Genomic DNA, 121,896 nt, shown 5'->3' with positions numbered 1-121,896 from the left:
CTCTTACCCTACAAATTGAACCTTCAAACTTCACTTGACTGGTGTAGGCTAATGTGCAATGAATGAAGATTGGCCAACAGGCTGGTCCACTTGAGCCATGAAACTTCCCACACTAAAATGACAGGTGTTTCCATTATTTTGTCTAATCCCTGTAGGCCCCTACATACGTAGCATATGTATGTTTGTATGTAGGCCTGTTTATTCACTTACTAACTTATTACGTATTAATAACGGGAAATTTATCTTGTGAAACTGAAGGCCTACAGAACTGGCCCTGTTTACTTGACACTACCTCGTTTCACCACCAGGGGTAAATTCCGCCCTTTGCCTTTCAGCTACTCGGCTCGTTCGCTTCCTTGTTTAACTTCTGCTGTTGGCAGTTTTTGTCAGCAACTCCCAGGAACTTCGGCAAGCGTTAACATTACGGTCGATATGGCGACCCCAAAAATAACGCGGCGTTTTCTTAAAAATAGATGAAGATAGCCTCTATTATTTGAAGCAAGTAAGTATGCACATGTTTTATGTATTTGCGGCAATGCGTTTGGTCTCTGGGTGTGGACTAAAACAGCAGTTAAGAGAATAAAATGGCTAATACAGCACAGGTTTGCTAGCCACAAATACGGGCCTCTGCTCTTCTTAGCTAACGGAAGGATGCTACAAAATTAGCCGCCTTTGGCTAACCACCCGGCGATGTTTCCTGGGCTAGCCCGTGGAACTGACCTGGGTTGCTTGTTTCTGAGATTGGCTAATCGCACTGCTATTGGTTTGATTTGGAGATTAAACGGCCGTCATGAATATATTTTTCGTCTTCATTTTTGAACTGTTGACACACCAGCTACATCCATTTTCGTACGGTAGCCAATATTAGTTTGCAAAAGGAACGTACAACAGGCGTTTACGAATGCTGGAAATCCTATCAGATGACCAAGTGAAATTTTAGCAGTCTGGCTAACGGTAACTAGCTTTTCAGTTGCTATGGTTGGCTAATACTAGCGAAGCAGTGGCTAGCTGACCGAAACAGGAGTGGTTATCGATAGATATCCGAATTGTTTCTTTCTGTCGTGAACTAATTATTACAGATGACTATGTGTGTCTTAGACCAAACTATTGTAATTCTTGGTAGGAAGAAAAATATTTTACGTGGCGTCAATATATGAATCAGAAAACACAATCTAAACGTTACATAATCAAGTAAGATGTTTCTCGTAAGTCAGTTAGCGGCGTAGCCCCTGCCCATCCACCCGAAGCTAACTGACTTTTGTATAACATACACATAGCGTCACGTATAATTTGAAATCAATTTGTTGGATTAAGCGATTCGACACCTCATTCCCATGTAGAGAAAATATCATTCTTGCTGGGTACATAACATTTTCGGTAGCCTTTGAGACGAAGTATCTTACAAACCGCTTTAGCAAATGCTTGGTTGGTGTTAGCGACCGTACCCAGCTAGGAAACAGTATCTGCCGGTTTGAGAATATTTATGTACGTAATTTGATTCACCTGGGTGTATTACTTTGCCGAATGTTATTTCTCCATATAACGTGTGGTGTACGGGTTACATTTTTGTTTCTTCATGCAATTAATTTGTTTGGTTTTCACCGTTTGCAAATCTCAAGCCAAATTCGTCAACAAAATTTCTTCTGTTATTCAAGCTAACGTACAGGCTACGTTAGTTGTTTAGCTGAGTTGTAAGGGCTTCTTATCTTACACGCCTATTTTTAGCGATACAAAATATGAGTGCAAACGGTAGCTCGTTTTAGCTGTGATTTTCAGTTTGAGTCAGTCAGAAGACGTATCTGGATCATGTGTGTGTACAAGCTTATTGACAGAATATCATTTGCAAAAGAATAATCAGCTGCTAGTTGGTATCTGCTATATTGTAGGACTGATGGCTCATTGAACTTTCTCTGAAACGGGCGTTATGTCACTGAAGTTAAATGTGGTGTTTATCTTTGGAACATTCACGTTTACATAGAGAATGGTTTCACCAGTTGTTGATGTGTTCAGTTGTTGCTGGTTTATACATCATCACCATTGTTGTTACGCGAGAAAATAAATCTGCCCAGACCTTTGTCTTTATATGTAAGGCCAGACCCCTATAAAATATTGAAACTGATGTCCTTAGATCAATATAAATTATTTAAAATGTACACGGAATGGGGCTCTGTTCAACAACACTTTGATTCACAGCTTGATACCATTTGCCATAACATATTTTTTCTTATTTTCCAGGTGTCTTGTGTCACACCATGTGATGACCATCTTCAAAGCATCAGACATTTTAAGAATTATAGGAATATTTTTGATTCCAGTGGAATCTAATTTTCTTTCTTTGTAAAACAAACAGAAAAGGATACAAATCTGAGTCACGAGCCAACAGAGGCCCTTATCTGTGACTCAGACAATAAATAATATAGAAACAAAACCCTCCCTTCCATTTTTTTTTACATGTAGACCACACCTGTTACAATGCCAGTGCAAGCCCCACAATGGACAGAGTTTTTGTTGTGTCCAATATGCACACAAACATTCGAGGAAACCGTGCGCAGGCCCATCAGTCTGGGCTGTGGACACACGGTTTGCAAGATGTGCCTGAACAAGCTGCACCGGAAAGCCTGCCCATTCGATCAGACTGCTATCAACACAGACATCGAGCAGCTCCCAGTCAACTCGGCCTTGCTTCAACTGGTGGGGGGTCAGGTGAGTGATGTCATTGTTGTTGTTGTTGTTGTAGTGGTAGTAGTAGTTGTTGTTGTTGTTTTTTTCAAATAGCAATTGGAAATTGGTGAACGGTTTGACAAACTAAATGAATGTCTGACTACTATTTAACCAATTTTGACCAGTTGTTCAAATTAAGACTAATGTTCAGCTAATGTGAGGGGTGAAGAGAATATAGTTTGTTTAATGAGTGTGTTGTTGTTTGATAGGTGCCAAAACTGCAACCTGTGGCCCTTATTACCAATCCAGAGGACACCAAGCACTACGATGAGGCCCGCCAGTGTGTGGAAGAACTAGCCCTCTACCTCAAACCTCTCAGCAGCGTCAGAGGTAAAGAATGAAGGGGACCTTGGCCACATGGCACTTGTTTGTCTTTTTTTGTTGTTGTTGCTGTTGGTTGTTTTCCCCAAATATTGCCGTCATAGTTTCAATCATCTAATAATGATACAAATGAATTTTGAAATGCTGTTAAAGACTTGCATTGGTAACTGATTAACAAAATAAAATCATGTAGATCTGAATTTGCCTCGGCCTATCTAGGATGATGGGCTGTTAGCACCACCCCAAACATGCTCGTCTGCCTCGCGTTTTTCTTTAATTTTTTTTAATATTATGAAGATAATGAAACATTTTGCCCTGCTATATCAGCATATTGGTGTGTTGGTGTCATTGTTGTGTCTGTTATGGAAATTTGGGAGGTATTTTTTATGGTAGAAAAGAGGCTTGTATAGCGTTTGATTGGCTTGTTGCTTTTCATATTATTGTGCTATTATTGTCGTTTGTTTGTTTGAACTTAGCTATGTTTCTCAGCTGCAACACCACAATTAGCCAAACAGTGTCTTCACTTGGTGTACAGAAATGTCTCCGTTACTTCAGCCTCTTGCATTGTAAACTATTAGCAAACTGAGAAGCAGCTCGGTTTCATTGTTGATGTTACTTTACTATTGAGATATGGCTAAATAGGAGATGTTTGCCTCTAAATTTGCATCTGATTTTATTTGATTTTTGTTGTGAACTTTGTCTTTGTATTAATTAGTATGAGCAATTTCTTTCTACTGCTTCATGTTAATACCATGTAATACATTTCCATTCTTTTGTCAGTGTATCACTTCTTGACATTTATCCATATCATACCACAACATATCATTATTATGTCACTGTGAATGTACATATAAATCATCAGATGTCCAAATGTTCTAACGTTCCTCACTCTCCCCTCAAACTATTTGCAGGAGTGGGTCTCAGCAATGCGGCCCAGAGCATGCTCAGCCGGCCCATGCAGCGCAAGCTGGTGACGCTGGTCCACTGTCAGCTGGTGGAGGAGGAAGGGCGGGTAAGGGCGATGCGAGCGGCCCGGTCTCTGGGCGAGAGGACGGTCACGGAGCTCATCCTCCAGCATCAGAATCCACAGCAGCTCTCGTCAAACCTCTGGGCTGCTGTGCGAGCCCGTGGCTGCCAGTTCCTGGGCCCAGGTAAGATTAGATTCTTTATTGTCCCATAGGGATATTTGGTTTCACATCAGACTGTTCAGTTCCATCAGGTTAGATCTTGTAGTACACATCTTATTTGCTATACATATACACATAATTTTCACACATAGACACATAAACATCCTCAGACATCCACATGCAATAAGCACTCTGTGGAATTCTGCTCAGTGTTTTACACAATTCGTGGTTACGATGCATATTACTGCAGAGGAAATTGACAGCTGATGCATCCTTTTGTGTTCTTGTACCACAATCACATCTGGTCTCGCAAAACTTGGCAAAAATCTTTCGGTTGTCATGATCAACAAGAACACATTTGACCATTGAATTTGATCATCATGATGTGTATTCATCTGGCATTTTGTTAATTGATAGTCTGTAGTCATCTTAATTGCAGTCATTAATTGTGATTTGATTGTGTGGTCTGCGGTATGATTGATGCCATTTGTCATTGCAGCCATGCAGGAGGAGGCCCTGAAGCTGGTGCTGCTAGCGCTGGAGGACGGCTCGGCTCTGTCCAGGAAGGTTCTGGTTCTGTTCGTGGTCCAGAGACTGGAGCCCCGCTTCCCACAGGCCTCTAAGACCAGCATCGGCCACGTAGTTCAGCTGCTCTACCGAGCCTCCTGCTTCAAGGTAAAGCCAGGGGGCCTCATTTATAAAACTTTGAGGAAGAAATGCGCCAAAAGATGGCGCACGCACGAAACTCAGGATGTGCGTGCGCAAGAAAATATTCAGATTTATAAAGCATGGCGCACACACTTTCCACGTCGATTTCCCTTTAAAAATCCCAACTGACTCTGAAGTTGCGGCAAATGTGCGCACCTGTGGACACACCCATAATTATCTATGAATATTCAGTGAAACGCCCAAAATGAATATTTATATCTGTGGACGGCGTGCGGAAAGCAGACGAGATAGCCTATTTACCACATGTGGAGCAAACAGTTTTATTAGATAGGCCTAGAGAACGTTGGGCAAAGTGGAGCGGTTAAGTTTGGGAAGTCGTACAAAAATAAAACCTTGAATTGCAGCATGTGGATGGTTATGTTGACAAAAATCACGCTATACCAGAAGTAAAAAAAATAATAATAATAATAAGGATGGCATGGACATGAACCTGCCAAGTCATGGACATGTAGGCTAGTATTAATTGAGTTGTGAACAAAGGGAAAAATAGCTGCGTCAAGGAAACATCTCACATGGCATGTCCCCATGTGAAATTCACCGGTAGAAAATCTATTCGCTGTCTCATCGCACCTCATATGCACCGGGTTTAAACTTTTTTCAACAATTGCCGTTGGTCACTGCGCGCAGCTGTCTGCTTTCACTTCAAAGCGACGTCACGACTGTCGATCGACATATCCACAGACAGCATGACATATGGGCATTTTCTAGTCTGTATTTATTAAATGTGTGTATTATAAACGTAGGCTACATTATCAGTGTATAAGGCCAGCTGTCAAATGCACACCTCTGCTTTGATGACGAATAACCGCATGGAAAAGAAATGACATGCAACAAGAGAAACGAAGCTGTCCAGTAGGCCTAGCACTTGCGCTTGCCTGTATGGCTGAGAAAATCAACCATTACAGATGCACTTGGGACTCGAGCAGATGATTCTGCAACTGGCTTAAATGTTGACGTAATTCCTTGCAGACTCGGAACACTTTATAGCCTACCGATACGATTATAGCCCGATACTGGAAAGGTCCGTGGTTATTGTTAATAAAATGTAGGGTATTTCCATAACGTAGGCCTTTCCTAAACGTACAATTTGAAGCGTCTATTGGGCTACATGCATGTGGCTATGGATAGGACATGTAGGCCTACTTATTATTTTCCACCATTACCAAACAACAAACAACCGTGTTTTCGTTGCGAACTGGATTAACTAATGTTAAAGTGGCTATCGTGACACGTGACCTTTGATTTTTTTCTTCAACCAATTTCGGGTCGTTCTTCCAGCTACCTCCCGAGGTCGCGCTTTCCGCGTTTGGTCTTTTGTTTAGTGCCTACGCATGGGTCAAACTTTGCGTGGAGCTGCGCACGTTTACCGCCAAGTTCTTTTTCTATAAATACCAAACCTTGCGGTGAACTTGGCGTGCGCAGTCTTTTGTGCGTACGCACCCGTTATAAATGAGGCCCAAGGTCTCCACGGGTCATAGAATTTCTGGAATATCATGGAATTTCATGAAAGTTTTTCCAGTCATGGAATATCGTGGAATTTTCTTTACAGTTGTGTAGAAGCAAAGCGTTTTTTTTGTTGTTGTGTATATAACATTGTTTCTTACTGGTTTTACTACAACACTTGCCAGAGATGGTTTGATTTCACGCTGTAATGTGCAACGTTCTAGAATGCAACTAGTGGTGGCTTGGTGTCAATTGGCAAACATGCCTGGCAAATGCAGGTACATTTGCACTGTGCATTGAGGGCAGTGTTGACATTGTGTATGAGTTGTGCATGATTTTTTTTCTTTTTACGGAAGTGGTAATGGAAATTCATTTTTTTTGGGTCTGGAAAGTTGTGGAATTTTATATATGACTCAGAGTTGGAACCCTGTAAAGCCTTCTTCATTTATTTATTCTGGAAATATGCTAGCTCTGTGATGCAGCACATGCATGTCATGAAAAGTGTTGAAACAATCCACAAATTCATATATAATAATAATAATAATAAATGTCATACACCCATCCTGTCTTGCCACTCAGGTAACAAAGCGTGATGAGGACTCCTCGCTCATGCAGCTGAAAGAGGAGTTTCGGACGTATGAAGCTCTGCGTCGCGAGCACGACTCTCAGATAGTGCAGATTGCCATGGAGGGTGGTCTGCGCATCGCTCCTGACCAGTGGTCCTCACTACTGTACGGGGACCAGTCCCACAAGTCACACATGCAGTCTATAATTGACAAGGTGAGTTGGAGCATTTAACCCACTGATGCCTAAAGCACCTGCAAAAAACGCCTGCTGAATGCCTAAGCCCTTGTTGGGAGAGTTGCCCTTAGCCTATAAAAACCTAAATATCTCAGCCTCTGATGCACATTAAAAACATGAAATACGTTACATTTTAAACCCTAAGACCCTCATCTTGCATTAGAATGTGTTCATTCAGCTGTAACATACCCACATTTTTATTAAAAAGCAAGAATCTCAAGAGCCTGAATGCTGCGTATATGCGTCTCCAGGCACCAAAGGTTAAACAACATGCACGAGTCATCAGGCTAAAATGGGTTAAGGGGAAGTTTCACAGTTCATGAACTCTGACTAAAGGAATTTTAAGTATGTTAAAGCTTAGCATTTCCATAATTAGCAACATGATGGAGTAGTTCTTTATTGTGTATGTCATACAAATGTAAAATTGGACATAACATGCTTTTTAAAGCTATTTTTTTTTCTTCATTACATTACATGTTTTTTTCCCTGATGAGTTAGTCTACTGACTCTAGTCTCATGTGTTGTTATTGTTGCTCGTTTCTCCAGCTGCAGACCCCGGCGTCGTTTGCTCAGAGTGTTCAGGAGCTGACCATCGCTCTGCAGAGGACAGGTGACCCAGCCAACCTCAACAGGCTCCGACCTCACCTGGAACTGCTGGCCAACATTGACCCCAGCCCAGGTACAAGCCAGATGCCTTACTTTCCTTGGAGGATTAATAAAGCATCTCTACGCTAACATTAGCCTGAACGCTTATGTAAGCCACTTCTCAGCTGGTTCTAGTTGCCTTCTGCTTGGAACGGAGCCCAGGTCATGACGGATGGGGGTGTGCGGGGTGGGGCGTGACTGTCAACAGGAAAATCAATCAGCATGTCACTGATGCCAGAAATAAGACGGTGTAGGGAATCCAAGTGGTTTGTCAATGTTAGATAAGGCTGAGTGGATAACTAAACGTTGGGAAAGAAGGGAGTCACCGGAGCATCTTCAGATCATGTGGAAGTATAACTGTTTTATCGTGCAAGTGCTTCCCAATAAAACAGTTAATATACCACATTTTAAGATGCTCCGGTGACTCCCTTTTCTTTCCCTGCAACTACTAGTCCTTTCCCGTGACGCACCAGATTGTGAAGTGCAGGAGTGTGGACGTGGAGGATATCTCTCTTCTCTACTGCATACTTAATGTTATTTGATCAAAATCTACAGATGCCCCTCCGCCCACCTGGGAGCAGCTGGAGAAGGGTTTGGTTGCTGTGAAGACCGTGGTCCATGGGCTGGTGGACTTCATCCAAAACCACAGCAAGAAGGGAACTGATCAGCAACAGGTAAGAGTGAATGTGATGTGATGTGGGGGTGTATACTAGGGTTTAATATTTTTCCCGAAAATGGCATGAATCAAATCCCGGGATCTGACGGCCCATTTCCCGGGAATCCCGGGAAATCCCGTTTTTTTTTTTTTTTTTTCAAATTTTTTGATCTAGTCATGTAGAGGCTACAATTCAACTGTTCCTCCCAAACTGGCATTTTGTATCAAGTTGTTACTGTTTGTATCATTATTGGGAGAAAGGAATTAAGATTAAGCTCTCCTATCCACCAACACAATAATAATGAAGTGTAAGATGATAGCCTGTGCGCAGCATGCAGCGCTTATCAATGACGGTGGATTGTTGGTGGAGCTCACGACTTTCACCTATAAGTTTGATGCAACAGTGGGTTGGCTATTCTCCATTAAGGAATTGTGTTTGAGGTTGTGCGCAAATCATGGCACATTGTCCTTCACCTGTGGATAGTATACACGTCTACCGCCAGCTTCATGAGAACAATGTTTCACTGTCGGCTACTGTGATAAGCGGTGGGAAATATAGCCTATACGATGTCATCTCAATAGTGGAGTTCCGTGCATGGGATTTCATCTGGGTCAGTCAGAAATGGCAGTTTGCTTTAGCGCCAGGAAGAGTGTTTTTTCAAACAAGAAAACTGGTTCATCATAGGCAGGTATGCATGGCTAAACTGACTTTACCGTTTGCCCAAGTGCTATCGTTTTAATAGCACCGGGCGTCACTACAGTTAGGTGACCTCGCGCGCATAATAAACCCATTAAAATATAGGCATAGACTTCAGTGTCTTTCAGAGCAATATGAACCAATCAGCTCGGCTTTGCAACTAAACAAAATACTTTCCTGATGTCTACTTAACTAAAATAAGCTGCATTTTGTCTAATATTTGGAGACATCGCCTTGCCCTTTCTGCAGAGCGATTTTGGGAAGCGCCTCTCTCTCGTTCTCTCTCTAGTTCTCTCGCTCACACACAAAGCGACGCTTGCACTCTTCGCAAGACATATGTCACTTGACTCATCTTGTTGGATAGACCAGCCAAAATTGCAAGCTAGATAGCCAATAGTTTCGATTGTGCTGCTTGGGGAGGAGGCAAAATTGGTACAATTTAGGCTGCATGAAAGCATACACGTTAACTTTCACGTTGTGCGATGGATGGAGACAAGTTTGGAATCGCTCCCTCTCTCACCCTCTCTCGCTCACACACACACGCGCGACGTAATTCTCTGCACTCTTCGCAAGACACTTGACTCGTCTTATTGGATACCATCCAAACTTGTAAGCTAGATAGCCAATAGTTTCGATTGTGCTGCTTGGACTGGATGTATTTAAACTGTTAAAATTTAGGCTGCATTAAAGCATCCACACGTTTCAACTTTCACGTTGTGCGATGGGTGGAGACAAGTTGGGAATCGCTATAAGTTAGAGATTTTTTTTTAAACATGGGCTGGCAAGATGTAAATTACCTGCACTGCTTGAAAAAGACGATCGACTATGTGCCTCAGGCATCTTAAATACTAAAAACTAATAGGCGGATGGCGGGCGGATTCGGTTTTGGAAATTGGAGAAAAAACATTAGGGCGGGTGGATTAGAAATTCTGAGAAGCGGTTGCGGATGAAATAATACGTCAACCGCGCACCTCAGACATTGCTGAAATGGGCCTGTACTGCTGCTGCTTAAATGAGCCTGAAGTGTTACCGCTGCTAGATGGCACTGTTGCTTATGTTGCTGGGACAACAAATAGACACGCACTTAATTTTTTTCCCGGTTTCCCGTCATGGCTTTCCCGGGAAACGGGAAATTGTTTTGATCAGATTTCCCGGGAATCCCGGGTCCCGGGATTAAACCCTAGTGTATACTGATGTGGGATAATGTCGTCTGCCCTTGTGTTGACCAGTGGCGCATTCCAATATGCAGACTCCCTTCCTCCACTTGTGATTAAGTTCCCCCGCTGTCAGCCTAGCCACAACTATTTTTGGGGGACTATTCTTCTTTCACCATCCAGTTTGCAAATGAGAATATGACTTTAACAATTGAGCTTTTGCGAGATATTGAAATACAATGCTGTTGCCAATGATGTCATCATGACGTATTACTTCCTGGTACGAGGCCACAAGCACAAGTGGAAGACGTAAGTCTGCATATTGGAATGCAACCCAGGTGATGCCAGACAGAAATAAGCAAGCAGGAGAACTGTCAAGTGTGGTGCAGGATTACAGCTTTCGGTGCACCAGTCTGGTGTCCCTAGGCTGACTCTCGCCAGACCCTCATGTACAAGTACTGTATTTCCGCTCAGCTTTGTGAGGCGCCCACACGAAAGTCTGAAGGAGGACCCTCAGATTACCAAACAGTCACAGCCTCCGTATTTGTAACTCCTGCTTTTACTGTCTTTGCCTCATTTTCTGTCCCCTTTTTGCTCTCTCCACAGCCCCCACAACACAGCAAGTACAAGACATACATGTGCCGCGACATGAAGCAGAAAGGGGGCTGTCCCAGGGGAGCAAGCTGCACCTTCGCCCACTCACAGGAGGAACTAGAGAAGTAAGGAGGGCCAGTCTCAACACACACACACACACACACACACACACACACACACACACACACACACACACACACACACACACACACACACACACACACACACACACACACACACAGTGTGGTCACATAAGCAGGAAGGAAAAGCACATTTTAGTGTATGAATTAGGGTGGGGAAAGAAGGACTACAATGGGAGAGGTTTTTAAACTTGTAGTATCGATATTAGTCATACCACCACATGACACATGTTTGCTTTCAGACGTCTATCCGGGGCTTGGCCCTGTAGGGGTTGCCCTCATTACTTTTATGAATGTATAGCTGAGGTTTTTTTTTTCAGGTACATGTGTAAACCTTTTCTTTTTCTGTTGTTTTGTTTGTTTCTGCTGTTTTTTTCTCTTGTTCTGTTAGAGTGTCTATTGAGTAAATAGAGCAGGGATTCCCAAACTTTACCATGACGAGGTCCCCCATATACCAATAGATTCCAGCCAAGGCCCCCCTGACACGGGCCGTGCTACACTATTTCTCTATTACTCTTTCACAACCATAGTTTCCGTCTGTGTGTCAGTGCCCCATTGAGATTTATAAAATACCTAAGTCAGACATGAAATAGATTATTATAATGCAGATATCTACTAATGGAAATAATTTTTGCTTTTTTTGGTGTACATTAATACAATTTTATTATTTGCTATACTTCCAACCTGCCACGGCCCCCCTAGCACCCCATCGCGACCCCCACTTTGAAAACCACTGAAATAGAGAACATTTCCTCCCTCAGTGTAGTCTGTTTTGTCTGAGAGAATGCTGTCTGTGCTGGCAGGAGGAGGATAAGTTCCGACTTACCGTATCTTGCTTCCTCTTAGGTACCGCAAGATGAACAAGCGTCTGGCAGCTCGAATACCTGGTGTGCTGTTGCCTGAAGACGGGGTTCCCCTGGACGGGGTGCCGCGCAAATCTTCTCCGCTGACCAATGGGATCGTGTCGGCCGGCTCTGGTGCCCAGCTGGTGTCTCGCAGCACTGACCCCGCCTACGACCTCGGGATGCGGAAACCCAAAATGGACAGCGCCCCGGGCTCGCCACCCGACTCGTAAGTACCCAGAGTTCCTTTCTTCAGCTCACCAGACAGACACACGTGTGCCTGTGTTTTTTTATTATGTTGTGGATATTCGATGCTGTTTGGTTTACTGTTGTGATTCATTGTTCACAATTTGACTTATTTGCCCAATTTGATGCTGCTGCTTCTCAATTGAGGGTTGTTAAGGCTTGGACTGTCTTTTGGCCATAATTAATCTTCAACTATTATGCTTCAGTTATGTTTTTGATGGTGTCTGCGGCCATGCGGTTATCTTAATTCTAAGCATTCCTAGTCTGTGCCATCAATTCTCTGGGTTGTCTTTGTTATGCAGTATCTTTAGTTGGCTTCTCCTGTCCTCTAGTGCTGCTAGTGGGATCCTAGAACATGTCTGCCTGGCAGTTAGCTTGTGTACGAATCCAGTATTGTGGCTTAAAACATCTTGAAGGCCTGAACCGGTGCTCTGTTCTGATTTTTTTTTTTGCTGGGAATGTTGTGTGGGCGAATTTATGCATTACATTGGTTTTGCAGGCCGCTTTTAAAGGACTTTAGACGAGCACGCGTGTGTGCAGTGCACCACGCATTGAATGGCAGTTGACTGCTTTGTTGAGGCTAGAGCTGTATGTGTGGGTGCTTGATGTGCACAGTATACGCTGCTGCCAGAGGTTTGGTCACTTTTAGATAATGTGAAGATAAGCCATCTTTTTCAGAGGAGGCTCAGCTCATTTTATGTTTTCTCAGCAAAAACATTGCTCTTAAGTTTAGCATGCTGCGTGGGCAGCCGTGGCCTAGTGGTTAGAGAGTTGGTCTTTCAATCTAGGGGTTGCAAGTTCGAATCCCCCCTGACCTCTCCCTACATCTCCAACCATGGCCGAAGTGCCCTTGAGCAAGGCACCTAACCCCACATTGCTCCAGGGAATGTAACCAATACCCTGAAAAATAATAACTAAGTCGCTTTGAATTAAAAAAAATGAAAGCGTCAGCTAAGTGTAATGTAATGTAATGTAAGCTCATGCAGCTAGAACCAAACTCCTTTGATATTGTTCATAACATAGTGCTACTGTATTATTACTGATAAACCACAAACCGGTTGTATCAGTTTGATTATTATAACAAAATATATATTCATATATCTATGGTACTGTTGTTGGTCTTTAGTTAGAGTCTCTAATTGAAATATGAGGAACTTTTATCTGGGGAATATCATAGAAATGACAGTCCTAAAGAGGACTGCTTTAATCCATTGATGTCTAAAGCACCTGCAAAAAAGGCCTGCCGAATGCCTAAGCCCTTGTTGGGAAAGTTGCCCTCAGCCTACAAAAAACTAAATATCTTAGTCTCTGTTGCACAATAGAACGTGAAATAAGTTGCATTTACACCCCAAGACCCTCATCTTGCACTACAATCTGTTCATTCAGGTGTTACATACACACATTTTTTATTAAAAAAAGCTAAAACCTCAAGAGCCCAAATGCAGCTTTATGTGTCTCCAGGCACCAAAGGTCAAACAGCATATACGAGTCATCAGGCTAAAATGGGTTAAATGGACTGTTTTGCAGTGGAACGCAATTTGCATCTATCCACTAGTTACTGCACAAGATTGAGGCTCAAGGTACAGTCAACTGTCAACTAGCTAGTGATGAACCTCTTTCAAGGATAGGACTGTTTCTTTTTGGGGGGTTATTTGTTGAATCTCCTTGTGCAACAGACTTGGGCCAAAATGGTGTTGCTACAGAAAAAAGCTGGAGTTGGCCAAAATGGTGTTACTACAGAAAAAAAGCTGGAGGCACATCATTTGGTCTCCAGTCCATTTAAGTTGGCCTTGGCTTGTGTGCTTGTTTAGATTTGTTTTAGTTCAATTTAGGTCTGCATTTTACTGCATTGCCATTTGGAATTGATCCAGTGTTAACATCTCGGTGGAACCTTTGCTGTAGCAGACATGGTGTCATGTTGGGGTTGGACTGTGGATCACAGGGATGTGGTTTCCAATCCCACCCTTCCACTGCCTATTGTACTCCATGGCTCCTAGGCACCTAACTACACATTGCTCCTTGAGAGTATGCTGTCAAATTCTCAAATATATCAGTTTTATTTGTCTAATACATGTAACTAATGAATGGTCAAATTAATATTTACATGATTAAACCATTAGCAGAGCTCTACAAATACTGATGTGACCTGATAGCAAACCACTACTCAACAATCTATTGTTCAGGTCAATATGACCAAATCCATTAAGTTTCCTGTAATTTTCCATTGTCCTCGTCAACTCCATTGGCTCTTATCTGTCTGTTGAAGTCATTAGATTCATCACCCTTGTGATGCCCAAGAGCCAGATGCGTTGACCTCCTGTGGTCCTGTCATTGCCCATGCTACTGTGGGCTCTCGGTTCACACAAACATCCCTTGTCAATTTCCTTCCCAATCTTGTTAATTGTATCACTTAGACATCTGTTTATTGATCCCAGAGGGAAATTTAAGGTAACGGCTGCCACCATGTGTGGCGCCCCAAAAACAGTACAGTACAGTACAGTACATTACACTACATGGTGTAAAAATAAAGTACAGTGAAGTACATGCTAAGTGTGAAACAACATTGGGTAAGGATGAGGAGAAAAAAGATTCCATGGCTCCACATTGCAAAGATTACAACATCAAGGCATAGATTAAAAAACCCTCATATATCACATGAGAGGAATGTGGAACCTCATATATCACATCAGAGGAATGTGGAGTGCTGGAGTTACAATAGTATACATTTACGGTACTGCATGATACATTAGCCTTGACCTGTTTTATTCACTGCATACCCACAGGGTGGCGTCAGAGCACCTCCCGATGCCCAAGCAGATGCCCATGGTGCCCAGGCCTCCACAGATGTACCCCCAGCAGCAGACCGAGGTCTTCTACCAGGACACCCGAGCGCCACCATCAGGCTCCCAGTATGACCAGCCCCAGTACCAGCCAGGTGAGGTGGCTAAAAAAATCAACTGTTCACTAAGGAATGCTGATCATGGAGGAGTGCAAAGCAGGAGCACTTTGCCTCAAGGAAATAAAGTTGCTCAAAATTATGGTCAGACTTAGCTCCAGTTGTGGCTGTTGATAAGATCTGCCAAAGATTCCAAAGGCACACTGCTGGTAAAGTTAAGGAGCCTTTTCAACTTTACCAGCACTGTGCGTTTGGAGTATTTGGCAGACCTTATCAACAGCCACAACTGGAGCTAAGTCTGACCATAATTTCAAGGCTTTAGACATGTCTGTGATATGGTTATGGACTATTGGGGTCTAAATCCAGCAGCCCTTCAATACCTATTAAATAAAGCCTAAATTAAGTTGATATTTCACAGTGGACAATGGACATCTATGTTTACTTTGAAGATGATGCAGTGTATGATCTCCAACCAGAAGCTTAGGAAATCAAAAAGAGTCTTGTGTGCTTTAATGAGACTATTGCCTTTCCATTTGCAGTTTTGTTTGATTTTATTTCTTTGCTCTTGTTATACAGGTAACCCCTACCCCTACCAACCTCCGTATATGACACCACGGTATATCCGAAACCCACCACCACCAAATGACTCTACAGTACCCACCTACCAGGATTCTTACAGTAACTACGTTCCCGAACGGCCTTACCCTCCGCCCCACTCTGGACCTGCCTTCTCCCAAGTAAGCACTCATGGGTTCCCACCCCCACCCCACTACGACAGCCGTCGCCACACCCCTTACCCAGGGCACCCGCCACCCCAGCCCTTTGCTCCTCCGCGAGATGAGATGGTGAGGATGAGCCCGGTGCCTGTGGACGGTCCCCCTGCAGGCATGCCTCCTCCCCAGGGGGGCGCGCCCGGCTCCCTCTACCATCCCGACGCCCGGGAGAGATATCCACCTGAGGGCTATCCTCCTCCTGGACCCCATCATGGTCAGATGCGGCAATATGTAAGGGTAAGGACGGACGGCTCTTGATTACTGTTAATGTACCTTAAAAGCTTTTTGCTCTTGTTTTGTTGGGACACTTCCTTGGTCCATGCGTCTGTTTTTTGGGAGAGCAGAGTTTTTGACCACAGGTCTGTGTTGTTGTGCAGGATCCTTACAGCCGCTCCCAACACAGCCTGGACTACCTGCACCGCAGGCGCAAGGAGATCATGGCTCAGCTGGAGGAGAGGAAGGTCATCTCGCCCCCGCCCTTCGCGGCCTCCCCCACCCTTCCCCACTCTTTCCCCAATGACTACCCACAGGAGGTGAGTGTCATGCGTCCTGTCCTTGCGGGGGAAGGAGGCAGAAGAAGGGAAAAGCAGACGGTATACAAATCATCATCACCCAACCCCCAAAGTTCACATAAGGTGCATTCAGGCCGACTGAAAACCGTGCCGGTGCTCGTTCCTGCACCAAATCGCGAACCAGCCGTCGTGTTCACGCCACATATCTTAGCATTCGCGAACCGCAAAATACTTGTTTTTTCACAAAACATGGCCGGCAGCAGGTTCATCCGAGTAACACAGTCACGTGCGGAAATAGTTCTGAGCCCTGTATGAAGGTGGGCGGTTCGCAGATGAGCACTTTAGTGCCAAACGCAACTGGTGCGGGCACCGGCTCCGTTCTGGTCAGCCTGGAAACCCTAATAGTGCACTTTTCATTCATTAAGTACATCCATAATGCTGGACACAGACATTGATGAACTGTTTTATTGTCTCCGCAGTACCTTGAGGAAAGCTCCAAACCCTTTGGAAAGGGGCGTGAGCAAGACTATCCAGGTCAATATTCACCCTGGTCTTGCGATACCATAGGATCTTACATCGGCACCAAGGACCCCAAAACGAAAGACCTCATGGGCCCTGTTGAGATGATGGTGAGTACCCACGCAAAATTGGTCCAGAGTCAAGATGTTGTTTACTTTTACATTAACCAGTACAGTGAAAGTGATATGATAGATGGATAGATAGATGGATAGATAGATGGATAGATAGATAGATAGATAGATAGATAGATAGATAGATAGATAGATAGATAGATAGATAGATAGATAGATAGATAGATGAGTGCAGGATCTTTTGAGAACAGGCGGAGTGCTCATGCCATCATCAGGACTTTTTCTAGGATTTTTTGGCATGAGGGAGCATCATGGCAGGTTACAGGGGGTGAAGGGGGGTGTTCCCCCCCATGAATGAGAAATTTATTAGGGGCGCTCAAATACAGTGCCCTCCATAATTATTGGCACCCCTGGTTGAGATGTGTTTTTTAGCTTCCAATTATTTTATTTTTTTTCTAAATAATATGGGACCTTAATGGAAAAAAAGAGAAAAATCCAACCTTCAATACAAGTGCATTTATTCAGTGGGGAAAAAATCCCACATAAAGAAATAATTATTTGACATCAAATAATGTGTGTCACAATTATTAGCACCCCTGGTGTTAATATTTTGTACAACCCCCTTTTGCCAACAAAACAGCACCTAATCTTCTCCTATAATGTTTCACAAGATGGGAAAAGACAGAAAGAGGGATCTTCAGCCATTCCTCTTTGCAGAATCTCTCTAAATCATCCAGAGACCTGGGTCCTCTCCTCTGTACTCTCCTCTTCAGCTCACCCCACAGGTTCTCAATGGGGTTGAGGTCAGGGGACTGAGATGGCCATGGGAGGAGCTTGATTTTGTGTCTGGTGAACCATTTCTGTGTAGATTTGGCCATATGTTTAGGGTCATTGTCTTGCTGAAAGACCCAGTGACGACCCAGCTTCAGCTTTCGGGCAGAGGGCAACATATTTTGATTTAAAATGTCCTGGTATTTCAAAGCATGCATGATGCCATGCACCCTAACAAGGTTCCCAGGGCCTTTGGAAGCGAAACAGCCCCACAGCATCACTGACCCACCCCCATACTTCACAGTGGGTATGAGGTGCTTTTCAGCATGCGCATCTTTCGTGGTACGCCAGACCCACTTAGAGTGTTTGTTGCCAAAAAGCTCAATCTTGGTCTCATCTGACCAAAGCACACGGTCCCAGTTGAAGCCCCAATACCGCTTGGCGAACTCCAGACGCTTGCGTTTATGATTGTGAGTGAGGAAAGGTTTTCTCCGTGCATGCCTCCCAAACAGCTTGTTGGCGTGTAGACAGCGCCTGATGGTTGATTTGGAGACTTTGTGACCCCAGGATGCTACCATTTGTTGTAATTCTGTAACAGTGAGCTTTGGAGATCTTTTGATTTCTCTTACCATCCTCCTCACTGTGCGTGGTGGCAAAATAAACTTGGGTCCTCGTCCAGGCTTGTTTACCACTGTTCCAGTTGTTTTGAACTTCTTAATTATTCCTCTCACAGTGGATATGGGCAGCTGCAGTTGAGTGGCAATCTTCTTGTAGCCTCTGCCTGACCTGTGAAGGTCGACGCACATCTGCCTCACTTGTATGCTGTGTTCCTTTGTCTTTCCCATGTTTAAGAGTGGATAAGAGAAATGGCCTCGGTGTCACGTCATATTTATACCCCAGGGAAACAGGAAGTGATGAATTACTAATTAAATGTTCCTACATACTCTGGTAAACTTTGTAAACTACTGTAGAAATGACAGAAATGCTTCAATTATATTTATTTCCTGGGAATTGTTAAGGGTGCCAATAATTGTGGAACAGGTGATTTAATGAAAAATAATTATTTTTTAGTCAGGGATTTTTTTATTTTCTTATAATTCATTTGAGTTGAAGGCTACATTTTCCTACAATTTTCAGTGTGACAGTATTCTTCTGCAATAAACACTGAATTTATTTTAAGGCTTTTAACACATCTCAACCAGGGGTGCCAATAATTATGGAGGGCACTGTATATATATATATAAAAATAAAAGTATGAGGGTGCACCCACGGAGGTATGAGGGTGGAGCGCCCCTATTTCCCCGTTCAGAAAAAGCCCTGCATCATGGCTTAATTTCAATTTTAGATGAAAATTGCTTGATATATAAGCCCCCCACATTTGGGCTTACATGCCAAGGGTTTGAATCCGGCCTGGGTCATTTGCCATCCCTACCCTGTCTCTTTCTCCACGACTTCCTGTTGCTCTTCACTGTCCTATCGGAAGAAGCCCATAAAAATACATTTAAAAAAAAAAAGGAAAATTGCTTGATATAAAGTTTTGCAGTTCATCGGTAAGTGGGCAGTGTTGCCCTTTTGGTTTTGGCTTAGCCTGATTAAAGATGTGAGAGTGACTAAAATCTCCTCTTGTCATGTCCGATGGCACAGAGCGTGGAGGGGAAAACTCTGCGGGAGCCTCCTCTGGAAGCCCAGCGGCGTTCGGCTGAAGCCAAAGACGATGATCCCATCATCCCCTTCGGCTCCTTGCCCACCGTGTCCCGCTTCGGCGCCATCTCCCGCACCTCCAAAACAGGATACCAGACCACCGGCCCCGTGCAAGCCATGGCATCCTCACAAGGCACGGGACCCAAGCACATGACCACTGCAGGTATAGCTGAGATTTTTAAAATGTAAAGCCACTCCTGATTCTGATTGGTGTTGTTAACATTCGCTTTCTGTTCTACACCACAGAATTGATCCGCTATTGTTTGAAGCAATTTTTGGGAAAAACTGATTGTTCCAGCATTAGGAGATTGGGAGCTAACATTAGGAGGATCGGGAGCTAAAATTAGCCAGAACACGTTAATTTATGTGTATTTTGACTGCAAACAAAAATCTGTTCACACACAGCCCACACACTACAAGTATACATGGAGAAGAAGTGCACAACTTCTGTTCTGGATGGGCACCTTATGCAGCACTGCAACATTTTTTTTGTCCTTGTGGACAGAGGGAGACAACAGTGTCTCAATATGATGCTGTTGTTATATTTAAAGGGACACTGTGTGACATTTTTAGTTGTTTATTTCCAGAATTCATGCTGCCCATTCACTAATGTTACCTTTTTCATGAATACTTACCACCAGCATCAAATTCCAAGCATTCATTATGACTGGAAAAATTGCACTTTTCATACATGAAAAGGGGGATCTTCTCCATGGTTCGCCATTTTGAATGTCCAAAAATAGCCATTTGTACTTGGACTTGGACCATACTAGAAAATATGTGTTTATTACTTGGTAAACTTTCATGTAAAGATCAAATTTGGCAATAGGCAGCCCAGTTTCAACGAGCAGCATAGTTGCAGTACCTTTTTGGACCATTTCCTGCAGTGTCCCTTTAAAGATGGCTGAGAAACTGTCAAAAGGAAGTTGGAAGTGAATAACATTGAAGTGCAACTGCTATACTAATCGATGGGCAAAGAATGTCAGTGGGAAAGACATCTCCCTGATGGATGTGAATGGGATGTGGCGTTTTTTGAGTTTGTTTAGAGGACAGATGGGTGTTTTGAATGCCAGGGCCAGACAATGGGGGATTTCTGCTGCTTATTTTGGAGAAAGGGTTTCTAGCTGTATTTGTATGATTATTAAAGTGGTATGCAACAACCGCTGGAAAAAAGGATGGAATCACTTGTGTAAGAGGATGTAAATTCAGTCTTAAAGCAACACTCTCGGATTTGTGACATAGAGACTCTGTTTTGATATTCCAAGCAGTCCTTGTAATTCTGTAGGTTGCTGGTGCTAGGCTAGGCTAGTTTTTCCTGGTGAACCAGAAGCTATGTGTTGACGCCCAGGGGGCTGGGCTACACAAACCTTCTTAGTCCATGGGCCGGAGCAGAAGTTGGTATCACCTGGGGTGGCAAAGTCTATCAATGTTTTTTGTAATCCTCCATGCCTGAGGGACATTATTTGGTATGATAGCCCTCTGGAAGTGGTAGCTTTCTTATATTTTTACTCACTTTTATAATGACACCCAGTGCATTTCGCAATACATGCCTATATATGGATGTAGGCGTATGCAAGTGTCTGTGATGATGGGATATATTTTCATTGATGTTACATCACATGTAGACACCTTAGGGATTTTAAAAATATACAGTTTTGATGGATAATGTGCTGTCCTATGAATTATATAAGTCAAAATATATCCGTCATACACTTTTTCAGCAATATAATGCAAGGTTAGATTGATGCAGAAGCCTGTAGGAGGGTGGGTCAAATCCTAATACTTGCTATATCATATCTGTAGAGTGTGGGCTTTCAGAAAATATATGGGTTTGCTAGTTTAATATAAATTATACACCTATTTAGGCCAAAAACCCATAACTGTCTAATGGATTTCAATGGAAATCAATGCATTTCATTGTAATCCCAAACACATTACATAACTATGGTATAGAGGAATGTAGGAAGTTGGGAGATGTCACAATGCACATTATATCACATCTGGACTGTGTAGACCTTGGAAAATAAATGGATTGGATAGCTTAATAGAAATTACACAGTTATTTTATACCCACACCTCATGGCCGTCCATTAAAAATCAATGCATTTCAAAGTACAAAGTACTTTGCAGAACTACGGATAGAGGAAGTTGGGAGACCCCAGGTGGATAGGTTGGATTGCAACGTTTGCTATATCATATCTGGAGAGTGTGTGCTTTCAGAAAAAAACATGGGTTTGATCGCCTAATATAAGGTATGCTGCTATTTTAGGCCTAGAACTCAATTGTCCAATGGATTTGAATGAAAACCCATGCATTGCAATGTAATGCAAAGTATATTACAGAAATGTGTTGTAGATTAATGTAGGAAATTGTGAGTTGTCCCAATGCATATTATATCACATCTAGAGTATGTAGACCTTTAGAAAGTATATGGACTAGATCAATAATTCTCGAACTTTAGGCCTGGGCCCACTGGTTGGCCCTTACTGTATTCCAAGTGAGACTTGAAATCATTTTCTAAAAATCAAATCATATTTGTTTGTAGTGTATGTTTTGTTTTATTTATTCAGTCAGTGATGAGCCCTGAAGAAGTATGAACATTTCAAGGGGACCCCGAGTTGGAATAGGTTGGGCACCCCTGGATTAGACAGTTTGATACACATTACAGAGTTATTTAGACCCAAACCTCATAGCCGTCCATTGACAATCAAAGCACTTCCAGGTAATGCAAAGTGCATTACAGAACTAAGGTATAGCTCAATACAAGTTGACAGATCTCTCAATGCACATTATATAGCTACTGTACTGCACCTTGGAAAAACAAATGGGCTTGATATGCAGTAGAGTTATTTTAGACTCAAAACTCATCTAGCCATTGAAAATCAAATCAAACTAGGCTATATTACAGAATGAAGGTAGGACTAAAGTGTAACGGAGAAAAATGGAAGATGCGATTGCAATTGCACACACATCAGTTTCAAGAACAGTACATGGAGATCCTGCATAACAGTATTTTCATTTTGTCTGGAACTAAACTAGATCATTACTTTTTCTGAAAATGTGTCTTTTTTTAAACATACCGTACAATCTGACTTGCTGGGTATGTTGGGTGTGTTGACTGCTGTAGTGTCAAAGACAGATAAGACTAGGTACATCATGATACAGACAGAAATGGCATCAGGTGAGTCCTGTTTAATTTCATACGTGTTGTGACTAGATGTTTGAGAATGAGTAAGTACATGATGAACAATAACTATACTACAGACTTGTGAGAACACCAACCAGCGGGACTATAACTCCACAAACATGCTGGAGGGAAGAAGGAATCTCACAGGGATTTGATAGAAAAGATATTCAAGGGAAACTAGTACATGTGCTTTTGGTGGCTAGTACATTGATTGTTGCCTCTGAGTCCAATAGTAGAGTGAAGCACACAAAGTGAATTGAAATCATTGACTGCATGTGTAGAGCAGGTGGGGTCCTGATCTCTATCTTGGAAAGTAATCTCTTTTTCAGTGTTATTTCACAAAGGCTGGCCAATCATGCACATTGATACTGTTCAAAGGGCGGCATGTCTGGGTAACACACAGCATGACCTGACATTAAATCCAAACAACAAAGCTGGAAAAAAGAACCTCCATGTCATCTTCCTGGATCTTGCTGATGTCTTTGGCGCCATACCCCATGACCTTCTCCGAGTGATGTGCCTCCCCATTTAAGAAAGTGCCCATTTGAACAGGAACTGGAAAGAGGACTTTCAGCTTACATCAAGATGTGGCTTGAAGTTTCAAGATGTCCATTACCAATCTCACAACTTGCAGTGCACCAAGGCATGGCTACAGATGACACTGAATTCAGACATACTGTATTGTGAGATCAGTGGTGAGGGAAAAGGCATCACTTGTGGTTATTTAGTGTAATTGGAGACCTGCGATGGGAATGAGGCAGCATCAGCTCCCAAGAAGGCTGGAGATATTGGTGTATCCTTCAGTTTCCTATTCATACAGCCATTTCCTTTGAAGATTGCCCCCACATGCCCTCAGACAACCAGCTCATTATTTAGTACATTGTACCATAGAAAGGTACATCGCAGCCGGGAAATTGAAGTCTGCATTGAAGAAGTTAGATGCAGAAGGTTTGTGGCAATATACATCACCAAAACGTCTGAGGGATGTGGGAAGCAAGGGTCTCACAGCCACCAAAAGCACAGGTATGATCACCCTGTCACTTCCCAGTAAGGGTTTACAGTATGAAGTTCAAAGACACCCTCAAAAGCCAGAGGAACTGAGCCAGAGGCCCTTAGTGTCATGTGTTCTAAAATCAACTCATTACTCAGAAATTGAAACTGTTCATGAAACTTACCCCTATCATTCTCCAATTTGTTGCGCCAGCAACCAGCAATCACCAATGATGCTGATTGGATGGGGGAAAAGCCACAGGGCCCAACAAATGGCAAACAGCTCCTAAATTCAACTTCATCATTTATCATTCACCATGTTTTCTATACAGCTATAGCGCAAACACTGAATCTCTTCATGACTGGGTTTTTGGAAGACTAGATATAATAGCCCAACCTGGCTGATTATGATAATAGTGATGGAGATTTTGAAAATTATAATTCACACACATTATAATTTGTTAAAACAACATACCATAGGTGCAATTGCCATGTTATGTGTGAAGGATTCTGAATGCACTATTTGCTTTCTTTTCATTGAACAGTCATTGTGTCATTAAATTCTCATTTCTTCTTTTGCAAATGCCATTCTGAGAGTTACGTATCCTCATGACCTCTTGCCTTGTTCTAATTAATCTTGTTTTCAAACACTTGAGTGTCCACCTCCTGTAGACTCAAGTTGAGCCATTTTTGCAACCAAGACACTATGGTCTCTATCAAGATCTAATATGCCTGGTCAGCCATTGAATAGTACTTTCTGAAAATAACATCCACATGCCCATCAACTAGTCATCCACACGGTGTCAGAAACTTTTTCCATAACTGCAAGTAGGCTATATCATAAAAGGAGACCAGGCAACAGTTTTTCACTTCATGGGTGACCCAATACTACCAGTGCTTATGGGTTCGAGGTTCAACAAAACAAAATTGCCAAAAGAAAATCTCATTTCATGTAAAGAAGTAAGCGTTATCAAGTTTGTATTGATAGCACTCTGGCCCATTTTAGGACATCTTAGCATGCATCTCCAGCACATGCCTACCCTCACTTTAATTTATTAGAAATATAGGCTAAATGTGTCCTGGCCCACTGACTGAAAAAAAGATTATTTAACAGAATGTATGTAGGCTTTCTAAAGATCCACTGGATGTGACATTTGTGTTGTGATATCTCCCAACTTCCTACACTCCTCTACCTTAGTTCTACAATGTAATTGCAGAATTTGCATTTGCAATGCATTTCAATGGTCATCTAAAGTACCTGAATTATGTGCATTTAGCAATCTAATCCATATATTTTCCAAAGGTTCATAATGTGCATTTAAACACTTCCTAACTTCCTCTATCCCTACATAAGCTCTGCAAAGTCCTAAAGATTTCATACTTTTAAATGCATTGACGGCCTTGAGTTGTGGGTCTAAAATGGGTTATTTGTAGTAAGCTATCCAATCCATATTATATATTGTCTTAGGTCTATACACTGTAGATGTGATATAATGTGCATTGAGGCATCTCACAACTTCCTACATTCCACTATATCTTAGTTATGTAATGTGCTTTGCATTACATTGAAATGCATTGATTTCCATTGAAATCCATTGGACAGTTATGGGTTTTTGGCCTAAATAGGTGTATAATTTACATTAAACTAGCAAACCCATATATTTTCTGAATGCCCACACCCTACAGATATGATATAGCAATCATTGGGATTTGACCCACCCTCCTACAGGCTTCTGCATCAATCTAACCTTGCATTATATTGCTGAAAAAGTGTATGACGGATACATTTTGACTTATATAATTCATAGGAAAGTACATTATCCATCAAACCTGTATATTTTTAAAATCCCTAAGGTGTCTACATGTGATGTAACATCAATAAAAACATATACCATCATCACAGACACTTGCATACGCCTACATTCATATACAGGCATGTATTGCAAAATGCACTGGGTGTCATTATAAAAGTGAGTAAAAATATAAGAAAGCTACCACTTCCAGAGGGCTATCATACCAAATAATGTCCCTCAGGCATGGAGGATTACAAAAAACATTGATAGACTTTGCCACCCCAGGTGATACCAATATGTGAAAATTTGGCCTCTGGCTCATGTACTATCTGGTGCACCTGTGATTCGCTCTCCTCCTCCGTTTACGAAATAAACGGGGCAGCTCGACGAATCAGGATCGTAGGGAGGGATTTCAGTGGGTATGACGTTTATCGAACGCAACACCCTCCCCCTGGGTAGTTCGGCTGTGCCCGCCCCCTCCCTGAATCACAACAGTAATGGCGGCGTGCGAGGAGTTATCATGCGTCGGGATGGAAGCAGCAATTTCAGCAGTGTTATCCAAAATACCTCAAGTTGATTTTCTAAAGGACGTTGTTCTGTTTTGGTTCCGGACCTAGCGGCGCTTACGTGACGACACGTCCTACGGCACAAAGCTTCAACGTGAGTGGTCGAAGTGTCATGTCATTCATATGAGGTTGCTCCAACCGCGTGCAAGCATCTTTTGACTAAACCCTGCCTGCGGAGACGCGTGAAAGGGCAGTGTGCCAGTAGCCTGTTACTTACAGGCTACTGGTTCACCAGGAAAAGGCTAGTTCACACCATCTGCAAATCCACATAAACATGCTGCCGAGAGTGGCCAAAATGCGTTAAGCCTGTACGTGGTAAGGAGAATGCCGTTCATATCTCTGTGCCATTCAAGTATTCGCGAGCATCGATGACCTTCTAAAAGCGACTTGTGTTTTTAATAACTATGACAACAAAGCATAAAATTGCGAGGGCTTGAGAAGTTGTTTAGATAGCTCACGCTGTATTGAGGGATGTTACACACAGCCCCAGAAGAGCAAAAACAGCTCGAACAATGCGAATATTGACAGTGCCAGTGAGAACATGCAGGCAAGATAATGGCGTATCGCGAGTGGAATACTTAAATTAGATTTCACGGTTGTAATGGAGGCCAACTAACAGAGTGTGGAGTGGAAACCACCCTCCCAACCTCCCTCCCAAAGCCTCATACAGTATAGGTAGCGTTGAGTTATAGGACTGGTCCTCTAGCTTAGCGGCATCGTGCTGTGGCGGCCCGAGGTGAATGGACTACACAGGAACACCTCAGTTGCACAGGCACGCTAGAGGGGGAGTGTGCACGCTTGTCTGGTCAAAGCAAGCAAAATAAGGATGAACAGCTCCCTGAAAGTAGTTTTTGGAACATGGCATTTCTATTCATTTGCTTCCTTGTTTGCGAGCTTTGCACTTTGGCTAGACGGAGGCAATGCAGTTACTTGCACAATCAACAGTCCAGTCTGTCAACATCCAATACAATTCACGACTTGCCCTGCCCTACCCTTAGTTCATGTATTAAGTTGATATTGTTTAGGTGAGGCCTGTGTTATTAACAGTGTTATTAATTCAATTATGAACCATGGCCTGTTTGCGCAAGACACAGATGCCTCTTTTCCACTGATGGTTTTCTGGTAGGCCTACAGAGCGACTCGGCCGTCCCTTTTTGCATTACGATTAAGCTGTGTCGTGCCTATTTGAAAAGTAAAAAGTGCCGGCCGAGTCGCGCTGTTTCGAGCTGTATGCCTACCAGAAAAACGGCAGTGAAAAAGAGGCAAAAGATGGCCGTATTCTCGTTTCCACTCCCAGCGACTGATCACTACCTATGGCCCAGATGGAGAACCTTGCCAATGTAAAACCGTACCAAACAAGTTCCGTCGACCTTTCATGCATATGAGGCACTGTGAACCTGGCACTGTGTAATGTAAAAGTGGATATTGAGGTCCATGTCAGAACCCCTGAAGTTCACATTTCACTGCATTGGATTCACAGTTTGCGCAGGCTTTGTCATGAACTCCCACCCCAGCAGAACATTAATATATGTTGCTCTATGACCCTCAACTCAAAAGAAAATTAAATGATTTTGTTTTGAATTTGTTTTTCAACTATAATAATGATGGCTTTTCTGTTGTACCTTTTGAAACATTTTTTTTGTTTTTGTTCATACATCATGTTCTCGTGTCATGCTACTGTGTATTTGACTTTTTAGATGCGTCCTAGTATCTTTGTAAGAGAGTATGTCCGTCTGTCGGTCTGTCTGTCTGTCTGTCGAAAATGCATACTTGAAATTGTTATGCCCTCCTGTGTCCACAAGGCGGCAGTGCATAGACGGCCGCCTGTCGGACTTTTGTTTAGTGTGGGGGTCTGTTCTCTTGTGCTTTTCTTGATATCTAATGTGGTGTGCTGGTCCACAGCGGAGTACTCCTATGGAAATCACGCTGCCTGGGGAGGGGCCTCCTACCCTCCACACCAGAACATGGCTGCTCCTCAGGGACACTTCAGCGAGCGGTCAGTGTCCTTTGGCTTGTAATTTATCAAAGGCATATCTTAGTGCTTGATGTGCAAAATGGTTGTGTGTGATAGTTAGCAACATTAATGTTGTATGCATTTTCTTTGTTGAAAACATGTATTAGTAGTTGTCTTGCTATTGTGAAACCAAAAGCAAAAAAAAAAAAAAATGTGATGGTTTGCTCCTGACAAGTAATCACAGGAGAGCTGATGTGCCTTTGACTGACTAACTAACCTGTGCTGTCTCCTCCACCACATGATCCAGGCTGCCCATGCCTCCCTCTGACCGAGAGCAGCTGAAGATGGAGCTGCAGCAAGTCAATCAGCAGATCAGTCAGCAGACACAGGCCCGTGGCATGGAGGTGTGTGTGGTTTTTAAACACTCGTTTCAACTCCCTACACTTACCTCCCACACATGCTGAGTTTGATACCACAGATATTTATTTACAGCCTATGATCTGTAATGAGAATCTAGTCAATCTAGTTTAGTCTTGTCTAGCAATCTAGCCCATAAGACTAAAACCATAGCTGTCATGGTATACTGCTACAGAAGTGGGTCTTAGGTCCATGTGCAAGTTCCAGTAGCCTCGCGCGCCATCCTACGTACTTCTGCCAAAAGATTGGCTCTGTACTTGGTCTGATTACTGTTTTCTGTGGAGCGATGTTGAGCGGTAGGATCTGGCTGGCCATCCCTCCCTAGAAAACAGCCAACAAGCAAAGAGACAGGTTGGTGGGGGCGAAAGGGGAAGGGTGCTCGTGACGATGACGTTAACGCCTGTGCTATGTTGTTGTTGAGTAACTGTCGGCGATTGGGTGAGAGCTGTCTAATCTTTTCAAACCAGAACTGAGTGCAAACTTCCCGCTTCCTACAATTGCGTCAGATCAAACAACCTCCAGACCATGAATACGAAATGAAATGGTAGGATTATGGGATGGTACGGACCAGGCTAAAGTTCTAAAGTCCAGTTCCTGTTACTTAACCCATTGATGCCTAAAGCACCTGCAAAAAACGCCTGCTGAATGCCTAAGCCCTTGTTGGGAAAGTTGCCCTCAGCCTATAAAAACCTAGCCTGAGTATCATCCTCCGTAGTGACCGCGCTGGCTCAATACTTTCGCTTGCTGACCACGGAGTCTGACCCTGCAGCCACCCCCGGCAGTTGGAAATTATCTCACTTAATGAGGGAATTAGCCTTTCGCAAAACCCCTCCCACAAACGGCCGCCAACCAATCCGAGCTCAGCAACGGTAACTAAGGAGTGTAGAACTTGTCGAGGTCCGTCAAAAACCTACGATTTCAGGGAGACATACAACGTGTGCCTATGGCACCGTCAGGGTCCGACACCATCTGAAGATTAATTAGGACCTCATTTTTTTCACTTTCCCGAAGCAAAAACCTCAAGCGGACTGATAACAGGGATGGATTAAGCCATGTGAAGGCTATTAGCTCCAGGTGATCATATTTAAAATTAGCAGGCTAACTGTGCAATCGTCTTGTTTGCTAATATAGCCCCCTTCCCCCTTGCATTTAGCTGGCAGAAAACGTACCCTAAACAAATAATCAATGCATCGCTCAGACTTAAGGACAATATTATATGATATTATAGTATTGGATCCACGGCATTATGATTCAAATTTTATTGGGAAACTACTAGTTGCGTTGTTTAATATGCGCCAAATGCACAGCCCACGGAGCAGCCCCCACCCTCTCTCCTTCCCAGTTTGTGTCTGTGTATATGCGTCGAGTGTGACAGCAAAAAAAGTAACACTGAAATGGGGCTGCGCTTGTTCCAACCTTGTTATGAAGATATTAACTGTCAACTAAAACCATTAAAGTGAACAGAAGAGAAACGCCCAGTGTGACTGCCCAAGAGCTGCGCAGTGTCAGTGCCGAAAGCCCGTCAAAGGTCTTGGCGGACGGCAATGTCCCAGTTTACACCAAGCACTATCAAATGTCCTGGTTACAGACATCACATCGCCATCATCAAGTTGTTGTATTTCAGTTGAATATGTAAGAGGGCTTGGGGAGGGGCTTAGACTATCAGCGAGCCTATTGGCTATTCAGATACTGAACGAATATCTGAATTCCAACTGCCGGGGGTGGCTGCAGGGTCAGACTCCGTGGTCAGCAAGCGAAAGTATTGAGCCAGCGCGGTCACTACGGAGGATGATACTCAGGCTAATAAAAACCTACATATCTCAGACTCTAAAAACATGGGATACGTTCCATTGAAAACCCTAAGACCCGCATCTTGCATTAGAATGTGTTAATTCAGCTGTAACATACCCACATTTTTATTTAAAAAGCTGAAATCTCAAGAGCCTGAATGCAGTGTATATGTTGCTCCAGGCACCAAGGGTCAAACAACACATACGAGTCATCAGGCTAAAATGGGTTAACTGTGTTGTCTTGTCTGCTTCCTTCACCGCAGGCTGCCAGCAACTCGCTGCTGCTGCAGAGGGAGGCGAGCGCCCTGGCTGGCCAGCCGTCGGCCGCCAAGTGGGCCGCGGGGGACGCCGTGTCCAGCGAGCAGCTCAGTCTGGAGCTCCACCATGTGGAGCGGGAGATTGGCAAGAGGACCCGAGAGATGGCCATGGTAGGCACGCGGCATGAAGCTCCTTAACATGCACACCTACCAGTTTCACCTCCTCCCACAATATTTGTATATTGGGGCAACTCAATTATTTTTATGCATTTTCTTGGCTTGCTTATTTGCTTAGCTCTGAGAGTACAGTAGATAAAATGTCTTATGTCCCACAAAGGCAAAGTGTAATGAAAACCATTTTCAGTTCATTCAATGAGTGTTGATAAGCTACTAAAGCAAACTCCAGCTGTGAATGTGAATGGCCTGGTTCTAACTGTGTGGTCCTCTCAGGAGAGTCAGGTGGCCCACGAGTATAAGCTGAAAGCCAGTGAGAACGGCCAGCCAGACCACAAGGCCCAGCTGGAAGAGTTGACCATTGCTTTGGGGTGAGTATGCCACAAGTAAGACTCAGACGGGCCTTGAATGGTTCATTTGGATTGATGGAATAGTTTAATCAGTGTTTTTTTTTTTTTTTTTTTTACATTTTGATTGACTGGCGTGTCTCTCTTCTTGTTTTTTTTTCTCCTTAGAGAGGTGTCGAATGGTTCCAGTAGCATCGTGTCTGAGGCCAGTGTGGGTGGAACCATGTTGTCACTCTCCAACAAGACATCGTCACTCAGCTTATGCTCTGGCGATTCCACCCCAGCCACCGGAGCAGAGATGCAGAAGAATGGTGTGGTCCACTCTTGCTCGTAGACACCAACACCACCACCAATGTGCACGTACACTCACACATCGTACACACACACACACACTCACACACACACTCACACTCACATACACACACACCGGGCTGCTTTTTTTCCTTTCCTAAGGGTGTAAAGCCAGATGAAACCTGCATCTTGACTAGGTCAGGAGCAGTGTGCAATGGCAAAAGTATACCCATTAGTTACTAGCTACTGTGCAGGAAAGGGGAGTGCAGCTTTAATTGTGGGTGTGGATGATCATACACAGAGGAGCATCATGTTTCTTGTGTACATACACATGCAAACAGTCTTTGTACATGCTGTTGTGCATGCAACCACGTTAACACGGAGACACACACATACACACTCATTCTTTTTATCCTGTTTTATTTAGAAGATGAGCAGTATCTGCCGTGATGAATTTTCTTTCCTTTTTGTTCTGTGAATGAGCTTTTTTTGTTTGTTTTGAATGACTTGTCTTTGCCTGGAAACCAGAGCATCTGATTATGCATCCTGAAAAAATACTCAAAATGAAAGGCAAACCAGAAGAGCATACAAATTGCTTAAAAGGAATGCAATTTCCTAGTTTAACAAGACGATGGTTATAGGACGACCTCAGTAATATTCTCTGCCTTCACCATTTACGTTTGGTGAATGTCAACCTTATTATTATTCAGTGCTTTTCAGCCATTCTGCATTCATGTTGCTCTTTCTCTTTTCAACTAGCGACTCAGCAGAGGTGATGTGATGTGTGTTTGTAGGTGAAGCGACCCTTAAGAGACGTGCAGATTCACTGTGAGAACAACCTGACCAGCCAGCCATGTTGTAGCATAGGAATAAAACCCTCCTGTCATTCCACTCTGAAATGGACCTACCTGTACATGTAAAATGGAAGTATCTTTTTAATATCTTAGCAATATTTATAGAGGGTTTAATTTGCGGTGTGGGAGTATTAATGAGACCAAACGTAATTTAATTTTGGTCCTGACGGACTTGGGGGAGGATATGAAGGAAAGCCACTAAGTTTCTCTTGTGTTCTTTTATGTGCTGTCTGTCCTCTAGCCAGTTGAGGGCAGTTTTGAAAAAGATCATTTTTTAAAAACATTTTAGTAATCTGGAATTTTGTGCTCTGTTTTAAAGAGTGCAAAAAAAAAGGGTTTTTGGCGCTTAACTCTTACTTCTTTTTTTCTTTCTTTCTTTTTTTTTCATTTTGCATGTCTCCCTCAAGTGCATACACATTTTCTGGGGTATTTAATGAATGAATCCCTGTGTTGCTCAGGTTGGAATTCTGTGGTTCAGGTCAAACTATTGTATGTCGGAGGGTGTGCAGTTGTCTTTCCTCGGTATGTCTGGAATGCCAGGGTTTGTTATAATATGGTCTGTTTGGAAACATTCTCACCTGTGTCTCTTTTTAACTTCTATGAAGTTGCATTCTCAGTCCTGGTCAGGTGTGCCGGTTTAGGTCTCTCACATCACCTCTGCACTGAACTCAAGAGGGGGCGTTTCTACAACATGTAAGGTCACTTGCTGAATTGCAGAGGCCAGAATCACATTACATTTTCCCACTTAATTTGTAAGAAAAAAGCACATGAACATAGGTTACTGTTTTGTTTTTAATATCATCACCGTGTGCATATTTGGCTCACTATTGATAGTACCCACTGAGATTTTAACTTGCATTCACCTTGTGTATTTTAACACCTATGAATCCACTGACTGTTTAACGAGGCCAGCTTAGGTCGGTCGGTTTACTTTAAAGATCACGACTAGCTGAAGTCTTCCTTGAGTGATGACGTTCTTCACGTGACCTAAATTTTTTAGTCTCTTGAGACCGATGGATAATGAGCTCCTTTTTGGGCGCGACCTTTGGAAGAGTGTGTGCCGTGTTGTTTGCTTGTCTTTTGTCTTGTATCCAAGTCACAATTTAGTAGGCCATCATTATGAATGATCATGTTTATTGCCCAAAGCTCTTAACAGAGCACATAACCCTTAAGATTGTCTCCAAAATTATAAAAGAGCCACCAAACATTACCATGTTGATGGTGAATTGTTTTTGCAGACAATCGTGTTGGGGGGTGTGCTGTGTTCACTGGCTTCAGTTGACACATTAATCCTGCACATCTGCTTTACTCCACCTACTCTGCCTGCTCTGTACGTCGTCTGAAATTCTCTTGGCTGTGCCGCTTCCACTTCCACTCTTTCGCTAGACGACTGACTGACTCCCCTGGCCCTTTCTTAGCCTCTTCTGAAAAGAGCCTCAAAGGGATGCTGGCTTTTCAAAACTGTTGCTGTCACCGATGGAGAGGGGGGAGTTGGGAAACTAGCCCTGCCCTCTTTTTTTGTTTCTTCACCTGTACTAGCCTCCAAGGCTTTCTGCTGTGTTTGATGTGTAGGTACATACACTTTTATATACACACACATATAATGATATACTTAGCACTATTATGTGCCACCTCTTTTATCCACTCAATCAGCATTTATATTAAATGATCTCTACACAAAAAACAGCTACATGTTTTTCTGGTTGCGAAAACACAAAGCTTATCCTTTCTCAGTCAAAGGAGTCTCGTGCCAGGATGACATGGTGTGCTTTTTAAACTTGTTTTGTGTTCAAACAAAAATAAAAGAAGAAAAGAAAAACTTAAGCGTCACTGTACACTTCACTAGAAGATTAGACCGTTAAAAAAAAAGAGGCAGTAGCAAGCAAGTGTACCTGTTGGTGCATCACATGGCTATCCTGACCGTGTCTTCTGAGCTATGTGGGACAGGTGGAGGTGCATTTAGGGCTGGGTGCTGGGCATTTTTCGCCCGCCTCGGAGGAGGGGGTAGGGAAGGGGGGCTATGGTCGGATGGAGTCCTTGCTGAAAAAGTTTCCTTGTTGCAGATTAGTGTTGGAGTGAGACTTGCATGTCTGCTCTTGACTGCATGCAGTATTTCCTCATGTGGCAGTCATGTTGATCTCTCTTGCCAAACTGAGAACATTTTAAGAGCTGAATGGGCATGTCCTCCAAATTTTTTTCCTCTTTGTTTCGGGATTTTGCATCACTGTTGTTGAGCAAAAAGCAGTAGCATGATTAGCTTTCAGTGGTTTTAGGTAAAAAATAAATAAATAGCTAGAACGGTTTAAATAAAATTAAAAAATAAAAACCTTCACAGAGCACCTTTTATCATACCAGCGTCTGGCTGGTTATTGGATCCTCTGTGTCATTGTCTTGGGTGAGTTTGATCTTCACCGCCGTGCACATTTACAAATGGAGCGCTGCCTAGTGGACATAATGCTTTTATTTTAAACTCGTTTATGTGGGAACGTGCTGTCTGTATGTATCTGTTGGCAAATTGCCATTTTGCTTGGGTGCCTAGTTTTGTTTCTTCTCTCGTTAACATCAGTGATCTCACTGAGTAATTATACTTGCTGTGATTTTTGTATGTTGTTTTACAAGTTAAATTATGTTGACCATCTTCAAGTAGCATCAGAAAAACGTAGAAGACCCCGTACAATGCACATGATGTTAACAGCTTTTGTGCATGTGTTTTTGCTACAGAGACCGATTGTGTTAATATGGTTTCTCTGGTAAAGGGTTGGTTTCAAATGGATGATATTCATTTCTTTCCTTGGATGTTGTTTGTTTTGAGCGAACCTGGTGAATACACACAATACAGATAAAAGATCTCATCCGCACCCAGTAACACTTATATGGCTGTGTTGATTTTCAGTTTATTCCTAACTTTGGGAAATGTAATGGCTTTTTTAATGATTACTACAAAGTTGTCTTGTTAAAAATATCTCTTAAATTAAGGTACAGGTTTGATTTCAACAAGGAAAGATTTTTATATATAAATATATATTATACTCCATTAAGGAATGTTTAGAACCATCTTACTCCAATGTGGATGTAGCCATTATTACGCCATTTTATGACTTTGTAAAAGAATTCACTGTGTGAAAATTGGTTTGCATTTTTGTATAATACAATCTGCTTCTTGTTAGAAAGGAGAAGGAGGCTAAACAGGATGTTTGGAGACATGAAAAAACCTGTGACTTTAAGACGAAAAATGTAACTTGTGTAAAACAGTGATTCTAAACTGAGATGGATGGATAAATGGTATTGATAATACTGCCTTGGTATTGTTTTTTTCTTCTGTGTGTATAAGTTTGCATTCAATGACGCTGCTCCATGTTATTAAAATATCTCAGTTCACCTTGCCCAAACTATTATGTTTCTCATGCCATTTTAAATTTCCATGGATATATTTTATCTATACACTATTTTAATTTCAAGACGTCACTTTACAGTCATTTGTATTGTGTGCTAAAAGCCATAGTTTGATGGCATCAAGCTGTGTGTCTTTTAGCATTCGGCATAAAGGAATAATGTTGGTGGACAACAGCTTTCTCACATACCATTTTATGACTGGCTCTCACCAGATTTCGCCAGCCTCTCTTTAGACAAGTTCTCAGTGATGGTGCTCTCACTGGTAGTACTCAACTTTGGGTTGCATTTCTCTAAACCAAAACGATAGTTTTGAACTATATTTATTATATACTCTGTTGTTTGCAGTGCAATTTCCCATTGAATACTACCCAAATGGCTAACAGGCTAACAACTTTGTTTTTGAGAAACCCTGGTGTGGTTTGTCATGAAAGCAGAGACTGACAAACTGGGCTGAGAAACAAAGTCCTACCATGTATTCCTCTTGCCTTGCCTTGTGCTCCCCACATCGATGATTTGACTAATTACATGACCTACCTAGAATTCAGTGAGTTGGTTGAAACAAATATGCGACAGGCCTAGTTTCTGAACTTGAGCTGTCCACCTCTGCATGCAGGCATCTTTCTGTAAACTAATTTAGGTACAGATTTAAGCAAAGGCTCTACCACAACAACTTGTAGTGTTTCATGTGCTCAACTTGAGTTCAGTTTCCACTAAAATTCAGTTTCACCAACAGCAGATTTCTGACAAAGGAAGGAATATGGATTCAGTGCAACACAACTACCTACTGTATGTCAAGGGTGGGGAACCTATGTCTTGAGGGCCATGTATGGCCCTTGAGGCTGTTTTATCAGGCCCCGAAATAATTTGAATGTTATGCAGCTTCACACAAAATATATGTTTTGTAAAGTAATCTTCAAAATTACATTTTCAGTACAATTACGTTATATTCAGGGGACCTAGAGAAAGTGGGTCTGTTTTAAGGTGGCTGCCTTCAATATAGGCCTATAGTGCAGGGGGACATCCAGGTTTGTGTTCATAGTACAGCCCTCAGAAGACTTTCGGCCCTTGGGGGAATTTTAAGTGGCCCCTCGAATGAAAAAGGTTCCCCACCCCTGACCTATGTAGTGCACAGGGCTTCAGTGAGCCTTAAACAGACAGAAAGGAATCCAAAACAGCAGGGCAGGTCCCATGGTGGTCAGCTAGTCACTGCAGGTTTTATTTTATGCATTTATTTTCCAATGAACAACTAATGCATTACAAACAGAATGGCAGCCATCCATGAAACATTTCCCTTAGTTTAAGTTTATTTGAAACAACCTTGGCTAGCTATTGGGATAATGATACAATATGTAGGTAATAATCAGGATATATTTTACTAAAACAGGCAGCATGATACAAGCATAAGGCACATGTTTTTCCCCCAGGTGAAATAGGCAGCATGATACAAGCTTAAGGCACGTTTTTGTTTCCCCCAGGTCAGTGATATTTCTGATACTCTTCTAAAATCTCTTCTTTTTTTGACCGTTGTGAAATGCGGGGACTTGTAGTCTATATGTATATTGTGTATATATGAACTTATTACCCTGCTCTGAATATCAGAGTTCTCACCGGTAATTCTTGTTGTTATTGGATTGGTACACAAAAAATAATGTTATCCTTTCCAGAGAGGGTAACTCAAATGGATCAGTTTCTTGTGACAGTTCAGTCCGCTGATAGTTGCCACATCCTCTTCTGAGAGGGAGAACCTGAAGGCCTGTCAGAAGGACACAGAAAATTCAAGTTGAAGAATAGTATGGGCTGTAATGAAAGATGCAGCTATGTTCACAATGTAAGATGCAAAGTGTCATCACAATGGCTGTAGTAAAATGCATTTCAGATAAATATTAATTACATGGTTGACTAATACACTGTAATATAATCCTGCACAACTGAGCAAAATCCTGCCTGTTCCTTCCACTATCAACAAAATTACTGTAAATAACATATAGCACCACTCCTGGTCCCTTTGTGAGTTGCAAAAGGTGGAATTCAAAATACATGAGGGTCATGTCAGGGGGTTAAATTACAAATTTAGAGTTATAAGAGTAAATAAAAGTAGTTAGTTTGTCACATACAACCCACCTTTTAGGCTAGCTTGCAGTGAAATAACAGTAAAAGAATGTAGGGTGCTGTTTTCAAAAAAGCTTACTTAATGTTGCATTCAGAATAAACATGCAATTTTTTATTCATCGTATATAATGCATTTATAACCACGGTTCAAATCCCACCAAAATTAAATGCAACATTGAAAGCTAAAAAAAATGCTTTTTCACTTAAAGGTCAAGCATGGATAAAAAGAATTCATTGAAAATCCTCCACCACCAAGAGCATGTTCCCACTATGATTGACACAGGTAGTTAGAGATTGGTGGCACCTCTTGTCAAGACACATGTGTTGGATCCCAGCTCACATGTCTCCCATCATGCAACACTCTCATTGCCACCATGTCGGTGTCCTTTAGTTGGAACCCAAAAACCTGGAGGGTGAGCCAAGCCAGTTATATAGCAAGAGGGTTCCTCATTAATAAGACAAGACAAGCTGCCAAGATATGACATAATGCAATGTTTCCCCCAGAATTGTTTGTTAGTCAAGGTGGTGGGACGTTAAAAGTATATATTTTTATTGGCTAAGCAACTTTAGAAATGACATTCACAACATGAAATACATGTATGTTACATAATATATCTTTTCAGGGGACCTAGTCAAGGTGGTCAGTGTTTCTTGTCAAAGGCCTTAGCAATAAAGTGCTGGGGGAAACAATGTAATGTATTAGGTAAAATAATGATCCAGTGTTGGTAATGTGAAGGTAAGTGATGAAACATTCTTAACAATGACTGACCCAAAAACCTATGTGGAGTATACCAAAAACATTACATTACCCATGGGTAAACATGGGTAAGACACCAAGTGCATGCTTAAAGGCACACTGTGTAGGATGGTGGCCAGAGTAGGTATTGCAACCGTGTTGCTGATTGAAACTGTGTTTCCTATTACCAAAATCGATCTTTTCATAAATATTACCTGAACTAAAATTTACTAGTATGACCAAAGAACAGTAAGTTTTGCAGATAAAACAATTCAGTAATTCAAAATGGCTGACATGAGGAAGATCCCCCTTTTCATGTATGAAAAGTGCAATTTTCCCAGTCATAAAGAATACTTAGAATTTAAGTATTCGTGAAATGGGTAACATTGGTGAATGGGCAGCATGAATTCTGGAAATAAGCTACTAAAGTATTACACAGTGCACCTTTAACAGTGTTAAAGTATATATAGTAACCATGCAAAAACAGAACACCAGAAATGGCCACGACATGCACTAATGCCTATGAACTTGTTCATGCATTGCTTTAATGTTCCTGTGATTTGTAAATATTTCTGTGATCTCACTTACTTTACAGTTCTCCAGAATCCTTTCTTTCTTTGTGGACTTTGGTATTGTAACAACTCCATTCTGCAAAAAAAACCCAAGAGTTCTTCATCCTAACAAACAAAATCAAAACAGCTTTTTTTCACCAGAGGTGTTCACAGTTAACAAGCAACAGCAAACATGCCTGTGTGCTCCAGCGTATGCAGATCTGGGAAGGAGTGCGCTCATATTTCTTGGCCATCTTGAGAATAGTAGGATGACTCAGGGCCTGGCCCTTTGCCAGTGGGCAGTACCCCTCAAACACGATCCCCTGTTGGCGACAGTATTGCACAATCTCCTCAGGCTGCTGAAAGGGGTGGTACTCCACCTGAAAGCACACACATACACCGCATATAATTATTACATTACATTGCATTTGGCAGACGCTTTATAACCAAAGAGACTTTCAAAAGAGGACATAATCATAGCCAACATTGCTGGCAGATACAAAGTGCACAGGAAATATACAGTGCAGATGCAAAGAAGGGTTCATTTTTTGTTGTTAAGAGTACACACACGCACACCATGTCATATCAGAGCTCTGAAATAAGCAACTGGCAAGAATGGGATATCATATCACACAAACAGTGTAAAATAAAAAATAATTAAATATTGGACCTGGTTAACATGAGGCACTATGCTGCAATCTTCTTTTAGCTCCTCCAAGTGTTGAATCAGAAAGTTGCTCACTCCAATTGCCCTGCATACACCTTTCATGGACACAAAAAAACAAGTGTTGATGCAATAGTAGCAGGCACACATCACTAAGGGGTCTGACACACCAAGGCGGTAAAGCGTCGCGGAACGGCCGCGTTTTTTACCGGCGTCGGTGAAAATACATTGAAACCTATCTGTCCTTACACACCAACCGGCGGTAGTCGGGCGTCAGCGGCGCGGGAGCCGGCTCCGCGCCGCGCTGCATTTGGAAAATAGAACTCGAGCGTATTTTTCACGCCGGCGACCGGCGGTGTCTCATTCAAATGAATGGCAAAGTAGCATGCTAGCTTTAGCTGTGGGGAGGGTTTTGAACAGGACTGGCCGCGCACGCCGACGCTGTCAGTGTGCAAGGCAGAGAAAAGCACGCCGGCCAAAACTAAGCAGAAAGACCGCGTCCGTCCTGCGACCGTTCCGTTCCGCCTTGGTATGTTTTGGCCCTAAGAAGAACATTGTTGAGAATCATGATAACTTATAACCTTCATCATAAAGTTCTTCAAGTGCCCGCCACGTCTCTGCTCGCATCTCCCTGTTGGATCGACCAGGAGTCATGCAGTCAGGCCAGTGCATCAAGTAAAGGTCTGATGGGGGTGAAGATGCAATCATCATATTAATCACACCATAGAACTACATCATTGTCATTCAATGTGATACACTGTAGCTAAGTGAACTGTTCAGATGTGGCACAGTTGTTGGGCTTGCAAATTTACCAAGGTACTCCACTCCCAGTCTGCCACATGACGCTCTGCAAGCTTCTTTGGTGGTTCTATATCCATAATCCCCAGGCCATAATTTAGTTGTCAACCACAGATCCTGCCTTAAGACACCACTCTGCTGAATGGATTTTGACAGGTGTTCCTCACACCCGTAGCGTTTGGCTGTGTCGATGTGCCTCACACCACATTCCCTCAGTGCGTACACAACTGCGTCGTGAGAATATCCACCGTCATGCGAAGTCCCTAAAACAGACAATCGATGAAAATGGTGCGTTAACAGGGCTACCAATGCGCTTTGTGTGGTGTGCAAACCATACTCAAACTGCAGATTTCTGACAGGGCAGTACATGTATCACTGTTTAGGGATAGTGAGAATATCAAAGTTAGAAAACACAGACCCGTGCATGCTTGAAAAGTTACAATGTATCACATGGTGATACTGATGATAAGGTAATTGACTAGAGAGTTAACGTGGAGTGGCCAAGTTACTTCCAGAGCTCACTTACCCAAACCAAGTATTGGTATTTTCAATCCATTGGAGAGCGTAACGGTGGGACAAAGCGCCATCTCTGTGGCACAAGCCATTTATGTCCTGTTTGTCGAAATCAGGTCCGAGTTAAGTGAATTTCTGCTGAACAATTGATCATTGTTTACTCTTCTCTCTTAGCTGTCGTAAAAGAAAGACGTATTACGCATATCTTTGCGCTTTGCAGCAGTACGTATTCCAAAGCAAAGAAACAGTGTTGCCTTGATCGTGCGTTGGGCAAATATCCCAGTCATATAGGCAACGCATGTCATGTAGGCCTATCATTCTATCGTGATGTACACACAATGTGAAAACGACCACTTTGTAAGGGACGTGTAGTAGGCTATTGATTGCCCTGAGCAGGTCAATGTTGGCCTTCAATCCAGTTTGTTTTCTTCTGTGAATGTAGTTAGGCTACTTCATTGCAGGGCGCCTTCTCAACCAGTTCAGGGTAATTACAAGGTGTTGGAAGTTTTTTGGTTGCTGATTTGGTCCCATAAGAAAACACAAAAAACAAACAGATCTCACAGAACCACCAATCCAATGACTTGCCTGTCCAGTTGGTTGTGCGCACTGCGCAGATGCGATTTCAAGAGGCGTTAACAAAAATCTGAGGAGGAAAAGCGTTCAAATAGATGAAAATGAGGTACTATTTCATGTAATTCATACAACGCGCTCTTGTCCGATTTGTACTCACTTAAATTAATTTTGAGATTAGCAACTAAGCTAACCTTCATTACAGATCCGAGAAAGATTAGTTCCAAAACTAGTGCTGTAAACTTTGAGCGTTGTATCAAAGTTTGTAATGTAGAGTGGTTACTTCTAACCACTGACATTATCTCTCTACACTACAGGTTGTCTCTTCGGAGCTGCAGGATGAGACTTTCACCTCGAAAGGTGTTTCTTACATTATTTGCACTTCTGCTGCTCCTCGCCGGGGCATCGCTGACCTCAAGGCTTCCTCAGGCTCTGGAGACAGACTACGGCGGAGTTATGGGTTCCCTCCGTCGAAGGGCCGAATTCTCTGTCCAACCAAAGGACTCTTTCACCATAGTCATGCAAACATATAACCGAACAGATATTCTCTTAAAGCTTCTCAATCATTACCAGGCAGTACCTCATCTCAAACAGATTGTAATTGTGTGGAACAATATTGGAGAGCGGCCGCCGCAGCAGATGTGGGACTCTCTTGGTCCCCATCCTGTCCCCGTGTTCTTCAAGGAGCAAACCCTCAATCTCATGAGGAATCGGTTGCTACCGTTTTCAGAAATAGATACTGAAGGTATTACCAATTATTTTAATTGTCTTGGTGGTGGTGGCGGGTGCTTTTCACGTCTCTGGGCTCGCCTGTAAAGTGGGACTGACATTAATTTCCAATACACTGTAGTGTATAATTATATGAACTGTCAAAAATTGAACGTTGCCGGTTCCTCAAAGAACCTTTTTACATTGCAGCGGTTGACCATTTGATTAATCGCTCTGTGCTTTTAGTTTGGGCTTATTCATTGAGTGCATGGCAATTAATTGCATAGCCAAAGTTGCGTTCTCTGTGCCGTAATTACATAGCACGTATGACAATGTTTGTCTAATGAACACCCAGCCCAATCACCTTCATCATCTTTTCCCTTTGCACTCACAGCTGTGCTCATGCTGGATGATGACACGCTCATTAGTGTTCCTGACATAAACTTTGCCTTCTCTGTCTGGAAGGTAAAGTAGGCCTACATGTTACATCTTATCTGTTAATGTAAAATAAATGTTTTTATGCAATCTAAGAATCATGACATAGGATCTAATTGTGTGTGATGCTAAAGTCTGTCATTTCACATATGACTGTGTTGTCATTTGCATTGTGTCATTTACACTTTACACCATTTGGCTTCTTTTCATTTCAGCAATTCCCTGACCAGATTGTAGGCTTTGTTCCACGCAAGCATGTGGCCACAGCCTCCGGTGTTTACAGCTATGGCAGCTTTGAGCTGCAGGACACTGAGGCAGGTGGAGGAGACAGGTGACTTCATCAATATGTTTTCAAACTCTATATTGCACTTAACCTGCTACTGTACACTTTTATACATTTGCTGCACACCACTGTACTAGTGCTTTTTCATCGCTTCTGTCTGCTTTGTGAAAATTGTACTGCAGGGGTGGGGAACCTATGTCTCAAGGGCCGTTTTTTCCGGCCCCGATATTATTTTAATGTTATGCAGCTTCACATGAAATGTGACATATTTTGTAAAGGACTCTTAGAAAGTACATTTGCAATACAATTAAATCATATTCAGGGGATATAGAGAAGATGGGGTCTGTTTTAAAGGTGGCTGTCTTCAATGTAGGTCTAAAGTGCAGGGGGAAATCCTGGTTTGTGCTCATAATATGGCCCTCTGAGGACTTTTACGGCCCTTGGTGGAATTTGAAGTGGCCCCTCGGATGAAAAAGGTTCCCCACCCCTGATGTACTGTTTTCAACAAGACCTCATCAATAAAGGCAGCTGTTCTCTGCGGTCTCAGGTACTCCATGGTTCTGGTCGGCGCTGCCTTCTTCCACCGCCGCTACCTGCAGGTCTTCCAGGACCAGCCCAGCCAGGTGCACGCCCTGCTGGACCAGACACAGAACTGCGACGACATTGCCATGAACTTCGCTGTGGCCCTCTGGCTGGCAAAGCAGGACGGCGCGAAGGCCCGACCCTCGGGGGTCCTGGTGAAGCCTGTGGACATGCGTAACCTGGAGCGTGATGCCAAGAGCGGGTACGTCGGAATGTGGCACAGGGCGGAGCACATGCTGCAGCGGTCCTACTGCCTGAACCGGTTGGCACAGATATACGGGGACATGCCCCTACGCTACTCCAACCTCATGCTAACCCAGTTCGGCTTCCCCAGTTATGCCAATCACAAGAGCAAGATATAAGGGACTTTAAAAACGAGGAAAAGGAGAGTGCTGCGTTGGGTCAATTGTTTGTAAAAGAATCAGGTGCTCTTCAGAAAGGACAAGATAACTTCAGCAATTTGGCTTGTGCCTATCTCCAAAGTGTGAAGGTCCAAACAGAAGGTTCTTTGTTGAAAGTGGTAGTCTGACTTTCAACAAGGAACCTTCTGTTTGGACCTTCACACTTTGGAGATAATCACAAGCCAAATTACTGAAGATACAAGGGACTTTCTTTGTAAAGTTCAATGGCACCGTTAATACTCAGGCTCAATAATCAGGTGGTTGTGTCACTCAGAACAGGTTTTTTCAGATGAAGCAAATGCTTTGAGAGGGCTGGGAACCAGAGTGAACTGTATGGGCAAGGTTGTCCATTGTTAGTGTCTTAAGAATGTTGGGCCCCCTATCAATCATGTGAATCTCAGGGTAAGCACCATCAATACATGAAGGCAATAAAGGGCCAGTCTGCTGATTTAAAACTGGACACTGAGTGTGTGGTTTAACCCATTGATGCCTAAAGCACCTGCGAAAAACGCCTGCTGAATGCCTAACCCCTTGTTGGGAAAGTTGCCCTCAGCCTATAAAAACCTAAATATCTTCGCCTCAGATGCACATAAAAACATGAAACGCGATTGCATTTAAACCTTAAGACCCTCATCTTGCATTACAATGTGTTCATTCAGCTGGAATATACCCACATCAGGCTAAAATGGGTTAAGTAAACAGGGGTCAGCATCTTGAGGATTCCTATGTTGTCTTAAAATGTTTAAGAACTGAATATAGTCATGGTAGAAAGACAGAGTAGTTTATTTCTTTGTGGGTTTTTTGTTTCCATAATCCGGTGTTTTTCAACACTGGGGTCGGGACCCCATTTGGTGTCGCCTGGAATTCAAATGGGGTCACCTGAAATGTCTGAAAGTGTGTGAAAAAAGGGTACTGATAAAGATTACACATAACTATTCAATGTTCTCTTTGAAACACTGTTTACAATCTTAGATCATCGTCATAAATATCTATAGGTTTAACCTACAACTTATGTAGCTCAGTCATGTTCTCATTTTTGTTGTGGAAAACATGTGTATGAGTTCCCCAGAAATTTAGTTTATCTAAATGGGTTCCCATGCCAAAAAAGGTTGGGAACCACTGCCATAGCCTTTCTTGAAGTGATGCCGTTTTGGACAATCTTTTGCAATTCTGCTGTATGGCCATTAGATGGCTGTCAAGGTGTAGTTGAAGTGGATCAGAATGAAGCCCTGGGGCCTATACTAAGAAGCTGGTTCAGGAGTAAACCAGGTTACTGTAAGTTAAGTTAGGTTAGTAAGTTAGGTAAATCATCTAATAGAAGAGCCCAGAGTCTTCATTGTCTTAAAAAAAGAGTACCCTCCAGGTTCTTCTATTAGATCATTTAGCTCATAACTTAACCTGGTTTACTTCTGAACCGGCTTCTTGGTATAGGCCCCTCGTTTGTTAGGTTCTGAGTCTAAGCACAGGCTCCTCCCTTAGTTTTGCAGTCTGGTCCTTCCCAAACATCTTTAAGATGTATTATGTTTTGAAATGGGGAAGCTAAATGTTTATTGTACACCCACCTTTCTGTCAAATCTCATTTGATTTGTGCCAATACTGAATTTTCTTACTGGTTCTCAACAGAAATGTACCTGTTGTTTCTGTATCATTACTTATTTTCTGTATTTTCTAATAGGGCAATATCTTGGTGAATGACACACAAGAGGACTGCCCTGTTGCTGTAGTGAATAGGCTGAAAATCCACTTAGTACTACTATACGCAACATATTAGCATACCAGTATTAACATTAGGTCAGCAGCTTATTGTCAGGTTATTGTGACCGTGTGGAAAGGCATCACCACAAAAGAGCATTATCTATATTAAAGGGGTATGCCACTATTTTGGGGCTTAATACTGTTCAAATTGTTGGCCAGGGTTTATAAAGGTGATCAAGTGTCTAATTTTTCATGTAGGCCATTGTCTTGCTTTAAGATTAGTTAAAAGAGGGAGCATGTCGCTAAGCTAGTGAAAGTCAATGCATCCGTGTAGCATGCTGCATGCTACAGTGATCCATTGACTTTCACTAGCTTAGCTACATACTCCCTCTTTTAATTTGTCTTAAAGCAAGACAATGGTTAACATGAAAAATAAGACACTTTACCACCTTTTATAAACCCCAGTCAACGATTTTAACAGTATTAAGCCCCAAAATAGTGGCATACCCCTTTAATATAGATAATGCTCTTTTGTGGTGATGCCTTTCCACACGGTCATTGTTGTGCATAGTTGAAAGTGAAAGTCTGGTTGCCTTGGAAGCTCTCTGATCTTTATACATTCTCTGAGGATCTCTTAGATTTCATGCAGACTAATTACATGAAGTTCAATCACCTCTCTGTCCATTTATTTATCCATTGGCCTAAGCACACTGGTCTTTTTTGGTATGCATGGGTTTTGGTCATGCTGTTTTTTTTAAATATGTCTTATCCTTTTCCTGCCATTTATAAGTTGGGAGTTTGACCAAAGAATGTTTCTCTTGGGGAACAGCCTGTGTAACTAAAGGAAGTCTGGACAATTGGGCGTCATGACTGAGCAAAGGTTTTAGTTTCACTTTTATGTTCAGAAAAACAGTTGTCTTGTACACAATGTACAGGTAATATAAACGCCCTAACTACAGTGATTTCATTTAAAAATAAAATATTCAACAAACAGTTTTGGTGCTTACAAAATAGTGAATAAATATTCCATACATGCACTGATGACAGACTACTATGTGATTTATATTTGAAGTATTTTCTTAATATCAATATTCAAACCTATAACACAGCTAGTTTGTCAGTGTGACAACACAAGTATGAATGCCACAAAGCTGTGATCACAGTTAAGTGATGAGTTAATGTATCATCATAAAAAAATAATTTATATACTGTACTACATTTGACCATAGTATTTGCCATAAATGTGGTATACCACATTTGTCGCAAGCACCTTTGAACTTCAGGTAGGCTATTTATACTGGTGTGAGAGAGAGAGAGAGAAGAGAGAGAGAGTGTGTGTGTGTGTGTTCGAGTATAGGCACGTGGTTAATGCATGCATATCTACTGTTGCATCCTCTTTTGTACAGAAACCAGTGTAGAATCAGAAGCTATAAGGAAATTTAACATCTCACTTAAATAGTTCCTCAATAATTACACCACAACAACTGCGTCAATCCATGTGTTTTCACAGATTGGCTCCCATATGCTCCTTGCACTTATAATGTAACCTACAGGGGCCTATACTATAAGAAGCTGGTTCAGGAGAAAACCAGGTTAAATTGAGAGGTAAATCATCTAATAGAAGAGCCTGGAGTCAGGACTCCGCTCTTCTATTAGATTATTTACCTCTTAACTTAACCTGGTTCACTCCTGAACCTGCTTCTTACTTACTTACTTAGTATAGGCCCCCCAGGTGTGCAGCGTATCACAGTGCATCCTCCACTATGTCCCCGATGCCACTGCCAATGTCCTGGGGTCGTTTCCTGGACCTCAGAAAGCGGAGCAGCAGGAGCGAAGCCGTCAGGAAGGACACTGAGCCCACCGCAGGAAGCACCACTGTGTGCACCATAGATGAGGCTGAGCCTATGGGCCACACGGGCAAAGGGAATGAAAGAGAAAAAAGTGAAAGCCAAACTGGGAAACTCCAACTCCCGTTGTCATTGTGACACAGCACTCCACAGCACACAAGTGTTCACTGCACACTGACTGCACACAACGAAATTGCATTTATGCATCACCCGTGTAAGGGGGCAGCCCCCAATGGAGCCCCAAGGGAGCAGCACGGCGGGACGGTACCATGCTCAGGGTACCTCAGTCAGGGAGGAGGATGGGGGAGAGCACTGGTTAATTACTCCCCCCACCAACCTGGCAGGTCAGGAGTCAAACTGGCAAACTTGTGGACTACAAATCTGACGTCCTAACCGCTTACCCATGACTGCCCAGTATAGTATTATAGTAGTGAACACCTGATGTCTGTATATTGTAGGCAGTTATTGAAATATCCATTGTCTGTTATAGTCTATATTCTGAAACACTCACTTGATGTGATGCTGAGCATGAATGTCTCAGTGACGTGTCCCCAGTGGTTGGTGATGTTGACCAGGTACAAGCCAGCGTCTTCCTGTGTAAGATGGAGAAGGTGGAAGGTGCCAGTGCTCGACTGCAGGAGTTGGCCGCTGCCTTGTTTGTGCAGGGTGAAGGTGGGCGGCGGGATGCTTTGGGCAAAGCATATGATGGTGGCGTTCTCACCACTTGCTGCCTCGAGTGATGGGTGCACTTGCACCTGTGCATTGGTGGGGGGACCTGTAAGGGAGAAATACAGACTTCACATGATTCATTTATAAGGCCTATACATTGGAAATATTTCAATAATGTATACGTCAACAATGTGCTTGAATGTTTTTTTTCGCACCTTGAATTGTCACAGTTGCACTGGAGTTCACTCTGCCTGCAATATTGTGGGCTTCGCAGTCATATTGACCTGCATGAGACCAGGTGATGTTTTTAATAGTAAGGGTGCTCCCATTGCGGATGTTGAGAACCTCCCCCGCCATAGTCCACAACACAATAGGAGGTGGGTGTCCCTTTGAGTTGCAGGTCAAAGTTAGTGTTTCTCCAACACTCAAAATGTGTTGTCCAGATATGTCTATTTCTCCGATGGTGTCTTAAGTCATAACAACACACAAGTACATTAAAAACAGTTGACTGATTCACAGCATGTTGGTTATTGCACCATAGTCTTCAAATAGCCACATTAAAAATGGAAAAATAACAATACTTACAATGATTAACATCCATTGTCTTGGTGCTTGTTTTGATGATAGGACTACTACTCTGGTAGATATTCAGAATCACTTTACATGTAATGTTCACTAACTTCTCCTGAGCCGTGGGAGTGAACGTGTGTGTGGAAATAACTGTAACTGTTCCATCCGAGCCATCGATCGTGTTTGGTTTCCCGTCTTCAAGTATAATCTCGTCATCTTTCAGCCACTCCACAGACACATCCTCAGGGTAAATGGCTCGCGCTGTACAGGTGAGAGTATTCGCTACACCACTGGTCAGATTGTCTCCTCCGATAATTTCAGGGTCGCTTGGAAAAGCTGTCAGGCAGGCACATCTTTGATTTCAATTCACACACAGTACAAAATACAAGCAGTGATTTATTTCATTGTAACAGGTCGTAACCTGTGGTTTCGGTGTATTACTTACAGTAGACAAGTATCCTCATGTTTTTCTGAACTTTTTCAGCGGTGGCGCATGTCGCAGTGCATACCAGTTCAAGATTTGTCAGAGCTGGACTTTTGAACGACAAAAATCCATATTCCTCCTTTACTGGTTTGAAGGGTTGGTCATTTAATGTGCGCCAGGTCACCGCTGACTGTCCCGGAGGACATCCAGTCACGCTGCAATTCAATTCCATCGTTTTCTGGAACTCCAGGAGTGTGGGACTCAACTTGTCAATTTTGACACCAAAACAGCAGACTTCGCGAAGAGAAAAACCAATGCACTAATATCAAACACAATTAATTAACAAGTAGGCATATTAAAAAGATTAGTAGATCTATTTAATGTTATTGATCTGTTGTGGATTAATGCATGCTGAGGTTCTGTAAGAAAATAACAGGCACCATAGCCTACCTGTAACGGGCACTAGCATTGCCAAAAAAACGCGCATAGTGACGGAGGACTCCATTTACAAAATCTAACAATCATGAAAACTTTATGAGAGTTACATATTTGTAGGCGTATCAGGCGCCAAGGGAGGTTCCCAGGGACTTTTCCATATTCATCACCAGTACCCTTGCTGACCCATACCAGAGAAAAAAATGGGTACAGTTACATCATTTCGAAAACCTAACGTGGGTACATGATTGTATACCTAAATCAGAGCATGTTTCACAGAGTTTACTTTCTCCTGTGTATTTGAACTAATCATGCATAATGCGCATTCCTCCCACCCCGGTTTGCAACCTCTGCAACTTCCACCAGTCTCTCTCTCTCTCTCTCTCTCTCTCTCTCTCTCTCTCTCTCTCTCTCTCTCTCTCGCGCGCGCACACACACGCTGGTAATACATTTTTCAAATACTTTTACACAAGTAATAACACCTTTTGACATTCAATTTGATCACCACAGTATTTAATTCAAAATTGAATTAGAATCAACGCACATAAAATACATTTGATGTTGTAACTATAATAAAATCAATTAAAAAAAACTATTCTGTACAGTTATTCCAGTTAACATATAAAGGGTAGTTTGCTTTCAGGAATGGTGTACATGGTTATGGTTTTCTAACAGAGGTACATATTCTTCAAACTTCAGTGTGCAAATTGTGATTCCGGGGCTCCAGGTGCACTTGTCAACGCAGCACAACCACTTTAGTAGTGAACATATTCAGACTGAAGTGACTGAAAAGAGAAAGACAGATAAACACAGTAAATATTAGGCTGTTCACAGCTTTCAATTGAGTTTATTAAATTAATATTGATTCCTAACTTCTGGTGTTTACTTAATGTGTGGAATACATATTTCTTAGGACAATTAGAGTAGAGTAGAGTAGAGTAGAGTATCGTTTATTGATCCCAGGGGGAAATTACACCTGTCTGGGAAAGATGGCATGACAGCAGATGTAGGAATGAGAAGCTGGGAATTGAAGCTTTAAGCGAGAGAGAGAGAGAGAAGAAAGAGGGAGAGAGACAGATGGAGATGAAGAAAAGGTAGGACATAGCAGCAGACAGCTCATCAGTAGAGACTTACAGGGATGGATCGGCTCAGGTACCGTCCCGTGAGCCCAGGACGGACTGGGGGTCTGCGAGGCCCAGCGGGACCCCTGGGGCCCACAGCAAAGGCTGGACCCCTGGGCCGCACGGGACGGTCAACGGGGCTGCTGCTGCCGGGCTCCTTGTGGTAGTTTGGGCCGACTGGTAGACGGGGCTCACCGGGCGGGTAGCCAAAGCCCAAGGGCCGGGGAGGAGGCAGAGAGGTGGAGGAGGCAGCTGAGGAGAAGGGAGGGCAGGAGGCGGGGGTGGAGGAGGCACAGGGCGTAGGAGCAGCAGGAGGAGAGGACATGTCATCTGCACTCTCAGCCATGTCGTCACCCCCGTAGAGGTTGCCAAGGGATCGGGCTAATCTGGGGTTTAAACTGCATTGGGGACACAAACATTGGGGAGGTCCAGGAGATGGATGAGTGAAGTGTGATGAGATCAGAGGCGACATTCACCTTTCTTATAATGTACACACTCTCTCTCACGCGCACTCTCTCTTTCTCTCTCTCTCTCTCTCTCTCTCTCTCTCTCTCTCTCTCTCTCTCTCTCTCTCTCTCGCTATCACACACACACACGTGCGCTCACCTTTTAAGATTCCCCGCTGAGGATGAGGGACTGCGAGCGAGCCGTCTCGGTGCAGCAGATTGGGTGAATGCAGAGACAGCTTGCGGTGGTGGTTTGGGGGGCGAATTGGGACTCTGTGCTGGGTTTATTCCACTAGAATAGATCAGAAGCAAGTTATGTCAGAAGTGGTCATACGACATCACAACAGCATCATTAGCCTCTTAGTGCAGATGGGGTTGCAGATGGTCCTATTCACTATTTGCTCAAAATACTCAGCTACATCTTAACAACATTGCTATGACAGTACCGAGAGCCTTAAGTTACAGAGACATAGCCATTATAAGGTTATACAGGCTCTGCGCGAAGGGGTTAAGGAGAAAATCCTGTGGTAATGTAGTGACATTTGTAAACTTTAAGTCCGCATACCTTATCCCTCCTATATTAGTGGCAGATCTGGAATGGCGTCGAGCCTTTAAGGCCCGGAGTTTATCTCCCTGAGTCAGCCCCACACTGTCCGCCCTGAGGTCATTCTGCAAGGGAAATATTATTTCAGCCAAATCCAAACGGAAACGGAAAGTACCCCGAAACGTTATAATTCCGTTTCTGTTCGGAACGGAACGTTTGGAAAAAAATAATGGTTCAAAGCCCTGATTCCCATATCCTGCTCGTCTTACTGTACCTCATCCATGCTTTGGGACTTGATTTACAGAAGAACTGTGATGCATTAATCAGTGGAGCAAAGCAGAGCAAACTATTAGGACAGGCCTGCTGTATAGCATTCTTCATAAGCATAAGAGTATGCACATCCGACCTCTCTGAGGACAGGTGCAGGACAAAGGCGTATTATACACATGTATATCTATATATCTAGATATTATATATCTTGACAGTGGAAAGAGTAGAAGCCAACGTTGTATGACCTGAATAAATCTTCAAAGCGGAGATGACTTCTACTCTTTCCACTGCTGCATAGCATTCCCATATCCTGCTGGTCTTACTGTACCTCGTCCATGCTTTGGGACTTGAAGACGGTGTTGTTGATGGACACATCGTCCATGCTGGAGATGAGATGGTTCATGTCCTGTTCCTGCTGGCGGTTCTGCCGCTGCTGCTGCTGCCGCTGCTTTGACCGGTACATGTCCCCCTGCACCCACATACTGTGCTGCTTCCTGCAGAGCGGAGGACAGCAAGAATACATATGGGTTCACTACCTCCGCCAAGGAGGTTATAGTTTTGGTCGCATTGGTTTGTCTGTTTGTTTGTTTGTCTGTTAGCATGATAACTCAAAAAGTTGAGAAACGGATTTGGATGAAATTTTGTGGAGTTGTTGGAAATGACAAAAGGAAGTGATAAAGTTTTGGTGGTGAACCAGCTCAAGATGCGGATCGAGGATTAAAAAAAAAAAAGATTCTTCACCATTGCAGGATACGGTGAATTTTGACGTTACAGTTTCTAACTTCACAAAAACAAGGCATAAAGAGCCCTGTTTAAGTGGAATGGGCATACGACAGTTAAGTTTCCAATGTTTTTTTAATCTTCGGACAATTGTCAAAGATCTGGAACTCCTATGCACAGCCAGGTTCCAGGTGCTGGTGAAGTGCAGTTATCAGTAATCCATAGTAAGAAAAGAAGGATCACCGCACACTGGTGGACTTAGTTTTTGCTGTTTTTATTTAGGTGAACAACGCGTTTCGCATTGCGCTTCGTCAGGTTCACTTTGACATTCGCATACCTCCCACAGGTGAAATAGGTGATTACCGGGTCACATGACCTCACCAGAATACCGTGACAGATCACAATAAAAATAATAATATAAATAGAAATTCACATTTCATAACACTACAGCCACTATCTTTGAGGATACATTTGTTACATTAATTCCCATTTAGCCTGGCAAGCAAATTATATTAGAAATATACAACATTTATCAGAAGGGCTTCAAATAGCCTAGTTCATTTAGGGTCATGTTGCTCTTAATAACCTCTGTGTAAAAGTGCATAGTGCAAAACCCAATGTGCAAAGATGCAGTGTGTAATAAATATATACATACATACATTAAAATCTATACATTAACAATTCATGTTGTATCCATTAATCTCAATCTATAGGATCATCAAAACAGTCAAGATCCATAATCATCATCAGTAGGGGCCTATATTAAAAAGTCAACAGAATCACAAAAATACACTTAAATCTTGTAGTTCATTCAGGCCATGTGGTTCCACAGTGTTAAGTTAATTTATCCAGAAGGCCTCTTTCTGTAAAAGCTGTTTAATTAGGTTGCCCCCTCGTGGGCTAGGTTGTACCCGTTCAAGGCCAATGATTCTTAAAGTAGAGGCTGATCCATGGTTCATAGCTTTATAATGTCTGGCTATGGCGTAGTACATATTGCCATTTCTTATCGCCCCTTTGTGCTCAGCAATTCTCATTTTTAGGTTGCGTTTTGTTTGACCTACATACAGTAATCCACATGGACACTTCAACATGTACACAACATGTGTGGACTGGAAATTGATAAATTCTTTTATATGGTGTTTTTTGCCAGAGTGGGGATGACTAAAAACTTTGGTGTCAAAGGTGTGAGAGCAACATGCACATTTCCCGCATCTGAAATTGCCATTCAGTCCTCTATCAAGCCAAGTTGTTTTAGGGGTTTCCATGTATGTGGAGCTGACCACAATGTCTCTTATGTTCTGCCCTCTTTTAAAGCAGAACCTTGGTGGTGATGATGAGAGGTGTTGTAAGCTAGGATCACACTGTAGAATATTCCAATGTTTTTTGATAATGTTTTTGACTTGTTTTGATGCCGTGGAATATTCAGTCACAAATGTAATTCTGTCGTTACCATGTTTGGGTCTAGGATCAAGTAGTGACATTCTGTCTCTGCCATGGGCTTTTTCAATGGCCTCATCAATGAGTGTTGGGTCATACCCTCTTTGTTGAAAACGTTGGGCCATTTCATTAGCTTTGGTATCAAAATCGTTTTCGTTGCTGCATATTCTTCTGAGCCTGACAAACTGTCCATAAGGAATATTTTTAATAGTATGGTCAGGGTGGAAGCTTGATGCATGTAAAATCGTGTTCCTATCTGTGTCCTTTCTGTAGATAGAGGTTTCCAACCTTTTTTCAGCATTCACTGATATGAGTAAGTCCAGAAAATTGATTTTCTCAGAATTATATTCCATGGTAAATTTCAGTGAGGGATAAGTTCCATTTATGTAGTCATTAAAATTCATCAGTTCTTCTTTAGACCCCACAAATATTGTTACAATGTCATCAATAAATCTCTTAAATAGTAAAATATTTTTAGCATATGGGTTGTTGTTGAAAATATATCTGTCTTCCCATAAGCCCATGTACAAATCTGCATAATTCGGTGCAAAGGGAGACCCCATACTTGTTCCTTGGGTTTGTAAATAATATTTGTTATTGAACATAAAGTAGTTGGACTTTAAAATGAATATGGTGAGTTCGAGCAACAATTCACAAGGTAGGGCATCACTTCTAGTCATTAAGTAATTGTTCATGGCCTCTATCCCCCCCTCATGGGGGATGTTGGTATAAAGACTTTCCACATCAAATGTCACTAAAATTGCATTGTCAGGTATACAAACGTCACGTAATAGTTTTAAAACATCTCTGGTGTCAGCGACGTAGGATGGAAGGGATGTCACGATGTCTTTAATAAAATGGTCAACAAACTGGCTTGCATGTTCAGTTAGAGAGTCTCTACTCGCCACAATAGGTCTCGCTGGGGGGTTGTTCAATCGTTTATGAATTTTAGGCAACAAATACAATACTGGTGTCACAGGATCTTCATTTTTCAGATACTCAAATTGATTTTTCGTTATCCAGTTGTTTTCTAAAGCATTAGTCAAAATGCGGTCTCTCTCAGTCTTAAACTTTTCCATTGGGTTGTGTTGCAACCGTTGGTAAAAATTAGAATCATCCAATTGTCTCATTGCTTCAATTACATAGTCTTTGGTATTCTGTACGACTATGCCACCCCCTTTGTCCGCATTTTTGATAACAATATTGGCATTTTCTTTCAATTCATTTAAGGCATTTCTTTCCAGTGCACTGATGTTGTGTTTCACCTTTCTATTAGCAAATTTTACAGCTTTGTCTATGTCTTTCTCCACCAGTTTGCTGAAGGTCGCCAGAGTGGCGTTGGGGGCACCAGGGGGCATGAAAGTTGACTTCTTCTTAAACTTATTCAGTGTATAGTCAGTGCCCGTTCCGGTCGTGTTGGATGTGCCAGTGTTTTCAATTTTGGAATTAAAAAAATGCTTTAAATGTAGTTGTCTGAAAAATTTATAGGAGTCTACTTTTAGCTTAAATGCGTTAACTTTATTTGTTGGGACAAACGACAATCCCCGGCTTAGTACGCTTAATTGTGGGGTAGTCAGGGGATAATCAGAAATATCGGACAATTGTGTTGATCTACTCACTCTTCCAAAAAGTTCTGCTGTGGCCCGATGATGGAACCGGGCCTGCAGATCCGTATCCAGGAAATGGCCTCGGCTGCCGTGAAACGGTAGTGTTTCATCAGATAACAGGCTATCAGGGTGCCTGTTCTGCCAAGGCCAGCTGCACATATGAGAGAGAAACAAAGCAGGGCAAGCTGAATTGGTGGCATGAAGTTATGATGACATAGGGCCACGGGCGTAACTACCATAGAGGACACAGAGGTCATGTCTTCGGTATTTCTTTCAGAAATGTAAAATTTATCTATGAGGAAAATCGATCTATGATTAACAATGGTAAATTCAGTCTGTATACGCCACCCCCTATTTGCATTTATTTACCTCAAACACAGCCCATATTTTTTAAATCATTAGTTGAAATATTCCAACTATAGACTATTATCAGAATATTTGGAAGCCTCGCAACAGTCAGTGCAGGAGTCATGGATACACATTGCAAGGCAAGTGTTCTCATCAAGCACTCTGGAGCGCATCCTCAAGGCAGTGAGTAATGATAACGAACTCAAGAGTTTGACTGTAGAAATGTACAGTATGTCGTACAGCGCGCAGTATTTGACCTCTGTATTTGAAAACGTCTCGTTATGGCCCTGCATAGGGCACATTTAATAATAGTGAAGAATCCACGTTGGAGCCTTGGGTAGTAGTGTTGGGTCACTGCTAAATGTATGCCACACTTCTGGAATATCAGCTGACGTACATGGACCTCACTCATAGCAGTAACCAAAATCAACCGCAATAACTAATTGCCTTGCTTTGAATGCCAAGGTCCTTATTACAGCACTACAGTTAAGTAGTGTGAAGCTAAGGCAAGCCTTTTTAGTGCCTGAAAAAAACAATATCTTCAAATTCCTTTGCATTCCCATCGTTGGCATTGGGAGCATTTTTGAAAACAAAACAAACAAAAAGTTTGAGATCCAACAATCTAGTCTTGTTTCTCAGTGCATCATGCCATCATGTTATACACAACACAGTTCACAATATACAGCTATGTCCCCTTTAATGTTGGGTATCATTCTTGGGTTAAAAAGAGATACAATACAAGAACTTTGCTGTCAGTTTTCACTGAAATTTATTTTGCATCCCTAAGCAAGACTCATCTACGGAAGGACAGGACATGGCTGTATGTGATATCAAAGACTACTGCACATTAGTGCCCTGCATGTGGAGCATAAAGCACCATCAGACAAACAAAGCATGGAGCCTTCCTGGGAGCAAGTAACCCACAGTAAGCCACAGTCACAGGTATATGTAGAGCAGACTCAGGACACAGAAAGAAGCGTACAGACATAATTAGTGGACACACAGTACTAACATTGCAGGTTCAACAGAAGAATTCACAGATGAAATTTGCTGTATGAAAGAATGTTTAAGTCTTTTGTTGTTGAAACGCCTATTTAAGGAAAACAATTGATATTTTTGGACTTGGATGGATGTGGCATCATTAGACATGCACGTGGCCCAGTGATGTTATTAGTAATCTAAAATATTGGTAACAAAGAACAAACTGCAAAATATATACATCTGCTTCTGCTAGATCATCATGTACAAGATCTTCCTCTGTAAAGTTTCAGCATCTGTAGGCTTCACCTGACACAATTACTGTTCAGTTATTCCCAATTATTCACCCTTGCATGGTGAAGCAGTAGTTGTAATAATTCTAGTACAAAGCTGCAAGACCGGGAGCACCATGGGCCCATTAGAAGGGGTCTATAAGCAGGGGGTGTATTTACTGTACACATGAACACCCTTATGGAGGACTGCTGTCATCAGCTAATGCATTTCCTGTTTAGAAGTCTGATAAAATCCACAATAGCAGCACCAATGTTCTTGTCATGCAAAGTAGAAAAAAATAGAGATGGCTTTCAACAACACCTTCATTTCATGTGTAAAGTACATTAAGATGCTTATCCTATCATCAATGCTTCCTTGTATTGTGTGTTTGGCTGTCACACCCGACACCCCCTCCTCGCCCTAAGCCTTACGCCTAGGCCCTAAGAAATACACAGCCAACAAACGCCCCGCTGATACTCTCCCAACTAACAATGATTCCATTCAGCCAGCACCGTTTGGTGTTTATTAAGAATATGCTGGACTCTCTAGGCCTTGTCTGCAGTGGCGAGCTACAGTGAGTTTTTGACACCACACGGCACCACACTATCGCTCACCTTTGCAGTGCACCGCCACACCGCCTTCTGAGCTCTCGCAAATGTGCAGGAAGCGCCTCATGATGAGGTCGCTGGGCGTGGAGCCATCCACAAAGAACAGGTCGTGGTGCTGGAAACCCGCGTCGCTGAAGCGGCGGCCCTCATAGATCTTCCTGTTGAGCCGCACCACGTCGGTCACATGGTGCTGCCTGAAGTATGGGAAGTACGCCTCCGGGGCATGGAGAGGGTAGCCTGTGTGGAGTAGAGCCAAGAAGTGGTGAATTGAGGGATTTCGTTTGCGTACAAAATTGTGCTTACTTTTGTCATTGTGTTCCATATAGGGTGTGCACATCCACAAAGCAGTAATCCAGGTGCCAGACAAAAAGTGGTAAGCAGTGTGATGAAGTGGTCCGCACACTGGGTGTTAACTCCAAAAATATGACTTTATTTCATTTATACATATGGCAACGTTTCGATCCAACAGAGGGATCTTCCTCAGGCAAAGATATATAGTGCATCAACACTGGTCAACAAAAATTCCACTATTGGACTGTGTGTTATGTACAGTATGCTGTATACAGTGCAGTTCATGCACAATTAACATTGAGTACTATCTGAATGCTGTCTCATCATTTTATATTCTGTATACCAAACACATACATTTCAAGTTCAAGTTCAAATTGATAATGGCCATATCAACAGTTTATTGCTGAGAATGTACATTGGTGTGCCCACAAATTCAACAACACAACCATGAAAAAACCAAAGGCGGCATAAATAACACTTGAATGACACACACAAAAACATTGAAAAGTACAACGAAAACACGGATTGGCTGTGCAGAAAAGAGCAGGTGTTACCGGTACATTGTGCAAAATAAGCAAGAGAGGTAGAAGGCCAGGTAGTGGAGTAACTGTTAAGTGCTAGTGGATATTACTGTAGAGCCGTGGATGGGTTTTGGGTAGGTGCTGTCCCTAAAGCGTGTGGTAGTGCATGGTGGGCTGCTGTGGTACCTTCTCCCTGAGTGTGAATAGATGGTGTGCTGGATGTGTAGTGTCAGATGTAATGATCTTGGCTTTCCTGGTAATTCTGGTGTTGCAATGTGGGAAGATTGTGTCCAATGATTTTGGAGGCCCTGTGTGTACCACCTTCTCCAGCTGTTTCTTATCTTGGCTGATGGTGCTGCCATTCCAGACCAGGATGGAGAAACCACCATAGTCTATTCCTAGCAATGGATTTCTAGCAATATTAGCAGACAATTATAAGTGGAAAATCTAACAATATTAATGGACAAAAATGGCCTTTCCTTGATTTTCTATTAATATTTTGTCCGCTAAAATTGCTAGAAATCTACAGGGTTTACAAACCCCAGTTTGGGAACATCCGGGCTACGTGACATTGTGGGACCCAGGTTTGACCCCGGGCAGGGTCATTTGCCAACCCTTGCCCTCCTTTCTCACCCACTTATTGAAGAATTATCAAAAGTAAAAGTAAAGGTGTCAAAAGTAAATGTAAAACTAAAAAAAAGAAACACAGTGTCCTTCCAACACAAGTAACTAATCTGAGTAACCAGTACACCTGTGTTCTTGTCTTACGATCAACTAACTCTGCACTGGTTGGATCAAGTTTGTGGTGGGTCATTGTGAGGTTTTTAGTGGTTTTCAGGAACAACATAGTCTATCTATCTCATTAGGTACAATGGAGTAAATGGTGTAACAGCTATGTAATATCATGTGTTAGTTTTGTACTTATGAATTAACTTTTACTTTGACTTTGGACACCATTGGAAATTATGAACAAAAAGCAATGCACAAACTCACCATTCTCTATTTTACTCTTTGGGTGTGGGCCACTAAAGGCCAGGAGCTTTCCTGGCACGACCCAGTTGAAGTCTCCATTCTCTACTCGCTACAAGACAACACAAATAACACCTGATTAGCCATGCGGATATTCAGCAGCTGAATTTCAGCTTTGAGTCAGGTGGACTGGACAACTCTGCCTTACACAGGCAAAGTGCAGTAACTACATATTCAGTCAGAATTGAGTTGAGACTGAAAATGGTCTTCATTATTCATCCTTTATCTTGTGACAAAGCCTTGTGGTCCAAATGCGTCCCGTTTTAGAGCTATTGCTCTGTCACATTTGCAGTAACTACAATATCCAACCCAATACCAAGGCTTTGAAGGCATCTTTCTCAGTTTTAATGTCGGCGTAGTTAATGCACTTTGCCTTTAAAGGGGGGGCAGAACTGTGTCAAAATGTTCATGGTCCAGTCATTTACCTACCTCATAGTGTTCATACTCTTCCACATTAAATGTCTCAAAGTTGAAGAACCCATGCTGCAGAGCCTGAAGAAAGAATATCACATAACGCATCACCCATGTGTACACACAAAGACAGTAGCACAACTATAATGTGTGCCGTAAACTTCATCTTAAAATGATCATACATTATATTGCAAACACTTCATTTATCTGTAAATTATCCCATTTAAGAACAATTAAATTGTAATTAGGATAAAACACATGTTCATTTCATATACATTTCGTTTCATATTTGTTTATTTGTTGGATTATACAGCACATTGCAGAAATGTAATGTGCAGCAAATGCATCTGCTTTGATTACACTGCAGATAAAGTCTGAGTAACTATTTGTGAACTTCACATCAGGTTTCCTTTGTTCTCCGAAATGGCCTTTCATCAGTCAAGTGTAAACATAGATTAGCGGGGAGGGAAAGTTTCAGTTTGATCTAAATCTTGGAAGCGTGTAGAGTCAGGGGTGTAGTACAGGGGGGTGAAGTGTGACTGAGTCACCAGGGCCCCATGTGTATAAGGGGCCCACACAGTGTCTGATTTATGAAGATATATGGCTGAGGGGGTCAACTGCAGCTGATTGTACATAAAGCCCACAATTTGCTGCTACTACACACCTGCGTAGAGTAGCCACGTACAACACAGAGACCACACAGCGGCAATTCTCTTATGCAATTTCCCTCTACTGAACCATGTCAGCAGCGAGTTCCTGGCTGTCATTTAATTGGACTAAAGGATTTACCTCAGAAGGGAGGTGAGGAGGAGGGAGGGAGGGAGGAGGGCAGGGCAGGGCCTGAACAATATTGGTTGCGGCCATTACAGGGCTGTGATTCAGCTCATACCTTGCGTATCCCTTGTAAACAGTCAAGAATAGACAGGTTATATGTGCAGTTTCCAAATGCAGCATCCCTGGAAGGGGAAGAAAATAACAAGTAGAATGTGTGTCCTTAATCGAACCAAACATTCTAACATACGACATGATAGATTGTTGTGAAAAAAAAAGCCTGCTGCTGGTATCATGGTGTTTTCTCAATAGGTTTCATAATGAATCATGAGTGAGTGACCACTGTAAGTTTTTGACAAATTGCATCCAGCATCATTTCACAGAGGTTCAGCTTACATTTCAATTCACTAGTTCCAATGCCGTAAAGGTGAGAATGTTATGCATTTTGAATTCACTTTTTTTTTTAAATCCAAAATATTTTGCAGTTGGCAGTGCCCTCATTTGTAGTAAACCTATATGATCAACTGAATGTGCAATTGTCACATATATATGTGAGTAATAAACACAGCAGTAAAAAAAACCCCTAAAAACTGAATTGGAAATAAAAGCATCTGCATGCACATGCCATGTTACCAGAACTGTTCAGGGAGGGCTAACATCTTTACCAGGGCTCTAAAATGACTAGAATATGTTAATCTCACTAGCCAAATACACACTCTCTAATGTGCCAAAGTGGCTAGTAAGTTGGTCTTTTCTACCAGCCAAACAGAAATTTTACCAGCATTTAGCCAGTTGGCTGGTGTTAATGTAGAGCCCTGGTCTTTACAAAAGGATGTTATGGAGAGTTCCTGTCTGTTGAAGCCCCAGAGCAGTCAGACAGGATGGCTGAGAGAAGATTTGCACCCACTGTGGTTTATTAAATGCAGATCCACTGGGTGTTACCAAACACTGATAAGCCCTCAGAGAACCCTCTTCTGTGACTATTTTTTGTCTATTCAATAACTTGTTCCTGTAGGCTATCTGAACACATTTTGAAACCTACAAGTGATTTCTATTTCATGTTAAATATCAAGGAGGCTTGGGCAAATAAGACATTATCCTTCTTACACTGCGAGTCATCACTGAGTTGACCGAATATCAAGTGTTCATGTATGTATATGTATATGTTCGATACAAACGATGCATACTAGTGTTCAGGTTCTGAGTGACTTACCTAAAGGGCAGGTATGACACATTAGTTCCAGAGATAAGAGCCCGGTAGGCCTCCTCGGGAGTTCTCTTTAAGTAGATTACCTGCCAGAGCACAGACGGTGGACACAATTACCACACTCAAACAGAACTGTCCAGAATGACATAGTGCGCTAGTGCAGGGGTTCCCAAACTTTACCATGGCAAGGCCCCCCATATACTGGTATATTCCAGCCAAGGCCCCCCTTCCATGGGTCGTGCCACACTTTTTCTGTGCATCCCCTTTCACAACCAATTTGTAGGTCTGTTAGTTAGTGCCCCACTGGAATATACAATATAAATCACAACTTAAGGATAATAGTTGTAATGTTGAGAGATGCAATAGACTGCATTACAGTGCAGTTTTTAACTAATGGGCATATTGTAAAGCTTATCTTTGGTCTATTACATTGTACAGTAGTTATTTATTTATTAATATCTATTTTTTTTTTGCTACACTTTTCATGTCAACCTGCCGCTGCACCCCTAGCACCCCCTCACAGCCCCCCAGGGGTCCATGGCCCCCACTTTGAAAACCACTGCACCAGTGCATGTGAATGTATGTGTGTGAGAGAGGGCCTCCTCAGCATGGCGAAGGTAAAGGTAAAGGTTGCTTACCGCATAGGCACCAATTAAGAATGCAGCATTAGCGCGTTTGCGCTGGTCGTAGTTGGTGTAGTAGATCACTCGTTTCCGAGACAGGGTAAAGGACTGCAGGTGGAAAATAAGCAGAGATTTTTAAAAAAGGATCAGCGCCAAGTTCAACATGTCGCTGTTACAAAATATAGGCTAAACATTCACCCCTTCCCCTTCACAGCGCCTCTGCCATATCCTTATTTTCACCAAAACTAATGACAAGTCTTAATATTTTACTTAAGACGCTCAGGAATGTAATATCAATGTTATGATGTAGTTGTGAGTAGGCCCACTGATGGCGCATTTGCACTAAAAGGCTACAATAAACAAAGAATGTGCATTACCGTTTTTCTCGAATGTTTACATACAACTTCTGGTACTTGAGGCACAATTCTGAAAGCTTCTCAGTCAACACAGTGAACCAATTCCACTGGACCCCACGTTTTTCAAAACAGTACACACAATTCTCTGGCTTTGGCACAATTTTGGTTGAAGAAGAAACAGCCTGGTTGGTTCAAGAAGACACTTTCATGCGGTTACCCAATATTTTGTGGTATGTTAGACCACCTTTTTCAGTATCAGGAAAATATGATACGTTTGTAGCCACATATCTGTGTGCCCTCAGTCTGAAAACAATATTTCTTTTTTAGTTTTTTTTTGTTGTCTTTTTCGACTTTATTTGACAGGACAATGTGAGAGGTGGACAGGAAGCAATGGGCTGCCCCCTTGCACGGGTGAGGCATACATGCAATTTCACTGTGTGCAGTGTGCAGTGAACACTTGTGTGCTGTGGAGTGCTGTGTCACAATGACAATGGGAGTTGGAGTTTCCCAATCGGGCTTTCACTTCACTAAACAATGCATTTGTTGCCACACATCTGTGTGCTCTGAAACTAAAAAGATTATTTCAGTATATTACAACAGAAATAGTCTCTGTAGTAAGTGGAACACTGACCAAAACAAGGTCTACTGTACATCTTGCTGAGTGTAGTGTTTTACCATTATGAATATTAGTGTTCAAATGATTCATATGAGTGCCAATTCGTTTGTCATTTGACAACAAAATCGCCTTTTTAGAAGAGAGTACATTGTTTTAAGACGAGACGTTCATTTTGAAGGAGAAATTATTTTTTTTCCCTGTTGTGTGAGATTTTGAATTTGTATGTAGTTTTGAGAATTCAAGACATGATTCCAGAAATTGCGTGTAAACAATCAAGAAAAAACTGTATTTTACAACTCAAAAAGTTATTCCATCTAGGGTAAGAGGAAAACTGAACATGGTGTAGGCTTACTGTAGTACTGTAAGTCATTATGATTGTAATATTTTACCATATGCACATTAGTGTTCAAAGTTTTTGTATTTATTTGAGTTTCGAGTATTCAAGACATGATTCCAGAAATTGTGTAGGCCTACAAAAAAAAAAATCGATAAAAAAATGTAATATACATACAGAAAATGCAGACCACCGTCCTGCAAATGAAAGTTAAACACGTAATCTGTCCCTGCTTGCTTGGCCATGCTACCACTAAAATAAATATCAAGGTACTTAAAAATGGCCCTGACATGTAAATACAAATACACCAACCAAGAAAGGCCTCAGAGCTATTTGGTCAATCATGCTTGTGTTTTGTAGGCCTAATAATAGTGGATGGAAAATTGGTTTGAGGTAGATGCCAAATAATTTATTTAGCTCAATAGCACTGTCTTTGTCAATGCATCTGGTTACCATGACTGCTTAATTAAGTAAGGCAAGTAGTTTTGCACATCAAACAAATGTCAACCACAAACACTGCAGTCTTCATGTCACACTTGACTGTCATTCCTATAGCAACACTGAGGAGTCTTAACAACAACAAGGAAAACCAACCTGGAAAACACACATATTGTGCAGCCAAATACACCTTCATAACACAGTAGAGAACAATAAACAGCAACGGTACTACTTGCCTTGAGTTTTTTGTTCAATTTACAGCAGAATCTGTATACCATGGCGAGGTTGAGAGGACCAAAATCTGCATAAAAGCTGAATTAAAAAAACAAATACATGAATGAATGAGCCTCCACAAGATGCTGTGAATGCCTGTGAATGCAGTCAGTGTCTGTGATTTCAGCTGCATTCAGTGTCAGTATGCAAAGGGTGTATGATTTTTCAGCATTGGGTTTTGTGTAGATGTAATGGTAGGCAACCAGTACTTTGGATATAATCTTTGATACAGGATAATGTGTAGGCTACATGTGCATACAGGCACATCCATTGCATACATAAATTCACTTACTTTTCATAGATGTATTCATCATCCGTGGTGAAATAATGGGTATTTGGCGTGCTTTTTGGTTTGCTTCTGAGAGTGGCAAAGTACAGCCTATCTGTGAAAGTGAAAACATTAAGTTGATCAACAACAGGGTGGGGAATACAGTGATTGACAGCAAGAGTTAGATTAACACTAGGCCTACAACTGAACTCTGAAATTTGGACAATAGACCACAACTGCCAAAGCCCGAATACATAACATGCAGGCCAATCAAAGCAAGTAAGTAACCAATATTTTTGGCACACACTAGACCCATTACTAGGTTACATGGAAGTCCAAGTAGCATACTAGCCTTTGGGATGAAACCATTAGTTTTGGTGTTATTGGTGTGTCAGATACAGCATTGATGTGTTCACTTGCAAAACTGTGTATTATTCAGGCACACAGTGGAGAAACCCAATAGCAGAGCAAATAGGCTACCACAATGTATCAGACTAAACTAAGAGCTAGTCTAGGGCTATATACCTTTAATAATTTCTCTCGCTCCAAGTGGATCATTCTCATCGGCCATTTCATTCATTCAGTGTTTTTCCAAATCTTCTGCAGACTTCAAAGTAGCAAGTTAGTGGTTTGCTCTTTTGAAGTGATGCGATCTGTCTCAGCCACTAAAGACGATGTGAAGAACAGATGGAAGGCCACTGTTCTTCCTAAACAAACCATTGGAACTTGGAAGTATTCCATAGCAAGATTCCATGCCTCGGGGAAAGTTGGAAGAAGGCGGTTTCACTCTTTCTTTCTTTCTTTCTTTAGCTCCCGAAAACACACAAAAATGCCGCGATTAAGGGAGGTGCTTTCGGAAATAGCTGATGTAGCCTACATGCATTCGCCTTTCTTTTGTAATAAATAAACCCGAATACAGAAAGGCGCGCGTGTGAACGCTTGTTACAGTGTAACAAAGTTCTACAAAGCATTAAAGGTCCATTGCTTAGTAACCACGTGCCTGATCAGCACATAAAGACACGTTGCTAAGGATGGGTTTATTTCGACCAATCAGGAGGCAAGACAGCCCTGCCATAAACATAAGACGAGATTTGGGACTCCTGCCAACGGGGTTCAAACGCAAGATTTGGAGCTCCACTCAGACGCATTAATGAGTCATGAGACACGGGTCAGTTGTGGCTATCCGGAAACAATATCAATGAGACTCATAATTAATAAATGTTGCCATCATGCTCAATAAATAATTAATGACAAAACTCAATCTTGTTTCCAAAGTAAGCCTAATAAACAAAAGGTTTTCTGGACCAGATGTTATCACATAGGCCTAGGTCTTGTTGAGGCATGCATGTAGGCCTATAGATTTGTGTCATGCATTTTATTATTAGTAGGCTACACTGTTATGATGCAATCATACAATAGGTCCTATCCTACATGATGTCATTAAAGTTCTTGCTCTAAAACATTATCCACAATATTAAATAATCATAGTAGGCTATGCCTATGCTACTACTTAGGATAGCATCAACCTGGCATACATCAAAAATGTGTTAAATCTCCAGCAAAGATAAACACACACCTCTGTCTTCAGCTAATATTGAGGCACTAGCTGACAGCAGTGCAGACTGAAGTCTGATCTCGACTCTTCCTTTTACCACTAGTCTTCAAGCACAACAATTGATTAACAGCCAGGGCTGTCAATGGACAATGGTGTTATACATAGGGCCTATCAGTTAACCCGGTTCATTCATGCCAACAGACAGACAGACGGGTAATTACAGGGTTTCAGGGCTTTCTTAACCCACTCAAGTTATAATCAATGCCACAGACATCACTTCATATAATTTACAACATTGACAGTGTAATAGCTTAGTGTGGAGGCCACATTAAAATTAATGTGTTATTTTTCACCGTCACATCAATCTAAAACAACATCTAATACATTGATTAATGTGTAATACATTTGTGGCCTATCTCTTTGACATAAATTTACTTATGACACACAATTTCTCCACTTCTGATGAAATCGTACCTCCAATTGGTGTGATCCAGGCCCCGTGCGGGAGTTGAGCTGGAAACCTGCGTTTTCCGCGCCAGTGTCCCCCCCAGACGGAGACTCGAGACATGCCTTCATTGAGGTAGGTGAGGAGACGGGGGGAAAGTCAGGCAGAGAATATGACCAAAATCAATTTCTCTTTTTGGTCAGAATGACTGCTTGATGTTGTCCTGTGCAATGTTTACAGCTGAGTTCTGGACATTCCTAAACAGAATGGCCTATGTATCTGTCAGGAACGTACATTGTTGGTAAGCAATCCGTAAGCCTGTGTCCAGAAGAGTCTAGGCAAGCTGAGAGAGACTTGAGGGCCTTGCATGCCACTGTGACATCAAACGGGGTTAGAACCGGCTCAGGTATCGGCTTCGGGTTACTGAACACCCCCTTGAAAAAACAGGCTTTGGACTGGAGACAAGTGTTCAATTACACCTGGGACCCAGAGGGTGAGAATGTCACCATTCTGTCTTCTCTTGGCCTGATTAACTTACTTGATGTGACCTCTCGTGATAGCATGGTGCCTTTCATTATATTCAGCCTTGATAAAGGGACACTTATTTCCTCTTTGTACTGAAACTGAAAAGAGGCATGTGGGAATAGTGTCGAAGTTGAACTCATTTTCAGGAGACCTGCATTAAAGAGTAGGTACGTTTCCAATATCGGATAGGACTATCCCTTGTAAAACAGGCACGGTTACCTGCTACCTAGATCTAGCAGAAACGTGAGACATGACTGGAGAGACACACATTACAAGCATAGAAGACTGCAGATAAGGAAAACATGGCCTTGTCTCGTGGGCACACATATTCACTTGGTTTGCAGAGGGGTTGTAACCGTACCTACGTAGGTGTTTTACAAGGGCCCAAGAGATCTCTGCTGGAGTGCTGTTGTTGTAACCCCCCCGAGATAACCAACGCAGACATACATAAGCTATTTTTATTTTCATTTTTCATCTTTCTTTTTTCTATTTCTCTCTCTCTCAAGCAAATTGAATGACAGTTGAGTATGATCATGAGCAATAGAAATACTATTGCTATTTAAGCACATTGACAACACTAAACTAATTGACTGATGAAGTGATCATGTCTGTGCATTGTTGGTGTTGCTTTGGTGAAGATGATGGATGAGGATGATGATGGAAATGATATGCTGACAATCTGCCATAGAAATTGGCATACACACATCTAGATTCACATTGATGTAGCCTCTTATCCTCTATGAAGTAGACTCTTACTGCAGATGGGGTCGCCAGTGGGCCTATTCACTATTTGTTGGAAATGCTCAACTACATCATAACAACATTGCTATGACATTACCGAGAGCCTCAAGTAACATATTAAGACATAGCTATAACAATTTTGATAACAGTAAGGTTGTAACATAGGCTCTGTGCTAAGGGGTTAAGTAGGCTACGTTCCCTAAGACAGGTCTTGCCTATGGTTCTGAAACTTCTCATTGTGCTCTCTGAACAACAAATCTGTGTTTTCTTTCTATTTCTGTTCGAACCCATCCGCTCTCATTTACCAATTAGGCAACAGCTTAGTGTGGCGGTGGGAATATGGCTCAGCTTCTAGCACTAATCTTCACAGATACCCCTCCTCCACCTGTTGGCACTGCTCTGTGAGCTGCTTACTCCAACTATGATGAAATAACGCTAGTTTGAACTGTTACTATTTAAAGCATCTTCTTCTGCCAATACTTTAGTTATTTCAGTCTAGCACCATACACTAGGCCATACACTACTATTTTGATTATTGTCTCCCTGATGGATATAACAAATTGAGGAAATAGGAAACCATGTGCTGGATAGCCTCTTGACTTGAGTCCTTCATCATAACAGCGATGGAGGATGTCCATTGCTTGTTTTATCTGGCCATTCATCTCTTGTTTCTGAAGTGTAATCACATTCTATGAAGCAGAGGAGGTTCTTTGCATAGCCTACTTGTCACACTGTACCCCAAACCTCCGTATTATACTGCCCCCCAGTGGTTAATTAGTCAGTGTAGTGTCACACTTTTGCTTTTCAGGCGAGTGTGTTTTCTTATGCACGTCTCTAAATACTTCAACATATAGCCATATATATATAGGCCTACCACTACACCACATATATACAACTACAGAGGAGCTTTCTCTCAAATGTGATGTTTTATCTATGAATACCATTAAAGTAACCTTATTTATTGTGTAACAGTGAAAGTGAAAGTGAGTGAAATGAAAGTCCCAATGGGAAACTACCATTATAAAGTCATGGAGTGTGTAGTTCAGTATCCCGAATGTGAGGGAAATCCCGGTTATAATCATATTCAGGATAAGGTGTGAGCACAGAGCGTTATATCCCAGTCTACATTCTTAGCCGTTATAGAATTCTCTTCAAATGCCCGTAGCCTGGAGACCAGCGACAGCCCTCTATGGGAAGCCCCTGTATTCGGGATAAGGTGTTTATATACATGTTCAGTATCCCGACTTCTGCCGGAATACTCCACCTAGCATATCCCGATTTCGCAGTATAAGGGCTTATTCGGGATACTGAAGTCGGGAAAAGGTGTTTATATGCTCAAACGCAAATTCAGGATAGAACTAGGCCTACTTAATATCCCGATCATATTCAGGATACTGAACTGCATGTAAACGCACTCATTGTTACACAGCACTTCACAGCACACAGAGCACAGTTTTTTTTGCCTCAGCCATGCAAGGGGATGGCCCAGTGGCTGGCGCACACACACACACACACACACACACACACACACACACACACACACACACACACACACACACACACACACACACACACACACACACACACACACACAGGGAAGGGAGCAAGATTTGTAAAAGTAAAAGCCCAACTGGGAAACTCCAACTCTCATTGTCACTGTGACACAACACTCCACAGCACACAAGTGAACACTGCACACTGTACACAACGAAATTACATTCATGCCTCCCCCAATAACGCCCCAAGGGAGCAGTATGGCGGGACGGTACCATGAGCCTCAGTACCTCAGAGTAGGCCTACCTCGGGACCTCAGAGCACTGGTTAATTACTCCCCCCACCAACCTGGCGGGTCGGGAGTCGAACCGACAACCTTGTAGCATATAGGGTACAATATTATTATAATATATATATATCATATATTATAATTTAATTTAAATATTCTATATTATTATAAATATATTATAAAATATAATGTTATTATAACATATTATTAATAATAGGCCTGTATTGTAGGGTGAACTAAGGTAATTTGGGACATCAGCCAAATTGGGACAAATAAGGTTTTGGGTTGTTTTCTTTCTAAATATTAGCAGCCAATCACAAAATGGGATGTAATATTGTTACTGCAACTGTCATGTATAAGGGACAATAATTTTATTTGGTGTTAAGTATCATAAAAGAAATGAGCAAAGGTTTGAAGTGACAGTGGATCCAACACTTGTCAGTTTAGCTAGCTGACATGTCGATTATGCTATCAGATCATAAGGATATTATGGCTGAATTAGTGATTATATGGTACAAAATATGATTGAAATATATGTTGTTTTACTAAAGGTTTAACTCAATATCAAAACATTTACACATTTGTCTTTACTTTATTAAGGAGACATACTTTTAGTAAGTATAGTGGAGTGAGCTAATTTGGGACAATATTTTAAGCTAAAATGGGACAGTCAACAGAATGGGCTTCTGTTAGCTGTTAGCATAACATATTAGCACGCCATAGGCCTGTATTGTAATATGCATCCCACATGCTAATGGCCATGGCCACAGTCACACATGCCATACTCCTTCAATATTCTCTTGAAATGGAAATGTTTCAGGGATGTTATATCATTTTTTAAATAGTTAAGATCCTAGTCTACTGTTAACAAGAGAAAAACGATATTATTCTTCAGTTTGCGCAAAAATAATGATAATCAAACAGACTGTCCCATTTTACATTAAAGGGTGTCCCAAATTACCATAGCATTTTCTCACAACGAAGTTGGTGTCTCACTGTCTTTAAATGTTAATATATTATAAAATATCATACTTCAAAAACTAATTCCTACATGGAAATGTACCCAAGACCCATATGAAGACATACAATTACTAAATGTTGGTGTATTTTAGACTTAAAGTGGTTTTTTTTTGCAATCTACCAAAAGTGTCCCAATTTACCATAGTTCACCCTATAGGCCTAATAGGCCCTAGAATAAAGCCAAATTATAGGCCTACTCTGATACATACTGAACCGGTTATGATCGCATTGTCTGATTGCCAACATTTAATGGGTTAATAATAACCCCCCATAGCCTACTTTCAACCGGCGTTTGTTTAGCCGGACGTTCGACATTCGCTTGATATTCGAAAAAAATGTTTCCGTATTCGGTTTCACGCACGAATACGACAAGACTGCTTGGTGTAGTCTCATCTACTTTTCACGCTGTATGGATATATCAATGCACAACTTCAAACCTTTCCCCGTTGACAAATTATGGCTCAAAATCGTTGTTGAGCGACTCGCCCGCTGCGCTTCCTCTATGCTCCATGTAAGGGACCGTCAACAAATACCACATCAATTGTTCGCGAATCACCCCAAAGCAACCAAAGCACAATTATCATATTACTTGGGTTTTAGTAAATGGCAAATAAACTGGCCTTGATACTACAGGTCAAATTTAGCTCATAGATCACATGACTGCGAAACAAGACTAAAAAATACCACACAAAATCAACCAAACCACCATTATCCAAATACTTGGTTGTAGTGGATGCCAAATAAATGGGCCTAGTTACTACAGGTCACATGACTGTGAAAAAGGACATAATAATAAACAATATTGGAAAAAATAACCACAAAAACTTTTCCCCCCATAAAATCAGCTTATAATTGTGTCCTTTGACCTGTAGTAGCTAGGCCCATTTATTTGGCATCTACTACACTCAATTATTTGGAAAATATTGGTTTAGTTGATTTTTTGTGATTATTTTTCCATAAAATCGGCTTATTATGGTGTCCTGTTTCACAGTCATGTGACTTATGAGCAAAATTTGACCTGTAGTAGCTGGGCCTATTTATTTGGCACCTACTACACTCAATCATTTGGTAAATGGTGGTTTTGTTGATTTTTTGTGATTATTTTTCCATAAAATATGCTTATTATTATGTCCTGTTTCACAGTCATGTGACCTATGCACTAAATTTGATGTGTAGTAGCTAGGCCTATTTATTTGGCATCTACTACACTCAATTATTTGGTAAATGGTGGTTTTGTTGATTTTTTGTGATTATTTTTCCATAAAATATGCTTATTATTATGTCCTGTTTCACAGTCATGTGACCTATGCACTAAATTTGACCTGTAGTAGCTAGGCCTATTTATTTGGCATCTACTACACTCAATTATTTGGTAAATGTTGGTTTAGTTGATTTTTTGTCATTATTTTTCCATAAAATATGCTTATTATTGTGTCCTGTTTCACAGTCATGTGACCTAGGCACTAAATTTGACCTGTAGTAGCTAGGCCTATTTATTTGGCATCTACTACACTCAATTATTTGGTAAATGGTGGTTTTGTTGACTTTTTGTGATTATTTTTCCATAAAATATGCTTATTATTATGTCCTGTTTCACAGTCATGTGACCTATGCACTAAATTTGATGTGTAGTAGCTAGGCCTATTTATTTGGCATCTACTACACTCAATTATTTGGTAAATGGTGGTTTTGTTGATTTTTTGTGATTATTTTTCCATAAAATATGCTTATTAATATGTCCTGTTTCACAGTCATGTGACCTAGGCACTAAATTTGTTGTGTAGTAGTTAGGCCTATTTATTTGGCATCTACTACACTCAATTATTTGGTAAATGGTGGTTTTGTTGATTTTTTTGTGATTATTTTTCCATAAAATATGCTTATTAATATGTCCTGTTTCACAGTCATGTGACCTATGCACTGAATTTGATGTGTAGTAGCTAGGCCTATTTATTTGACATCTACTACACTCAATTATTTGGAAAATGTTGGTTTAGTTGATTTTTTGTCATTATTTTTCCATAAAATATGCTTATTATCGTGTCCTGTTTCACAGTCATGTGACCTATGCACTAAATTTGATGTGTAGTAGCTAGGCCTATTTATTTGCCATCTACTACACTCAATTATTTGGTAAATGTTGGTTTAGTTGATTTTTTGTCATTATTTTTCCATAAAATATGCTTATTATTGTGTCCTGTTTCACAGTCATGTGACCTATGCACTAAATTTGACCTGTAGTAGCTAGGCCTATTTATTTGGCATCTACTACACTCAATTATTTGGAAAATATTGGTTTAGTTGATTTTTTGTGATTATTTTTCCATAAAATCGGCTTATTATGGTGTCCTGTTTCACAGTCATGTGACTTATGAGCAAAATTTGACCTGTAGTAGCTGGGCCTATTTATTTGGCACCTACTACACTCAATCATTTGGTAAATGGTGGTTTTGTTGATTTTTTGTGATTATTTTTCCATAAAATATGCTTATTAATATGTCCTGTTTCACAGTCATGTGACCTAGGAATTAAAATCGACCTGTAGTAGCTAGGCCTATTTATTTGGCATCTACTACACTCAATTATTTGGTAAATGGTGGTTTTGTTGATTTTTTTGTGATTATTTTTCCATAAAATATGCTTTTTAATATGTCCTGTTTCACAGTCAAGTGACCAAGGCACTACATTTGACCTGTAGTAGCTAGGCCTATTTATTTGGCATCTACTACACTCAATTATTTGGTAAATGGTGGTTTTGTTGATTTTTTGTGATTATTTTTCCATAAAATATGCTTATTATTATGTCCTGTTTCACAGTCATGTGACCTATGCACTAAATTTGATGTGTAGTAGCTAGGCCTATTTATTTACCATCTACTACACTCAATTATTTGGTAAATGTTGGTTTAGTTGATTTTTTGTCATTATTTTTCCATAAAATATGCTTATTATTGTGTCCTGTTTCACAGTCATGTGACCTATGCACTAAATTTGACCTGTAGTAGCTAGGCCTATTTATTTGGCATCTACTACACTCAATTATTTGGTAAATGGTGGTTTTGTTGACTTTTTGTGATTATTTTTCCATAAAATATGCTTATTATTATGTCCTGTTTCACAGTCATGTGACCTATGCACTAAATTTGATGTGTAGTAGCTAGGCCTATTTATTTGGCATCTACTACACTCAATTATTTGGTAAATGGTGGTTTTGTTGATTTTTTGTGATTATTTTTCCATAAAATATGCTTATTAATATGTCCTGTTTCACAGTCATGTGACCTATGCACTGAATTTGATGTGTAGTAGCTAGGCCTATTTATTTGACATCTACTACACTCAATTATTTGGAAAATGTTGGTTTAGTTGATTTTTTGTCATTATTTTTCCATAAAATATGCTTATTATCGTGTCCTGTTTCACAGTCATGTGACCTAGGCACTAAATTTGATGTGTAGTAGCTAGGCCTATTTATTTGCCATCTACTACACTCAATTATTTGGTAAATGTTGGTTTAGTTGATTTTTTGTCATTATTTTTCCATAAAATATGCTTATTATTGTGTCCTGTTTCACAGTCATGTGACCTATGCACTAAATTTGACCTGTAGTAGCTAGGCCTATTTATTTGGCATCTACTACACTCAATTATTTGGTAAATGGTGGTTTTGTTGACTTTTTGTGATTATTTTTCCATAAAATATGCTTATTATCGTGTCCTGTTTCACAGTCATGTGACCTAGGCACTAAATTTGATGTGTAGTAGCTAGGCCTATTTATTTGCCATCTACTACACTCAATTATTTGGTAAATGTTGGTTTAGTTGATTTTTTGTCATTATTTTTCCATAAAATATGCTTATTATTATGTCCTGTTTCACAGTCATGTGACCTATGCACTAAATTTGATGTGTAGTAGCTAGGCCTATTTATTTGGCATCTACTACACTCAATTATTTGGTAAATGGTGGTTTTGTTGATTTTTTGTGATTATTTTTTCCATAAAATATGCTTATTAATATGTCCTGTTTCACAGTCATGTGACCTAGGCACTAAATTTGTTGTGTAGTAGTTAGGCCTATTTATTTGGCATCTACTACACTCAATTATTTGGTAAATGTTGGTTTAGTTGATTTTTTGTCATTATTTTTCCATAAAATATGCTTATTATTGTGTCCAGGTTTCACAGTCATGTGACCTATGCACTAAAATTTGACCTGTAGTAGCTAGGCCTATTTATTTGGTATCTACTACACTCAATTATTTGGTAAATGGTGGTTTTGTTGACTTTTTGTGATTATTTTTCCATAAAATATGCTTATGTTTTTCTTTATTTTGTCCTGTTTCACAGTCATGTGACCTATGCACTGAATTTGATGTGTAGTAGCTAGGCCTATTTATTTGGCATCTACTACACTCAATTATTTGGTAAATGGTGGTTTTGTTGATTTTTTGTGATTATTTTTTCCATAAAATATGCTTATTAATATGTCCTGTTTCACAGTCATGTGACACCTATGCACCCTGAATTTGATGTGTAGTAGCTAGGCCTATTTATTTGACATCTACTACACTCAATTATTTGGAAAATGTTGGTTTAGTTGATTTTTTTGTCATTATTTTTCCATCAATAAAATATGCTTATTATGGTGTCCTGTTTCACAGTCATGTGACCTATGCACTAAATTTGATGTGTAGTAGCTAGGCCTATTTATTTGCCATCTACTACACTCAATTATTTGGTAAATGTTGGTTTAGTTGAGTTGATTTTTTGTCATTATTTTTCCATAAAATATGCTTATTATTGTGTCCTGTTTTCACAGTCATGTGACCTATGCACTTAAATTTGACCTGTAGTAGCTAGGCCCCAATTTATTTGGCATCTACTACACTCAACTAATTATATTGGAAAATATTGGTTTTAGTTTATTTTTTGTGATTATTTTTCCATAAAATCGGCCTTATTATGGTGTCCTGTTTCACAGTCATGTGACTTATGAGCATAAATTTGACCTGTAGTAGCTGGGCATATTTATTTGGCACCTACTACACTCCATCATTTGGTAAATGGTGGTTTTGTTGATTTTTTGTGATTTATTTTTCCATAAAATATGCTTATTAATATGTCCTGTTTCACAGTCATGTGACCTAGGAATTAAAATCGACCTGTAGTAGCTAGGCCTATTTATTTGGCATTTACTACACTCAATTATTTGGTAAATGGTGGTTTTGTTGATTTTTTTTGTGATTATTTTTCCATAAAATATGCTTTTTAATATGTCCTGTTTCACAGTCAAGTGACCAAGGCACTACATTTGACCTGTAGTAGCTAGGCCTATTTATTTGGCATCTACTACACTCAATTATTTGCCGTAAATGGTGGGTTTTGTTGATTTTTTGTGATTATTTTTCCATAAAAATATGCTTATTATCTTATGTCCTGTTTCACAGTCATGTGGGACCTATGCACTAAAAATTTGATGTGTAGTAGCTAGGCCTATTTATTTACCATCTACTACACTCAATTATTTGGTGAATGTTGGTTTAGTTGATTTTTTGTCATTATTTTTCCATAAAATATGCTTATTATTGTGTCCAGTTTCACAGTCATGTGACCTATGCACTAAATTTGACCTGTAGTAGCTAGGCCTATTTATTTGGCATCTACTACACTCAATTATTTGGTACTAAAATGGTGGTTTTGTTGACTTTTTGTGATTATTTTTCCATATAAAAATTGCTTATTATTATGTCCTGTTTCAACAAGTCATGTGACCCTATGCACTAAAATATTGATGTGTAGTAGCTAGGCCTATTTATTTGGCATCTACAACACTCAATTATTTGGTAAATGGTGGTTTTGTTGATTTTTTTGTGATTATTTTTCCATAAAATATGCTTATTTAAATATGTCCTGTTTTCACAGTCATGTGACCTATGCACTGAATTTGATGTGTGTAGCTAGGCCTATTTTATTTGACATCTAATACACTCAATTATTTGGAAAAATGTTGGTTTAGTTGATTTTTCGTCATTATTTTTCCATAAAATATGCTTATTATCGTGTCCTGTTTCACAGTCATGTGACCTACGGCACTACATTTGATGTGTAGTAGCTAGGCCTATTTATTTACCATCTACTACACTCAATTATTTGGTAAATGTTGGTTTAGTTGATTTTTTGTCATTATTTTTCCATAAAATATGCTTATTAATATGTCCTGTTTCACAGTCATGTGACCTATGCATTAAATTTGACCTGTAGCAGCTAGGCCTATTTATTTGGCATCTACTACACTCAATTATTTGGTAAATGGTGGTTTTATAGATTTTTTGTGATTATTATTCCATAAAATATGCTTATTATCGTGTCCTGTTTCACAGTCATGTGACCTAGGCACTAAATTTGATGTGTAGTAGCTAGGCCTATTTATTTGCCATCTACTACACTCAATTATTTGGTAAATGTTGGTTTAGTTGATTTTTTGTCATTATTTTTCCATAAAATATGCTTTATTATTATGTCTGTTTCACAGTCATGTGACCTATGCACTAAATTTGATGTGTAGTAGCTAGGCCTATTTATTTGGCATCTACTACACTCAATTATTTGGTAAATGGTGGTTTTGTTGATTTTTTGTGATTATTTTTCCATAAAATATGCTTATTAATATGTCCTGTTTCACAGTCATGTGACCTAGGCACTAAATTTGTTGTGTAGTAGTTAGGCCTATTTATTTGGCATCTACTACACTCAATTATTTGGTAAATGTTGGTTTAGTTGATTTTTTGTCATTATTTTTCCATAAAATATGCTTATTATTGTGTCCTGTTTCACAGTCATGTGACCTATGCACTAAATTTGACCTGTAGTAGCTAGGCCTATTTATTTGGCATCTACTACACTCAATTATTTGGTAAATGGTGGTTTTGTTGACTTTTTGTGATTATTTTTCCATAAAATATGCTTATTATTATGTCCTGTTTCACAGTCATGTGACCTATGCACTAAATTTGATGTGTAGTAGCTAGGCCTATTTATTTGGCATCTACTACACTCAATTATTTGGTAAATGGTGGTTTTGTTGATTTTTTGTGATTATTTTTCCATAAAATATGCTTATCAATATGTCCTGTTTCACAGTCATGTGACCTATGCACTGAATTTGATGTGTAGTAGCTGGGCCTATTTATTTGACATCTACTACACTCAATTATTTGGAAAATGTTGGTTTAGTTGATTTTTCGTCATTATTTTTCCATAAAATATGCTTATTATTATGTCCTGTTTCACAGTCATGTGACCTAGGCACTAAATTTGATGTGTAGTATTTAGGCCTATTTATTTGGCATTCTACACTCAATTATTTGGTAAACAATGTTGGTTTAGTGATTTTTTGTCATTATTTTTCCATAAAATATGCCTTATTATTGTGTCCTGTTTCACAGTCATGTGACCTATGCACTAAATTTGACCTGTAGTAGCTAGGCCTATTTATTTGGCATCTACTACACTCAATTATTTGGTAAATGGTGGTTTTGTTGACTTTTTGTGATTATTTTTCCATAAAATATGCTTATTATCGTGTCCTGTTTCACAGTCATGTGACCTAGGCACTAAATTTGATGTGTAGTAGCTAGGCCTATTTATTTGCCATCTACTACACTCAATTATTTGGTAAATGTTGGTTTAGTTGATTTTTTGTCATTATTTTTCCATAAAATATGCTTATTATTATGTCCTGTTTCACAGTCATGTGACCTATGCACTAAATTTGATGTGTAGTAGCTAGGCCTATTTATTTGGCATCTACTACACTCAATTATTTGGTAAATGGTGGTTTTGTTGATTTTTTGTGATTATTTTTCCATAAAATATGCTTATTAATATGTCCTGTTTCACAGTCATGTGACCTAGGCACTAAATTTGTTGTGTAGTAGTTAGGCCTATTTATTTGGCATCTACTACACTCAATTATTTGGTAAATGGTGGTTTTGTTGATTTTTTTGTGATTATTTTTCAATAAAATATGCTTATTAATATGTCCTGTTTCACAGTCATGTGACCTATGCACTGAATTTGATGTGTAGTAGCTAGGCCTATTTATTTGACATCTACTACACTCAATTATTTGGAAAATGTTGGTTTAGTTGATTTTTTGTCATTATTTTTCCATAAAATATGCTTATTATCGTGTCCTGTTTCACAGTCATGTGACCTAGGCACTAAATTTGATGTGTAGTAGCTAGGCCTATTTATTTGACATCTACTACACTCAATTATTTGGTAAATGGTAGTTTTGTTGATTTTTTGTGATTATTTGTCCATAAAATATGCTTATTAATATGTCCTGTTTCACAGTCATGTGACCTATGCACTAAATTTGATGTGTAGTAGCTAGGCCTATTTATTTGGCATCTACTACACTCAATTATTTGGTAAATGGTGGTTTTGTTGATTTTTTGTGATTATTTTTCCATAAAATATGCTTATTAATATGTCCTGTTTCACAGTCATGTGACCTAGGAATTAAAATCGACCTGTAGTAGCTAGGCCTATTTATTTGGCATCTACTACACTCAATTATTTGGTAAATGGTGGTTTTGTTGATTTTTTGTGATTATTTTTCCATAAAATATGCTTTTTAATATGTCCTGTTTCACAGTCATGTGACCAAGGCACTAAATTTGACCTGTAGTAGCTAGGCCTATTTATTTGGCATCTACTACACTCAATTATTTGGTAAATGGTGGTTTTGTTGATTTTTTGTGATTATTTTTCCATAAAATATGCTTATTATTATGTCCTGTTTCACAGTCATGTGACCTATGCACTAAATTTGATGTGTAGTAGCTAGGCCTATTTATTTACCATCTACTACACTCAATTATTTGGTAAATGTTGGTTTAGTTGATTTTTTGTCATTATTTTTCCATAAAATATGCTTATTATTGTGTCCTGTTTCACAGTCATGTGACCTATGCACTAAATTTGACCTGTAGTAGCTAGGCCTATTTATTTGGCATCTACTACACTCAATTATTTGGTAAATGGTGGTTTTGTTGACTTTTTGTGATTATTTTTCCATAAAATATGCTTATTATTATGTCCTGTTTCACAGTCATGTGACCTAGGCACTAAATTTGATGTGTAGTAGCTAGGCCTATTTATTTGGCATCTACTACACTCAATTATTTGGTAAATGGTGGTTTTGTTGATTTTTTGTGATTATTTTTCAATAAAATATGCTTATTAATATGTCCTGTTTCACAGTCATGTGACCTATGCACTGAATTTGATGTGTAGTAGCTAGGCCTATTTATTTGACATCTACTACACTCAATTATTTGGTAAATGTTGGTTTAGTTGATTTTTTTGTCATTATTTTTCCATAAAATATGCTTATTATTGTGTCCTGTTTCACAGTCATGTGACCTATGCACCATTTACCAAATAATTGAGTGTAGTAGATGCCAAATAAATAGGCCTAGCTACTACACATCAAATTTAGTGCATAGGTCACATGACTGTGAAACAGGACATAATAATAAGCATATTTTATGGAAAAATAATCACAAAAAGTCAACAAAACCACCATTTACCAAATAATTGAGTGTAGTAGATGCCAAATAAATAGGCCTAGCTACTACAGGTCAAATTTAGTGCATAGGTCACATGACTGTGAAACAGGACACAATAATAAGCATATTTTATGGAAAAATAATGACAAAAAATCAACTAAACCAACATTTACCAAATAATTGAGTGTAGTAGATGGTAAATAAATAGGCCTAGCTACTACACATCAAATTTAGTGCATAGGTCACATGACTGTGAAACAGGACATAATAATAAGCATATTTTATGGAAAAATAATCACAAAAAATCAACAAAACCACCATTTACCAAATAATTGAGTGTAGTAGATGCCAAATAAATAGGCCTAGCTACTACAGGTCAAATGTAGTGCCTTGGTCACTTGACTGTGAAACAGGACATATTAAAAAGCATATTTTATGGAAAAATAATCACAAAAAATCAACAAAACCACCATTTACCAAATAATTGAGTGTAGTAGATGCCAAATAAATAGGCCTAGCTACTACAGGTCGATTTTAATTCCTAGGTCACATGACTGTGAAACAGGACATATTAATAAGCATATTTTATGGAAAAATAATCACAAAAAATCAACAAAACCACCATTTACCAAATGATTGAGTGTAGTAGGTGCCAAATAAATAGGCCCAGCTACTACAGGTCAAATTTTGCTCATAAGTCACATGACTGTGAAACAGGACACCATAATAAGCCGATTTTATGGAAAAATAATCACAAAAAATCAACTAAACCAATATTTTCCAAATAATTGAGTGTAGTAGATGCCAAATAAATAGGCCTAGCTACTACAGGTCAAATTTAGTGCATAGGTCACATGACTGTGAAACAGGACACAATAATAAGCATATTTTATGGAAAAATAATGACAAAAAATCAACTAAACCAACATTTACCAAATAATTGAGTGTAGTAGATGGCAAATAAATAGGCCTAGCTACTACACATCAAATTTAGTGCATAGGTCACATGACTGTGAAACAGGACACGATAATAAGCATATTTTATGGAAAAATAATGACAAAAAATCAACTAAACCAACATTTTCCAAATAATTGAGTGTAGTAGATGTCAAATAAATAGGCCTAGCTACTACACATCAAATTCAGTGCATAGGTCACATGACTGTGAAACAGGACATATTAATAAGCATATTTTATGGAAAAATAATCACAAAAAATCAACAAAACCACCATTTACCAAATAATTGAGTGTAGTAGATGCCAAATAAATAGGCCTAACTACTACACAACAAATTTAGTGCCTAGGTCACATGACTGTGAAACAGGACATATTAATAAGCATATTTTATGGAAAAATAATCACAAAAAATCAACAAAACCACCATTTACCAAATAATTGAGTGTAGTAGATGCCAAATAAATAGGCCTAGCTACTACACATCAAATTTAGTGCATAGGTCACATGACTGTGAAACAGGACATAATATTAAGCATATTTTATGGAAAAATAATCACAAAAAATCAACAAAACCACCATTTACCAAATAATTGAGTGTAGTAGATGCCAAATAAATAGGCCTAGCTACTACAGGTCAAATTTAGTGCCTTGGTCACTTGACTGTGAAACAGGACATATTAAAAAGCATATTTTATGGAAAAATAATTAAAGAAAAAATCAACAAAACCACCATTTACCAAATAATTGAGTGTAGTAGATGCCAAATAAATAGGCCTAGCTACTACAGGTCGATTTTAATTCCTAGGTCACATGACTGTGAAACAGGACATATTAATAAGCATATTTTATGGAAAAATAATCACAAAAAATCAACAAAACCACCATTTACCAAATGATTGAGTGTAGTAGGTGCCAAATAAATAGGCCCAGCTACTACAGGTCAAATTTTGCTCATAAGTCACATGACTGTGAAACAGGACACCATAATAAGCCGATTTTATGGAAAAATAATCACAAAAAATCAACTAAACCAATATTTTCCAAATAATTGAGTGTAGTAGATGCCAAATAAATAGGCCTAGCTACTACAGGTCAAATTTAGTGCATAGGTCACATGACTGTGAAACAGGACACAATAATAAGCATATTTTATGGAAAAATAATGACAAAAAATCAACTAAACCAACATTTACCAAATAATTGAGTGTAGTAGATGGCAAATAAATAGGCCTAGCTACTACACATCAAATTTAGTGCATAGGTCACATGACTGTGAAACAGGACATAATAATAAGCATATTTTATGGAAAAATAATCACAAAAAATCAACAAAACCACCATTTACCAAATGATTGAGTGTAGTAGGTGCCAAATAAATAGGCCCAGCTACTACAGGTCAAATTTTGCTCATAAGTCACATGACTGTGAAACAGGACACCATAATAAGCCGATTTTATGGAAAAATAATCACAAAAAATCAACTAAACCAATATTTTCCAAATAATTGAGTGTAGTAGATGCCAAATAAATGGGCCTAGCTACTACAGGTCAAAGGACACAATTATAAGCTGATTTTATGGGGGGAAAAGTTTTTGTGGTTATTTTTTCCAATATTGTTTATTATTATGTCCTTTTTCACAGTCATGTGACCTGTAGTAACTAGGCCCATTTATTTGGCATCCACTACAACCAAGTATTTGGATAATGGTGGTTTGGTTGATTTTGTGTGGTATTTTTTAGTCTTGTTTCGCAGTCATGTGATCTATGAGCTAAATTTGACCTGTAGTATCAAGGCCAGTTTATTTGCCATTTACTAAAACCCAAGTAATATGATAATTGTGCTTTGGTTGCTTTGGGGTGATTCGCGAACAATTGATGTGGTATTTGTTGACGGTCCCTTACATGGAGCATAGAGGAAGCGCAGCGGGCGACAACGATTTTGAAACGGGGAAAGGTTTGAAGTTGTGCATTGATATATCCATACAGCGTGAAAAGTAGATGAGACTACACCAAGCAGTCTTGTCGTATTCGTGCGTGAAACAACATTTTTTTCGAATATCAAGCGAATGTCGAACGTCCGGCTAAACAAACGCCGGTCTACTTTCCTATTTTTGGACTAGCCACTGCCGGGCAGGTCCATACCATATGAGAAGACGGGGGCTTCCAATCGAAAACGAAAGTGAAAGAAGTTTCACTCTAAAACCAAGTCATGTTTCTAAGAAGGGCTGTGGTCAAGTCTGAACGTTGATTACCGTCGATCCTCGCAATGATATCTATGTACCGTCGGACAGGTACGATATTTTTTTCATTTTCGCGTCCCGTTATCATATCATTGAAGGGTCTTACCATAGATTTTAAAGAATGAAATCGGGGTGCTGCCTGCGGTGCGGTGCGCCAGCTGTGCCCCTTAAAGCCGCCCTCTTTTTAGGCGACAACAACAGGGTGGTCATGTTGGCTTGTGCGTCAGGCTACAACTGGGGTTTGTCCACAATAGAAGTGATTTCAGTAAATCGCCCATCGGGTTGGTGCAGTATTTATGAGTTTGACGCCAGTATGCTACCTGAGTGACAGCTCCCATATAGGGGTTGTGTTGTGGCCTGTTTGTTTCTCAGTGCTCCTATTCAGCGATGTTATCATTTCATGGCAATGTTGTGTTATTTTGGTGATGTAGAGACGCCGTGGGTAGGCCTACTGCTGTTCATGTACATTACTTGTGGTAAGACAGCAGGTATGTGATTTATTTTTTCTGATTAACTTTTTTCAATGTTGTACTCTGAAGACACAAACAATCATTTCATTCTATGCTAATGTCCACCAAGAGCAATACGGATCTATCCAAGTTCATATAGCCTACTAATCAAATAGTAGAGAGCTACTATGCAATCCACAATAACTGAAGTATAAGCTTATAGTCACAACAAAAAGCTCAAGTTCCAGCAATACATTAGAGCTGTGTTCAAACTGTCACGGCCATAACTTAAACATGGGTGACCTCCATCTCTGACTCTTTCCATCTCCAGCTCCAGATACATTCACTGTGTCGGGCCCTGATAAGCCTCTGTCTGTCTGGAAGGGATCCTCAGTCATCCTGCCATGTTCAGTTTCTCCTGCCTTTACGGACTCGCTAGAGGTGCGCTGGCACCGGCCTGAGAAGTTTAAAAGTCCAGTTCTCCTTTATGAGAAGCAACAGACCCAGGAGCAGTCTGCTGACCCCCAGTACAGGGGTAGAGTGTCACTCACTGGAGAGATTGGGAAGGGGAACGTCTCCCTGAAACTGGAGAACGTTACATCCGCAGACGCTGGGGAATATATCTGCTTTGTCGCTGGGAAGACATATGACCAGGTCAGGATTCACCTAACTGTGAAAGGTGAGTCTAAACGTTTCACTTTATTTAATGAGTAGGCTCATAAAGCTGTCATCCTGCTGTGAAATTGATCACTGTCCAATTATAGAGCTGATTGAATGCTTTGTTAAATGAGGAGAGACGTCAACAACATGTTCTCAAATTGGTCTTGTATGCTCCCATCAGCCATGGGTAGCCCTCCAGTGCTTTCCATCACAGATGGAGGCGCTGGTCAGGTGAATGTTTCCTGTGTGTCAGACGGCTGGTGGCCCAAGCCCACACTCACTTGGAAACAAGGACTCACTCAGATAAGGCAGAGCTTCCAAGCTACAGAAGGTTAGTGCAATGATGTGTGCACTGACCATATTGATGTCTCATTGAACCATCCATTTCACTCTTCAACCCCATTCTTCCCTTAAGCATTGAACACACACACACACACACACACACACACACACACACACACACACACACACACACACACACACACACACACACACACACGTCTCATCCCTCATCTCAGTCAAACTTCCCCACGACCATCCCAACCTCATCATCCCCAACTGCACTATAACTATACTTTTTAGCAGGAATGGGCAACTGGAGGCCCGGGGCCACATGCGGCCCACCTACTCACTCAATGCGGCCTGTAGATCAAACAGTAGGCCTAATTTTGAAAATTATTATCATATTTTTTTAAACGACTGAATCAATCTGTTGCAATTATACTGAAGGCTAATAGAGTATTGAGTATGGAGTATTCTATTCTTTCCAAACAACATGGGTAGTCAGGCAGCAACCAACTGCACCTCGAACTCTGCGAATTGCAGTCCGACCCATGGTCATGTGGCCCTCAAAATGTTCTGTCCTTTGTCTTGGGCTTACCAGGTTCACAAGACCATGTGATGGTGGCTTCCCAGATTCTCCTCTCACCATCTAAAACTGAGTGGCTTTCATGCTCCGTGGGCCTGTCTGAAGAAGAAGGAAGAGAGAGCAGGATCTTTCCATACATCCCAGCGACTGGCACGGGTATGTGTCCTACATCAGCTAGATGATGATGAGATGGTCATGTGTATGATTGGCATAGTAGCCTCTTAGTGCACATGGGGTCGCCGGCGGGCCTATTCACTATTTGCAGAAAATACTCAACTACATTACCGAGAGCCTGCACCACGACCTTTAACCCCTTAGCGCAGGACTATGGCTCTCTGTAATGTCATGGCAATGTTGTTATGATGTAGTTAAGCATTTTCAGCACGTGAAGCACGCTGCAGTAAGAGGCTACGTAACAGATTAAGACATAGCCATTGCAATTTTGGTGATAGTAAGGTTATAACATAGGCTCTGTGCTAAGGGGTTAAGATGTTTTGCTTTACCAAAAATGCTAGATGATAAAGAGGTAGCTAGGGCAGGAAAGATGGGAGAGAGAGAGACGGGACTGGGAAGGATTGGAAAATGACTCGGGCCGGGAATCGAACCCGGGTCGCCCGCAGACCCGCATAGCGGTCCAGTGCCCAGCAGCAGTTATAGCATAGCCACCTCTGGGCCTCCACTTAGTCAGGATTTAGTAAAGAGGTTGTGGGGTGTTGGTGTCATACAATGGTATACTTAACACCAAGTAATGTAGGAGCATTCATTAAAACTCATGGTGATAATGTCATGTTTTTGTTTTTGTTCTTTCTTCAGATGTCTGGAAAATTCTTTTTGTTATTGTATTCGTTCTATTCCTGCTTGCTCTTGTGGGGATAGGTTTGCTGTACATGAAAGGTATGAATACATTCTATACTGTTTGACATTTAAAACCAGACTGAAACTGACTGGAATTTTACTGATGGTGAATTACATGAATGAATAGAATCCAAATGTTTTGCAATGGTGGGGTGACGTCCGCGCCAATGTCTTTTTCTGAGCGTTTTGCTCGATGTGTAATTCCAAGAACAGTATTGCGGAAAGGAAGAAAGGATTCGCACACAAGAGCTGAATGCAAAATCAAAAACTGAATGAAACAAAGTTGAATCAATTAAATAAAACCGACAGACAAGGCACAAACGTTTCGGGTCTAGCCCATCATCAGTGTTCTTTCTTCCTTTTCATTATACAATGTGTTGCCAGGAATATTTTATATGATTAGCCTAAATGTGAAACCGTACCTGTAGATTTTGCTTTGTATTTCAGTATCCCAGCTGAGTAAGACACAGAGTAAGGGAGAGAATGAGGTGGAGGAGCCTTTGAAAGATGAAGAGGTGCCTTTGAAATGTCCGAAGGAAGACGGTAAGGGTTTTAAATTCATTCATAGACTGTATATCCATAATCCATCCATGATGTAACAAATCACAAAGTAAGCTATTCTTCCTGCATTTCTTAACCATAATGCTTAACATAATTGTAAAGCTATGAAACAGTGATGGTATTATTATTCAGTAGGCTATATGGAGTATGAAGGTGGCTGTAGTATGGTTGCGTGTAGGTCTGACTATGGCATAAAGTGATGACTCAACATTAATTGCATTAATGGCTTGTGCAATTAGATGTGATTAATAAAATGATTTTTAACATGAACTTCAAAAGAGATAGTGTGTAGGTTTGTAGGTGTAGGCCATTACAAATACAGAACGGACGGAATTCTCCCCTCAAGATGACCATTACAAATACACAGAGGTGTCAAAAGTAAAAGTGAAAGAAAAAAATGTGCCACAGTTTCCATCCGACAGAGGTGACATCACTGAGAAAACTAATCTACTGTTACTGCTGTACGATCAGCTGGTACTGAATTTGTGGATTTTTAATTTTAAAAAGTTAGGGTATTGCAGTAAGAATGCAGTCTATCTACTTCAGTATGTACCGTGGAAAAGCAGGTGTAACAACTACTATGTAATATCGCGCACTGGTGAACTTACTTCTACTTGTGGGCTGTCCCACTCTGTTTTAAGAATTGTTTGCACAAGTACATTGCAAACACTCAAACATCTTAACTTGCACTGTTATGGAAGAAGCTTTTTGCTGATAGTTGCAAGTCATTTCTGACTCAAAGCATACTGTATATTGCAATGGAATAAGTTCTGGTTTGCTCTTGATCATGATCATGTTGCAAAATTTTCTTGTGACCTAGATCTCTGAGATGATGCTTCATCTCTGCCAAATCATTAGTTTATCCTCTGCAAGCTTCTGTTTCTGTTTGTGGTGGACATTGATACTTACCAAATAGAGGCATTGCAGGGCAGCATGGCAGGAGAGTTGAACGTGATCAGCTTTCCGTGTGAAATATGTATGTGTGTTGCTTTGTATAAATTCCAAACTTCCAAAGAAAATGAGTTCAGAAAAGTAACTGGGTGTGCTGTAGGCAATGATTGCAGATTATGATGTGTGTGCAATCAGTGAGTATCTGAGAAAAATAAATGTGATGTTTCTTTTCTCTGTTCTCTGCAGATCCTAGGCTTGATCCTCCCGGTGACACAGAAAAATTTGCAATTGGTGGAGAGGCTGTGTTATCTTTCAACCTCGTCCCTAAAACCAGTGCCGCTCCCATGGAGATCAGGTGGTTTAAAGATACAGAGTGCATTTTCTTGTATAAGAATGGCGGTGGAGATGGGCGAGGGAGCTTTAAGGACAGAGCCAATCTATGCTGGGACGAACTGGAAAATGGCATCATATCTCTGAAACTGGAAAACATTCAGAAAGAAGACGCGGCTGCACGCTATGTGTGTCAAGTAGTCAGACATACATGCCTTGAAAATGCCCTTTGTGTAAGATACAGTGACTATACAAAAGGTAAAATGGCGCTAGCAGTTTGCCATTACTTTACTTTTATGGAAATATGAACACCAACAAATTAAAAATGTACGTAAGTGTGTTTTATTTTCCAGAGTTTGCAGTCTATCAAAGTAAGTACACAGGGTTTTTAAAAAAATAAATAAAACCATTTGCTAATGAATATTTCATGCAAACTGCAGTGCACCTCTGCAGTGATGTGTGGTGTTAAATGTTTTCTCTTCTCCTGACTCAGCCGATTGCAACATTGATGAAGACACAAGGATCGCAATGGAGGACTCTTCCAGGAGTGATCGGCCTTGGTCAGAATAATGCATGCATCACTAGCCTGCCTTGAATCACACAAGTTTTGGTTTTCCCAATGTAAGTGATCTTTCGGTTTTCCCAATGTAAGTGATCTTTTGGTTTTCCAGGTTCCACGTGTACCAGTGACACGGCAAAGAGTGGGGATGGTACGGTTTGATAATATTACTTAGCATGTTTTTGGAATTACTTTAGTTTTACTAAAAAAATACATATTTAATTTAACAGCTGCCCCCTTGCACGAGTGAGACATAAATGCAATTTCGTTGTGTGCAGTGTGCAGTGTTCACTTGTGTGCTGTGTCACAATGACAATGGGAGTTGGAGTTTCCCAAATGGGCTTTCACGGCTCAAAAGAAGAACATGTTCGTATTTTATATTTATCTTTTTTTTTTACTCCTTATGTAGGTCCATTGAAAGCTGTGCGGATGGAGGATATGTTGCTGTTTATGCATTTACATTTACACCCAAGTTAACACCTTTGCATATTCAAATTTCTATTATTACGACAACACAGTTGAAACTACAACATATAAACACATGTAATGTAAAACAAAACCTATACAGTGACAATGTCAACACGTAAAGGAAAACACAAGTTACTGTTCATGATTTGAAATTATAGTTTGTTACTGTATGGGAAGCGATCAAATTTTAATCACATTTTAATCAGTTTTAATCACATGTATCAACTCCATAGGCTGATGTGTCAGTCAGACATTAGGCATTTTGTATGTACATGGCTTGTGTTTTGGTTGGTGTGCATGTGGGTCTGTGGACCCTTGATTACATACAAGTTCTATTGTTTTTGTGACATTCACAAACAAACAGATTCTTTTGAATGTTTTCTAGACGTGAACGATGGGAATCGTCTCACAGCTAGGGAGCCACTGTTTTTGTTTTTGTTGTTGTTTATTTTTTTAGGAACGCTCGACCTTCACATGAGTAGTGTGTTTACAAAAAGACACAAGTGCCCCTGTCTTTAGAAGGAGGAGGACAGTCAGTCATCGTTCAGACAAAATGAGCCAAGGACAGCTTCTGAAATGCTATCTACTTCACACTGGATTCATTAAAAAAAGAACCAAATGAGCCAGTGTTTTGAATGGCTCTTTGAAAGGAATGAGCCAATTAAGATCCAAATTACGTCAAAGAGTCATAAAGCCCATATTTTATAAGTTATTATAAAGTTATTATCTCAATGTGATCGCAGTCATGATTGGGGATGGACCAGTACAATTAGGAGTGAGTGAGATGTATTGATTCACTTCCTCTCTTGGTGTGACGAAACAGAAGAGGATATATATAGGGTATATTATAGGGCTGTACGATATCAGAAAAAAAACGATACTCGATAACAGCATGCAATACCTCGATAACGATATTTAAACGATATTTAGAAATATAACCGAGTGTTTTTCTGGTCACTAATTTGTCTCTCTGTGTGCGGGGCATGGGTTTGGTCATGACGAGCTTGCGCATTGATTAGCTATTGAGCTATTGATTGGACTGCACAGAAATGTTTGTCTTGTTAGCGATAATTAAGTCATTTTTGCGATACGCATATCGCCACTCTTGATGTCGCGATTTCGATACATTTTCGATATATTGTGCAGCCCTAGTATATTATGTAAAATAGGTCAATCATTACAGTGCTGAAGGGCACAGTGTCAGCCTGCAGTACAAGAAAAAATATACTTAATTGCAGTACAGAATATGAATACAAATATTGATGAGCATTATGTTGGTTGATCTGCACTGACAGTCCCAATCTAGAGAACCATTGAGGACACAGAGGTCATGTCCTCTGTATTTTTTTTCAGTAATGTACAATGTATCTATGATGAAAATCAATATATGATCAACAATGATATATTCAGTCTGAATACACCACCCCCATTTATCCTCAGGGCAGTGATGAATAAAAACAAACTGAGGAGTTTGACTGAAGTGTTTGAAGCATTCTAAATGTACAGTAGCCTACAGCAGGCAGTATTTGACCTCGGTATTTGAAAATGTCTGGTTACGGCCCTGGTCCCAATCTAGAGAACCATTTTACCTCTTGTTGAAGGATTAACAACACATAAGTAGTTAAAAAGTGAAGTATGTAAAGGCTTAGTATATAGTATAGTTGACATAGCTTTAAGAAACCCAATGGGCTGTCAGTACGGTAACCGTCCAAGGAAGGTGGAATTATTTTTGTTTTTTGTATTGTTGTTGTTCATATTTGTGTCAAGTGTCTGTTGTGATTTTGCACATAGCCAATTTGCGTATGGTTACATATCATGTTGCCAGGCTGTCGCCACTTAGTGCCTCCAGTCAGTTTCAATTCACTCCAGCAAAAAACAGATATATGAGAGGCATTAAGATGGATAAGAGAGCTTTTACAGCCACAGCCCTCATTGTCCTGTTAGCTGTAAAATCTAACCCTCCACCTCTGTAAACCTCTGCACACCCATGTGAGGTCACTTACTGTATTACTGTGTAGCAGGGCTGGACTGGTAATTTGACCTACAGGGCATTATCCCAGTGGGCCGACAGTCATCGGGGGCCGATGCTTTTGTTTGTTTGTGCGCTTCAAATGTTCCCTTTGAGACCGGCCCACAATTTAGATGGGGCAGCCCTTCAGTGCATCTCTAACACAGTGGACTGAGCCCATTGTAGTGTGGGGGTGAGGGGGCTGGTCTATGCCAAAAGAAATGCCCAGGCCGGTTTGATGTCCCAGTCCAGCCCTGCTGTGTTTCCTTGAGTCATAACTTTTCATGAGGTGCTTTTGCTGTGACCTTTCATCAGAAGGAGACTGTTAACTACAGTACATGCCCAAATTATGTTACTTTTGCAACCATGCATATTGTGGTGTTGTGCCTTGTGTCATTACATTTCAAGTGCCTTTTCTCTTTCCTTTGAGGCCAGCTTTGAATAGCCCTCTTGACTGGCAGTAGTGCTCCCTGTGCCATTGGCCGCCCTCTGCTTACTTGTTGCAATAGGTTAAATGGAGGCCAGATTTTTTTCAATGGGAGAGATTTTTCATGCCTTTAGTTTTACTGTTTGCTGTGAAATGATTTTACAACGAAGAATGAGATCATGCCAGTATTCATTATAGAATAGGCTGTCTAATGTCTTCCATTTCTGCGCAAAAAATATGTACTATATGCACTGATTTGTGGTGAATTAAATAAATTGTACTTCTCTTTGTTCCCTGTGAATAATTTTCATAGTCTTCATACATGAATCTCACCTCACTGCAGAAGAGCACTAGCATAACAGTTGTCAGCTCAGGGCACAATGCATAGAAAAAGAGATTGTTTGACATTAGATTTGGACAGATTTATTTTATTATAAAAAGGATGCTTCCCCTGACTGATAGCCTAATTAGTAGCACAGCCTAGGGGTGCATTCCAATGTGCGGACTCCTGTCCTCCCTTTCTCACTTGCCTGCTTGTGACCTCATGGTGATGTCACTGACAACAGAAAATGAATTCAATATCTTGCAAAAGTCTAATGTCATCTTCTGAATTGCAATTGGAATGATGAATGAAAAACAGTCCCTCAAAAGTTGTTTTGGCTTGGCTGACAGCTGGGAAACTTTACTGACAAGCACAAGTGGAGGACAGGAGTGTGCATATTGGAACGCAGCCTAGATCTAATGGGCCAGGCCAGGACCATGGGTCTACAAAATCTCAGCTGTGTGGATTTCAGAGGTTTGACAGAAGTCTGCCATCTAGTGTGTAGATGTATCATCATGGTTAAAGCCCATGAGATGAATGTCAGCTGGTCAGTGGATCACAGAATCATCGATGGCGCCACCATGTGTTGGTTCTCTAACCTGTGGAAATCATTTTTTTGGAGAACCTTGACTCTCAAGGATCCTGGCCTTGCTAGGACGTGAAACGGCCAGTGATTGAATACTCTTTGGTGAACTCCGTGGAGTATCCAATCACTGGGCGTTTCATGTCCTAGCAAGGCCAGGATCCTTGACTTTGAGATACAGCCGTACCTCAGTTAAGGCAATAACCCACCACCTGGATAAGGAGTATCACCGTGCCCAATTTATTGTACTGAACACTGTTCTTGTTCTTTTCCCATCTCTTAGATATAGGATGTTGGGTTCTCTTATATTAGTTGCAGAGAGCTGAGGTGTTCAAAAGTCTTACACACTTTTACACAGAAAGATGGTTTATGGTAAAATCTGATTATGCTGCTGCTATCAGTATTACATAGGAATGCCTTACATTTGCTAAAGGGAAGGACGAACACATGACCCTTTACATTTTTGAGCTTTACATTTGCCAAAAGCACAACCTGTTTTACTATTACTTAACTAGGCTACTTTCACTTCAGATTACATTTGGTTGTTTCAGGAGGGACCAAGCTTATTAGGTTGGGGTTTTCTTATTTTTTTAATTCACAAATTAGCCTTAGAGTGAGAGGAGTTGTTCATGAGGCATTTAAAAAAAAATGTTTCAACATTGGTTTAAGTATTCCTCTTTTCAATGTCAGGAGTGTCATTGTTACTATTTTTAGAATTCTTGCACACCTCTTGGAAACACCTCTTGGAGTAATGTTAGTGATGGACCACACAGCACAGCAAGGCCTTAAGACTTTTTTTTTGTTAAGCAAACATATTTTGTGTCTAGCGTTGTATAATATTTTTGTAGATATTCTTAAGACTATTATATTGAAAAGAAATGAACAATAATAAATACTTCAAACAGAAGTTACCTATTGATAATTATTAATCAATCTTAAGGTATCATTTCCAAGTCCTTGCCACAGAAAATGTTACAATTAAAATACACAACAGAACCAACACAGTTGACTTCCTTTTGCATTTTACTCAAAAACTGTAACAGGTAGAGTGAGACAAGCTCAATGCTTTTGTTTTCCTTCTCTTACACACAGAAGGATGCAGAAGAGAGATCTCCCTCTTTTGGGGGTGGGTGGTTGGTTGGTGGTTACAGTGGCCAGGAATAAAGAGTACAACAGTACAACAAGCACATGAGACAGAAGAACAGAAACCCGATGGCCATGAGAAACCCAAAGAGTTCAAAACAGGGTCCTTCTCAAATGTCAAAATGTCACCAATAGTCAAACCTGAAACAGGAGGAAAAAAAAGAACCCACAGAGTAACCTTGTCTTTTTCTTTTTTGGTCCATGGTATTTACAGTAGTCTTGATCTTCTTCCCCTAAACTAAAGGACCCCACCAGTAGTGCCATGTCACCAGGTGTTACAGCTGCGTTGCAGTGGCTATACTTCCCGAAGAAGGCCAAGGAAATGAAACTGCACTCCGCGACAGGAGGCCAGGAAAGACAGTGTCAGAGTCAGAGTCCAAGTGGCCCATGATGAGGACGACGTGTCTGTCTGCCAGCAGCTTCTCTTTGCTCCCGATTTGGCCATTCCTTCTCTGGTTCCTCCTGGAATGTAACAGACTTCTCATACAACAGTTCATTCATCTACTACAGTGTCCTGCATGGCTCTTCGGTAACAATTTCCAACTTGCTTAAGACGAGAATAACAAACAGATCGTAAGGTAGTACTAATAAGGCCTCTTTTCCCAAGAGGGTCCCAGAACTGTCTTTAAAAAAACAAAAACAAAAACAAAAAAAAACCCACACACACACGACTTGGTCGTGGGAGCAGAGAATATCCTCTCCAATCCAAGATGAAAGTGATGATCTGGGATGCCCTTGGGAAACAGGTCGGATTGAGAACAGCACAGAAAGTCCCTGAAATCTTCATAACAGTTTCACCATGGTGATTAGACAGGTCATCATGAAGCCTCTCACTACATGTGCTAAGAAACCCCCCAGATGGAATTTATACAACTATGACAACAGCAAAGCTTGAACATTAAACAGTAGACATTTTTTTTTAAACCTCAGGGACATTCCATCAAAAACAGATCGGAATGCGGTTTCACTGAAGTTGAAGACACCAGCTTACAAAAATACAAGGATTTTGAGGTTCGGACTGATTTTCGCTATGCGTTAAGCTCATGAAGACACGGGCAGAAGCAGGAAAACTCACCACTTTCGGTGTGTAGATGTGTGTAGGTGACAAGTGACGGGGAGCCTTCAGTACATCAGAATACAGGCCTGGCTTACACTTCCCCAAAGCTAAATCAAAGTGCTAATGGAATGTTCAAGACATCTGGCTTGCTCAGAAAAAAAAGCTACATGTTTCTCTCGCTCAGTGATGCGTAGTCCTCCACACAGTGATGAGGACGACGCGGCGCGATGAGGCATTTCTCTTACATTTGGCATAAACAAACCCAGAGAATATAGCTCAGGCATTCAAATGAGCCGTTCCTATGATATGTGGACGTTGGGGCTGGGACGGTCCATGGAAAATCATCTGGTGGATGCCACCGGTGGGTCTCCTCATACGAGGAACTCATTCTACATGTGTGTGTTGGGGGACACGAAAGCCTTCACTAACTTGAAAATAATGATTTAAAAAACCTCTTCCCCTTCCTTAGGCAACTTTCAAGGCATATCACCTTCACATAAATAACAAAATGTACATTCAAATCATTTTCCAAAAAAAAAAAGAAAGAAAAGAAATGAAAAGACTTGCCTTCATCTTTGACTGGACTTCGAAAAATAATTAAATAAATTCATATGAAACTTAAAAATCCACAGACGCTGGCATATAACCAAACTGATTGCCTTAGTAGACAGATCAATGTCCAGCCTGAAGAGTCAATGCCTCAGTTCAGTTACATTATTGTTGATTATTGATTATTATTATTATTAACAATAGTTGCCCAGTAAGCCTGTGATATTTACAACATTTGAGCAGTCTAAAAGGTGTGCCCTCTGGAAACAAACAAAAAAAACAAAACAAAAAAATACTAAAGGCAGTGACAGATGAGCAAAGGAAGTGGAATGGTGAAAGTGGCATGTCCACGTGTGCCGGAGGAAACTTGTCTGTGAGTCTGTATGAGTGTGTTAACTATGGTGGCACAGAGATGCACAATACAACAAACAAAACAAAAAATGAAATAAAAAAAAGAATAAAAATTGAATAAAATCAATAACCCTGCGGTGAAGTGCTGCATTTGCTGCCTCCATTGGGTTAGTCGTGTCTTGTGCCTGTTGATGTCTTTCCATTGCGTTGAAGCTGGACCTCGGGCTGCTGGGGTTTGCGTGTTGCAATGCATTGCTTTTGTCTTTTTGTGAATTCGTCTTTTCCGAGTTGATGTTGATGTTTTGCACTTCAAGGGTTAATAAGAATGTTTGGTTTTTGGTTGTGTGTTTGAAATGTGCACCTCAGAGCCACTGTGGTTTACAGTATGCTTATGATTGTTGGTCTCTGAGTAGTCCGTATTTACAAGTTACAAATGTGTGTTTTTTTTTGGGCCAGTTAGGCTCAACATTTCTTTGCGAGTGTTTGCCACCCGCTGCTTTCTTGCTACTTGGTTGGCATGGCTATCAATGATGTGTCACCTGATGGTGATCGAGTGTTTGTGTGTGTGTGTGTGTGTGTGTGTGTGTGTGCATTTACAAGAAAATGTAGGTAATCTCCAACATACAGTATGTATGTAGCCTTCGCTCTCCCTCAAAACAATGTTTGTGTGTTTGTAAGTGTATATCTGTCAGTGTGTGTGTGTGTGTGTGTGTGTGTGTGTGTGTGTGTGTGTGTGTGTGTGTGTGTGTTATTGGGCTGAGTGTGTGGGCGTTGTGTTGGACTGGCCGCTCTGCGTGTTCTGATTGAACAGCTGTGAGAGCTGTGGCCGCCACAGGGCTGTGGTCCGTAGTGCGGAGCCTCGCAGGCCCCGCGGAGGAATGTGTCAGGTGTCATCGTCCGTGTCCTCGATGAGCACCTTGGTGTCCCGCGTCTTGGACCTGAGAGAGAGAGAGAGAGAGGGAGGGAGAAAGAGAGGGAGGGAGAAAGAGAGAGAGAGAGAGAGAGAGAGAGAGAGAGAGAGAGAGAGAGAGAGAGAGAGAGAGAGAGAGCGAGAGAGAGCGCGAGAGAGAGAGAGATGCATGTCACACAGGTGGGCAAACCAGCCTCACAGAAGCAGCTCTGTAATAGGAGGACAGGGTAATAAGGCAGGTGACATTCATGCTGGTTATTATAGCTAGTGGTCAGATATAGTGTCATCACTGGTGATTAAAGTACATTATTAATAAGTGCATCACATTTTGCCTCATGCCTTCACAAAATGTGCATTGATTTTCAAATGCCCATACACATTTATAAATGTATGTTTTTAGTGTGTATTCTGCATGTGTATAATCATCAGTAATATACGTACTAGTCATGGTGTGCTTATGTAACCAAGGCGTGGCGTGGAACGTTAGAAAAACCTCCCTCCCGAAGCCTCATACCAGAGAGAGTAGAGAGAGAGAGGTTCCATTGGCCAATTGTTTCCGGGTTCTATTATTGCAAGGGGGAGGGGGGGAAATCCCCCTTTAGGCAGACCTAAGGACTGTTCTATTCAATGCTAGGAGTATTATGACACGCCCCTTTAGGCAGACCGGAACCTGGTCATGTTAGATGCCCATAGCAACCTATTACATTGGCATATCTCTATATACTTAAAGAACCTCTGCTCATACTGTATCGATAGTGCTGAGCTATTGAACTAGTCCTTTAGCTCAGCGGTATTGTGCTGTGTCTCCCATACCCGAACCGATGCATTGACTGGGAGATGGCGAGTTCGAGACCCGAGGGGCGGACTGCACTTGCACTGGTGCCGTGACCCGGATGGGAGTGAGGTTCAATGGGGTGAGTGTAACGGAGGCCAACTAGCAGAGTGCAGCGTGGAACGTTAATAACTAGGAGGTGGCGGAGGTGGACCAAGACCCGAGGGGCGGACAGCGCGGGAAAACACCTCAGTTCCACTTACTGGGAGGCCAGGCGTGGTTTTAGCATGGGTATATTCATCAGTAATATAGTCGTGATGTGCTTACTGGGAGGCCAGACGTGGTTTTAGTTGTGTATTTTGCATGGGTGTATTTTGCATGCGTATATTCAACAGTAATATAGTCATGATGTGTTCCACTTACTGGGAGGCCAGGCGTGATTTTAGCTGTGTGTTTTGTATGCGTATTGTATATTCATCAGTAATATATTCATGCTGTGCTTACTGGGAGGCCTGACGTAGTGTTAGTTGTGTATTTTGTATGCCATGCGTACTGTATATTCATCAGTAATATATGCATGATGTGCTTACTGGGAGGCCAGGCGTGGTCGCCTGAGCGACATGCTGTAGCTCCTCTTCCAGCTCTTCTTGCCCAGGCGGTTGCGCACCCCGTCCTCCTGGTCCATCATCTGCTCCAGCAGCGTCTGGTCGTCGGCGTTCAGCGGCGCCACCGAGATGTCCCTCACGGCTCGGAATTCACCACAGTTGTTGAGGTGCTCGTTCTCCAGGCGGAAGAAGTTCCACACAAAGCGCCTGTGGTCAGGTGGATGCAGTGAAAGAAGGGCGAGCAAGAGGAGACCAAGGAGCCATCAAAAAACATGATTCATAACACAACAAGAGGAGGAAGAAAACATTGACAAAAGTGTGTTTGAAGAGTTGGCGTGTGTGTGTGTGTGTGTGTGTGTGTGTGTGTGTGTGTGTGTGTGTGTGTCTCTCTCTCTCACCGGAAGACCTCTAGAGGAGCGAGGATGGTGCTGAGGATGTCTGTAATGTGGGGGTAACTGGTGGCGGAGCTGAGAGAGAGGGGGATGGTCCAGGCGAAGCGCAGCAGCACGTCTTCAATTATGGCACAGTAGTAGTATGCCTGGTTAAAACACACACACACACACACACACACACACACACACACACACACACACACACACACACACACACACACACACACACACACACACACACACACACACACACACACACACACACACACACACACACGGTCAAGACCTGCTCTTCGTTCTTGCTTTAAAAGGCATGTTCACAAGATTGTCATGTTATTTTTGGGTCCTACAGCAATGATACAACGGTCATCATCATGGTTCGAGGCAGTCCACAAAGTGAAGACATCTCTACAAGAAGCTGTTCACCTTCATCCAGGAGTTAAATTGGAATGAATGTCGCTGCTTACACCAAAAGTAGACAGACTTCAATGGACGTGCAACACAGTCGTCAGCTCAGCGAGGCCTCGTATGAGGCAGGCAGAGAGTCCTATAATGGGACCTTTGCTTTGCCACCACAACAGTACTTTTCCCATCCTGTTGTGTGGGGGCCTGCCCGATGAGTGAGGAACTGTGTAAATAAATATGGGTTACAGTAACCCTGCTGCTGGGTGGAGTGCTTCCTTAGAATCTTCACAAGAGTAAGAGTATGCGCATCCCACTTCTCTGAGGCCAGGTGCAGGACAAAGGCGCATCTGATAGTGGAAAGAGTAGAAGTCTGCACACTGGCTGAAAATGTATTCAGGTCATACAACGTATAGACTCAACAGGGTCTTCATCAGGCATGTGACATGTAAGGGTTAACGTTCGGCGAGAAGGTCGCTACCGTGGAATAGCAGCACGACAGAGAGAATCTTTAGACCCCGACGCGGAGCGGAGGGGTCTTGTTCTCTCTGAAGTGCTGCTATTCCACAAAGCGACCGACTCGCCGAAAGTTAACCCGCTTATTATATGGATATACTTAAATGATTCACACATGGCGGGGACATTTCTTTAGGCCTATTTAATGTGAAGTCTAGGCTATTATAGTTTTAATGTCAAAAGATTTGCTGCGCCGTTGTGGAACACCGCTAACAGCTAGGTAGCCAGGACAACAGGTGTTGTCTATCACAGCAGCTGATTAGAGTCTTGTTGAAAAGTCGCTTTAGCAGTGAAAAGTCGTGTTGCCATTGACAGTGGTCTGTTATAGACCAACCCGTCCGTTATCGAAAAATAACAGACGTGCGAACGTTGGGGAGCCCCGTTGAAATGAATGGAGCATTCGACCGATGACGTCACAACCATATAATAAGTGGAGTTACAGCATGCGGACTTCTACTCTTTCCACTATGGAGTGCTTCCTTACCCTTACCTACACAGAAAAACGGTCATGCAGAGCCATGTAAATGTGGGTTAGTGTGACATTGCATGCAAGGTGGACTGGTACTGTAACCCTGCAGATGAGCTCCTCATCTCAATTTAAAAGGGACTTCTAAGTTTTACCACGATGTAATAATTTGTAACATTTAGGTGCTGTTTCCACGTAGCTGGATATTTTTATATGTGGATATTTTTTTCTCCTGGTTGCATTGGTTTTGGCCTTCCGTATCCACGTAGCAGATATTTAAAATCCAGGTATAAAAAGCAGGAGAAAAAAATATCCTGTTTAGGGGGCTGAAACGCATTTGTTACAATGGAGGATTTATTTTTATCCACATGTTGCGTTTACACCTCAACAGGAGAAAAAAATACCCTGCTTAAAAAATATCCTGCTATGTGGAAACAGCACCTAAATAGAATGCTATGTAGCCGGTTTTTACAGATACTGCACATTCTATTAGATATTGAACGGAGCGCCAGTTTTCGCCAGAACTACTTTCAAGTCGTGCACGATAAACAATTCTTAGGCAGACCTAGCAGCGAATCAGAAATCAGCAGGGTCCGAAGCAACCCGTAACAAACTTTAACTAGGAGCTTTGCTAGTGGTGTAGCGGCCTCAGTGTTGCCAGATTGGCTGCTTAGGATGACCGTCTGTGGGTAAAAATGGGTTAAAAGGGCATTTGGGCGGGTTTTTCTGCTCATTCAAAACAATAGAAATCAATAGAATTTAGTTCAAATTGGGCAAGATTTTAGTGCTTCTAGGCAGGTTTTGAGCAATTATTTGGCTGGAAATCACCAGTCTCATCTGGCATCCCTGAGCGGAACTCACTTTCTGTGGATAGACGATCTCCTCCCGCAGGAAGGTGTTCTCTCCAGCGTTGCGGTCGAAAAGGCCCCAGTCCATCTTCAGGTCCCAAATGAGGGTGTAGCAGGAGCTGGCTACCAGGCAGCTGATCATCATGTAGAAGAACACTGAGCCCTCAGGATCCGCGGCTAGGGGGGAAAAATAAAAACAGCTGGCGTCACTAGAGATTCTAGGGAGTATTATGGAGATATGCCAACGTAATAGGTTGCCAATGGGCACCTAACGTGACCAGGTTCCGGTCTGCCTAAATAGGCCTACTCTTAGAATCTCTGACATTTGGTCAGGTCTGCCTAAAGGGGACCCCCCCCCCCCTCGCGACAGTACTGTAGAACCCGGAAACAATGAGCCAACGGACCGTCTCTCTTATCCAGTCTCTCTGGCGTCACTGTTTAGGGTTCTTCCCATGGGCTGTCTTCCCTGCATGTCTTACCCACACCGCAGCATCTACCTGCTAATGAAAATGGACCACCTGACAGCTAAACTAAAAAGACAGAACATTTCCGTTGATTATGTTCCTCAACCTCCTGTGTGTGGCATCTGGCCAAAAGCATCTAAACACCTCTAAGATAAAATGCTAAATCAGACTGAACGGTTTAAAACAGTTTATAGTCTACCATCAACCATTAAAGGATCAAACTCAAACCAAAAGTGTCCAAATGAATAAAAGAATGCTGTTCGGGCCCCTTGACATGAGTGGCCGTCATGTCTCTCTACAGCCACATATCAAGTCAAGTCATGTCAGCTTTTATCGTCAGTTTCTTCATATGCACAGGTCGGCATACAAGGACATTGAAATTACGTTTTCTCTCTATCTATACCATGAAGGACATAGACGTACACAGGACTGACATTTAAAGACTGACATCAAGTGCAAGACACGTCTGTTGTCAGGACACTTCATGCAAGACTGTGACTCCTTACTTTTGTGTGTGTGGTAGAGGGCGGTGAAGGTGACGGCGAAGAAGGTGGTGGAGTATTTGCCGGCGTTGACCAGGTGAGGGAAGGCACGCTTGGTGTCACGGTAACGCCTCAGGCACTGTATGAAACGGAACCAGGCCGGCAGGCATTGGATCACCGCCCGCACTCCGTACTTATAAGTGTGGCATATGCTGCCATCTGGAAAACACAACCAACACCACACAGCTCAGCACAGAAAATAGACGGGTCACATGTGTTGTTTATTTCACACGGATACGTTGAACACTTAAAAGGCACTCTAGTTAATCACAAATATGTCCTATGCACTATATGTAGGTTTGGTTACTATGGTACAGTTTTCTTATGTCCTGTTATCTTCTCCTTCAAGATTTTGAAGGAAAGTTCTCCAAATTTCAGTGCATGTATTGCAAAACCCCACATAACCAGACTGTCCTGCCAAACAGTCGGCACATCATCTGCTCTGGGGTGCATTTCTAGAAACCATAGCTGCTAAATTCATTAGCTACTTGTTGTTTGTAATGCAATTTCCCATTGGCAACTACCCGAGTTGCTAACTAGCTAACAATTACACTTTCGAGAAAAGCACTCCAGAGAAGGCAAATATGGCTCTGTTGTCAAATAGTGGTACCTGGTGTGTTCATGGGCAGCTCTGGCTTGGTCCAGTCGATGTCCAAGCTGTAGTAGCAGATCATGTACTCCAGGTCCATAAGACACATCCCCAGTGAGTTCAGCTGGTCAGCCAGCCAGAAGTCTGCAAACTCCACCCGGTGGAATGGAGCCGTGACCACTCGGAACTAGAGTAGAGAGTAGAGTGCTTTATTGTCACTCACTATATAGATACAATGATATGTTGTTTGGAAGCAACCCACATATGCCCACAAAAGTAAAGATACTATATTAACAGTTTAACTAATGTAATAAAATAAAGACAACATTAAGCTATAAAATATGCAATCAACTGATGATTCAGTGCTAGTGATGCGAGACGGCCAAAGAAAACATCAGAGGTGGATAGGCAGTGGGGGGTATAATGCATGCATCAGTCCGTTTCTAAGATCTTTAAAAATCATACAAATCTATAATTGCAAAACACACACATGTTGACACGTGCACTTGAAAAAAATGTCTCTGAACAAGGCAGGCAGGGGGTGTCTCATCATCACTCACCAGTAGCTTGAGGAGCCAGAAGCGGGACTTGTAGTAACAGGTCTTAAAGGGGTTGATGAGGAAGAGGAAGAAGAAGCCGTAGAGCATGAGAGGGTTGGCCAGCAGGGGGATGTGGAGGGGCGCGGAGAAGAGGCACGACAGGATGCTCACGCACCAAAGCACACCCAGGAAGCCAGCAATCTGTTGGGGCACACAAAACAAATGGGATTAGATTAAAAGCTTCAAAACATGTTTGTTTTATGATCTTTGAAAGTGCTGGGGCCTGTACTAAGAAGCTGGTTCAGAGGTAAACCAGGTTAAGTAGATGATTTACCTCATAACTTAACCTGGTTTACTCCTGAACCAGCTTCTTAGTATAGGCCCCTGAACATTTCTGCTGTATTTGCACTGGCTTTCCTGGGTCAAGTGGAATTTGGCCACTAGGAGGCAGTGCAATTCCTCTGGGTGTCCTCCTGATGAGCCTGATGTTTGTAACTGCAGATGCCTCTAACCACTGAACAGTGGTCCGTCCCTAATCACAGCCTCATGCCTTCTAGATGTACATGTACACATATGAAGAAAGAAGGAAAGAATGAATCTGCTAAACATCTGTAAACTCTATTCTCCCCCAACATGAGTGATGGTTTTCATGTGGCAAAGCCACCTGACTTCTTAACCCTATGGTATTTGCATACATTCCACTTCTTCCGCAAATTGGACTTGGTCTGGTAATGGCGGCTTTGTAAAGGGTACTCCGCGGCCAGCTCGGTGGACTCCGTTGGCCAACATGTAACATTTCCTTCAGGGATGACGGGACAAGAATTTTAGAAATGCTGACTAAAAAGGACTTTTCCTACAGAGTCATTTTGGAAGTAGTTCGCCTGTAGCCAAATGTTCATTGTGCCTGATGTGTTTCATACATCTCCAGTGATTGCCGAAGGACAGCTCTGGGCTCTCTTTATTTTGATCATTTTAGCTTTTTTTTAATTGGGCATATCATCTGGAACTCCACTGCAACAGACTACACATCAGTCACGAAAGGCTTAAAAAAATACATACATTAAAACAAAGAAAATTAATCTGCAATATATGTCCCTATTCATAATATATATACTACAGTAGCTTTAGCAGGCTGGACACAGACGGACTAAGGTCTTCTGAGGACATCACGAATAACTTCATTTAATAATTAACACTCTAAACGCTATTAAGCTCCAAATACTGCCTTTCCTACGTCCACTCCAATCTCCCATCCACTGCATCAAGAGCTGAAACAGCAAATTGAAAGTCTGAACAGTGACGTGCAGCCATGAGCTAGTAAAATCAAATGGCAGCATAGATCAACAAACAAACAAAAAAGTCTAAAAATGATTGAACAATTAAACTACGTATGTAGGCTACCATATTTTCGGAATGCTGTTCAGCTCATGGAAGCTAAGATTTTTCGCCCAAAATGTTTGCCCATGCATAGAATAAAGGATGCATTTGGACACACAGAAATGTGTACATTTGAGACTGCTGTGGCACACTGTGCTAATGGATCATACCATGCACGGGTGCCGTTGTGGACTCAGGTTCGAGTCCCGCTTGAGTCATGTCCCAATCCTACCGCATGGCCCTCTCCCATTCTCTTCCTATCAACTCTTTGCTGTACTATCTATCAATAACAGCAAAAGTTTTTTTTTTTTTTAAAGAAATGTGTGCCTTTGGTCACAAATCACAAATATGTGCTATGAAATTTCGTATAATAGGTTACTATTGTCCAGTTTTCTTCATTCCTGTTATCTTTTCCCTCAAGATTTAAAAGCAAAATTCTCCAAATTTGATTGCATACATTGCAAAAAGCCCATATGCACCATACCGTAATGCACCATACCATAAACTGCCCTTGGGGACTCAGGACCTCACCTCAAAGAGATGCTGGTGGGAGAGGTTGTTGCGGGGGTTGAGCTCGAATATGAGGACATGGTTGACCCCTGCCTGTCTCCAGCCGTAGGTGTTTATGCCGAGCAGGAAGAGGAACTCTATCAACAGGAAGCCGCCTCGGTAGATCCGCACCAGCGGCCACACGTCATGGTTTGATTCTAGGCTTCTCCAGATGTTTGCCACACCTACAAGGGAAAAAAACCCCACCTTATTAATGTTTTTCTACCTGTAGTTAGTTCGCAAGTTTGTTCATTCATTAGTTAGTTAGTTATTTTAGTACAGATTATCAATCCACACACGAAGAAAATATTCTGAATCACAAAAATGCATTTGTTTTAAGACACGAATCAACAGGAAATCAAATGTGCATTTATTTCAAAATACAGAACTGGACACATCAACAGACTGAATTAGTGAGCTCATGCTGCATTACAATATTACCGCCCATTTCTCTATAAGATTCATTCTGCAAACACAAGCTCAACCGACAAGCAAGCGAGTGTCCTCAACTGACCTCAAGAGGCAATTGCTACTGTCACTGCAGTGTGACTGACTGCACACAAGAAAGTTACATGTGCTGCTGCTGAGAGCAACTCTGAAGATGTCAAATGATACTGTGTCAATCTGAATGTACATTCAAGCCAGCACAGACCTCACAGGCAAGGCAAGCACAGATGTCAACAGAATTACCGGTAAATGCTGTAAAAAATAATCATGTCCCCAGGATGGATGTGGGCTTCAAGCCTGTGAGTTCTGGTCATCATATTACATTAAATCAGAATTAATATGGTTTATTACAGCAAGTTTACAATGAAATGTGCAGAGTGCAGATCTTCACCATTTCCAACATTGCCCACAACATACCTGTGATGACGACTGCTACGATGAGGACGACAAACACTCCACAATACAAGCCCACCCTGAAGGTAGTCCAAGCCGGCGCAGGCTGAAAAGGAGAAGATTGGACGTTGTTAAAACAATGAGCATGTAGATGGGGTGAAGGAATGATAAACAAATTGTTTCACAAGGCTGTGACCTTCATAGAAACAACTGCGTCACTGCACCATTCTCATGAAATGCAATTAGTTGCAGTACAAGGGTAAAACGGCACCAAAACAAGCAGAGAAGTGAAATCTTTTGATGTATTTTTAACGTTTTTAATACGTTAACCCATTTTAGCCTGATGCTGCGTATACATTGTTTGACCTTTGGCGCCTGGAGCGACATATACGCTGCATTCAGGCTCTTGAGATTTGAGTTTTTTCAATTAAAATTGTGGGTGTTCGAGCTGAATGAACACCTTCCCAGGCAAGATGAGGGTCCTTGGTTTTAAATACAACTTATTTCATGTTTTTTATGTGCTTCAGAGGCTGAGAAATGTAGGTCTTAATAGGCAGAGGGCACCTTTTCCCCAAAAACGGCTTATGAATTCAGCAGGTGTTTTTTGCAGGTGCCTTAGGTTAAATGAGCTAATTGTGCGGTTGTATGGTACATTTCTGGTGCAATTCTGTCACTTGCATTTAGAGACTCCAGACTCATCAGACTCCAGACTCATGTTGTTGTTCCTCAATGGTGGAACGGCCTCCCAAAGGCAGCAAGGCACTTCTTTCTCAGCCTTCAAGAATCAAGTAAAGACCCTTCTCTTTCACGACTATCTACTACACTAATACTTGAGCTGATGTGTATGTGTGCGTATGTACCGTACTCTACTTAACGGTCTGTATGAGCAATGTCTACGTCCATACTGTCTATGTCCATGTATGAGTACTGTCTATGTCTATACTGTCTATGTCCTTACCTAGATTAGTCTATGTCTGCATGGGAGAGCAAGAAACGCAATTTCAAATTCTTTGTATGACCAGTGCATGTAAAGAAATTGACAATAAACTTGACTTCAACTTGAACTTAACCCTGTGTAAATGTACCATAAAAAACGTACCCTCTGCACTTGTTGTTCTGTATATTTCTGTGCACTTTATTTCTACTAGTGATGAAAAAAAAAGCGTCAGCCAAATGCAATGTAATGTAATATAATGAGGCTGAACAGGAATGTGTGTGCAAACAAATGCACGAAACTGCACATTTCCAGATGTCGTAGTTGGACTAGAAGGACAGAAGCTAGATGGAAAATACTATACAGGTAAATTACCCACTCTCTGAGAGCTGATTTCTGTATGTGTAGTATGTATGTTAGAGTAGAGTAGAGAAGAGTAAGTGTATTGATCCCAGAAGGAGAAATTAAGGTGTCAAGTAGCTTACATAAATACACGTAATGCCCTCACGGACATTTCAAGACACATATAACACAGGTAATAGTCAGGGAGAGAAAAAAAACTACAGGAAAAAATTAAAAAACATATTCTGTGAGTTGGGGTAGACCAAAACATTTGTAAAAACATGTCTTGGTGGGTGCTGCGACTGACCTGAGCAGCTCCCAGAGGGGGGACACGCAGCCTCTTCATGGCCCTTTGACGATCCCCACACTCCAGCTCTGTAGTGACCAGCGCCTGGGATGGACAGACAGAAACATGGAGCACATGGAACAGAAGGGACAACAAGAACAGAGAAGAGGACATAGAAATAGACAGAGATCAGACAGAGAAAAGGAGATGGACAAGGAAAACTACGGTTACATTTGTTACCATGGCATTGTCTGACAAATTTGCTGTTGATCACAAGCAATCCGTACAGCAGGCCTATTCAACTGCAGCACATGCAGCCCAGACATGACCCAGACATGGCCCACATGTGCCCCCCTGCTGTAGCAATATACATTGCAGTTTTGATATTGCAGAAGAACTACAACACAGGACTTTCTTGTCAATGTCTCGTTTATCTTCTATATTGAAAATCCAATGTTGCTAAAATTTGAGGTTAGAGCAACATGTTTAAAAACTGATTCGAAAAGTCTGTTTATCAAGTGTTTAGTAATGGCTGAAAATGTGCGGCCCAACTTAAGTTCTTGGCTTGGAAATGTGGTCCAAATGATATTCTAATTGAATAGCCCTGCCGTACAGTATGGTGTAGGGAAGAGAGAGAGGTTACCTCAGTCTCGGAGATCAGCTGTGTGATCTTCTTGCAGGTGTAGAAGGGGGCCACCTCCACATGGCTGACCCGCCAGTCCGCACCGCGAGTCGTCTCGAAGATCTTGTCATGCTTTTTCAGGATTTTCCGGAACCCAGTGAAGTTGAGATTCTAAAGAGAGGGAAAAAAACGTAACGGTAAATAAAATGTTTGTGAGGAGACACACAGTACATAGCAAGGCAGACAAGAGGAACCACAAGGAAGATGAAATCAATGTCCTACTGAAAAATGAACAGCAACATTACATCAGCTGTTTTTGTCCGCTCTTTACAATACTGTTCACCATCTGTTGATTGGCAATTATTTTCCAGTGTGATGGACAACTTTGATTGATTTATTTGTGATTATGTCCATTTTATCATTAACTCATTGGCTGCCAGCCATTTTCATAAAAGAGTAACCCAGAGTGCCAGAGATTTTTCAGCATTTTGGGTGTTTTTTGGAGGCTCACAGAAAATTGAGTTCTGTGTCTATGTCAACACCATACCTATCAAAACACAGATTAGACGCTCATCTGTCATCAGAAAAAAACGGTGTCTCTCTACCCCTTTCCGTTCTTTCATAATCATCTGTTGAAAATAAGTGGAATTCGCCAAAATGCTGCTTTCTAGCCAAAAAGCTGAGAAAACGCCATTTGAAGTTGACCTATAATTTCAAGTGTTTTTGCTCATAATGACACCGTCCTAACAACTCCAAACCTATCAGATGCTATTACAGAGTCTCCTGTCATCTGTAGCCAGAACAAAAGATCGTTTGTATGGTCTTTTCAACCTAATAATGTACTGAAATATACGGGGTGGGCTTGAAACAAAGTGTGTTTGGTTTGTTGCTGGCGCGCACAATGGATCATGATAGCAGGTGCATGTAACTCATGTGAAATACTAAACTCACAGAAATACTGTCTCATAGTCCCTCTGTTTAGCCTGTAGTCCTCTCGTTGGGGAACAAATCACAGCTGATTTGTTTCCTCCTGTACCATGTGAACTGAGAGGCAGGCAGGCAGGCAGCACAACTTAGCTTACTGCTGCTTCTTTGGCAGAGCGATGATTTTTTTTGCAGATTGATGATTACAGTCATCATGTTTCTGCTATAGTGATCTTGTCATATATTGTTCAATGAATTTTCTTTTGATAAAGTACTGATCACATATCCAACATTTCACAAGCCAATTGGAGTGGGGAAGGCTAGCTGGTCTGAGGCTAAGTGCAATGCTTTCTCAATGTGAGCTGAATGTATCTGACCAGACACAAAGGCTAGCCTACTCTGTTCCAAGAATCTGCAACCCCCCTGTCTTTTTGATGATACAGTAAGCTGATCATACTATACAGATCCACAACTGCAACTGTAGAATGAGTAAAAAATAGTTGACTTACCAAGGCTCCTTTATTTAGGCTTAGTTGTAAGTTGTTAGCGATTTCGTGCTAGCTAGCTAGCGTAGCAAACAATAGCCAAACATTCCCAACCGAGGTGACCACTAGTCCCGTGCATTTTCCTGTTAGATGATCTTTTGTACACATCATCCTGATGTTGTGTAGGCTGATCACATTATCCAAAATGAAACAGTTGCCACACAGATCATCTCTGGTTGAACATGGTGTATTTTGGGCAAGCTAGTTACAATGCCTACTAGCTAGATGGCAACAGGGGGGTGTATTTTGATCATGAGAGGAAGTTTTTTTTTTTTGTCAGGCTCTGACACTAAAATCAGTAGAATACCTGTGTTAAAATCAGAGGGCAAGAAAGTAGACTACTGTCACAGGTGCTTTACTTTCAAAAATGATTTTACTATGCTACTTTTGAGATTATAATAGTAAAAAGGGATGTTTTTGTCTTGACATTTCCTCTTGATGTGAGCTAATGCCCTGCCCTGACTGTTCCTAAGGACACTTCTGCCACCTACAGGAACAGTTAGAACATGACTAGAGGCGTGAAATTAATACACAACATAGGTCAGACCGTCCTCAAGGCGTGGCTGTAAAAAAACGCAATTATCGGCGAACGTCGTCGAAGGCAGGGGGCGTCACTATTCGAAATGACGTCACTCGACGGCTAAGGCAGCCAATGAGTTAAGCGGGCTTGCGGAGCAAGGACCATGCAGAGCATGGCCCTTGCAGAGCAAGGCCCGATTATAGTAATATCTAAGTCCTGTTTCTTTATTATTAAGCGGGCTTGCGGAGCAAGGACCATGCAGAGCATGGCCCTTGCAGAGCAAGGCCCGATTATAGTAATCTCTAAGTCCTGTTTCTTTATTATTGGTCTTGTGCAGGGGCAGTAAAATAGAAAATGGATCTCCTCCTAGGCCTTTCGAGATAGAGACACCGTTCAAACACTAAAACGACCGGCTCGGCTTGGAGATCGCGTATAGTTATAGGCTTCTCCGTGTCTCTTGTCGTTTTCCCGTTTTTGGCGATTTAGTGAAAGCCTGGGTCCCCATTGAAAACCATGGTGGAACCTTCATGAACCACAGTTCCGCCACTCTAGAGATTAGAGTGTAGGAGGTTTTTTCGGTCATAAAACATCAACACTTTCACCTAGAAGTTTAGTTGACGCGTTGTTAGCGAGCTCTATGGGATGTCTCCAAATTGTCAAAGTTTCATCTCCCAACTCCCAATACTTTTTAAATGGCAGGTTTGTAAAAAAAACAGGCCTGGGTCTATGGGGAATCCCAGTCTTTCCAAAAATGCATTTTTCAAGAGATCAGCGCATGTCCCACACGGAGGTCCATTTGTGCCTGAACCCTTTAACCTATAAACTTCATTCAAAGACTGTTAGAGAGATCACAAGCATGACTCCGATCTGTGAAACGGACACGTGCCAACTCCTTTTAGTTTTTTTACAACGATGTTGTAAAGACAAAAAACTCATTCTCATTCTCTCCCCTTTTTAAGGCTCAATACTAACTGTCAGTTAGTATCAGAACAGGTGCTCCCAATGAAGTGTTCCATCTTAACTGCCACTGTCTCAAGATTCTATTCTTAACGAGCAGGTGTGAGCAGCCATTCTAGAAGTCTATTGTTCAGCTCTTCAATGCAATGTGATTAGTGCTGTGTTCCATTACCCGTACTTAACGCCCTTTCCGCACTGTGTTTGGGTACGCAGGGCGTTCCATTTCTAATCGCGAGGGTAAAGTGTACTGTAAATTACCCGGATAACGCCCCCAAAACGGCCATTTTTCGAAGTGTGGTGTTACTGTACACTTTTCGCACTCAACGGCCGCCATGTTTGTGACGTAGTTGAGTGTCAGATCTGTCAAACGGTTGAATCTCTATGATAACAGCATAGTTTTGATTCCAAAGACAATCGCCATGTGTATTAGAGGCAGGGGTAACTTTAAAAAGTGTTAGCATAAGGAACAGTGCCTTCCGTGTTGAATTGCATATTGGCAGTTGGTAAACTCGGATGTCACGCGACCAACCGTCATTTCCGTTAAGTGTATCAGACAGAACGGGAATCGGAATGTACTCGCCTCGTGAATTGCGGAGGGTGGAAAGGGTACTTCACTGCACTCAAACAAGGTACACAGTACAGAGGGTGAATAATGGAACACAGCATAGTCTTGCTGGACTGTGCATGACAGCTAGCTGCTTGGCATAATGGGAATGCATGCTGCTGGATTAGAGATATGGAGGTTGAGGGTTCGAATCCCACCCAAAGCCATGTTGATTTTCAAAATTATATCATATACAGTGTTCCTTGGCCAACTTAAAATGCCATGTATGTCATTTAGTATGAATGGCAAATGTGCTGAATTACAGATATTGAGGTTGGGGGTTCGAACCCCAGTCACAGCCATGTTGATTTTCAAAATTATATCATATGCAGCGTTCCTTGGCCAACTTAAAATGCCATGTATGTCATTTAGTATGCATGGCAAATGTGCTGAATTACAGATATGGAGGTTGGGGGTTCGAACCCCAGTCAGAGCCATGTTGATTTTCAAAATGATATCATATGCAGTGTTCCTTAGCCAACTTCAAATATCATGTATTGTATGTCATTTAATATCAATCGCAAAGGGGCTGGATTACAGATATGGAGGTTGTGAGTTCGAATCCCGCTCGAAGCCATGTTGATTTTCAAAATTATATCATATGCAGTGTTCCTTAGCCAACTTAAAATACCATGTATGTCATTTAGTATATCCCCAAAACGCAGAGCTACAACACTTTCAAGATGGCTGAATCCAAGATGGCTGAATTGTTTGGCCCATAACTTCTGACTGGGTGGATGGATTTTTCCCAACATTTCTATTAGCTTTGTTTTCTCAATAGTACTTTGTTTCATCTCTGCCCCAAAAGGCAAGCCCGCTTCCAGCATTTTCTGTGAGAATGCAATCTAGTTTATTATTGGTTCTCTTGTGCAGGGCAGTAAAATAGAAAATGGATCTCCTCCTAGGCCTTTCGAGATAGAGACACCGTTCAAACACTAAAACGACCGGCTTGCTTGGAGATCGCGTATAGTTATAGGCTTCTCCGTGTCTCTTGTCGTTTTCCCGTTTTTGGCGATTTTGTGAAAGCCTGGGTCCCCATTGAAAACCATGGTGGAACCTTCATGAACCAAAGTTCCGCCACTCTAGACATTAGAGTGTAGGAGGCTTTTTCGGTCATAAAACATCAACACTTTCACCTAGAAGTTTAGTTGACGCGTTGTTAGCGAGCTCTATGGGATGTCTCCAAATTGTCAACGTTTCATCTCCCAACTCCCAATACTTTTTAAATGGCAGGTTTGTAAAAAAAAACAGGCCTGGCTCTATGGAGAATCCCAGTCTTTCGAAAAGTGCATTTTTCAAGAGATCAGCGCATGTCCCACACGGAGGTCCATTTGTGCCTGAACCCTTTAACCTATAAACTTCATTCAAAGACTGTTAGAGAGATCACAAGCATGACTCCGATCTGTGAAAAGGACACGTGCCAACTCCTTTTAGTTTTTTTACAACGATGTTGTAAAGACAAAAAAACTCATTCTCATCCTCTCCCCTGTCTAGAGCTCAATACTAACTGTCTTTCAGTCAATCACAACAGGTGCAGCCAATGAAGTGTTCCATTTCAACTGTCACTGTCTCAAGATTCTATTCTTAACGAGCAGGTGCGAGGAACCATTCTAGAAGTCTATTGTTCAGCTCTGCATTGCAATGTAATATAGTCTTGCTGGACTGTGCATGACAGCTAGCTGCTTGGCTTAGTGGTAATGCATGCTGCTGGGTTAGAGATATGGAGGTTGAGGGTTCGAAGCCCACCCGAAGCCGTGTTGATTTTCAAAATTATATCATATGCAGTGTTAGTTGGCCAACTTAAAATGGCATGTATGTCATTTATTATCAATGGCAAATGTGCTGGATTAGAGATATGGAGGTTGAGAGTTCGAATCCCACTTGAAGCGATGCTGATTTTCAAAATTATATCATATGCAGTGTTCCTTAGCCAAGTTAAAATACCATGTATGACATTAAGTATTGATGGCAAATGTGCTGAATTACAGATATGGAGTTTGGGGGTTCGAACCCCAGTCGAAGCCATGTTGATTTTCAAAATTATATCATATGCAGCGTTCCTTGGCCGACTTAAAATGCCATGTATGTCATTTAGTATGAATGGCAAATGTGCTGAATTACAGATATGGAGTTTGGGGGTTCGAACCCCAGTCGAAGCCATGTTGATTTTCAAAATTATATCATATGCAGTGTTCCTTGGCCAACTTAAAATGCCATGTATGTCAATTAGTATGGATGGCAAATGTGCTGAATTACAGATATTGAGGTTGGGGGTTCGAACCCCAGTCAAAGCCATGTTGATTTTCAAAATTATATCATATGCAGTGTTCCTTGGCCAACTTAAAATGCCATGTATGTCATTTAGCATGCATGGCAAATGTGCTGAATTACAGATATGGAGGTTGGGGGTTCGAACCCCAGTCAAAGCCATGTTGATTTTCAAAATTATATCATACGCAGTGTTCCTTAGCCAACTTAAAATACCATGTATGTCATTTAGTATATCCCCAAAACGCAGAGCTACAACACTTTCAAGATGGCTGAATCCAAGATGGCTGAATTGTTTGGCCCATAACTTCTGACTGGGTGGATGGAGTTTTTCCAAGATTTCTTTTAGCTTTGTTTTCTCAATAGTACTTTGTTTCATCTCTGCCCCAAAAGGCAAGCCCGCTTCCAGCATTTTCTGTGAGAATGCATTTCTAGTTTGCATATGCTGTATTTGAATGTAAGAACATTATCATAAATTATGAATATATTCTTCATTGGGGTTGCATACAGTGTTTTCTATGGTTACATTATTATTGTGCAAGATGGACATTTGACATGAGTGATATGGGACTCCCCATTCGTTTAGCATGTGATTAATTAAGGGAGTTCAGTTCCAATGCAGTTCAGCTGGAATCATTTGAATTTTTATGAGGGTTCTTTTCTGTTGGAACCGTTGAAGAGGTTTTTTTATTACGGGACAGCCGGACAGCCAAGCGGCTTTGCGCATCGCCTCTGATATCCAACACTTTTTATGGACATATTGTTGGGATATCTCCTTGGACCCGTTTCATCTTTTTCGTAGATTATCTTTTTTTCCCCTGGACTGCTCTGATTCATGGAGGGACCATGACGAGACGGTTCTTTCGCTCCAAGGACAGCCACAGGGTGAAGCGGCCAACTCTCTGGATTACTTTCCCTGGACTCGCTTGTAGTGGGTCATACAACTTGACAGGACCGTAAGATTTATATTTTGTGTTCAGGCTACATTTATGTTAGAAATTATTTTATGTATTGTAAGGGATTTCGAAAGGGGAATTTTCTGCTGTGACCCTGGCCAGGTCTTCATGTGTTGGGGGTTGTGTTTTACGGGATTCATTTTTGATAAACGTTTCATATTTTCTGCAACGTAATTCTTGTGCCGGGCACTTTAATAACCTACCATGTAACACCAGTGTGGGAAAGTAGTATCGAAAAGCCAATCAGGTCCCACAACTAACACAAAAAAGTCAGACTTAATGTGCCTAACAATAGTCAATACCAAAAGGCAGCAGTGCTGCTACAGGCATGGTTTAATGATGACTTCATTGATGAGAGCCCAGCCCCCTGCCCTGCTTGGCAGCCTAGGTGAGGGCCATGGTGAGGTGAGGGTACAGCTGTCACAATATTCAATAAGTCAATATATCGTACAATACGCATTTACAAGTATGATGACTTTTTTGGCCACAATAAGTTACATTTGTGTGCTTCTTTGTTTTTCCTCCTCACTCTTAAATGTTGGTGTACTTTTGATTTTCAGTCTTTCTGTCTGCCTTATCTTTCCATCGATCTATCTATCCATCTATCCATCTATCTATTAGTGATGTGGATTGGCACTGCCCTGACGATGTGATTCGATCACGATTCGGGAGGTAGCGATCTGATTCGATTCGATTCTATGCGATTCGATCCGATCCGATTCAATTCTACAATGCATTGCAATGCATTACATTTCTACTGAAAGCAAAGCAAATGTTTCATCAGTCATGATGAGGCAATACAAGTAGTCAGATACTGACCAACAATTTATTGGCTGTTTTCTGGATCAGTCTGTATCAGTCTTGCAATGCTTTGAAGTACTTTTATTTAATTTAACATTCATTTGCTCTCATCTATCTATCTATCCATCCATCTTGCACCCCCTGCCGCGCCACTCAAATTTAGAAAGGCTGTATTCGCATTTGCATTGTATTTTTATGCTATTGCCATTATATTGCTTGAGAAAGACGTAGCTCGGTGAGGGTGAGTCAGACCTGGTAGTTCTGCAGCAGGATGAGGCTGAGGTAGAACTCGCTGAAGGCCAGCTTCAGGTCTTTGATGTTGCGGTGCGCGGTGCGGTCCTGTTGGGTGAGGTGGAATACGGCGCGGCGCCGGCGCAGGCCCGGGGCGCCACTGCTCTCCCGCTGCGCGTCCAGGGACGACTGCAGCTCGTTCTGCAGCGTGGCGAACCGCCTCTGGGCCTCAGCCAACTTCTCTGTTGTGGACGAGAGGCAGAGAAAGGCACAGGTGAGAGAGAGAGTTTGTTAAAGCCAGTTAAACAGCAGTGGCTATGTATGGCTAATGCAGGCAATGCATTGCAACTGACATTAAAAACCAACAATGAAATAAAGAAATAAATACATTAAATACGTTTGTTCACATGAATGAAGTTTAAAACGTTTGAGAGAGAGAGAGAGAGAGAGAGAGAGAGAGAGAGAGAGAGAGAGAGAGAGAGAGAGAGAGAGAAAGACAGAGAGACAAAGACAGAGAGAAAGAGAATGAGAAAGAGAAAGAGAAAGAGAAAGAGAAAGAGAAAGAGAGAGGAGAACAGAGTGAGGATAAAAGGATGGAGCAAAAGTGGAGGTGGTGAGCGTACTGTAGGACTGGGGTGTTTAAGAGAGGATGTCCAGAGAGAGACTAGAACAATACAACAGCAAAAGGAGAAACGAGTAGGAGGAAACAGAATGGAAAAAAACTGAGTGGGTAGAGGAGGTGAGTGAGTGTAAAGAGAAGGACACGAGAAGGACAGGATAGCATAGAGGTAAAGACCAAAACATGTTGTGAATAAAAGAGAGGGGAGGATAACCATCAGAGAAACAGTAGCCTTGGGCCTGGGTCCAGCTTTGGCTTTGGCTGAAGCCTCATCTCCAATGATTACATATTTTATGCAATAGTTTGTGATTCTATTTTTAAACCAAGCACAGTTTTCCTGTAAGAGCAGAGCAATTTGTCCTTGTCAACCAGGGAGAGGGGCAATGGCCAAGTTTCAGAACCAATAAAAATGTAGGAGCTCCGCAGTGACACACACGGTATGCTCACAGATGATTATCCGCTCCCTCCAAACTTCTACTGTGGCCAACACACTTCTTGCTCCACATATTTCACACTACTGGAATCACAAACAGCCTGGGATGAAACGCAGTTTGCACGCACACGCACAAACGTACACACACGCACATGCACAAACGTACACACACACACACACACGCACAAACGTACACACACACACACATGCATGCAAATGCACATGCACAAACGCGTGCACACACACGCGCACAAACGCGCGCGCGCACACACACACACACACACACACACACACACACACACACACACACACACACACACACACACACACACACACACACACACACACACAATGATACAGATGATCATTACGAGGCCAGCTTCGTCTTAAGCACAAACTAGAAATCAAAGGGTTCCAGAGACGGCGCTAGACAAGATATAGATGCCAGATCCCTTTAACCACTTGACTGCAGTGTTAGTTCTCACGAGAAAGTTCAACCATTATTACCTTACACTTAAGCAACTGCTAAGAAAGCAAAACCCATTGTTATGTGATCGTGGCTGGGCCCTGATCCTGATTGCGTATGGTGAGGTTACCTGAGTAGAATGTGTTGATTTTGGCCAGCTCCTTTTCGCATGTTTGGAAGAACTTCTCCTCAAACTTGGCATAGTATCTCTTGACTGTGTCTTCGTCAGTGACTGTAAAAAAGAGACACAATGACAACATGTGGATGTGAGAGCGGGTAAACAAACGAGCAGAAAATCCAAACGCTTGTTGTAACAGATTACGGGTACGTTGCTCAGAGCCAGGCTGTGATTCTTATGAAAATGATTTTTCAGCAGGTTCTTCCACTGTATGCAAATAGCACAATAAGGGCAATGCCATTCAAAGGTAGCACAGCACAGTGTGTATGTGGCTGTGCCTGCTTAGACTGTGTCAGCAATACAGTCTGAGAAAAGCCCAACAATTATTCTGTTGCTTAGACTAGCGCATATGCATGCGTGCACGTGCACGCGCACACGCACACACACACACACACACACTCAGCAGAAGGCAAGACAAACAGCAATCGATACGTTATTTTTTGCTGAGTAACTAAATATTAAAGTAACGACACATGACATGTTTACATAATAAAAGGCAGCTCTCTGAAACAGAGAGGACAAGTGAGTGAGAGTGTTGGTTGGAGTGTGTATGATGTCTGCTTCTCCTGCGTCTCCCGACACTGGGGCTTGTTGTTTGGGGCCTGTTAATAGGCTTATGGCCGTCGATGTCCAGACAGGCAGACAGTGAGTCATTGTCTGAGAAGAGTGTGAGTAATAGCCATGCACTGGTCTGGAGAGAGCGATAGAGACGAGAGGGAGAGAGCGATAGAGACGAGAGGGAGAGAGCGATAGAGACGAGAGGGACCTAGCAGTCCACTTGGGACAGAAACACTAGAGCCATTCTGGGCCCTGACACCATCACAACCTCCCAGTGTTGCCAGATTGGGCGGTTTCCAGACCAAGTGGGCTGCTTAGGATGGCTGTCTGCGGGTAAAAATGTAATTCAGCAGAAAAAAAAACGCCCAATATTTGGCCATAGAAATCAATAGAATTGGGCGGGATTTAGCACTTCTGGGCAGGCTTTGAGCACTTTTTGGGCTGGAAATCATCAGCCTCATCTGGCAACCCTACCCCCTCCCCCTCTTCTCAACAGTGCACTGTCTCTCCAGGGGCACTTGAGTCGGTCTACTTCCTTGATGCTACTACTCCTCGTGCTGTGTGTAATTAGGCTCATATACTATTTTACTCAAAAGGAAGACAACCTTATTGCTGGTTACCGTCACAAAACATACGGTCTACACCGGTTCAGAAGGCACACTAAAGTATAATCTTGGTTAGGGCCGTCTTCACCAAACCAGAGCACAGGTCCGCCAGCGACATGATACGATATGATGGCAGCCCAGAGGGATCCCACCACAAACTGAAGGGCTTTGGTGAAGGTGCCTCTCAGACATTCTAGGGTGCACGCCTCTCGACAAATCGTTTTGGATAACCGAATTTCACCACGCTTTATTACAGGCTGCTACAATGATTTCTGTACTTGAATGAATGATGATCTCAAACCATACGTTTAGCACATCGCCTGGTGACAAATGTGCTGGACAGCTGGGACATTTCAGCTGGAAAGGTACAAATGCTCTTTTTTTGTGCTCTTTTTCGACCTTATTCAACAGGACAGTGTGAAAGTGGACAGGAAGCGAACAGACAGAGACAGAGAGGGGCCGGCAAAGGACCCGGGCCGGGAATCAAACCCGGGTCAGCCGGACAGCAGGCGAGTGCCCCACCGGCTGGCCACGGCAAGGCCGGAAAGGTACAAATGTTCAAAAGCTTTCAGCGTCCATGCCTGCAAAGGCGCCTGCTTGTTTAAATTTGCCAGGATGGGCAAATGTAATACAAACAGATTTGAGTGCAGATGGAACACCTGGCAGGGTTGCCAAGCCACTGGCCTGCCAGCTGACACTGGGGAGGTTAAGATGCCTCTTCATGCAAGAATGCTTTGTCATCCTATCCACCCTCAAGCCATTTGCGGAGAGTGGGACGAACGCTGTCGTAGGGCGGGAGGTGGAAATGAAAGTTTTGTGGAATTTTAATCTGGGGAGGGAGCACAGAAATAACACCGCTTGTTAAGCCACTCATGCCTTCAGGCCGCGGAATGGTGCACACGACACCGCAACCATGAAGATGAGCGAGCGACCAGGAAGCTGTCAGTACCGCAGCGTCCTGCCATCAGAGCTCGGAGACCTACATGAAGCATCACTGTCTGTAATGTCTACATTACTACACGGTGCATAATGCACTACTAGGACGTGATCACTAACATGACTCCACACTTCTGTGACCAACTTTAAAAAACAATATACAAACCCCAACTCCGATGAAGTTGGGACGTTTTGGTAAACAGTGAATAAAATCAAAATGCTATCATTTTCAAAACATTCAATCTATTCATTAGATGGAGAATAGTGAAAAGACAACATATTAAGTGTTAAAACCGAGAAAAAATATTGTTTTGGGGGACATATGTACTCATTTCTAATTTGATAAATCCAACACGTCTCAAAGGAGTTGGGACGGGGATCAGTGAAATTTAGTAAACATCCAAATAAGATGAAACAACAAAGAAGAACATTTCAAAATGAATTGTACTGACGGACAATATAGGTGTCCAGGTATAAGATCATCACAGAGAGGCTGAGTCACTCAGAATTAAAGATGCAAAGGGAATAATTACCATAGTTATTACATACATTTTTGAATTCCCTTTGATTTACCACGATTGAGTGTACATAAGACATATTTTTGTTAATAAAATCATTGTATAGGTTCATGACATCATGAAATATATATTGGCTGTAGTCTCACTCTAATTCCTGGAGTGCTAGAGCTATTGAAAATTGACCATATTAAGAATGCTTAAAGACCTCATGACACGTTTAAAATACTGGAATATACACATACACGTGGAAAATATATATAAAATATAGATACTGGCCTGTGGCTTCAGTGGCGTGTGTTCAAATTTCGAAAATAACAGGAGAACCGGGCATATTTATCACAGTAATGCATCTCAATTAGAAAATAATAATTATTTCAGAATGAACGAAAACGGGTCGTCTCCACGTGTCATGAGGTCTTTAATGTATGAAAATGATACAGGGGTTTAACATTCTCCTAAGCACCTGAGCTCACTTGAAATAGACCCAGAAGACATGGGAAACTGTCCTTTGCTTACAGAAGTCAGCAGAAGTTGTAGAAGTCCATTCTTTTTGACAATAATAGAGCATTGCACATCCTGTGCTACAGTGAAAATGGACCATTCAACTTGTGTTAGTGCTAGGTTCAAAAGTCAGCCTCCATGATGGCATGCGGATGCAGTAGTGCATTGGTTAAGATGTTCTCACTCATCTGTAGAGTTAAATACAGTGCTGAATGGTATAAATGGGTTTTAAACAGCATGAAAAGCCACTCATGCATTATATGTTGAAGGGAGATCTTCGATTACTGCCACATAGTAAGGTCAAATTGCATTCTCTACTATGTTTTAACAGTTTGGCTCCATCATAAGGACCAGCAGGTGATAAAATGGTGGGTTTTTGGTCAAGACCTGTCACACTGTAAGCACTACAGAAAGGAAAACATTGCAAAACATGACAAGGAATACACCCACCATTTAAGCTGGTGAAATCATGTCCAAGATAGGAATTAACACTGTTTTTTTTATATAAAATCATCTCATCGGTTAATGTATTTAACTGTTAAGTGTTGTCTTTTGTTTTGTTTTCAGTCTTCCTCGACATTTGCTGCCATTTATTGTCCCCGTCCCAACTCTTTTGAGACGTGTTGGATTTATCAAATTAGAAATGAGTACATATGTCCCCCAAAACAATATTTTTTCTCGGTTTTAACACTTAATATGTTGTCTTTTCACTATTCTCCATCTAATGAATAGATTGAATGTTTTGAAAATGATAGCATTTTGATTTTATTCACTGTTTACCAAACGTCCCAACTTCATCGGAGTTGGGGTTTGTATATTGTTATTGAGATATATATATATATATATATATATATATATATATATATATATATTGAGAGATATATAGAGAGATATCGGCAAATGACCCGGGCCGGAAATTGAACCTGGGTCGGCGGCGTGGTAACCCAGTGCCCCGCCAACCCCTGTGGCCAGGTTTTTGTGCCTGTATAGACTTCCCTCTCTCAAACAGCCTGAAAATGTAAGTCAGTGTTTCCCATACATTAAGGAAACTATGGCGGCCCCCCATAGTTTAAATTTGGCCGCCATAGTTTACGAAAATGTAAAAAAAAAAAAAAAATTTTTTTTTTTTTTTTTTTTTTTTTACTTTTTTTTTTTTAAACGATATCCGTTTTTGTTAAAAAACGATTTGAATTACGATTTTGAATTTCCTTCGCATTTTCCTCCTGGAGTAAATACATCCTATAGACTCTGTATTGGTTAGATAAGTAGTCCCACGGTAACACAGAATGAGGGGAAAGCATTAGGAAGTGACCGTAAGGGTATTACAGTTGATTCATGTGTGCACACGTGTAACATCGGGTGAGTAACAGAACATGTGCGCAACGATGCGTTATGACACCCGATATGCGATGATCTTCGTCCAAATCGCTAGTCGCATGCATCATCGCTAACTGCGTTTACATCGCGTGCCGCGTGTAAGGCAAATGTTAGTTGTTGACATG

The 121,896-nt window shown here is 41.4% G+C and overlaps 7 protein-coding genes across 11 annotated transcripts in view; 3 read left to right on the top strand and 4 right to left on the bottom strand.

Annotated features, from left to right (window-relative positions):
* The first annotated feature begins 356 nt into the window (after positions 1-356).
* Positions 357-35,356, top strand: rc3h1b (ring finger and CCCH-type domains 1b). 2 transcript variants are annotated; one of them, XM_063218764.1, is made up of 20 exons: positions 357-502; positions 2,236-2,703; positions 2,931-3,051; positions 3,954-4,193; positions 4,669-4,844; positions 6,921-7,121; positions 7,689-7,821; positions 8,343-8,461; positions 10,900-11,012; positions 11,874-12,098; positions 14,899-15,050; positions 15,588-16,021; positions 16,162-16,317; positions 16,776-16,925; positions 19,302-19,521; positions 27,797-27,890; positions 28,156-28,252; positions 30,319-30,483; positions 30,763-30,857; positions 31,002-35,356. In XM_063218764.1, exons 2-20 carry the CDS (start codon positions 2,473-2,475, stop codon positions 31,165-31,167), a joined length of 3,288 nt encoding a protein of 1,095 aa, XP_063074834.1. In that variant the 5' UTR covers positions 357-502; positions 2,236-2,472; the 3' UTR covers positions 31,168-35,356. The 2 variants fall into 2 exon arrangements, with proteins under 2 accessions (XP_063074834.1, XP_063074833.1); XM_063218763.1 differs by having other exon boundaries at positions 16,162-16,377.
* Positions 35,357-36,550: 1,194 nt separating this feature from the next.
* zgc:110366 (uncharacterized protein LOC550476 homolog) lies at positions 36,551-41,755 on the bottom strand. Of its 2 annotated transcripts, XM_063218768.1 has the most exons (9): positions 41,684-41,755; positions 40,756-41,385; positions 40,244-40,492; positions 40,013-40,114; positions 39,438-39,529; positions 38,965-39,147; positions 38,805-38,864; positions 37,785-37,886; positions 37,028-37,124 (listed from the first exon to the last, which is right to left on the bottom strand). In XM_063218768.1, the coding sequence occupies exons 2-8, from the start codon at positions 40,832-40,834 to the stop codon at positions 37,791-37,793; spliced, it is 861 nt and encodes a 286-aa protein (XP_063074838.1). In that variant the 5' UTR covers positions 40,835-41,385; positions 41,684-41,755; the 3' UTR covers positions 37,028-37,124; positions 37,785-37,790. The 2 variants fall into 2 exon arrangements, with proteins under 2 accessions (XP_063074837.1, XP_063074838.1); XM_063218767.1 differs by lacking the exon at positions 37,785-37,886 and having other exon boundaries at positions 36,551-37,124.
* On the top strand, positions 41,542-43,808 carry extl2 (exostosin-like glycosyltransferase 2). Its single transcript, XM_063218766.1, has 4 exons — positions 41,542-42,057; positions 42,415-42,485; positions 42,671-42,786; positions 43,286-43,808. Exons 1-4 carry the CDS (start codon positions 41,652-41,654, stop codon positions 43,680-43,682), a joined length of 990 nt encoding a protein of 329 aa, XP_063074836.1. The 5' UTR covers positions 41,542-41,651; the 3' UTR covers positions 43,683-43,808.
* vcam1a (vascular cell adhesion molecule 1a) lies at positions 43,717-49,420 on the bottom strand. The gene is made up of 8 exons (XM_063218765.1): positions 49,377-49,420; positions 48,948-49,220; positions 48,518-48,838; positions 48,148-48,399; positions 47,775-48,038; positions 47,131-47,318; positions 43,865-44,609; positions 43,717-43,770 (listed from the first exon to the last, which is right to left on the bottom strand). The coding sequence occupies exons 1-6, from the start codon at positions 49,411-49,413 to the stop codon at positions 47,161-47,163; spliced, it is 1,305 nt and encodes a 434-aa protein (XP_063074835.1). The 5' UTR covers positions 49,414-49,420; the 3' UTR covers positions 43,717-43,770; positions 43,865-44,609; positions 47,131-47,160.
* Positions 49,421-49,863: 443 nt separating this feature from the next.
* cdc14aa (cell division cycle 14Aa) lies at positions 49,864-65,768 on the bottom strand. Its single transcript, XM_063220216.1, has 15 exons — positions 65,377-65,768; positions 64,876-64,966; positions 64,547-64,622; positions 62,582-62,674; positions 61,950-62,029; positions 60,855-60,921; positions 59,984-60,046; positions 59,519-59,606; positions 57,720-57,950; positions 55,519-55,657; positions 52,071-52,236; positions 51,494-51,597; positions 51,089-51,220; positions 50,496-50,880; positions 49,864-50,146 (listed from the first exon to the last, which is right to left on the bottom strand). The coding sequence occupies exons 1-15, from the start codon at positions 65,429-65,431 to the stop codon at positions 50,117-50,119; spliced, it is 1,800 nt and encodes a 599-aa protein (XP_063076286.1). The 5' UTR covers positions 65,432-65,768; the 3' UTR covers positions 49,864-50,116.
* A 17,884-nt stretch (positions 65,769-83,652) lies between these two features.
* Positions 83,653-92,170, top strand: LOC134465218 (butyrophilin-like protein 2). 3 transcript variants are annotated; one of them, XM_063218761.1, is made up of 12 exons: positions 83,653-83,749; positions 84,130-84,186; positions 84,479-84,826; positions 84,989-85,138; positions 85,691-85,831; positions 86,489-86,569; positions 86,978-87,073; positions 88,229-88,570; positions 88,666-88,683; positions 88,806-88,872; positions 88,984-89,022; positions 89,281-92,170. In XM_063218761.1, the coding sequence occupies exons 1-11, from the start codon at positions 83,725-83,727 to the stop codon at positions 89,000-89,002; spliced, it is 1,344 nt and encodes a 447-aa protein (XP_063074831.1). In that variant the 5' UTR covers positions 83,653-83,724; the 3' UTR covers positions 89,003-89,022; positions 89,281-92,170. The 3 variants fall into 3 exon arrangements, 2 of the variants coding, with proteins under 2 accessions (XP_063074831.1, XP_063074832.1); XR_010038121.1 differs by lacking the exon at positions 88,984-89,022 and having other exon boundaries at positions 88,806-88,933; XM_063218762.1 differs by lacking the exon at positions 84,130-84,186.
* Positions 92,171-93,684: 1,514 nt separating this feature from the next.
* xpr1b (xenotropic and polytropic retrovirus receptor 1b) overlaps positions 93,685-121,896 on the bottom strand; it is a 37,643-nt gene continuing 9,431 nt past the window's right edge. The window contains exons 3-15 of the mRNA XM_063218760.1: positions 117,229-117,330; positions 115,602-115,822; positions 107,796-107,945; positions 107,174-107,257; positions 105,615-105,696; positions 104,733-104,935; positions 102,846-103,025; positions 102,307-102,472; positions 101,661-101,855; positions 100,704-100,867; positions 98,465-98,604; positions 98,052-98,273; positions 93,685-96,717 (exon numbers count right to left, since the gene is read on the bottom strand). Of these exons, the coding sequence (XP_063074830.1) occupies positions 96,663-96,717; positions 98,052-98,273; positions 98,465-98,604; positions 100,704-100,867; positions 101,661-101,855; positions 102,307-102,472; positions 102,846-103,025; positions 104,733-104,935; positions 105,615-105,696; positions 107,174-107,257; positions 107,796-107,945; positions 115,602-115,822; positions 117,229-117,330 (1,964 nt within the window). The 3' untranslated portion in view covers positions 93,685-96,662. The remainder of the gene's footprint in view (positions 96,718-98,051; positions 98,274-98,464; positions 98,605-100,703; positions 100,868-101,660; positions 101,856-102,306; positions 102,473-102,845; positions 103,026-104,732; positions 104,936-105,614; positions 105,697-107,173; positions 107,258-107,795; positions 107,946-115,601; positions 115,823-117,228; positions 117,331-121,896) is intronic.

This window comes from Engraulis encrasicolus, chromosome 16 (assembly GCF_034702125.1).
Source record: "Engraulis encrasicolus isolate BLACKSEA-1 chromosome 16, IST_EnEncr_1.0, whole genome shotgun sequence".
In the NCBI taxonomy this organism is placed as follows: domain Eukaryota; kingdom Metazoa; phylum Chordata; class Actinopteri; order Clupeiformes; family Engraulidae; genus Engraulis; species Engraulis encrasicolus.
The sequence above is the reverse complement of the archived record's forward strand: the minus strand, read 5'-3'. Positions and strand labels throughout refer to the sequence as shown.

Coding starts and splice junctions, on each gene's coding strand:
- rc3h1b (XM_063218763.1), top strand. CDS start 2,473: ATGCCAGTGCAAGCCCCACAATGGACAGAGTTTTTGTTGTGTCCAATA. Junction 7,122..7,688: donor TGCAGTCTATAATTGACAAG/GTGAGTTGGAGC, acceptor TCGTTTCTCCAG/CTGCAGACCCCGGCGTCGTT. Junction 16,022..16,161: donor AGATGCGGCAATATGTAAGG/GTAAGGACGGAC, acceptor GTTGTTGTGCAG/GATCCTTACAGCCGCTCCCA.
- zgc:110366 (XM_063218767.1), bottom strand. CDS start 40,834: ATGGCTTGTGCCACAGAGATGGCGCTTTGTCCCACCGTTACGCTCTCC. Junction 40,115..40,243: donor ACTGGGAGTGGAGTACCTTG/GTAAATTTGCAA, acceptor CACCCCCATCAG/ACCTTTACTTGATGCACTGG. Junction 39,148..39,437: donor TAGTGCCTCATGTTAACCAG/GTCCAATATTTA, acceptor GTGTGCTTTCAG/GTGGAGTACCACCCCTTTCA.
- extl2 (XM_063218766.1), top strand. CDS start 41,652: ATGAGACTTTCACCTCGAAAGGTGTTTCTTACATTATTTGCACTTCTG. Junction 42,058..42,414: donor TTCAGAAATAGATACTGAAG/GTATTACCAATT, acceptor TTGCACTCACAG/CTGTGCTCATGCTGGATGAT. Junction 42,486..42,670: donor TTGCCTTCTCTGTCTGGAAG/GTAAAGTAGGCC, acceptor TTTTCATTTCAG/CAATTCCCTGACCAGATTGT.
- vcam1a (XM_063218765.1), bottom strand. CDS start 49,413: ATGCGCGTTTTTTTGGCAATGCTAGTGCCCGTTACAG. Junction 48,839..48,947: donor CATGAGGATACTTGTCTACT/GTAAGTAATACA, acceptor CCTGCCTGACAG/CTTTTCCAAGCGACCCTGAA. Junction 48,039..48,147: donor TGCAACTGTGACAATTCAAG/GTGCGAAAAAAA, acceptor TCTCCCTTACAG/GTCCCCCCACCAATGCACAG.
- cdc14aa (XM_063220216.1), bottom strand. CDS start 65,431: ATGAATGAAATGGCCGATGAGAATGATCCACTTGGAGCGAGAGAAATT. Junction 60,047..60,854: donor GTTTACAAGGGATACGCAAG/GTATGAGCTGAA, acceptor TTCTTTCTTCAG/GCTCTGCAGCATGGGTTCTT. Junction 55,658..57,719: donor TGTGGCGGTGCACTGCAAAG/GTGAGCGATAGT, acceptor TCATATGTGCAG/CTGGCCTTGGCAGAACAGGC.
- LOC134465218 (XM_063218761.1), top strand. CDS start 83,725: ATGATATCTATGTACCGTCGGACAG. Junction 85,139..85,690: donor GAGCTTCCAAGCTACAGAAG/GTTAGTGCAATG, acceptor TGGGCTTACCAG/GTTCACAAGACCATGTGATG. Junction 86,570..86,977: donor AGGTTTGCTGTACATGAAAG/GTATGAATACAT, acceptor TTTGTATTTCAG/TATCCCAGCTGAGTAAGACA.